The 144,179-nt window shown below is 39.2% G+C and overlaps 1 protein-coding gene across 1 annotated transcript; it reads left to right on the forward strand.

The window, feature by feature from the left end:
• The first annotated feature begins 3,048 nt into the window (after nucleotides 1-3,048).
• Nucleotides 3,049-105,422, forward strand: LOC126336377 (integrator complex subunit 4). Its single transcript, XM_049999991.1, has 17 exons — nucleotides 3,049-3,355; nucleotides 16,093-16,245; nucleotides 25,087-25,215; nucleotides 45,398-45,544; nucleotides 48,530-48,697; nucleotides 65,922-66,061; nucleotides 66,949-67,141; nucleotides 69,594-69,768; nucleotides 73,009-73,214; nucleotides 80,254-80,376; nucleotides 83,879-84,014; nucleotides 85,280-85,413; nucleotides 88,081-88,254; nucleotides 95,035-95,207; nucleotides 97,772-97,936; nucleotides 103,871-104,030; nucleotides 104,781-105,422. The coding sequence occupies exons 1-17, from the start codon at nucleotides 3,302-3,304 to the stop codon at nucleotides 105,225-105,227; spliced, it is 2,877 nt and encodes a 958-aa protein (XP_049855948.1). The 5' UTR covers nucleotides 3,049-3,301; the 3' UTR covers nucleotides 105,228-105,422.
• Nucleotides 105,423-144,179: the final 38,757 nt, after the last annotated feature.

The raw sequence follows: 144,179 nt of genomic DNA on the forward strand, positions 1-144,179 counted from the left end.
TTGCCGTTCTGATTGCATTTCATGAATGACTTAAACCATTTTTCATCAGACCTTCCATCTTTGAATGGTGTAGGTCTTCCATCTGCCAAAACAATGTCACTCACAGTTTCATACAGCGTCCTTCGCTGTATTGGAAAGCCTTTTTTTAGTGTTGGCATGGATTCAGCTAACCAATAAATTCTCTTCAACCTCTGTCAAAACTGAACATGGTGCCATCTTACGTTGCATATGTACTTTTCCTTTAATTTTATTATTTAGTGTACTAAATGAAATACCAAAATGTTTTGCAGCTTTCCTCATACTACTGCCACCCTCTTGAACTGCTACTACTGTACATTTTAAGTCTCCCTCAGAATACTTAAAAAATTCTTTTTTCGACTTATCTTCTTTTGGAACCATTTATTAATTCAGTCTGCAGATTTCATTCCTGTAAATAAAGGGATGAAATTAATGTGTAATAAAAATTTTATCTGTACACCTCAATACTTGTTGGTTGATCATACATAAACTAGTAGATGATCACCCCGATCAACTACTGGGAGCCATATAAATTTCACTTTTCCATCAGTATGGGACAGAAGAAAGGAATGCCTACTTGGTCCATGGCTAAAAGCAACTCTTTGAGACCATTATAAAAAGGACCAGTAATTGATCATTATGACCAACTACTGGAAAACATGCTTTCATGCCCTCCAGTAGTTGATAAACCCCCATCCCCCTTATAAACGACTGAAGCAATAATTTACACTTCCTTTATGATAAATGATAGAATCGATCATTCACGATGAATTACCTGTTAACTCAGTTCATCATATTTCAGTATTTAGTACTTGTGTCGATAAATATCTTTATCACTGTAACCTAAGTTACAATTAGTCTAGACGCTCTGACACTCCACCTGTCAGCACAGCACAAAAGGAAAGATTTTCTCAAAGCTATCAGTTCCCTCCAATTGCTCTAACAGTAGAAGAAACGGGTCTGCCAACATATGTTCTTTATATGCTCTTACATTTTAAAAGTGTCAGTGCTGCCAACTCTTATAATTTAAAGATTAGAATGAAATTGACCAACTACTGGGTGGTGACCACCTACTGGCTGGGGCACCCTATATTGTATCTCCTGTCTATGGACTATTTATAAAACTATTGTAATATTGTACTTATAACTCATGCATATAATTTTTTTAGATTTTGTAATTTGACTTTGTCTATTGCTTCTGTATGTGTAACGACAATAAAATCTTATTATTATTTATTATTATTATTGTTATTATTATCACATACAGCGAAAGTGTGGCCACTTTGCCGCCAATCGAGAGGTGTCACCGAATTTGCTCGTGAATACAAAAATGGTTCAAATGGCTCTTAGCACTATGGGACTTATCATCTTCGGTCATCAGTCCCCTAGAACTTAGAACTACTTAAACCTAACTAAGCTAAGGACATCACACACATCCATGCCCAAGGCAGGATTCGAACCTGCGACCGTATCAGTCGCGCGGTTCCGGACTGCGCGCCTAGAACCGCGAGACCACCGCGGCCGGCGCTCGGGAATACACCCAAATTCCTGTAACACCACTTTTGGGGCCCGTCAACACGCAACGAACTGTCTGCGCAAATGTCTGCGCACATCACTTCGCGCAGACAGATCGTTGCGGTGGACAGAATATTTGCACCAACCTGAGGTGTGTGCAAACCTGGAAGTTGGAGTTGGAGGTTTGAGCGAAACCTCTCAAATCTGTGTTCAAACTACATCTGCGTAGACAAGTTGGAGCGTGTGGGCAGGAGATCGCCGCAAATCTGTCGCGAAACAGCTGTTTGCTCAGTCTAGTGTTTGTATTTGTGCGCATAGGGCACCAAAATGACTGATACTCGTCAGTGTTCTAGAGAGTTTGTAAGTGAATTCATTGAAATATATAGAAACCACCCATGTTTGTGAAAGATTAAAAATAAAGAATATAGTGACCGAGACAAAAACACAGCAGCATACCATGCTCTAATTGAAAAACTGCGGGCAGTTGACGCCTCGGCAAAGAGAGAAACGGTAATAAAAATAAAAAAAATTCGTTGCGAACTGGCGAAATTAGTTGCAGATGGATGTCGAAACTTATAATTATCTCTTAAAGCTTGTAACCCCTCATATTATGAGGAAAAAAATACTTGTATGAGAAGGGCAATTTCTCCTCATAAACGACTGGCGTAACATTAATATTCCTAACAACAGGAAGGAGCTACAAGGATTTGGAATTTTCAATTGCAATATGAAACAAGCGTAGAGTTCATGAAGGCAAGTCAAGTAAATTAAGTCTGTCAACGAACTGTTTACCGAAAATAGTTATCCAAAGTGCAGAAATCTAGAAGATCTGGTGTAATAGTAGATCAAGTATACCAACCAACGTTATGGTATTTTGATCTGCTTGGCTTTCTAAGTGATCAAGAAACGCCAAGACCAAGCAGGAGTACAATTGAAGATGAAATTGGAGTGTCAATCTGCCAGGAAATGGAACACGAGGTAATGTAAAACAGTTTTGCCCTACAACTCTCGCAGTAAATGTACGTGAGAAAACTGCTTTCGCTTTAGCAGCCACTGTCTACACCATTTTGACCGCCTTCTCTGTTTCCTGCGGTTGGTCTGAACGTTTTTTGCAACACACGTTGCGAACACAGACCACAACAGAACTTCCTCCATTTCTATATTTCAAAATAACTGAATTAAGTTTTTGACCTTTCGGGGAGCGTAGTTGCTTGCCAGTGATATTTCTTTTCTACACTGACAGATGGCGGGCGAGTAGTAGATTGGGGTTTGTGTCGTGTGAACACACCACATTTGCAGCGATCTTTTTGCATGTACAGACATCTGCGCTAATGTCTGCGCAGACATGTCGTTGCGTGTGCCATTTATAAAAAATAAAATAAAAAAAAAAGACGGCCATGTCCTGAAGTGAATTCTCATGCTATAGATTTTTCAAGGAGGCATAATAATTATACTTCTTGGAAATTTTTCCACTCATAATATCGGCGATATCAGCCAGCGATTTTACTGCAACCAAGCAATGAAAAAGTCATAATGGTGTTGTTGGACAGTTGTCACTACTGTAGTAGAATAATTTAGTAAACAATTGAATGTAATGTGTTGTGAATGAGCCTACTATGTTTTGTGTACAGTGGCATTATTTAACAATAAAACATCCCCGAAGAATGACATGAAGCATCACTAGACGTGAGCTCTCAGTGAATGTTTTGGAAATATCGTAATGCAGTTGAGGTATTGTATCTGAGTTCTGCAAGCGATCTGTTACGAAATGGCAGCGTTGTTGAAGAAGCGGGCACTTGCTGAGTACAGTCAGGTTATACAGGTAACTACAACATGTTTATAATCATAACTTCGCGGTAGTGTTAGTAAAATGCAGAACGTTTTCGGGCGGATCCAAAAGCGATTGCTTGTTTGAGTGACATTCCATTGTAGCCTTGGATACTTGATGATTAGCTGATACTGACAAAACGATGACAAAGAATGTAAAAGTTATAATCCTACCAGTTTTCTTGTATGGTACACTCTTAAGCGCCTGCCGAAGGTAACCGTGGGCCTCGGTTAGAGATTAGATTAATACTTGTTCCATAGATCATGAATACGACACTTCGTAATGATGTGGAACGTGTCAGGTTAATAAAAGATGTCTGTACAAGAAATTACATTACACAAAATATTGCATGACACTAACGATTAAGTTTATATATATATATATATATATATATATATATATATATATATATATATATATATATATATATAAAAATTCAGTAACATGTTCGTTACAGTTGAGACAAATTAATAACACGGTCTTTGTAACTTCATTTACTTATTTATTTTTGATTCAGCATCAAGTGGATCAAAAAAAATTGTGCCAGTCTTCTGGATAAGTCGCAGCCTTAATTACTAGAGTTACATATTATTATCTACACACATTTTTCCAAATTGAGTTGAGAGAACAATGTTACATATATGGACAATACATAAAAACAATTTGCTATTGCAATATATAGATGAAGAAATTTACAGTTTATGACACAGTCTAAGATCTAAGATTCACATATTTTTAGAAAGAGGGTCTTCCATCATATGAGTATTAAATCTGGAAACTCCTCTATTGAATACGCAGGATTGTTTAGGAGCCATAATTTTAATTTCTTTTTCAGTAATGTAATTTGGAGATATTAGGATGGAAACGATTCAGTAGTTTTATGCCTGCACATAGTTCTGTCCTAAAGCTTGGCACTATTTCGGTTCTTCTGCTAGTAGATTTGCTGGGGGTTATCTGCATAAAATTTCTTCATTTTCATGTGAAATATCTCACCAGTTAAATATATCCTCATTGTTTTTGAACTACTACCAGCCCAAGCCATCTAATTAAAGTAGGCACTAGTGAGGCACATTGTCTCATTATATCTGCTCTGTAGGGAGACTCAGCGTACATTTTCAAACATTCTGCTTGTTTCTAAGCAGCAACTACTGAAAACATTGTTGGATGTCTGATTTGTAGTAGACTCATCCACATTTTTATATCCTTTAGTCTTTTGCCAGCGTGGATCATAAGGAGCAACTGAGATTAGCACTTAGTTTTCTGGGTGTGTAAGTGGTGGGTTTTTCATTTGCAAAATTGGTTTTTCATAACCTAATTTGGATGCACTGTAGTGTTAATATTTCAAAGTATCCAGCATCAACACCGGCTGTGTCTTTTAGTCACCAGATACATGTGTCACATGCAGTAATTAGATCAATTAGAGCACACAGTTAATACAAATTCTGATAGTATGTTTATTATCCAAACACATGTGAGTATAGATTTAGCCAGGTTGCCTCCTGAACTAACAATACTCCTTTTTCCATTTCTCAGAGAATTCCCTTTAGTGATCCTAACATTATATCCAGTAAACACCTACGATGTTCCAGAATCTGGAGTATGTAAAATTACACCACAAATACTGCCAAGAAGTTTGAATAGAACCCAGAATTGCATCTTGCCAGTCAGCAAATCCAGCCACTGGACTGCACAAGACATTGCAAATGCTGTGGCATCATAAATTTTCCGTTATGCCTTCAGAACATTGACAGTTAAAAATTACAGAAGTTATTTAATAGTGTCTGTTTTTTTTGGACACATGTCTGAAAGAACAGACACCATTATTCGATCCAGCAGCCAGCAAGATGATCAATGCTCTCTCCAGCACAGATACACACCAGGCTCAAACTCTTACGGCAATCGACAAAACACAGCAAGTAATGAGGATAGTGGGCCAGGGCACTGCATTTGTAGCGTGTGGATAAGTTGAGAATTTGGGTCTGATGGGAGGTGTGCTAGGGTAGTCTGTGCAGTTGCAATGAGCACTGATTTTGCCTATGTTCTTTATTTATTAACTCATCTCTAAGATTAGTGAATTTTTATCCCAATTGTCATTATAATGGTTTTGTAGTTTCATTTTGATATTCTGCACACATTTTTAGAACACACAGTGTGTAAAATGTCAGTAATGGAGTACAGGTTAGGAAGTGTAGATGACTTGTCACAAGCTGGAGCTTTTGGCACAGGAACAGTAGCAACAGAAATCTGCTGTAAGTGAAATTCAGGAAGTGTGCCCCTTTTAATTTTTTCAGAATACTTTTTTGGCAATGAAAACCATAAACAAAAGTAAGGAAAGACAACCTGAGCTTACTGGCGGGTGTCACATAGACTGCCATAACAGCCCAAAGATTTGCATTAGTTTTTCAGGATTTTCCTTTTTTTCCTGATCGGAGTAGAACATACACTCTCTCTCTCTCTGACATAAAAACGTTAATACTTCAGATTCTTATTTTCATAAGTGTATGGAACTTGAAGATGTGATTTCTCCACAAAGTGCTTTATCACATTGAGATAGTGGATGGTGTGTACAAATTGGAAGAAGTATTGGAGAAGATATTTATTGAATGTCCTGTTAAGCACAAGAAGTTGTGGGCTGCAATATTCGTGTGTGCTTTATACATATTTCTCAGCCTTCCAATTTATATTTGATGCCCTTTTTGTACGTGATTGCAGTCTTTCTCGGCATGTTCCACTGATGAATTATTCTCGGGTTATCAGCCAAGTGGTGGTGTTGTCTTGTCACAACATTTCAATGAGTTTCGCACCCATCATCTTCTGGCGAAGATGATAGGTACCAAACTCATTGAAACATTGCGACAAGACGACGCCACCACTCGGCTGATGACCTGAGAAGAATTCATCTCTTTTTGTACTGCTACACATACTCAAGCTTCGTGCATGTAATATCATTGTGGTGTCATCATTTAACACACAGTAAGTACATAAACCATGTCGAGATGGGGTGGCTTGTGGTACAGATACAGATAACTGTATCATGGGTGCACTCACAATGGGGGAGTTTGTGTGGAGAGACCAGACTAACCCATTGTTCCTGAAGAGGAGTAACAGCCTTTTCGTCAGGAGTAACAGTCTAGATGACTTGACTGATCTGGCCATGTAACATTAGCTAACACAGCCATAATGTGCTGGTGCTGCGACTGTATGAAAACAAGGGGAAACTACAGCCATTATTTTTTCCAGTTAGGTCATGCAGCCCAGCTATATGGCTTAATGGAGATGGCATCCTCCTGAGTAAAATATTTCAGAGATAACATAGCCTGTAATTTGAATATCCAGGTGGGGACTACTCAGGAGAACTTTGTCATCAAGAAAAACAAAACTAGTGTTCTATGGGGTGGGTTGTGGAATGTTAGATCTCTTAATCCTATACTTAGGTTAGAGAATATAAAAAGGAAATGGATAGACTGAAGTCGAACATAGTAGAAATTAGTGAAATATGGTGGCAGGAAGAACATGACTTCTGGCCATGTCAGTATTGGGTTATCAACATATATAAAGTTAATGCAGGAGTATGCATAATAATGAATAAGATAATGGAAATGTAGGTGCCCTACTATCAACAGCATGATGAATATATTATTATAGCAACGATAGACACAAAACCAGCACCCACCACAATTGTGCAGGTTTATTAAGGAAAAAGTGTGGTATTCTCTTGCTTGCCGACAGCCACGGCAAAAAGCCATCAAGCATGCTCCGAGAGAAAAATCGAGAAACGGCAGTGACTAGCATAGTAAAACCTGGAGCGGGAACACACCATGTCGTAGACACCGATCTTCAGATGAACACAATACAGGATAATGACTTTATAGTATGTATAGCGGGTTCGAATGACAGAGCTAAAAATGAAGCTGATGCCTGCATCAAAACACTAGAGAACTTTCTAGAAGTGAATAAATCTAGGAACACAATAGTAGCCACTGTGCCTCATAGACACGACCTAATCTACAGATCGTGTGTTAATAAAGAAATTAGGAAAACTAACATCAAAATTAAGAAACTTTGTGCTGAATGTGCAAAGTGTGATGTACTGGACGTAAGTAAACTACATCAAAACCTACACACCAATCACGGAATGCACCTTAATTACGACGGAAAAAGTGTTATGTGCGATCACATCAGTGAAATAATTAAAGAAAGACTATTACGAAATAGATCTGTCTATCAGCTTCCTGAAAGACTTACAGGCAAAAATGAGGAAAGCAAATTCTACAAGAATGAAGAGAGCAGGAAAGAGGAGACATCAGAAGATCCACAAAGGACTGCAGCAGTTACACCTGTAAGAGTTAATTTAAGATCAAGGCGGCATATACCCAAGAAGGAGGATTTTTTCTATCCCCCTCTGAGAAAAGAAAAAACTTAGCATCACCCAACAAGTTAAAGATACACCATAAAACTTGCAAAGGACTCCATCAGCGAATTGTAGTGAATAAGGTAAAGTCTGAACCTCCTCACCAGTGTGTAAAAAAATTAAACAAAAAAAATCTTGATCTAAAAGTATACATCCATAATGTACAAGGGCACAAAACCAAACTTAATGAATTAGAAATTTTGTTATCAAGTGCAAGTGAACCGTCAGATACACTGATATTATGTATTAATGAACATTTCATGAGGTATTTTGAAATAGAAAGTGTTGTGATACCAAATTTTAAACTCGTAGGTCACTTCTCAAGAACATCTTACAAAGGTGGAGGTAGTTGCATATTTGTAAAAGACAACATTACTGCTACACCTCTTGATATTTGAAATTCGTATAGTATTGAAAAAGATATAGAACTGTCAGGTATAGAGCTTACAGATCTAAATGTTTATATAATAGCACTTTTCAGTTTACCCTCTGGTAACATATGGACTTTCTACAAAAATCTAGCGCCAGTAAAAGAAAATCATATAGTGTTCTAATATGTGGTGACTATAATATAGATTTTTTCTCAGAAAACTCTAGCCATCTAAGCATTAAAAATTTTATGAACAGCTACAACCTAGACCTAATTGTTAACACTCCAACCAGGATAACAAATCACAGTACCACTTGTCTGGATCAAGTAGCAAGCAATATAAATTGTACTGTATCCTCTGTCAAACTAGGATTTTCAGACCACAATGCATTAATTATCACTGTACAGAGGAGAAACTTCAATAAAACCCACATGCATACTTTCCTCTTTGATATACAAAACGAAAACTGGCAAAATGTGTATGAGGCTCAAACAGTAGACAGCAAATATGAAGCATTCTCGGATATTTTCTGTTATTATTTTAATTGCCACTTTCCCTTACAAACAAAATGTATCAAGAAAGATAGGAAACTCTCCAGCTGGATCACCCCAGGAATCATTAGATCATCACAAAGAAAAGAGAACTTTTTTACATTAGCAAATCCAAACTAGGCAGTAGTGAAGCATTTAAGTCATACTTTACTCTATATAAAAAGATATTAAGGAACGTAGTAAATGTAGCCAAAAAGCTACAGAATGATAAGTGCCTCAAATTGTCATCAAATAAGAGCAAAAGCATGTGGCAACTTATTAATATGAATACTAATAGAGGAAAACAACTACAAAGTGATATTAGCTTAAAAATAAATGGAAAATTAGTCTCCTGTGGGAAAGAAACAGCAGAGGGATTCAATAACTACTTTACAGAAACAGTAGAAAACCTGGCTAACCATCTTAAAAAAATAGCTGTCCCTTACAACTAGAACCAAACTTATGCTCTGAGATTCTATTTTTAAGACCTACATCTGAAACTGAAATAGGAAAGACACTTCATAGCAAAATTTAAAAAAAAAATCATCTGCTGGACAAGATCAAATTCCATGTTTTTTCCTTCACAATTGCAGTAACTTTATCAGTAAACCCCTAGCCCATATAATAAACTTCTCATTCCTGAATGGTGCATTTCCTGGTATGCTCAAAATTGCAAAAATTATACCTGTCCACAAAAAAGGAAGCAGAGAGGATCCCAGTAATTATCAACCCATTGCACTGCTTTCAACTTTTAGTAAAGTATTTGAATATATAATGGCCACAAGAATCATGTCCTTTCTAGACAAAGAAAATATCCTGTCACCTGCTCAGTTCGGCTTCCAAAGTAAGAAAGCTACAACTGATGCAATACAAGAATTTCTAGATCATGCACTGGAGCTTGTGGACAAAAAACTCCCAACCATAGGTGTCTTCCTAGATCTAACAAAGGCCTTCGACATGGTTAATCATAGTATACTTTTGCAAAAAATGCATTCCTATGGAATAAGAGGAAATGCCTATGACTGGTTTAAAAGCTATCTGGAAGATCGACAGCAGTATGTCGAATTAAATGAAACTAAGCTCTCAGGTACAGCTAGCACTGTACATTCCTCCATGCATACCATAAAGCAAGGCGTTCCTCAAGGCTCCGTCCTGGGCCCCTTGCTGTTCTTACTTTACATAAATGAGCTTCCTCACAGCCTACCAAACACAAAAACCCTTTTGTTTGCTGATGACACCTCTATACTCATATCTGCACCCGAACAAATTCTCCAATCTCATATAGATAGGACCACAGATCAAATAAGTCGATGGCTTCAAAGTAACAGGCTGCTGCTAAATGCAAAAAATGCAATTGGAATAACCTTCCACATGGCCCAAAACAGAAATCCATTACTACCAACTATATCAATGGAAAAAAATAATGTTAAACTTGAAAATGAAATAAAATTTTTGGGCGTCACTATTACTGAAATGCTCACATGGAAAAGGCACATTGATGTTACCAGCACAAAACTTAGTAAAGTATGCTTCATGATTAGATCAATAAGGAATGTCACTAACACAAGTACCCTAACCACAATGTACCATGCACTCTTTCACTCTGTACTTAGCTACGGAATCATCTTCTGGGCCCAAAATTCTGAATCAATTAAGATATTCAAACTGCAGAAGAAGAAGATAGTCAGAACAATTATGTTCAAAAAACAAAGAGACACTTGTAAACCATTATTTAAGAAACTAAATCTTTTGCCCCTCCCATGCCAATACATACTAGAATTATTATTCTTTACCAAAAAAAGTATCAACAAAATTAGCAAAAATATGGATTACCACGATTATGACACAAGATCAAAAACCTCTCCAAGAATACTTACCCACTCAACAAAACTGTACAGTGATGGTGTCGAGTGTATGGAAATAAAATTATATAATCATCTTCCAACTTTTATACAAGAAATCCAAGAAACAAATAAATTCAAACAGACAGTGAAGTCTCTTTTAATAAAAGACTGCTTTTATACCATCCAGGAATATTTGGAATCAAAATTGTCTTAGTGCATGATAATGTATCAAAGCTGAATGTTGTTAAGTCAATTTTGTCACATCATGTAACAATTCTCTGTAAAGCTGTAACTTTAAGTAACATAATTTTGTAGGTAATGTAAAATAATCATTCTTCTGTGTTCTTGTTTACTGTTTTAGACTCCTGTAAACTGTATATTTGTATCAACTTATCCCATATCAGTTGTACAAGCCATTGTACTTATTTGATCTACAGGACAAATAATAAATAAATAGATAAATAAATAAATATGCCAACTAGTTTACACGATGAAGAGATTGAAAGATTATACAGTGAGATAAAGGAAAGTATTCAGGCAGTTAAGGGAGATGAAAATGTAATTGTGATGGGGGACTGGAATTCAGGAGTAGGAAGAGTAAGAGAAGGAAAAATAGAAGGAGAACATGGACTAGGAAAAAAGTATGAAAGAGGAAGCTGCTTGGTAGAATTTTGCAGAGAGAATAGTGTAATCATCACTAACACCTCACCGAGCGAGGTGGCGCAGTGGTTAGCACACTGGAGTTGTATTCGGGAGGACAATGGTTCAAACCTGCATCCAGCCGTGCTGATTTAGGTTTTCTGTGATTTTGTTAAATCGCTTCAGGCAAATGCCGGAATGGTTCCTCTGAAAGATCATGGCCAGCTTCCTTCTCTGTCCTTCCCTAATGCGATGGGACCAATGACGTCGCTGTTTGGTCTCTTCCTCCACGTCAACCTAACAGCTAACACATCATTTAAGAATCAGTGAAGAAGGTTGTATGCAAGGAAGAGACCTGCTGACACTGAAAGATTTCGTACTTTTTGTATTATGATAAGACCAAGACATTTCCAGAGGCACATGTGGACTCTGATCACAATTTATTGTTTATGAATTTCAGATTAAAAACATAAAAAAAGTAAAAAGCTGTCAAGATTAAGGCAAAGGAATCTGGATAAATTTAAGAAACCAAAAGTTTCTTAGAGTTTTAGAGTGAGTATTCGACAACATTGGACTGAAATGGCGGAAAAGAATACAGTAGAAGACAAACGAGTTGCTGTGAGAGATAAAATAGGGAAGGCAGTAGAAGATCACAGAAGTAAAAATGCAAGGACTAGCAGAAATCTGTGGAAAACACAGGACATACTGAATTTCATTGTTGAGAGGAAAAGAAAAAAACTTACATCAAATGAAGGTGTAAAAAGGAAATATAGATGTCAAAGAAATGAGACTGAAAGATAATGCAAAATGCTATGCAGGAATGGCAGGAGCACAAATACAAGGCTGTAGAATTATGCATGGCTACAGGAAAGATAGATGCCACCAATAGGAAAATAGGTCTTTGGAGAAAAGAAAAGCAAGCCAGTACTGATCAAAGAATGGAAAGCTGAAAGATGAGACGAATATACAGTTTCCCTATAAGGGAAACAAGCTTGAGGACAATATTACAGAAGGGAAGGGGACAATGAGTGAAATTGAGATGAAAGATATATTACTGCAAGAAGAATTTGACAGAGTGCTAAAAAACATAAGTAGAAAAAAGGCCACTATAGTAGAAGACATTCTGTAAGAACTATTAATAGCCTTGGCAGTGCCAGTCATTACAAAACTGTTCCACTGGTGAGCAAGATACATGACTGAGGGAAAAGAACGTAATAATTCCAAAATTGATAGAAGCCGATTTCGAGGAATCAAGCAGAATTTGTGATTGGATTGAGGAGTTTTTTGGTAGGTAGTATGCAGCAAATTATCTCGGATGGAGAGTCATTGACATATGTAGACGTAACTTTGAGTGTGCCCACGAAAGTGTGTTGGGTCCCTTGCTGTTCATCTTGTATATTAATGACCTTTTGGAAAGTATTAATTGTAACCTCAGACTTTCTGCAGATGATGCAGTTATCTTTGATGAATTACAGTCTGAGAGAAGATCCAGAAATATTCAATAAGTTTTCATAGTGGTGCAAAGATTGACAACTTGCTTTAAATGTTCAGAAATATAAATTTGTGACTTCACAGAATGAAAAGACTTAGTGTACTATGACTATAATACCAATGAGTCATTGTTCTAAATGGTCGACTCATACAAGTAGCTGTGTGTAAACTGAACTGTCAGACTCTGTTATAGATAAACATGAGCTATCCTGAGAAAGTCTACTTACAAAGCTTCAAGAAATGACTTTAAATGACAACTAGGAATATACTACAAACCCATAAGTATTGCTCCCCTAAGGATCGCGAGAATAAGATTAAATTAGTTACACCTTGCACAGAGGCATTTAAACATTCTTCCATCACTCTGCGCCTGAATGGAATGGGGGAAAAAACCTTGATAATTGGTACTGTGGGGTGTTCCACGTACTTCCGCACTTCACTGTGGTTTGCAGAGTATGGATGTAGATGTAGATCACTTTGGATTCTGGAGAAATGCAGGAACATATGAAGCAATACTGTTCCAGTGCCTTAGCTTACAAGACAAGTTAAAGAAAGGCAATCCTACATTTATAGTATTCGTAGATTTAGAGAAAGTTTTTCGCAATGCTGTCTGCCTCCATAGCGAGTTATCAATGCAGCTGAATGCCGTTCAGAGGACATGGGCTTGATTCCCTGTACTGCCAGAGATTTTTCCTTGGTGGGAGGACTGGGGCACTCAGCTTCATAAAGCCAGTTGAAGAGCTACTGGACCAAGTAGTATCAGCTCCAGATCATGAAATCTGACTGTGACCGGGAGAGTGGTGTGCTGATCCCATGCTCCTCCATACAATGTCTAGGTGATGCCTTTGGCAAAGGAAAACACGACAGTCAATCAGTACTGATGAGCTATCCAGGGCCTGTGGATGGAGGTTCTCCCCTTCCCACACTGATGATTGGACTACATGCTTTGACATTTTGAAGGTAGCGGGGATAAAGTAAAAGAGTGAAAGGTTATTTATGACCTGCACAGAAACCAGAATGCACTTATAAGGGTTGAAGACATGATATGGAAGTAGTGATTGAGGAGTGGTACAGGTTTGTGGCCTGTACAGTGAGCAAGTTGCGAAGGAATCAAAGAAGACATTTGGAAATGAAATTGAAGTTCAGAGAAAATAAACGAAAATATTAAGGTTTGTCAAAGCATTTCTGAAGAAGAGAAATTTGTTAACATCTAGTGCAAATTTAAGTGTTAGTAGTGTTTTCTGAAGATATTTTTCTGGAATGTTGCATTGTACAGAAGTGAAATGTGATGAATAGCAGCATGTAAAATGTGATACTGTAAAAGAATGCTGAAGAGTAGATGGGTAGATCAAATAACTAATGAGGAAAAGGCGTGCACAGGAAAGACTAGTGTGGTGAGCTGCATCAACCCAGTCTTTACCCATAAGACCACAACCACATTCAGAGCAGCTAACATACACATAAACTAGATAGTTACCATATATTACTGTAGTCATCAAGGGAAGGGGCATAGACCGAATATTCAGAATGAATGTGACCATCCCGATTAAGATTTTTTGTAGTTTCTGAGAATTGGGTCAGGTCAATATTAGGATAGTTCCTTAAACGAACTGTGGTCAGTTCCAACACCTTGCTCCTCCAACTGAACTAGTTCTCTGGCTTTAATGAGACTGTCATCATTGAAACATTTTTCTTCTGTTCTCAACGTCCTCTAACCTGCAGTATGTGCTCATTGTATTTTTAAAAGAAAAACACACAGAAGATGAAACCAAGGAATCACTTCTATGTGCTGAGCTAAATAACTAAAAAAAAATCTGCCATCTCTGACAGTTTTAGTGTTGTTAAAGAATTGGAAAGTGAAATTTCAAGACAGTTTGTTTATTCTCTGTTCACAGACATTGACTTTAGTACAACTAGCAATACAGTATTTTCTGTCGTTTTCCATGTGGAGTTTATAAAACTATCCATGCAGGCTACTTACTGAATAGCTGCTCTGTTTACTATTGCATTATCTCCGATGAAAACTATCCTTATTGGACTGATTCTCACACCTAGAAAATATTGCACAAACAAGAGAAAATCAGCATATTTAAATTTTTGAACACATTTCCTCTCAGATTCTAAAAGTCAATATATTTTGTGTGTTCTGTTCAATACAGTTCTAAGCAGACCAAGTACTTCAAAATGACTATGCACTATCACATACAGGTAATTGTGAAAGGCTGGTAAATGAGTCCTTTCTTGTCAGGGAGAACTTGAATATTCCAGAGAAATGTAGCATTTGAATTGCTTCATGTAGATTTTGCACATCATATCTTGAAGCAACACCAGAAATTATTGAGATTGTCTGGAGGTGAACTTCCTCTTGTTACACTCTAAATTCTGTATTTAGGTGCCACACATTTGGCAACAGAGAGAACAGAATATGAGAGGTAATCATAAAGTTCAAATTATCATAAAAATGACGTAATTAACTTTTACTTTGCTTACAGGTGCATGTATACATGTTGGAAATTCTGTGCCACAGCACCATAGCATGTTCCAAAAAGTGGGGAAGGGTGTGAAGTCCACTGATGAAGTGGATATGCGATGTGACTTCTTACTCTGGCCCTCTAGCACTGGTCTGTGGTGTTTGGGTGTGGGTATATTAGACTATCAGGACTGCAGATGTGTGTACTACACACACAAAGAAGTTAATTGCATAGCTTTGTTTTTTCATGTGATAATTAAAACTCTATGACTACACCTTGTACATTCCATTAAGAAGAGGTACATTCCATTAAGAAGAGGATTATAGTAGCACATACTGTTTCCTTACAATTCCTTGTGCCATTTGTGAAATACAAATTATGTTGTTTGTAACATGAGGAGTAAAGGTAACAACTCATCATGTAGCTGGGGCATTGATTAGTTGACAGGGACATAAACAAGACTGAAAACACTGCTGATCCTTCAATCTCTACTTTTAGGATTGACTAGAGAAGGAAAAAGTTTGGAGTGCTGCAGATGTAAAGAGAGAAATTAACGTTGATGTGTAGTGGTACCTTCCATTCTATTATTTCTGTCCATAGTTGTCTTGTCATATATGCTATTAGCATTACTTTGTGCTATTAACCAATTGGTGAAAGATGAGGAGACATAAATTTTAAGGGAGACTGGAAAAGTTCGACAGTGAGATTTCATTTCTGAAGATATTTTATTTGCTTATCTTTGTCCATAGTTTAAATGAATTTCAGTTTGAAAGAGTGACTGCAGAAAATATCACCAAAACCACTAGAACTTTAGCCAAAGGAATTCATTTACTTGTTTTATACAATCATGACCAGAAAAAATGAAACCAGATCATCCTTTGCTGTGATATGACTACTATGTAATTATGATGAGCTGTCCCCCACTGATCACCATATGAAGACTGATCACATTTTTTATTACCTCATGTTTTTAGGAGCAGCCAAAACCATTAAAAAAATTACGACTAGCAAAGAAGATCACTCCAGGAAGTTCTGCAGCTGCCTATGTTGGTTTGTTGGAGAAGAGTAAAACCAGTAATGATGCATTGCAGATTTTGTTGAGAATATCTGACTCCCAGAAGTTTCAGGTAAGTGATTATACTTCATACAAATTTGAAAAAAAAATTAAAAACTGAAGTCATAAAGTTTCCACTTTACAGTGACAGGTCTGAATTTTGCTGATTGGGTAGAATTTGTAGATGTACTCACATAGTCTGTAAGAAGCCTTTTCACCATAGCAAAATTGTAATTTAAGAAATATATGACTGCTGTAAAAGTCACAAAAAGAAAGTGGTGGAATTTAGTTGCAATGGTGAGGAGACTGGAAGCTTGAGATCTACTTATACTTAGTTGTTTTGTTAAGAAAAGGTCATTGGGAAGTATGATGAGTGATTTTGCTTGTATCAAAATATGTGACATAAATGGCCGCATCTTTTGACTGCTGTGCCTAACTATCTTACATTTGTTGCTCTGCTAAGGAACAATTGACCTTAGTATGCGACATAAATTTCAGCTTGACTCATCTATCCATTCCTCAGAAAAAAGAAGTCTTCACAGACTGACAGATGAGAAGACAGACGGATAACAAATGACCAAAAATTTTTTTTTATGTTTTGTAATTACAAATAAACAATTTTTGGATTGTTTCTGTGAAACCATGCTTTTTGCCAAATTTCACAATTCTAGTGGAAAGGAAAGTACCTTATAGTTTTTGATGAGTGAGTGTGCAAAGATTAAAATACGTGATATAATTGACTGTTATCTTTTGTTTGCATTGACTTAGAAGCTTCAGTGTTTAACTGCATAGACCTTAATATGTTACATAAATTTCAACTTGATATTTCTACCCATTCTGAGAAAAAGGGTTTTTAAGAGACAGACACATAGAGAACAGAGTGATCCTACAAGGGTTTTGTTTCTACTGACTGAGGTATGGAACCCTAAAAAGTGAGCCATCATCAGAAAATTCTCAAATCCACCACTCCCATGGATATAGTTATCTTTTGGTTGTTGGTTTGTCCAAGATTACAGGCATTTTATGTTTGAGGTGATATTTAAATTTATAAACAATTAACAAAACATCTTGTAATTTATTATCCAGTACAAAAATAAAGACATTTTGCTCCACTTCCATATGGCATAGTGTGTGGCCACAGTACTATTTAATAAAAATCAAATTACCAGAATCGCGAACTATCTCTACACACTCCAGAGATGTGAACCTTCAGCTGAAGCAACTCCTTTTTTTGTAGTGGTTTGTACCGTCTCTCCTGTGGTATCAGAAATGTCCGACATCATGAGTACTAAATGTATTATGAATAAAATTAATATCTCTGCAGTTTGCAAAGATATTGAATGCAAATTTTCTGTATGATACTGTTGATCAAAATAGTACTCACGGCTCCTCACAGATGTACGTATGTTTACGTAAAAATCATCTAAACTAATAATAAAATTGTAAAAAAGATGTATCTGTCTTTGAACACACTTTAATCTCTAAATTAGATCGATTCATATAGGGTTTTCACTGGTAACTTCAGTGTAGCTTGGGGCAATGTATAGCCTTTGCTTTGTCAAAACTAGATCACAGAAAAAAAGATATTGTAATATAAAGTTTTACTAAAATTTTCTTATGTCTGTTAAAACACGCTAATCTCCAAAACTACTAGACAAATTTTCATGGGTTTTCGAAAGTAACTAGAGTGTAGCTTTGGACACCATATGGGCTTTTTTTCATCAAAATCAGATCACGGAAAAAGAGAAAGACATACATGTTATAAAAATGTATGTGTGCATATTTGTGTGTATGTATGTATGTTCCACATGTCCTCCAGAACTACTGAACTGACTTCAACAAGAATTGATGTGCATATCATGTACTATCTGGAAAGAATCGCTGTGGAGGTAAGAACTACCTACCTATTAGAGGGATGGGGATGGAAAAGAAATGTAGGCCAAGGCCCACAAATGACCAATATTGTAGTCATCCAGTATTTGAGAACGAGTTACTTGCAACAAACTTTATATAAAATTTCAAACCTTTACAAAACTTTTTCTCACCAACACACCCCACAAAATGAAGGTACAGACGAAGTTGATCCCATACTATATTTTCCTGTTCATTTTCACATCAGGCATTATACTGAACATGAGGAGAACCGGCATTAGTGAGCTACCTAGAGGGACCACTACCAGTCATTTTGACCAGTGAAATTTTTTTCTTTGTTTTCAGTTTCACTTCTTAAGTTATTTTTTATAGAAGTATATTTAATTAAATACAAAAGATCAAAATAAAGAATACATTGCAAGTGAAAAAAAACATAATTATACAAGTACATTTTTAATCTGTATGACTTGCACTCAGTCAAAGCCACAAACAGGTCATAAACCTATATTTGGTACAAAAAATAAAGAAAAATTGACACAAATTGCTGTAGTAATAATGAGAAAATAGCATTTTTTTTTCTCTCTCTCTGACAACTTTTCAACCAAAGCCACCATCTTCATCTAAACACTTTGTACACATGTATTGAACACTTCCCGCACATGAACCACATATGAAGTTCTTGCACTGCACACACAGATTTTTAGTTTTGTTCGAACTTTTACATCCTCCTGTGTGGCAGGTCTTTTGTACCGGTACCTTACATCTTTCAGTGGTAGCAATTAATGTATGAGTAACTCCTCTCCTTGGTCGTAAAAACCCAGAAAAAGTTATTCCACTAATTTGAAAAGAAACATTCATTGGCTGACTTTTTCTCCTGATGGCTCTCTGTAGAGGATCCAGACATTGATTCTAGCGAGATCTAGGATGTTGAAAAACACGTGCATAGGCCATCTGTGGCAGCCAAACTTGTCAGTGTAAAGATGAGTCATTTGGTCCAGAATTTGAGCTCTAAATTTAGTGGAATATTAGCAGCTCTCACTTTCAGGGAGTTTCTTCTTTGTTTGTTTGTCTGCTGCAACTGACTGCTGCCTTGTTCTGCTTTGTGGGGCTGATATTCCATGTCATCTTCATAATCTTTGTCAACTGCATCATCCAACTCAAGACATTCAAAAATACCTTCCCCTTCAGAATATTCTTCTGGTAAACTATTCATGTAGTTCAGTAATTCTTCATCTGAGAACAAAAACACTGCCGCATCATAATAATGAGGAGAAGTGCTGAACTTTTGCTGAACACAACAGCGCACTGACAGAGAACAGCACTCTTCCACCAAATAAATTTAAATATAAAGAGAGTGAGGGCGGAAACAAGATCAGAACAATGAAATGCAATCAGCCAAGTGGCTGAAAAAATCCATTGTTGCACATTTACAAGCATGGAATATAAAAAATATATCATTCATCAGAATCACCAGCTGTAGTCCTTTAAGGTAAAAGTGTGTGCAATTCATTCAGTTTTTGTAATAGCCGTTTGTCTTTTACTGAAATTACAAACTGCCAAGGCACATAAGGCCCATAAATTAAAATGTACACTATTTATTAAATGTTCAACAATACTCGCAGGTCAGATTGATCGGTACGGTCCTTCTAGGTTAGTTTATTTCTTCTCTACCACTTACTGTATTCATGATACATTTCACAGACAGTATTCATGTATACCAGATGTCACCAAATGTTTTTCACAGTGGCTTAGGTAACTGACAAAATGACAAGTGTGGGCCACACGAAGGTTCTGTACTATATCTAGATACAATAATTTAAAACTGAAAATGGTAAGCTTAAGTCACTTAGCAGCCAGGAGATCTCCTATTATTCCAAAAATAATATTTAATATCCCTTTTTGTTCTAAGTATAATATTTAAGTTCAAATTGTTTCACATTGTCTTGTGTTCCATACATTTTATGAAGCATATTTAAGTTCTATTACCGGGCCAGATGAACTGACATCATGGGCCGGATATGGCCAGCGGGCCGTAGTTTGGTGACCCCTGATATATACCACAGAATGTACCTGCAAAATTATATGATTGTACAACATGCAGATCGGGGTATACGACATCATAAACACTGAGATATGTGAAGAACCGTCACATCACGCATGACATTTAAATTTATTGTTACTAATCCACTGAACCAATTTCAGTGAAATTTGATAATCAGATAGTTTGAGTCCTGAAAAAGAACGTAGCCTGCTTTAGAAAGTGTGTAGCAGAAGATATATGTTGTTTTGAAGAATATTATGTGAATCAAGGAAAAACATTTACTGCTTGAAAAAAACTATTTACTTTCTGACTTTTGAACTTTATCACGTGTGTGAAAATGCTTCTGTTGGTTGACATGTGCTATGTGATACTATTCAAAGTAATGAATACAATACTTGTAAAATCTTCATTGTGTTTAATCTGTACTTCTGCGCTGTTTGTTGTCTAATGTACACATTGCATAATGTGTACATCACACATTATCGCATCAGGCATGACATGATAATGTTTAACTTTATTACTTCTTTGCTTCTAACTCTATGCGCAATACATTTAGCAGACAACATTCACATATGCCACTAAATGTACATAAAAAATTATACCGTTGTACTATGGAGAGGGGGGAGGGGGGGGGGATGAGATGGAGATGGACAGAGAAATTGAAGGGGAGATGGACAGAAAGAGGAGGGAGTAGCAGATGCAGAGAGGAGTATGGAAGGAGATGGAGAGAGAGTGGGGGGAAGTGGGGGGGGGGGGGGGTGGAGGAGATTGACAGAGTGGGGCAGAGGAGATGGACAGAGTGAGGGCGGGATGAGGTTATGGGCTACTGTGATTGAAATAAATAAAAACCCAGGCAACACCAGGCATTCAGATGGTGTTTGTAATATATTGCTTCAGACGGATTAACAGGGGGATAGAAGATTTAAAAACACAAAGAAATGAAATCCTCATAAAAATGTCAAAATCAAAAACAGTATATACTTCAAGTATGTATCAGACAATTGCATTTGAGTCATAGATTACAAATCTGAACTTGAATTTTTCCAGGGGAACTTTTCTTGTAAACTTTCAGTGCATTTGTGTAAGTATGTTTAATTAATTAATATAAACTCAAACATTGTCATTTAGGTGAAATAAATTTACTGTATTGAGGTATTTTGAGATTGTACATCGAAAGTGATACTACAGTTACTTCAGAAACTTTCAAAGAAACCGCCAAAAATAAGTTGAGCCCTGCTCTCATATCAGGCTTATCAGAATTAATTCATGGGCGCTACTCTCTGCAAAAGCTGTTATGTCATTCTGAACAAGAGCTGCCATGGTGGCTGTCATTTCCAATACATGTTAAACACTAGGGATAATTTCCAAAATAAAAACTAAATATGGACACTTGCTTGCATCATGTGAAGAAAGCTGATAAGCTATATACTAGTAAAAGGATCAACATTGAAAGAGAGGAATAATTTCAAACAGCTTTTTATAGTAGCAAAAAGTGACTTGTGTAACTAGTGTTACTTGAAAATTTGAGTTATGCTGAGCAGAGTACCTTCCTTCTGACGGGTGGTGGTAAGAGGAGGCTGGCCGGGGGGGGGGGGGGGGGTTAGTACGGGAGGGGTGGCAGACAGTGAGGTGCCACAGGTCAGGCGGAGGGCAGGGGATTGGTGGAGGGAGGGGGGGGGGGGGAGTAGCAGAGAAGGAGAGAAGTAAAAAGACTGTGTGTGATGGTGGAAGGGCAGCTGTGTAGTTCTGGAATGGGACCAGAGAAGGGGCTGGAGGGGGAGGGGGGGGGGGGAGTAACGAAGGTTGAGGCCAGGAGGATTACGGGAACATAGGATGTATTGCAACAAAAGTTCCTACCTGCGCAATTCAGAAAAGCTGGTATTGGTGGGAAGGATCCATATTGGCACAGGCTACACTGGGGTATAGCTATGGGCACCCACATGGCAACAGTCTATGCCAACCTATTGATGGGCCATCTAGAGGAATCTTTTCTAAATACCCAGAATCCTAAACACCTTACCTGGTTCAGATTCATTGATGACATCTTTGTGATGTGGATTGAGGGCGAGGGCACCCTATCCACAGTCCTCCAGAACCTGAACAACTTCTCCCCCATTTGCATCGCCTGGTCCTACTCAACCCAGCAAGCCACCTTCCTAGATGTTGACCTCTACCTCAAAGATGGCTACATCAGTACCTACATTCATGTCAGACTTACTAACCACCAGCAATACTTCCGCATTGACAGCTGCCACCCGTTCCATACCAAGAAGTCCCTTTCATACAGTGTAGCCACCTGTAATCGTCGCATGTGCAGTGATGAGTGATCCCTCTCGAAATATACCAAGGATCTCACTAAAGCCTTCACAAACTGTAATTATCCACAGGGAGCATTCCCCTCATAACTCAGTACCACCCATAAGTGAAGCAACTGAATTACATTCTTGCCTGGGTTTCGACTGTCTCTCGTTGTTCCCTGAAATTAGAAATGTCCTGCCTAACCCTCCCACAGTGGTATTCCGCTGTCCACCGAACCTACGCAATATACTCATCCATCCTTACACAACTCCAGCTCCCAATCCCTTACCTCATGGTTCATACCCCTGTAATAGACCCAGTGGCAAGATCTGTCCCCTACATCTTTCTCCAGTCCGGTCACAAGCATCACCTATCCCATCAAAGGCAGGGTTACCTATGAAACCAGTCATGTGATCAATAAGCTAAGCTGCAACCACTGTGCTGCATTATATGGGGACATGACAACCAACAAGCTGTCTGTCCACATGAATGGCAACCGACAAACTGTGGCCAAGAAACAAGTGTACCATCCTGTTGCTGAGCATGGTGCCAAACATGACATCCTTCATTTGTGACTGCTTCATAGCCTGTGCCATATGGATCCTTCCCACCAACACCAGCTTTTCGGAATTGTGCAGGTGGAAACTTTCCCTGCAATACACCTTATGTTCCTGTAACCCTCCTGGCCTCAACCTTCGTTAGTCACTGTCCTCACCCTCTCCTTCTCCGATACCCCTCCCCCCCTCCACCATTCCTCGGCCCTCCATCTACCTGCGCACCTCACTGTCCACCACCCCTACCATACCACCCCTCCCTCTCCCTGCCCCAGTCTCCTCCTTACCCCCACCCAATCATCATTCCCATCATGCACTGGTGCTGCTGCTCGCAGTGTGGTTTCAGTTGCCTAAGACTGCAGTCATATGTGAGTTGCGTTTGTGTGTGTGTTTGTGTGTGTGTGTGTGTGTGTGTGTAGTCTATTCTTGACGAAGGCCTTACTGTCTGAAAGCTTTATATGACAGGGTTTTTATTGTGACTATCTGCCACTCAGCATCTCTGCTATATGGCGAGTACTAACTTTCCTTTTCATAATATTGTTACACTCCACCCTGGATTTTCTATTGTTTGATTATAACTACCTGTAATAAAGGTGTATTCAAACTCTAATGTCTCCAGATTACTTTTTATGGTGACTAGATTGCAGTAAGAGGATTGATTTGAGCTTACGCATCAGCACCTGTTACATGATACCAAACAATACAGATCTCAGGGTTTTAGTGGTTATCCTTAGACTGTAGAATTATTTCCACAATATTCTGTTTTCTGTATTTATGTGGTATTAACATCCACCTGAATTCATTGTCAATTTGTATTCAGGAGTGCAGTAGTCCAAGATAAGTTGTGCATTGATAACAGCAGACCTGTGCAAATGCAGCCATGAACAAAAATGTAATTTATGTAAGAGGGAAAATAGTGAGAAATCTTCACAGTCTTGATCACTCACCATCTGTGAGCATATCGTCTGTGTTCACTTACTGCTTTTTGTGTAACACTTTGTCTGTCAAGATGATGATGATGATTCACGTGAGGCACATAGAAGTTCAGTACAGTAAAATAAATCGAAAAGTCAAAGTGAATAACATGGTTGTATCTCAGATATTCCATTCAAGATGAAACTGAATAGGGATGAGATAAATATGCTTGGTACCTTTCGGCTTATAGTGGGCAATGGGTTACATTATGCAGAAAATAGTCTGTTGAGTACAAAATATGAGAAAATCACAAATGAAAGAGTTCCTTTTTTGTGCTAAGACTAAGACACAAATTTGTTTTTCAGTATGTATTTGAAGAAATAGTAATTAAGAATGTTCAGTGAGCACTTGACTGATAAGTATCAGTAATTACTTGGTTTTACTGTAAAGTACATTAGGGAGAGCTTAGAAACATCAGCTGTCTTTGAACTTTTGCTTATATGGCTCTATTTGTATGAAAAGTGAATTTTATTGTATTTTTGTTGTCCAATTCATTGATGAAACTCAAAATGGGAACATGGTATGCGGTATGTACATTGTAGATGGGATAGCAGTGCATATTACTTGGCTAGAATTCTTTGACTAATATTTATTTCATTTAAGCACTTTAGCTGACCCTTTGGCTTCCATTTATTTCTTCAGTTTTTGTGTGTTAATTACATCAATCACTGAACTGTAGAATGTTTTAAACATTTGACTTACACCTATTGCCACCATCTACTGGTGTTATTTTAGTACCATTGAAACAGTGAAACAAGTCACCTGCTCAACAGTAGCACAGCAGCTTTATGTTATAAGAATTCCTTTTCAGTTTCTGTTCAGGTGAGCATTTTGCATATTTTCCATAGTTTTCTTGAACATCAGAATCGTTCTTTAAGGACACGTTTTGTAAATTATTTGAATTTTTCAATAGTTGTAATAAAGTAATTGCTGTTGTTCAACTGAACAATAACGTGGTAACTTATAGTATCAGTATATTGTGTAGTGCTACATAAGTAAAATTTCAGTGCTTACACAACATATATTATGGATGAGATCCTGATATTTTATTTCCATTTATTACAGATTTTTATTGTGTGATGGGAGTAGCAATTTATTGCAGTTTAGGAAATATAATTTTATTTCTATGAATTTCTGTGCACAATCTGTAACAAGTCATTCTTTTTCACTACAGGAGAAAGATTTACCAGACACAATAAAGAAGCTTGCTGAGCATTTCCAGAGAGAGCAAGAATCTGTTGTGAGAGCTAAAGTTTTATCTTTGCTTGGTGATATTGGGAAAGAGTCAGGTGCAGATGTACAAGTGAGTATGTCTGTGGTTACATTTACTTGATTGTATATTTGCATTCTTTCTTTTCAATGTAAAATTTGAAATAGGCACAGGAAACCATAAGAATCTTAGATTACTTTTAATCTACAAGGTGTACAACTTTGCTTCCACTGTTTTTCCCCAACATTTGAGGCTTTAATGAAACAAATTTCTTACACATGTATCATTCAAAGTATTTTCCATCGCTGGCCACTACTTTCTCCCATCTTTTGGCCAGTGTACGAACCACGCGTCGAAAAAATTGTTCATCTTTTGAAGCGATCCATGAGTTGATCCAATTTTTGACTTCTTCATGAGATCAGAAGTGTTGATCAGCCAGGCCATGTGCCATTGATCTAAACAGGTGATCATCAGAGGGAGCAATGTCTGGAGAATACGGCGGGTGGGGTAGGACTTCCCATTTTGACGTTTCCAAGTACGTTTTGACCTCTTTTGCAAAGTGGTGTCAAGCTGTATTGTGCCTCTCACTGTATTGTGGCCATTTATCTTTTAACACTTATCGTGCGGCTGCCGTAATATTACATCGCGGGCGGAAACGAAGAAAATGCGGCCGCCATAATATTACGTCCCGCCGCATTCCACATTGTTTTAGTATTTCAAACACATTGTTAGCGTTCCCGCTACAACCTGTAGGTCCTGTAATGCTTGTAGTTCATCATATTAGCGCTAGATCGCAGCACCTAGTGAGGTAATGCGATATATCCGTATATATTTCCGAACGAATTCACGTGTGTTTTTCAAGCATATGTTACGTGTTCTGTTGTGTCCTGTCTTTTGTTTACCGTTGATTTTGGCTCTTGTATTTTGTTATTAGCTTGTTTATCTTCTTTTTACTCACAATGGTGAGTGATGAGGATGCAAAACTTCGAAAAATAATTGAAGAAGTTCTTGCTGAACCTACTGATGATGATTTTTTGGATTTCGATAGTGACAGTGATTACGAAATTCGGGAAAATAACGGTAGTCCAGATAAGTCTAACATCTTACTAAATTGATGCAGAACAAGACAGTTCATGTTGCGATTTGTTCTGTTACGTTCCGTATTATTTCAGACACAGATTTGTCATCAGATGAAGGTGAGCCACCGCCTGTGTTCCCCCCCCACTTATCATCAAAAGAGGCCAAGATTGAGTGACATTTCACAGGATGACTGGACTATAGTGAATCAAACACCAAACATTTTGTTATTTACAGGGTCTCATGGTGTGCTAAATAATGTAGGACTCAGTCAGTCCAGTGAATATTTAGATTTTTTTCTCATTTTATGAATGACAGGGTTATTTCAATTATGAAGGAACAAACAAACCTATATGCTAGACAGAAGCTGGCCACACTGAGAGCACAAAACAAATTAGGGCCCAATTCTAGATACAAGCAGTGGAGGACGCTAACAATTGCTGAAACAAAGTTGTTTCTGGCTATTATCCTCCACATGTCAATCAGTGAGAGGCCAAGACTGGCCAGTCACTGGTGTAGTGATCCATTGGTTAGCTGCAATTTTTGCCCCAATATTATGCCAAGGGACAGATTTCTGAATATTTTGTCTATGTTCCACATAAACTACAATTCAAAGCAAAAAAAGAAAGGTGAAGTAGACTTTGATGCCCTTCATAAGGTCAGGCCTCTTCTGGATGATTTGGTAAGGAATTTCAAAGAAAGTTATCAGCCAGGTGAAGCACTAACCATTGATGAAGGTATGTGTCCTTTCAGAGGGCGTGTAGGTTTCAAAGTTTATATGGCTAATAAGCCAAACAAATATGGCATGAAGCTATACATTGTTGCAGAATCCAAAACTGGGTACATATACAACTTTGAAGTTTGCCACAGAAGGGACGATAAACTGGACAACAGTGCTTCTGCAGTGGTAAAGCGATTGCTCGGCTCATTCCAAGGTAAGGGCCACACTGTATATGTTGACAGATTTTACACCAGTGTTCAGCTAGGCGAAGAACTGGCTAGAGACAATACTGGTCTTGAAGGGACAGTAATGCCAAACAGAAAAGGGTTGCCCAAGGCTCTCAAAGAGGGTAAACTCAAAAAGGGTGAACAAATATTTCGCCGCAAGAACGATGTGCTAGTATTGCGATGGAAAGACGAGAGGGATGTGTGGATGATAAGTACCAGGCACACATCCTCAATGTTGCCCGTTGAGGCAATGAGAAGTTGAAACCAGTGGCAGTGCTGGATTACAACAAACATAAAGCTGGTGTAGACCTTTTTGATCAACGTCTTTCATATGGAGCACTTGATCACAAAACAGTGAAGTGGTGGAGAAAGCTTGCCTTCCACTGTGTAATTATGGCGGTTTCCAATGGTTGTATTTTGCACAATTGCATCCATGAGAAGAAACTAAGAACTCCTAAGTTTATACAGGTGGTCTGCACTGCGTTAGTGTTACAGAGAGGAGAGAGAATTGACAATTCTCATGGATCTGCAACGATTGCTCGATTGTCACAGAAACATTTTCCGAACCGTGTGGAAATGGCAAAAGGGAAAAAGAAAGCACAAAGATGTTGTGTAGTGTGTAGTGGAAAACAAAAGAACATTACTGGGAAAGCTGGGAGGAAAGATACTTCTTATGAGTGCAGTGAGTGTAACGTAGGTTTGTGTGTCACCCTGTGCTTCAAGCTTTATCACACTGTGGTTCACTATGCAAAATAACTTATGTGTATGTAGCTATGCTTTATGTGCAAATGGTATAACAAATGTCTTTTCAGTGTCAAATGATCACTTTCCAAAATTTATTTCTTCTTTAAATTGAATAAAGTAGTAAAAATAAATTTTTGACAAAAATTTATTTTTGCAAAATTGAGGAGAAATCCGCGCCACTTCTTGGAAACAGTATATGCCCCATACATATGATTGTTAACCCATGTAAAGTTGAAACAAAGTTTTAAACCATACCTGTAGCTTTTATGTATCTCGAACTAAATGTCCTTTACAGCTATTTAAAGTCTGTTGAAAATAGAAAAAATCAGCCAGCACACAGGGAGTGGCATGCAGTTAAGGGCTTAGCATGGTAAGTGTTAATGCTCTGCTCAAACACATTAATTGCGTTCAATAACGAGAACCTGTGATTGTTTCACTTGGTTTTAGCACCTCATAGTACATGGTGCCGAGCTGGTCCCACCAAATGCAGAGCATGATCTTGGAGCCATGAATATTCGGTTTTGCTGTCGACATGGAAGTATGGCCGGGGTATTCTCATGATTTTTTTCATTTAGAGTTATCATAATGAAGCCATTTTTCGTCCCCGTCACAATGTAATGCAGAAATCCCTTCCATTTTTACCTCTTAAGCAACTGTTCACAAACACACAAACGCCATTCAACGTCTATTGGTTTCAGCTCACACGGCACCAAAGTTCCTTCTTCCTGAATGATGCCCATAGCCTCGAGACGTTTTGAAATGGCTTGCTGTGTCACTCCCACTAATCGTGCCAATTCTTCTTTGAGTTTAAAGCGAGTCTTCGCTCAGCAATGTCTCTAGTTCTGCATCTTCGAAAACATTCTCTCTTCCACCACTATGCTGATCTACGACATTAAAAATCACTGTTCTTGAAGCATTGAAACCACTCACAACACGTTCTTTCATTAATAGTGTCTTTACCATACGTACTTGAGATCATGCAATGACAATCAGCCACTGTTTTCTTCATATTGAAACAAAACAGTAACATCTCATGCAAGTGACGAGATTTAGGCTTGGAAACTGACACTTTCAATCAAGAGCAACTTTATGATGCAGACACAAATCGACTAATGTTTGAATGAGGTTATGTTAACCGAGGTCCAAGGTAATTGCCTGACGTCTATGATTTGTTTCGTTCGACTGCTAATTACCGTTGTTGCCACCTATTGGCAAATGGCGGAAGCAAAGTTGTACACCTTACACAAAAAGATCTCTTTAACCTGCAACAGAGTTTCTTATTTCAGATTTTAGTCCAATGACAATTTTTTTTGTGATCCAGTTTAAAATGGCATTATTCTAACATCTCTGTCAACTGCTTTCATAGGTACCGCACGTCTTAACAAATGGCAGTATTATTGTAATGGCTGTGTGAAATGTGTGAAATATCACTGAACCGTTTGAATAGCTACTTATATTTTATTGGAATCAAGATGAACTGAGTCCTATGGTCCTTAACCATGTGAGCCCACTTGCATGCTCATGATAACTCACTGGGACAGTATCCAAGACTCTAGTGCTGAGAGAGTTTGTGGTCTCGCCGCTGGTTAGATTTTGTTTTTGGGACTATAAATTGTCAATTTGGATTGTTTTGCTTCTAGTATCTTGCTGTGCTGATGAGAAAACTTATTATATATTGGGAAATTGTAGGTGATATTTATTGTTACATGTATGGCTTCAACAGCCAAATGGCAACAGAACAACATGTTTGTGTCAATATTTTCTAAATAAGGGAGTGGAAATTTGCCATAGAATTTTAGACTGCTGTCAGTAGCACACTCCTGGCATGTCCATTGCTCTGACAGTAAAATAATGAGTAGAGAAATCAGCATATTATTGGGATAATATTTTCCTATTTCAGCTGAGTAAGTGTATGTGTTCATCACTTTCCTTGAGAGGTTAATTAACGCTACAATTATGGAAGCCCTAAGTTATGCCATGTGGGAATTAGTGTTATTGTAGCTTTTTGAAACAGGTCGCTTTATGAGACTTGCACTGTGTTTAACGACAGAACAAGTGTCATCACCCAGCATGCTGATGGACTGATACCAGGTGACAGAAGCAGCTAATATTTGTACCAGGAGGTGTTGTTGGTAGGTCAGGCATTCCATGGTTCAATGGTTTCCAACCTTTTTGAGGCCATTGCTCCTGAATGAGATCAAATGTCATACAATACCCTGAATAAATTTTGGAACCTAATTGAACATCAGATTGTAAAAAGTTAACTCTCTTGTTTTTAAAGTGACAAATCATTTATAATACCTGTACTTAGTTTTCAAACAGCGGAAACTCACCCATTTTTTATAAGGGCCTATGTTTTTTCACTAAACCAAGAAATATTGAGTCAATAGGATGTTTTAGTTTTGCTTATTTCTAACAGTTTGTTTTGAATAATCTTTGGTTCATGGTCTGCCATTCCACATCATAAATCCTACTTAAGTTCATCTAGTTTTCCACTTTTCTGTGCATTGCTGCCGTAGTCGAAGGTCAAGTTGTGGCAAATGGAATCTATTTTCTTAATGAGTTTTTTCAGCAATAATAGCTATTAATGACAGACCTTTTACTAAAATCAGCCCAGTTATCTGTGATGAAAATCTTTTTATAGTGTGTTGCCTTCTTGAGACCAAAGAAGTTGTACTTATGCTTGAATTTTACTATCTGTAAATATTCCTTCTTTCACAAAAATTTGTCTTTGCAGACAGATATTTATTTGTCTGTTTTCCAAATCAGAAAAAGTTTTTCTATTAGAATATATTACTGATTACGCGCAATAACTGCCACCATTGGATGAACATAAAGAGAGAGAAACAGAAGAGTAAAAATAGCCTAGAATCCTCCTGGTAAACTAGATAAGTTTTCAAAATGAAGTTTTCATTGCGTATGAAACTGAACATTTGCAAATAGTTTGTATGACCAGTTTTTATTCATGGTGTTGAGACATGGTCTTTTAACATGGATATCATTCGAAATTTGATGGTGGCTCATTCACCAATAGAGAGATGCATGTTGTAAATTACTGGGATAGACGGGAAATGCAAATGAATGGATTAGAGAACAGACCAGAATGGAAGACGTAACTGTGATAGTGATGAGAAAAGTGGAGGTGGGGTGAACATTAGCCAGAAGATGGGTGGTAAATGGCCAGAGGAAGCTCTATTCTGGATTCCAAGAAAGAACCGAAGACTGAGAGGTCAAACTAATGGAAGGTAGGCAGAATGACATTAGAAAAAAATGCAGGCATAATGGTAATTTGTATCGCGGAAGATGACGGTGCATGGAAATGTCTAGAGGCGGCTTTTATCCGTCAGTGGATATAAGATTGCTGATGACGATGATCAGTTATAGAGGATGTTTAGTTTATCTGAAGACAGTGAAATATCTCAAAAGCTACTCATCGGATCCAAACAATTTATAGTTAAAATATGTTCATCTCTGAGGGAGGGACATCCAGTGATACCAAACTCAACCTTCCCCATCTTGTGTGGGCAATTTTGAAGTGTTAAATAGGAATCCCCATTTTTTATTTCAGATGCAGATTCTATGAAAAAAAATACATAATTTTTGTCTGAAACATTCTTTTCATTTGGCAGCAGAGGGTGCTATAATTGAAATAACCAAAATAGGTAGAAAATTGTATGTTTCAAAATGCTGTCCAATGACATTTGAATTAACCCCCCATCTTGCAATTATTTCACAGGCAATTATTTCATAACTTTTAATGGGAAATGCCATTGTCAACATTGTATTTCTCTGGCAAAACAAAGAGGGGACTGTTCAAAGCGCCAGTGTGGCCATGTGGCGAGCTACAACTTATCACAACACGCAGTTATGAAATAATTGCCTGTGCCACACTCATTCCATGGAGGTAGGGTGTTAATTCATGTACCATTGGAAGCATTTTGAAACATACAATTTTCCACCCATTTTGATTTTTCAGATTATTGCACTATACGTCATGTAACAAAATATGTTTTCCAGTCAGAACTTAAGGGTTCCTCCCCCCCCACCCCCCCCCCCCTCCATAGAATCCAAATCTCCAATAAAAAATGGTCATTCCAATTAAAGATATCAAAGTTGCCCCACTGTCGCGGGATGTCTCCTCCGAGACAGACAAATTTTAATTATCTTTTGGTCAGTATGGCCTTCATCAAAAGTAGGCAACACACACACACACACACACACACACACACACACACACGACTACAGTCTTTGGCAACTGAAGCCACACTGCTTGCCAGAGACTGTAATTTGTGTGTGTCATCTGTTTTTGATGAAGGCCATACTGTCCGAAAGCTAATTTGTGACAGTCTTTTTGTTGTGCCTATCTGCAACTCAGTATCTCTGCTATATGGTGGGTAGCAACTGTCCTTTTCATAATATTTTTACATTCAATCCTGGATTTTCCACTGTTTGACTTAATTATAAATTCCTTGGATCCAATGTGTTGTTTTTGAGGTATTTCTATATGTTTGGATAAATTGAACACCCTTTATATTAAAACAGCAATTATTTTTAAAAAAATGATTTAGAATGGTCACTAAATCTTCATCAAACATATTTCATTTTAGAGGGTGACAATTATTTAGCTATACGAAATAAAATCATCATAACTTCTGCACAATTTGAGTTAGGACGTTGAAACTGCTCGGTTTGCCACAGGGCACGATGGCAATCAGTATGTTATGTATGGTTTGGTTTAGCGACAAAGCCTTCTTTCATTTGGATGGGTTCAGCAATCAGCAAAATTGGTGCATTGGGGGGACTGAGAATCTGCATTTCACGATCGAGAAGTCTCTTCACTCTTAGCAGGTGACTGTGTGGTGTGCAATGTCCAATCACAAAATTATTGGTGCAATATTCCTTGATGGCACCATGACTAACAAACGGTATGTGAAGGTTTCGGAAGATGATTTCATCTCCATTATCCAAAGTGAACTTGATTTTGACAAGATGAGCTTCATGCAAGACAGAGCTCAACCCCATTAAAGCAGGAGCGTGTGTGATGTTCTGGAGGAACAGTTTGGGGGGCCGCGTTCTGGCTCTGGGGTACCAAGAGGCCACTGGCATGAGCCTTGATTGGCCGCCATATTCTCCGAATCTGAACACATGCGGCTCCTTTTTGTGGAGCCATATTAAAGACAAGGTGTACGGTAATAACCCCAAAACCAATGTGGATGTGGAAAGCAGCCATTCAGGAGGTCACCGACAGCATCAATGTTCTGAGACCAGCGGGTCACGCAGAATTTCACTATTCACCTGAGCCATATCATCTTGAATGATCACAGGCATGTCAAACATGTCATAACCTAAATCCGAATATCTGTAGTGATGTTTACATGTTTTATAAACTGTGTTCACACTGTAGTTTCTAATTTACATATTTTTCCATGTAGTTTAGTAATTGTCACCATGTACATCTCAGAGTTTTATGCTACCTCTCAGGGGGTAATTACACCCAGTTTGGGAACCATTGCAGTATAGTTGATCCGCACTCCAGTGCCCCAATTGGCTTGCTGTCATTATATCCATCATCCCCAATGTTCCTCTGTCCATGTTGTCATTTGACATTTTCCTGTACTCTGGTGGTTCCCTCTGTTTCTTAGGTATATTGAGAGGAGGCTCCTAGTGTAACAATTGAGGTATATTTGGACCTTTTTCTTTCTTTCTTTTTTTCAAAAGTTGTCAAATACTGTGTGTTACAGCTCAAGCATAAATGATGGACTCTGATTCTTTTATGTAACACACGAACTAACAGTGGTGATAGCATCACTGAGGTCCGTGGTAAGCCTATCATTGCTGGGAAATGTGTTAGGCAAATTTAAACTGAGAGCCCGTTTTTATGTTATATAAACTTTTATACTATTAGGTTTACCATTAAATAAAGGTGCAGTGCAGGCTGTTCCAGCTCTAGTGCCAGCTGGCATGCAGCGTGGTGGCTCATCGTCACACTGTCGTGCGGCCCTCAGGTAGGTGGGCAGTAACGTACGTGACGACAGTGTACTGGCCGAACTTATATGGGCAACAGTGCCGATTGGCTTGTGTACACCCCTAACACCTACAATAGGGCTGCCTAGCAGGTAGCTGACCCCATCTGTGTCCATGGGCAAGCTGTCACGATCCTGGGCACAGCTGCGTCCTACAGACCAGCAGTGAAACAGCATTTTTTAATTATTTATTTTAGATAAAGATAGTCACTACTAACATTTAGTACTTAGTAAAGCATTGTAATGATGACTGTGACATCACTACCTGTTGTGACTCGCCGATCTTTCAAAGTGACGCCGCACAGTTACGCGCGTCCTCTACATGCGGCGCTGTCTGCCAGCCATGCAGCAGCAGCAGCGCCACCTAAGCAGCCAGCCAGCCAGCGGCCGCTAGACTTGGACTCAGTTATGATTTGACTGTTAAAGTGTACACACGTCTTACTCTGTATACTTGATCTGTGACTTTCATGTATTGCGTCTCCCTTGAAATATATTTGTTCAACTTGAAGTTATAACAATTGGCGATGAGGTAGTGATTTTTCTTTTCCATCATTGACCCACATGTTCCCATGGCTACTTTAGAGCAACTATTCCGAGGTCTCATAGAACGGCAAACGCTTCTCACAAATGCAATTCGTGATTTCGTCGCAGCATAAAATGTGGGGCGTCTCTCGTCGTCTCCACCTCCTTTTCTTCCTTACGACGAGACGGCAGAAGACTGGTCCTATTACGAAAAACGTCTTCGACAGCACTTCTTGGCATTTCATGTTCACAGATGAACAAACATGTAAGTGTCTGTTCCTTTCATGGATTTCACCTTAAATGTATTGGTTGTTGTTGCAATTGGCACCTTTTGAAAGATCCTGCGTCTTTGTCCTTTGCTGAAATGTGCTCACTTCTGCCCGTCTATTTTCAAAAGCAAACACATGTGGTAGCCTCTCGTGTTGCCTTTTATCATTGTCAAAAACAACCGAATCAATCCTATCGCGCTTGGGCTGCTGATCTTCACGGCCTCAATAGAAAGTGTCAATTTGTTACTGAAGTTCCCAAAGAATCCTACACCGATTCCATGGTACGGATTGCTATTATCCGATCGGCGCCCGACAAAGAAGTTAGGCAACACGCCCTTCAGTTGGCAAATCCGACTCTAGATGCAGTCCTATCCATCACTCAGTCGTTTGAAATCTCTCGTGCCTCTGGAGCGCAAATAGAGGCATGGGGCGACATCGGGGAAATACAACCTCTGTGCGCTGTTGACGGAGTGTGTGGCATGTCCCCACCGGCCGACATGACCACAGTACACTCCCTAGTGCAGCCTCAGCCTAATCGTAAACAAACCTCTAAGAAACTGCAGCAAAACCCACTACAACTTCCTTCATGTCTGCAGTGTTTTACGAAACATTCACGAGAAGATTGTCCACAACTTTTGGGCCGTGTGTAACAAATGCAAAAAAAAAGGGGATATGTGTCATCCGTTTGAAAATCCGACCGCATACATGATGTTCATGAACATGATGCTGATTCTGATTCTGCGTTGTCTGTCAATTGTACTTCTTCCTTTTCAGGGAAATTATTCCTCACTGTCCAAATAGTTGGTCGAGATGTTTGCATGCAGGTGGATACTGGTTCTGCTGCCACTATCATCAATTCTCAGACGTATCTTCAGTTGGGTTCTCCAATCCTGTCACCTGTCACTAGGCAATTACGGACTTACAATAAACAGAAGATTTCTCTCTTGGGAGAATTTGATGCTGAGGTATCTTACAAATCTGTCGTTCGCACTGTTCCCATATTTGTGGTCGACCGTAGTAACACGGAGGATCTTTTTGGTTTCGATGCCTTTTGCATTTTTGGGTTCTCCATAGATGACTCTGTCAATATTGTCTCTGTTACTATTCCTTATGCTCAATTGGATTCCTTGTCGCGACATTTTCGGAGTAAGTTTTTTCGGGCTCAGCCCATTCCTGTGGCCCTTCGTGATCAGGTCAAACGGGAGCTGGATCGTCTTACTGCTTCAGGGGTCTTGCTGCCTGTCACTTCCAGTGAGTGGTCCTCTCCCGTCGTTGTTGTTGCTAAGCCAAATGGTGATATTCGTCTCTGTGGCGATTTCAAAGCCACTGTAAATGCTCAATGGCTTATCGACACTTACCCTATGCCTCGACCTGAAGAACTGCTCACTGAACTTGCTGGAGGCAAGCATTTTTCTAAAATTGACCTGTCAGAAGCTTATCATCAACTTCCTCTCGATGCTGCTTCCTGGCAGTTTCTGGTCCTTAACATGCCAACGATTGTCTTTCGGGGTTGCCAGCGCCCCTGCTCTCTTTCAGCGATTCTTAGAACAATTATTTCTCACTGTCCCTGGGTGTATAAATTACCAGGACGACATTGTTGTCACTGGCTCCACCACTGACGAACATCTTCAAAATCTGTGCACACTTTTTCGTGTCTTACAGTCTGCCGGTCTTAAATGTAATCTTCAGAAATCAAAATTTTTTCAGGCATCTATCACGTACTTGGGGTTTCAACTCTCTCGGGATGGTATTTGTCCGCTTCAGCAAACTGTCCCTGTGATCGATGCCCTTCCTCGCCCTACATCTGTTAAGGAAATGCAGGCCTTCTGGGGAAAATAGCATACTATCACAAGTTTTTACCGTTTGCTGCTTTGGTTGCTCAGCCGTTGCATCGCCTGTTGCATAAAAACGTGCCTTTTCACTGGTCCGTGTCATGCGATGCGGCTTTCCAGAAATTGAATACTATGTTGAAACAGGCCACGTGCCTGGCTTCTTATCGATGTGGCCAACATCTTGTTCTTGCCTCAGATGCCTCTCAATACGGGGACGGTGCAGTCCTTGCGCACCGTTTTTCTGATGGTTCTGAACAACCCATTGTTTATGCCTCCAAAACGCTCACGGATGCCCAACAAATCTATTTTCAAATTGAAATAGATGCTTTGACCATTATTTATGCTCTTCATAAGTTTGGTGTTTTTCTCTATTGATCCAAATTCCATCTTATTACGGATCACAAACCACTTGTTTCCTTATTTCATTCATCAACGTCACTTCCCGACAAGGCTGCACAACGCCTCCAGCGTTGGGCTCTTCACTTCTCCAGCGTTGGGCTCTTCACTTGTCTCGTTTCAATTATGAGATTCATTTCCGGGCGACGGCTCAACATGTGAATGCTGACGCACTGTCTCACCTTCCCATGGGTCCTGATCTGGCATTCGATAGGGACAAACTTTTGTGTTTCCACCTGGATGTTGCCGAGCAGCGGGTTGTGGACGGGTTCCCCATCACCGGGGACTGGCTGGCAGCTGCTACGGGTTCTGACCCTACCCTCTCCCGGGTTTTACGCTGTATTCAGAAGGGTTGGCCAGATCGTCCACCTGCTAAGACTTCTGATCCATTGTGGGACTACTATGCTTCGCGTTACCGCCTCACGGGTTGGGATGGTGTTATCCTCTTTTCCACCGATAATGCTTCGCTGCATGTTGTGGTACCTGCATCTTTGCGTGCTTCGGTCTTGCGCCTCCTTCACCAAGGGCACTGAGTGTCTCTCTCACAAAATCTCTGGCGCGCTGTCATGTGTACTGGCCCGGTATCGACTCTGAAATCACATACATGGTCGCTGCCTGCAGCCCTTGTGCGTCACAAACCGCCGCCCCGAAGTCATCTTTGTCACCGTGGCCTTTGCCTGAGAAGCCCTGGGAGTGTATTCATGCTGACTTTGCGGGACCCTTTTTAGGTATTTATTGGCTTCTCGTTATTGACGGCTACTCTAACTTTCCTTTCATTGTCCGTTGCACGTTGCCTACCATCGCGGCAAACACCAGTATTCTAGCTTGCATTTTCTCTTTTTAAGGCCTTCCCTCTACTCTTGTTACAGATAATGGTCCGCAATTTGCTTCTTCCGATTTTGCAGATTTTTTTGCCTGTCACGGTGTCATGCATGTCACGGCCCCTCCGTTCCATACACAGTCAAATGGTGAGGCTGAACAACTGGTCCGCACATTTAAGGCTCAGATGACTAAACTCTTGACTTCTTCTGCTGCTGATAATGCGCTTCTCCAATTTCTGGCTTCTTACCGTTTCACCTCCATGGGCGACTACAGCCCGGCTGACAGCCCCGAATGCTACTTCATCTTATGCGGCCTTCAACCTCATGGCCGCAGGAGCCTTCACTTGGCCGGTTCACTGCCGACGACCTTGTATGGGTACAGGGAAATGGCAGGTGGCCAAAATGGAAGCCTGGCCGCATCTTACAACACCGTGGCCAACGCCTGTATGAAATCCAGACCGACACGGGTGTTGCAGTGCGTCATTCGGACCAGCTTCGGCCTTGTGTGCCGGCAACGCCTGTTCTGGATGCTGCTACACCACCTTCGGCTGTACCTGATGCTCGGGATACTGGAATCTCATTACTCACAACGCAGTCCTCTCACCATCATATCGGTGCCAGCACAAGAACTGATGCCACCAGGAGACATGTCCATGCAGGAACCAGATGACCATCACCTGTTGGAGCAACTCTACTCGCCTCCTTCTCCTACGGATGTGGACACATCGCCCATGTCTCCTGTTAAAACAGCCAGACTTGCCACAATGGGCCGATTGGTGCATGGGGCCCCAGAAGATTCGACCCCCACGTCTCCTGTCATCTCGACCCGTTATCATCGGGGACACTTCCGTCCATACGGGAAGCCCCCTCCTCAACACTTTACGGCCAGTCAAACAACACCTATGGACGTTAGCAATCTACAGGCCACCTCCATCAAGACCTGTGCAAAAAATTCAAAGGGGGGGGGGGGGGGGGGAAAGTGTTGTGACTCACCGGTCTTTCAAAGTGCCGCCACGCAGTTACGCACGCCCTCTACATGCGGTGCTGTCTGCCAGCCATGCAGCAGCAGCCCCACCTAAGCAGCCAGCCAGCCAGCGAGCGACCGCTAGACTCGGACTCAGTTATGATTTGACTGTTAAAGTGTACACACGTCTTACTCTGTTTACTTGATCTGTGACTTTCATGTAGTGTGTCTTTCTTGAAATATATTTGTTCAACTTGAAGTTATAACACTACCCTTTGACATCAAGTGTCCGTTGGTATGAATAAGTATCACTTGCGCCAAACCCCCAGCTATCTTGGTGTCTGAATAATGTGCACATATTTTCATCTTTTTAATGATATACAGTTTATAATTTTTGTTTAGAAATAAATATGCAATATTCAACTCAGTTGAACTATTCAGTACCCCACACTATACTCACTGATCAATGACATTGTTACCCATCCATTACAAAGATCATGCTTAACCACTAATGTGGAACACTTTACCAGTGCTGAGTAAGTTATGTTAAAGTGTTGTTGTTGTGGTTTTCATTCTGAAGACTGGTAAGATGTAGGTCTCCATGCTACTCTGTCTTGTGCCAGTCTCTCCATCTCTGAATAACTACTGCAATCCACGTCCTAATGAATTTGCTTTCTGTATTCATATCTTGATCTCTCTCCATGATTTTTACCCCCACCGACACACTCTTCTTTCTAGCAGTAAACTGGTGATGCCTTGATGTCTCAGATTGTGTCCCATTAACCGAGTCCTTCTCCTGGTCAGTGTGTAAGACAAATTTCTCTTCTCCTCAGTGCTGTTCAGTACTTGATCTACCCATCTAATGATAGCACCACATCTCAAAAGCTTCTATTCTCTTCTTGTCCAAACTGTTTACTGTCTATGTTTCACTGCCATACATGGCTGAAAATACTTTCAGAAAAGATTTCCTGATACTTAAATCTTTAATTGATGGTAGCAAATTTGTGTTCTTCAGAAACACTTTTCTTTGCATTGCCAGTCTACATTTTATATCAACTCTAGTTCAGCTATTGTCAGTCATTTTGCTGCCCAAATAACAAAATTCATCTACTACTTTAAGCGTCTCAGTTCCTAATCTAATTCTCTTAGCATCTCCTGATTTAATTTGACTACAGTCCATTATCCTAGTTTTTCTTATATTGATATCCATCTTATAACCTTCATTCAAGGCACTTTCTATTACTTTCAACTGCTCTTCCAAGTCTTTTTGCTGTCTTTGTCAGAATTACAATGTCACCGGTGACCCTCAAAGTTTTTATTTCTTCTCCCTGGACTTAATGCCTGCACCAATTTTTTCTTTGGTTTCCTTTAGAGCATGTTCAATGTACAGATTTGATAACTTTGGGATAAGCTACAACCCTGTCTCGCTCCCATCTCAACCACTGCTTCTCTTTTATGCCCCTCAACTCTTATAATTGCTGTCTGGCTTCTGTACAAGTTGTAAATAGCCTTTTGCTCACTGTATTTTGTCCCTACTACCTTCAGAAAGTCAAAGAGGTTATTCTAGTCAACATTGTCAAAAGCTTTCTCTAAGTTTACAAATGCTACAAACATGGGATTGTCTGTCCTTAACCTTTCTTCTAAGATAAGTCATTTTATATCAACTCTAGTTTGGCTATTGTCAGACCCCCCATGAACCATGGACCTTGTCATTGGTGGGGAGGCTTGCGTGCCTCAGCGATACAGATAGCCGTACCGTAGGTACAACCACAACGAAGGGGTATCTGTTGAGAGGCTAGACAAACGTGTGGTTCCTGAAGAGGGGCAGCAGCCTTTTCAGTAGTTGCAGGGGCAACAGTCTGGATGATTGACTGATCTGGCCTTGTAACAATAACCAAAACGGCCTTGCTGTGCGGGCACTGCGAACGGCTGAAAGCAAGGGGAAACTACAGCCATAATTTTTCCCGAGGGCATGCAGCTTTACTGTATGATTAAATGATGATGGCGTCCTCCCGGGTAAAATATTCCGGAGGTAAAATAGTCCCCCATTCGGATCTCCGGGTGGGGACTACTCAAGAGGATGCCGTTATCAGGCGAAAGAAAACTGGCATTCTACGGATCGGAGTGTGGAATGTCAGATCCCTTAATCGGGCAGGTAGGTTAGAAAATTTAAAAAGGGAAATGAATAGGTTAAAGTTAGATATAGTGGGAATTAGTGAAGTTCGGTGGCAGGAGGAACAAGACTTCTGGTCAGGTGACTACAGGGTTATAAACACAAAATCAAATAGGGGTAATGCAGGAGTAGGTTTAATAATGAATAGGAAAATAGGAGTGCAGGTAAGCTACTACAAACAGCATAATGAACGCATTATTGTGGCCAACATAGATACAAAGCCCACACCTACTACAATAGTACAAGTTTATATGCCAACTAGCTCTGCAGATGACGAAGAAATTGAAGAAATGTATGATGAAATAAAAGAAATTATTCAGATAGTGAAGGGGGATGAAAATTTAATAGTCATGGGTGACTGGAATTCGAGTGTAGGAAAAGGGAGAAAAGGAAACGTAGTAGGTGAATGTGGATTGGGGCTAAGAAATGAAAGAGGAAGCCGCCTCGTAGAATTTTGCACAGAGCACAACTTAATCATAGCTAACACTTGGTTTAAGATTCATGAAAGGAGGTTGTATACATGGAAGAACCATGGAGATACTAAAAGGTATCAGATAGATTATATAATGGTATAAGACAGAGATTTAGGAACCAGGTTTTAAATTGTAAGACATTTCCATCGGCAGATGTGGACTCTGACCACAATCTATTGGTTATGAAATGTAGATTAAAACTGAATAAATTGCAAAAAGATGGGAATTTAAGGAGATGGGACCTGGGTAAACTGAAAGAACCAGAGGTTGTACAGAGTTTCAGGGAGAGCATAAGGGAGCAATTGACAGGAATGGGGGAGAGAAATATGGTAGAAGAAGAATGGGTAGCTTTGAGGGATGAAGTAGTGAAGGCAGCAGAGGATCAAGTAGGTAAAAAGATGAAGGCTAGTAGAAATCCTTGGGTAACAGAAGAAATATTGAATTTAATTGATGAAAGGAGAAAATATAAAAATGCAATAAATGAAGCAGGCAAAAAGGAATACAGATGTCTCAAAAATGAGATCGACAGCTAGTGCAAAATGGCTAAGCAGGGATGGCTAGAGGACAAATGTAAGGATGTATAGGCTTATCTCACTAGGGGTAAGATAGATACTGCCTACAGGAAAATTAAAGAGACATTTGGAGAAAAGAGAACCACTTGTATGAATATCAAGAGCTCAGATGGAAACCCAGTTCTAAGCAAAGAAGGGAAAGCAGAAAGGTGGAAGGAGTATATAGAGGGTCTATACAAGGGCGATGTACTTCAGGACAATATTATGGAAATGGAAGAGGATGTAGATGAAGATGAAATGGGAGATACAATACTGCGTGAAGAGTTTGACAGAGCACTGAAAGAACTGAGTCGAAACAAGGCCCCCGGAGTAGACAACATTCCATTGGAACTACTGACGGCCTTGGGAGAGCCAGTCCTGACGAAACTGTACCATCTGGTGAGCAAGATGTATGAAACAGGCGAAATACCCTCAGACTTCAAGAAGAATATAATAATTCCAATCCCAAAGAAAGCAGGTGTTGACAGATGTGAAAATTATCGAACTATCAGTTTAATAAGCCACAGCTGCAAAATACTAACTCGAATTCTTTACAGACGAATGGAAAAACTAGTAGAAGCCGACCTTGGGGAAGATCAGTTTGGATTCCGTAGAAATACTGGAACACGTGAGGCAATACTGCCATTACGACTTATCTTAGAAGAAAGATTAAGGAAAGGCAAACCTATGTTTCTAGCATTTGTAGACTTAGAGAAAGCTTTTGACAATGTTGACTGGAATACTCTCTTTCAAATTCTGAGGTGGCAGGGGTAAAATATAGGGAGCGAAAGGCTATTTACAATTTGTATAGAAACCAGATTGCATTTATACGAGTCGAGGGACATGAAAGGGAAGCAATGGTTGGGAAGGGAGTAAGACAGGGTTGCAGCCTCTCCCCGATGTTATTCAATCTGTATATTGAGCAAGCAGTAAAGAAAAATTCGTAGTAGGTATTAAAATCCATGGAGAAGAAATAAAAACTTTGAGGTTCGCCGATGACATTGTAATTCTGTCAGGGACAGCAAAGGACTTGGAAGAGCAGTTGAACGGAATGGACAGTGTCTTGAAAGGAGGATATAAGATGAACATCAACAAAAGCAAAATGAGAATAATGGAATGTAGTCGATTTAAGTCGGGTGATGCTGAGGGAATTAGATTAGGAAATGAGACACTTAAAGTAGAAAAGGAGTTTTGCTATTTGGGGAGCAAAATAACTTTTTATGGTCGAAGTAGAGAGGTTATAAAATGTAGACTGGCAATGACAAGGAAAGTGTTTCTGACGAAGAGAAATTTGTTAACATCGAGTATAGATTTAAGTGTCAGGAAGTCATTTCTGAAAGTATTTGTATGGAGTGTAGCCATGTATGGAAGTGAAACATGGACGATAAATAGTTTAGACAAGAAGAGAATAGAAGCTTTCGAAATGTGGTGCTACAGAAGAATGCTGAAGATTAGATGGGTAGATCACATAACTAATGAGGAAGTATTGAATAGGATTGGGGAGAAGAGAAGTTTGTGGCACAACTTGACCAGAAGAAGGGATTGGTTGGTAGGACATGTTCTGAGGAATCAAGGGATCACCAATTTAGTATTTGAGGGCAGCGTGGAGGGTAAAAATCGTAGAGGGAGACCAAGAGATGAATACAGTAAGCAGATTCAGAAGGATGTAGGTTGCAGTAGGTACTGGGAGATGAAGAAGCTTGCACAGGATAGAGTAGCATGGAGAGCTGCATCAAACCAGTCTCAGGACTGAAGACAACAACAACAAAACAACAACAACAACAACAAAGTCATGGAGTCAGTATTGCTTCCTGTGTTCCTACATTTCTACAAAATCCAAACTGATCTTCCCTAAGGTAGACTTCTACCAGCTATTCAGTTCTTCTGTAACGCTTCTGTGTTAGTGTTTTACAGCCATGACTTATTAAACTGATAATTTGGTGTACAGGGCAAATAAAGTGATGATTTGTGTACAGTTAGGTAAACTCTGTCATCTTCATCTCACAGCATAAGTGATTCCATCATAAGACTTCTTCACTTATTCTAAACTGTTTTGCTGGTGCATTTCCAGTAGAACCAGAAAAGAGCAAGTAAAATATTAATCTTACCATTAACTCTTGTTGATTACTGGGAATGAATGTTTATATTTTTGAGTATTTAACTGAGATATCAAAAATTATGGAAAGGATAGGCTGCTACTCACTCTAGAGATGACACGTTGAGTTGCAGACAGGCACAACAAAAATACTGTTTTACATTAAACATTTGGGCAAAGCTTTCGTTAGAAAAGAAAACTACACACACACATTCACACAAGCAAGCATACATCACTAACACATGACTGCTATCTCTGGCTGCTCAAGCCAGACTACAACTGAAACATATGTCCATGTCACATACCAGCTCTGCTGCAATCATTGCTCAGCTTTTTATATTGGTAAGAGTGCCTACCAGCTATGCACCAGGATGAATGGCAACCTCCAAACTGTGGCCTAAAGCAAACGGGACCACCCTGTTGCACTACATGCAGCTGAACACAACATGCTTGATTTCAATGGCTGCTTCACAATCTGGGCCGTCTGGACCCTCTCATCCACGACCAGCTTTTCTGAACTGCACCGATGGGATCAACCTAAAGTAATCCACTGTCTGCACACCCTCTGCCCCATCACCTCCTCCCAACTCGGGTTCCCTCACCTTCATTGTGCATTGCTGTCTGCCAATGCACCCCCACTGCTCCTCTCCTTTCCGCCCTCCTTTTTTTCTTACTCCCTTACCCTCCCCCCCTTCCGTACACCCTCCAGGTAGCCTTCTCTGCCACCTGTAGTCCCTTTACACCCTGCCAGGCAGCATGTTTCCCTCTTACCCCACCCATACCCCAGTATACCTTCCCCGCTCCATTATGGATTGCTTTTCCCATTCGGCATGTTTCAGGTTCAGTATGGCCTGAGCAATCAGAGATAGTGATCAGTTGTGTACGAGGTGTGCTTGCTTTTGTGACTGCTTGGGTGGTTTTCTTTTCTGATGAAGGCTTTGCCTGAAAGCTTAATATGTAATAGTTTTTTCCATTTTGCCTGTGTGTCACTCAGCATGTCATCTTTACAGTGAGTGGCAATCTATCCTTTCCATAATTGTTGATATTCTGACCTGAACTTTCCTGTTATTTGATTTTGCTTAACTGAGATGTTAGTGAACTAAATTGACTATGTCTGAATGTTGGTAATCAGTGTTTCTGGGTGCTAATTCAGTATGACTAATCTCCTTGGCAGTTGTCTCTTATGTATGTGAGAGCCTAGTGATTCACTGAAAGTTTTGAAATAGAATTTTATGCCTAATCATTTACAGTATACTTTTATTAGCAAGTTGCAATGCAAGAGATAATAAGAGGAAAAAGACATTAACTTTGTCATAATGGAAATTTTTTACTTATTCTTAGTTATAATTTTCATCTGTATCAGATGAATGAAATATTTTTATTGCAGGTTATAATTGAAGAAGTAATGCAGGCTATGAAGAATGAGGAGTCACATAAAGTTATATCACAAGGCATATCATCACTTTTGAAACTTGGAAAGCTTTTGCCAGACAATGCCACAACACATCACAGGCTTGTGTCCTTTGTAAAACAGGTAATAATGTTTTAAATTTTGTTATTGCTGCTTAACAGCAATCTAATATGCTGTCTGCTTAATAGTAAAGGTGTGGCTTCGACAATATTGCTAATAAATTCGTTGTGCACAGTGTGAAAAGGAACAGGGCACTTTCTCAAAACGTATGTTTTATTGATGTAACAGAACTGAAATACGTTTCACAGTTGCTTGAAATTATTTTCTCATTTAGTACTAATGAAGGTTCAAAATTACAGTAACCACTAAATGGTGCCATTGAGACCTGACATTACTATTGTTTTAACATTTGTAATTTGTTAGTGTTAAAATAATAGCAACTCGGAAATTGTCTGAATAGTTTGTTTACATTGGGACTTTAAGGAAAGAATGTTGTGAAAAAACTGAAAATTTCTCTTGGATGTTACTGTTGGATGATTTTTTTCCCCCCTTATAAAGATCAAGCTAAACAATGCCTCAAATCAGTTTGGTCAGATTGTAGTGATCAGTTGTCTTCAGAAAAGTACATGTATATTCTGCAAGCCATCATATGCTGTATGGCAGGGGGTAATTGTTTTGCATAATTTCAGCTTATTCATGTCTCCATCAGTGATGAATTACATGAAGAATACAAAAAATCAGTTGTTGCTCAGAAAGTATCAGTGTTGTGTGCAGCATGATTCAATTGGATCAGCATATGATTTACTTTGAGCTAGAGACAGCATTATGCATGTTGGATACTGCAGTACATTTGATTTTTTGCAAGCATTTAGATGTGAACAAGAACTATTCCCAACGATTCTGCACAATTTGCTTGAAGCTCGAAAATATACTTTATCAGTTGAAGAAAAGATATCTTAAATAAATTCAACCAAGGAACTGCAATATCCATATTGTGAGATAACAGCCAGATGTGGCTAAATAATTAATCTATTTCTGTGTTTGTTTTAAATAAAATAGAAAGAAACTTCCACATGGGAAAAATATATTAAAAACAAAGATTCCAAGACTTACCAAGCGGGAAAGCGCCGGCAGACAGGCACATGAACAAAACACACAAACACACACACAGAATTACAAGCTTTCGCAACTGGCAGTTGCTTCGTCAGGAAAGAGGGAAGGAGAGGGAAAAATGAAAGGATGTGGGTTTTAAGGCAGAGGGTAAGGAGTCATTCCAATCCCGGGAGCGGAAAGACTTCCCTTAGGGGAAAAAAAAGGACAGGTGTACACTCGCACAAACACACACACATATCCATCCGCACATACACAGACACAAGCAGACATATTTAAAGGCAAAGACTCTTTGCCTTTAAATATGTCTGCTTGTGTCTGTGTATGTGCGGATGGATATGTGTGTGTGTTTGTGCGAGTGTACACCTGTCCTTTTTTTTCCCCTAAGGGAAGTCTTTCCGCTCCCGGGATTGGAATGACTCCTTATCTTCTGCCTTAAAACCCACATCCTTTCATTTTTCCCTCTCCTTCCCTCTTTCCTGACGAAGCAACTGCCAGTTGCGAAAGCTTGTAATTCTGTGTGTGTGTCTGTGTTTGTTTTATTTGATATGTATTAACAGGGACATTAAAACACAAGGTGTGCTTCCGCCAGCAGCAGCACTGCTCCGTCGCTGTCAGGGCGCTGGTTATTTTTCGTGCATGATAGACGTGGTGAACAGTATTTGTTTGGGATGACTCCAATGCAAAAACTACAATGCAGATATTTACAAAAACACCAGAAAAAAATGCACATGATGACTCTTAGGAGGGACACCCATTATATTGTAAATGTATGAACATTAATTTTTACAAAAATATGGAATTAAAAATTATGATATTCGACAAACTCTCTGTGGTATTTACTCTGGGATTGCCAGCCTCTGCTGATTAGAATTATGCAAGAGAGTTGCAAAGAGTTTGTTTACAGAGAATGTCTATACGTAGCTGACAGTGAAACATTCTGTTTGTTGATCGTGATTCACAGGAAAAGGGTATTTTTTAACGTGACAACCACAGTTAAGAGATTGTTGTATTTACAGAAGAGTGAGTTATATACATTTCATGTGAACATATAACAGTGGAAAAGTTTCATAATGTATTTTTCATACAACAGTCCACACTCCATTGCATAATGCAGGATTCATTTTGGAAACAATTTCTAGGCTTTGGCTAAGCCATTTCTTCATTATATGCTTTCTTCTAAGAGTACTAGTTCAGCAAGCTTTGCAGGAGAGCTTCTATAAAGTTTGGAATGTAAGAGAAAGCTATTGACAGAATTGAAGCTGTGAAGAAAGGGTCATGAATCATGCCTGGTAAGAACATTGTCCATGAAAGCAAAGACTCTGAGTTTGTGTCCTGGATCAGCACACAGTTTCAAATGCCATTTGAATATAAAGCTCACTTGGAAACTTGTGTCTAAACTGTCCTCTAAAGTTCAGAAACAACTACAGGTTCAGAGTTCTGTTACAGTTGTTGGATCGCTGCAAAGGAAAAAATGAAAGGGGGCAGGTTTATGGAGGAGGTGTAGTACTTCTTGTAAACGTGTTGTACAGACGTTGTCATGTCAATTTGTTTTTCAAGCTTGTATCAAATTCATAAATTTTAGTCGCTGAACCTTCATGTTTTCAGCTTGGTGTTGAAATATATATCCAAGGTTTCTTCCTTTGCTTTTAATGTAAGTTGGAAATTGTCCAAACTTTATTACATTTGAAATTTAATCAACATCTGTTTAAAAGTATTTTGAAAAGTATGCAGTACAATCTACAGTTGTGTACTGTTAAGTATTCCTTTTTATATGTAGCCTAAGTTTTTCCTGTATGTTGAAGTAGATAATGAGTTAGTATTGATTTATAAACATATGAAAAAGTGAATTTATACAAATTTCAATCTGATAATTCATTTAGCAAAGTGGATAGTAATATCAGGTTTGTTTTATTCCTTGCTTTCTTTTCCTGCCACTTGTTAATTAAAAGTATCTACTGTATATATAAAGTGCAATTACCATGCATATTTTTGCAGTATCTTTCAGATACCAGTCACTCTGTAAAATGCAAATGTTTGGAGCTGATGGGTGAATTAGTTTCTATAAGTTCTGATGCTGGAACTATACAACCACTCTTGAGACTTGTTGGGGACTACACCCATTGTGAGGAAGCTCGTGTCCGCAGTGCTGCCTTCAATACTATGGTGAGCAGATTTTGTTGCTTTCCTAAATGGTCTACTATTATTGAATTTCATTTAGATCATCAAAAAGTGTGTAAACTAGATCCTGTTCTTATAATGTAATACTGAGAGGAAGGCAAATTGGGGTTCTTGTGGAAGTTCTGTACTTCCTGACATCCCAAGAAGCCTGTATTATTGTAACTTGGCTCTATTGACGTCCAAGTTGTGTTTAAGATTTTACTCTCTCTCTCTCTCTCTCTCTCTCTCTCTCTCTCTCTCTCTCTCTCTCTCTCTCTCTCTTATATAGGGTGTCCCATTTATCTTGACCACTCTAAATAACTGTTTGTCCAGTTGCAAAATACAGACTTCAATCAGCATGATTGCCTTCGTTGTCACTTTGATTTTTTACAAAGATATGAACAGCAGTATGACTTTTTTAAATGGCACCCTGTATTTTTTATTCGGTAATTCATTTCCTCTCCTAAAGATCTATTCCAAGAGGTATCGCAGTGTACCATTCACTGAAAAACAATGTTATTACTTACATAACACAACATTGACTTTGAGCCCGGGATCACAAACTCGTCCACATGCTGGAGTTGTCAGAAAACAAATGAAAACCAAGTAAAAACATAACACAAAATTTGTTTGGACTCTCCTGTACCATTGCCCAGGAGTAGAACATTCAAAGGTGCTCAAAGTGGTGACCGTGGACACCAATACACTGGTGCACTTGTTGAATGAAAGAATTATTTACTGCTTCCAGTGTTGCCTGCTGAAGAGAATTACAAGCAAGCACAATATGTTCCTGCATCCTCTGGAGTTGTTGGAGTATTGCGATGGACATCGTCTTTAATGCAGCCCCAAAGAAAAAAGTCCAGAGGATTTTAATCAGGAGACCTAGCACGCCAAGTAACTGTTCCTCCTCGACCAATCCACCTGGCAGTATACCTTCAGTTCAGAACACGACATGCACGCAAGGCATTATGTGCTGGACATCCATTGTGTTGATACAACATAAGCATTCTGGGTCTTAGTGGCACTTCATACAGAAGAGGAGGTAGAATTCGTCTGAGGAAGGTGGGATACGCTGTGCCGTTTAGACTACCATTGATGAAATAAGGGCCAATAATTGTAGTACCAAGCATCCCACACCAGACATTAACTCTCCATTGACGCTGATGTTCCATCTGTCTAAGCCATTGTGGGTTGTCGCTGGACCAATAATGCATGTTCCTTGTATTTACCTGTCCTTTGTTTGAGAAGGAACATGCATCGGTAAATAAAACATTGGAGAAGAAGTTTGGGTTGGCGAGGATTTGCTGCTGTGCCCGCTGACAACTGTACACGATTACGGAAATCATTCCCACGCAATTCTTGATGAGGGGGTACATGGTAAGGATGGAACCGGTGATGTGGAAGAATAGAACGTACACTCTTTTTAGGAATGCCAGTCTCGTATTCAAGCTGTCGTGTGCTCACATGTGGATTAATAGCAATAGAAACAAGAACGTAACTTCGGCAGCTTCGTGTGTGCGAGTGTTACAACGATTGCGTTGTCATGGGTTGAAACTTCCCGTTTCCTGAAGCATCGCAACAAGACTAGAAAATTTCCGTCAGAAAAGAGGGTTCTTGTCAGGATATCGCTCTCTGTACAGTTCCGCTGCCTGTGTAGCATTTTGCCTACCTTCAACAACTACAATAATAGAAACTTTATGTCGGTGCAGTTTGTAGGAAGGACAGCCTTTACTGTATGCCTACTCTACACAACAGTACTTAAAAGGATTAAACAACTGTATTTAATGTACCCATACATAAGAAAACAGTATTACAGTTACTGTTGTGCTAACTTGCATTCCCCATAGATGAGTAGCATTTCTACCTTCTGTTTGTTGGTGTACATTCTACTCACAAAACTCTTCAGCTAACAATGGACAACAGAATGATGGGTGTGCATTCTACTACATTTGTCCCCTGCCAACATCAGCACATGGATGTGTTCCATTACCCCCAGTACCGGCACTAAGCGCTGAGAGCGTTAATGTCAGTGTTAAGTTATGTAATTAATAATGTGTTTCAGTGAATGGTACACTGTGATACTTTTTTTTAATAGGTCTTTAGGAGAGGAAATGCATTACTGAATAAAAAATACAGGGTGACATTTTAAAAAGTCATACTGCTGTTCATATCTTTGTATTAAAAAAAAAAAAAAAAAAAAAAAAGCTACAATGAAGGCAATCATGCTGATTGATATTCCCATGATGGCTAAAGAACATTTGCTTGAAACATATTGTAATTTGCATCTGGACAAACAGTTATTTAGGGTGGTCAAGATAAATGGGACACTGTATATTGGAAATGAATGTAACATGTACATACATTTAGCATTTGAAAATTCAAAAGATGATGAGTTATTGGACCACATAGTTGGTTGTCTTGAGTTCCTTACATAAAATATTCTTTCTCTGTTGCAACAGCCAGTATTCATTTTTTCCTTAAAACTTTGCAGTATGAACCAGTACAATTGAAATAAGGTTTTCATGTCTTTAATAATTATCACTGCGCACTACATGAAATCTTATAGAATATGTGATAGCTACAACTGGTCAATTATAAATGCAGGGAAGATTAGGGCTTATGAGTGTATGTCTTAATTTTGCTACTGTGAACCAGCCACTGACACATATTCCTCTGTGAACCTAATATGGCCCAGAGTGTGAAAACATAAATCATATCCTTTTTACTTATAGTGTGTAGATATTTCTCCTGCCTCCACCCAGCAATAGCTCCACAGAACTAAGCAAATGGTATCTGATCCTCCAGAATATTCTCCATTTCTGGTAGGATAATTCAAACTTTGTCTATTCAGAAAGCAATCATTGTTGAATAATTATTGTTAATATTGTTTCTGTTGTTACTATAACTGTAGTAGTGTAGTGTGGACATTGTAAATTGGCAGATGGCCACAAGAATGAATAAATGAGAACTTAGATGCCCCTTAATGGGAGAGAAACTGTTTGGGAGAAAAAGCCTCACCTCCCTCTCACAATGGTACCCTATATGCTGGTTCACACTTGACCAGTAATTCAGTCAAGTACCAAGTGATTCAGCAGCTCTACTTGAAAGCAAAACAGCAAGTATGTAAGTGCACATTCACACTTGGTTTAATTGGCAGTCAAGTGTTGGCTGTTGTCAAGTTTGCACTGCAACGTGATTCAGAGCACAGGAGCTAACCAAGGTATACATCTTGCTGCAATTGTTGCACTTGACGAGGTGGAAGTAAAGATTGAAACTGTAAGGAAGAGAAAGACAAAGTGAGTACAAAAATGGAAAGAGAGTTGCATGTAGCATCCAGTGCTTCTGTAAGAACTCATGACTGAAGACCCAAAAGAATGCTTTTCAACGCTGAGGATATTGGGAAGTTGCATCAGATTTCTGTTATAAGAAGTGTATAGTAAAATTCAGTGTTCAGATACTCATCTAATAGAAGCCACACTTGTAGAAAGTAAACTGCAATCAGTGTTGTACCTTTTTGCCACTGGGTGTTGTTTAAGGACCCTGACATACCTCTTTCGATTAGGGAAGTCAACTATTTCTTTAAGAAATTTTTGATGCTATTTATGAGGTGTGGAAGGACTTCATCAAGTTGAGGACTGAAAAATTATCTCTTAAGGTTTTGTGTATGCATATTTTATTTATTTTAATATGATATGTTTTCAAGTAATTATTCAGGGTGTAAACAAATCGGAGGGAAAAAACCCCAAATTTTTACATCTGGGAGAAATCCAGGAAAAACCCGGGAATTTTTTAGGATCCCAGGAACTTTTCATTGTTTTAGTTTTCAGTTAAATTTTTGTAATTTTGACTGGTAAAATCCGATACTGTAACAAAGTATGTTACTGTATCCCACTACTGCAGATTCTACATCTACATTTATACTCCGCAAGCCACCCAACAGTGTGTGATGGAGGGCACTTTACATACCACTGTCATTGCCTCCCTTTTCTGTTCCAGTCGTGTATGGTTCGCAGGAAGAACGACTGTCTGAAAGCCTCCGTGCGCACTCGAATCTCTCTAATTTCACATTCGTGATCTCCTCGGGAGGTGTAAGTAGGGGGAAGCAATATATTCGATACCTCAGCCAGAAACGCACCCTCTTGAAACCTGGTGAGCAAGCAACACTGCGATGCATAGCACCTCTCTTGCAGTCTGCCACTTGAGTTTGCTAAACATCTCCGTAACGCTATCACAGTTACCAAATAACCCTGTGACGAAACGCACTGCTCTTCTTTGGATCTTCTCTAACTCCTCTGTCAACCCGATCTGGTACGGATCCCACACTGATGAGCAATACTCGAGTATAGGTCGAATGAGTGTTTTGTTAGTCACCTCCTTTGTTGATGGACTACATTTTCTAAGGACTCTCCCAATCAATCTCAACCTGGTACCCGCCTTACCAACAATTAATTTTATATGATCATTCCACTTCAAATCGTTCCGCATGCATACTCCCAGATATTTTACAGAAGTAACTGCTACCAGTGTTTGTTCCGCTATCATATAATCATACAATAAAGGATCCTTCTTTCTATGTATTCGCAATACATTACATTTGTCTATGTTACGGGTCAGTTGCCACTCCCTGCACCAAGTGCCTATCCGCTGCAGATCTTCCTGCATTTCACTACAATTTTCTAATGCTGCGACTTCTCTGTATAATACAGCATCATATGCGAAAAGCCGCATGGAACTTCCGACACTATCTACTAGGTCATTTATATACATTGTGAAAAGCAATGGTCCCATAACATCCCCTGTGGCATGCCAGAGGTTACTTTAACGTCTGTAGATGTCTCTCCATTGATAACAACATGGTGTGTTCTGTTTGCTAAAAACTCTTCAATCCAGCCACACAGCTGGTCTGATATTCCATAGGCTCTTACTTTGTTTATCAGGCGACAGTGCGAAACTGTATCGAACGCCTTCCGGAAGTAAAGAAAAATGACATCTACCTGGGAGCCTGTATTTAATATTTTCTGGGTCTCATGAACAAATAAAGCGAGTTGGGTCTCACACGATAGCTGTTTCCGGAATCCATGTTGATTCCTACAAAGTAGATTCTGGGTTTCCAAAAACGACATGATACTCGAGCAAAAAACATGTTCTAAAATTCTACAACAGATCGACGTCAGAGATATAGGTCTATAGTTTTGCGCATCTGCTCGACGACCCTTCTTGAAAACTGGGACTACCTGTGCTCTTTTCCAATCATTTGGAACCTTCCGTTCCTCAATTGAGACTTGCGTTACACGGCTGTTAGAAGGGGGGCAAGTTCTTTCGTGTACTCTGTGTAGAATCGAATTGGTATCCCGTCAGGTCCAGTGGACTTTCCTCTTTTGAGTGATTCCAGTTACTTTTCTATTCCTTGGACACTTATTTCAATGTCAGCCATTTTTTCGTTTGTGCGAGGATTTAGAGAAGGAACTGCAGTTCGGTCTTCTTCTGTGAAACAGCTTTGGAAAAAGGTGTTTACTATTTCATCTTTACGCGTGTCATCCTCTGTTTCAATTCCATCACCATTCCGGAGTGTCTGGATATGCTGTTTCGAACCACTGACTGATTTAACGTTAGAGCAGAACTTCCTAGGATTTCCTGTCAAGTCGGTACATAGAATTTTACTTCGAATCCACTGAATGCTTCACGCATAGACCTCCTTACTCTAACTTTGACATCGTTTAACTTCTGTTTATCTGAGAGGTTTTGGCTGCGTTTAAACTTGGAGTGACGTTCTCTTTGCTTTCGCAGTAGTTTCCTAACTTTGTTGTTGAACCACGGTGGGTTATTCCCGTCCCTCACAGTTGTACTCGGCACGTACCTGTCTAAAACACATTTTACTATATCCTTGCACTTTTTCCATAAACACTCAACATTGTCAGTGTCGTAACAGAAATTTTCGTTTTGATCTGTTAGGTAGTCTGAAATCTGCCTTCTATTACTCTTGCTAAACAGATAAACCTTCCTTTTTAATACTGCAGCAATAAAACATGAACGAGAGGAAAAAAAGTAAATAAAATTTAAGTTGCAAAGGAAACATGCCACATACAACAACAAAACACAGTGCTCATGGAAGCATCTGCCGACAGCGAAATGTGTCAAAGCCTATAGGAAAACTTTGCTATGCTTCATAACAACAAATTGCCTCCAATGAGTGTGACGTCACAACTGTTTACATAGATTTGTTTGAGCAGTTGCAAGCGAGCTCATGCGTGGTTGAGTTGCGTACGAGTAGTACCATCTCCCGCTCCTGGCTACAGATGTATGGCTGTTAGCCATATAAGTTGTAGCAGCAAGAGCAGCCAGATGCTATCCAGAAAAATTTTACTGGCATGCCCAAGGTGTCTGGTTCACGCATGCGCAGCAGGCCTGGATCTAGGGGCCGGGTAGGGAGGGGGAGGACCAGGGTATCTGCCCCCAACAGCAATTTCAGTGGGGGCACCAAATCCATGCTCTTGAGGAAAAAACCTTATTTCACAAAGCGCCTAGCATCCATCGCACATCGGTCTATTGATTACCCATAAGATTTGGAAACGCATCCCTGTTGGTTTTTGAACATTTTTAATGCATTTTAAGTTGATTTCTGAATGTATCATAAGTTGATTTTTGAATGCGTGAATAGCGTACATGATGTCCTTGCCAGGGGAATCCCGGTCGCTCTAGAAATGAAATTTCCTACAGACAAAAGGAACGGGTCTACACGAGCTGAATGGAATAAACCCAAAAGGGTGAATGCCAATCACTGCTTATGTGGTTGACTGGGTTTGCGAATGATCAGCTTTGTTGTAATTACTAGTGCAATCTATAGATTCAGACTACCAGAGTGGAAATAAACGTCAAACAGGAATAACAGGTAAGAAAGATTATGTGTTACCTTCTCAGTGTACCCAAGAAAATGAAATTTTGACAGAACATTTTTGGCCAGATCACTGCACTAGTAAGGGCCAGTTGTACAGTTCTCGGTCTAGCAGCCACTTATGTTCTATTCTGGGAGTAGTGTGGAATAAGCGTTATATGAACAAGTAATAACATCTAACCGGAGAATAAACACGGGATAACTAAACCGGTGATTCTGGCAGGGTTACTGAAGCTAACAAGAGAATAAGTTTTGACACTGGCAGGATTAGTTACAGAATTAGTGATGACAAGATTGTTTGTTGGAATGAGGAAGATGAAGTAACAGGGACATCACACAAATTATGGAAGACTATGATGATTCCAAATTTATTCAAAAATTTCATACTACTACTTTCCGATCTAATGCTTGAGAAGCTTCAGCGTGTGAATGAAATGTGAAACTGTTTCCTAACATAAAGCTTTTTGTTTTTAGTAGGCCTGATAGGCATTTGATATTGGTACTTTGTGAATTATATTCTGTCGTGCTATAAAAATGACCATTTGTGCCAAAAAGGTCTCATTTATTTGGCGTGTGCTACAATTGTTGCAATATTAGACAGGCCTATTTCCTTTCATCTAGCTGATGGGCAAAATAGACATAATCAGATGGAGAATCACACCAGTCTTCAGTACTATTTGTATTAACAGCTTTTTCAGTATTAGATAACGACATTTTGATTTTTCATGTACTAAAATGTTCGATAAACTTTGATGAGGTAATAGATTCTTCCGCAGAAATAAAGCATGCCATGTAAAGCTAGAGCCAGATCAGAGAAAAAAGTGCTAGGGTCTAAGGATTGAAGAAAAGTTTACTGTCTTGCTTGTCTCTTGTATTTACTGCTTTTATGTATCCTATATTTAATTTTATATCGCACAAAACAGCAAGTTATTAGCTAATAGGCAATAAAGAGTAGAAATTTTCTGAAGCGTTCATGTTCTCCCAGTTACAGATAATCCCATCCAGTACTAGTTGTCAGTTAAAAAGAGGCAGGACATAAAACTGGCGGACTGGGAACAGGAGAGGCACCACAGGATGCTTTAATTTCCACTGTCCTGAATATAATTTGATGGCATCAATTACAAAATATACACATTTGAATTCCACAGAGCGAAATACAGTGATGTGCAATTGAAGAATGCGGTCTGAAGAGGCGAGGCACTGCACTTTGGCACACTTAAGACCAAATAAGGTGTCTTACATTTCCTCGAACATACATGTTTTATGTATCACACTCTTCAGAAAGATGTGCGCTACGAAATGAACATATTTTTGAAAAGTCAATTTTTTTTTATATTCGTGGTGTCGTATCTCAAATGCTCGTGGGAGGGGCGACCCTATCTGGTATTGCCAGGTTCGGAAATATCGTAGATCCAGGGTGGAGGGGGGGTAGTCTCCATGTGACCCATGTTTACGTTTAGTGGTTTTGCTGTTTCCTCTTCATTTGCAGTTCTCATGTCAAATGAAAACAAAACAAATTTCTGTGGCCGGGAGCCATCGAGTGAATTAAAATACGTTCACATAATTATGGAAGGCTAAAATATGTTATTAGTTTCAGATCTTATTTTATTTCTATCTTTCTGACAGCCAATCGCCTTGAAGAGAAATGTTGTTAATTTTGTCAGTTTGTTAAAGAAATTTGGCTTTTAGTAATCTTTTCTGCCAAGACAGTCAATTTATTTGAAAAGAAGTATTTAATTTCACTCCATTGACTTGTGTCAAATGTTCATTGCATTTGAAGTGTACGTTTTCATCTTCTAGCACATAATGGCATTATGTCATAATAAAGAACCAAGCATGAGATAATACAGTACTGGTATTCAAGGAAAATTTACATCCTGCAACCACACTGAAAAGCTTAATATCAGATCGAGGCCTACTTCATTGGGAATCTGGACATGCAAATGTGCACTTTTAAGCCGAATTATGCATTTTAGTATGGCGCTCTGTGGCAACTGCTAAAAAGGAACCTAACAGGTCACAGGAAAATATTGTGAATGGGGTTTGAAAAGCGTTAGTTTCAGAGTATATTTCCTTTTATGCAAGGTGAACGATGTGCGAGAATGTATGATGAATTTCTTATATCACAGACCGTTTGACTCTCATTTAAAACTCAGCTTTTTGAGGACGAGCCATAGAAGAATTTCGAGCCCAATAGATCTGGCATTTATGTCATTGTTAAAAATTTTAGTGGCACATTGTGTGATATATCTTAAATTGTAACATGCACAAGAAAAATAAAGCTTACCATCTCTGGCAGCTTATTAATCTATAGGATGTGGAGAGCGGGTGTGGTAATTACGAGGATAAATAATCACACACACTCCTGTCCCGTATTATGAGTACTTTTATTCTCACAGCGTATACACGAAGCATGTGGCATAGAGTGCTGCTGCAGAGAACTGATCTTGCTGTGGTAGGGCAGCGATATTTTTGAGAGGTAGAGCCAGTGGTTTATGTCCCCACAAATCTCCGAGACCAATATTATATGTGAAAGCTTTTCTTTTCTTGCTGTAGCACTGTATATTAATTTCAACCATTAACTTTTCCTATTTGTTTGTTCGCACTACTCTTAACAATGTTGTTGCTATTGGCTGACTACATCACGTGTCCTGTACCCTGAATATCCACTGTCATTGGCTGGCTGGGTCACATGACATAAGCTGTGACTGGCTTACAAAAGTGCATTGCAATCTCAGTTTCAGTGCTTCAGAAAGTAGCATGCGGTGTTTGGTGGAATTTGCATTTACACTTTCGTAATACGGAAATATGCAGCATACTTGTTGCTGCAAATCAAAGATCTTTCCAAAACGTGTTTTTCTCCCCCGAGTTTTGCTGTCTAAAGTGCCGGGAAATTCTACACCGGTGTATAAAACCGTAACCATTCAAAGGATTTACAGTTCCTAGGGAAAGTACACTGTCACTTAACATGGAAAGAGTGTATTTTAACACGGGACAAAGTGTATTTTCAACTGGAAAAAAATCAGGGTTTTTTTTTTCCTTGTCCGCATATACACCCTGTTATTGTAAGATAAAACAAAATATATTTTAAAACAAGACTTCATTACACAACATGAAATGAAATCAAAATTATCAGCTGTCATTCATGAAGTGACAACGTCTGGTGGAGAATGTGTCAAGTTTATTTACGAATGAGAAGAATGTGTTCATGTTTCATTATATTTTGACACCCTATGTTCTGAGTTTGAAGTATTGTGATAACATGTGATGCTTCTCTATGGAGAGAGGGGTGTGTCTCTCCCATGCTCAATGCACTTCCAGTGGAGTTCTTGCTTCCTTCCAGTGGAGTTCTTGCTTCCTTGACTTGGAGTGTAAGGTGAAGGCAAACCTATTGAATTGTATGAAGCTTTTACTAATCTGGTTAATCTCCTTCTCCTGAAACCCCAGTATTCCCATCATCCTTTCTAGCTCTGTGATTGCAGCTACATTGGCTGCTTTATTTTTGTACAGTCGACGTTTCATGTTACGCAAGTACTCCTTTTCTATGTAAAGATCTTTGTTGCTGATCCACAAAAAACAGATGGCTGTGAATATGGAGTGGAATGAAAACAGACAATAATGCGCAGTACTAAACAGATGGCTGTTCACTTGTATCCACTGGCATGTGAGCTGTGGTGGGAAAAGCTACTTGACCAACCACCATTCATCTTGCTGGATTTAGCTCACTAAATCATTTTGGTGACTGACTTTACTAAACGATACCATTCTGACTCTAAGTTTAGTGTAGCACTCATCATGTGACTAAATTTCTGGTCTGGTGTGTATCAGGCTTAAGACTGTGTACTGTGCGTGCTTCTGCGAAAGCAAAACTGACATGTAGTCTGATATTGTGAGAATTTTGTTCAAACCCCTTGATAGTTCAGAATTTAGTCTCTTCACTCATTCCAAATAAGAAAAGAAAACACTGACCAGTACACAAAACCATGGCTCTTCTACGAGAACAACTTATCCACACACTGGGCCTTAGGGTGCAGCATCTCAATGCCACCAGATGGCTTCACCAATTCATGACAACTAAATCACAAGTACCTCTGGCCAACACCATTCATACTAATTGTTAGCACACCATCAAGATGCCAGGATCAAACTGCCTGTCATCAGTTTAGAGGCATAGCTCATAAGCTTGAGCTCCACCGAACAACAGGCACCTATCTCTTTCTGTCATACAGCAGCAGCAGTACACAAAACAAAGCAAGAGGAGTATACAAATCATTCATTAATTGCTACACTGCAATTATTTGCTGAGGTTGGCAGTGTTATAAATGTGGTAATTCATGCTCAGTCTTTACCAGTACCGAAAGCAACTATAGTTTAAAACGCTCCTCGCTCCTCATCCCCTACCTCCCCCCTCCCCCCCCCCCCCCCCACGCCCCCAAACTGCTATGTCAGAGTTTCTGCTTAATAGTAGTAGTTATGGTTTTTTAATTGTTTAATTATATGCATACAGTAACTTTCAAAAAATCAACTGATTGATGTAGTGGCAATTTATGGAGAATACCCACCAAATGCATAGACAGCAAATAAAATTATGTTTGGGACAAATATGATTACACTTATCTAACATTATCAAAACCTGTTATGAAGTCTTGATGCGTTGCCTTCAGAAAAGGAAATCAAAGCACAAAGTATTAAGAAGTAAACCAGGTGTTCTGGCTGCTGCTGAAATATATATCTGTCACAGTTCTCTTGAGAGGACTTGGCTTAAATCAATCTAGAATGCCTTTTACACTTCTCTGTTCTAAATAACATACATTTCAGTTCATTAAAAGTTCCTTGGCAATGATTTTGTATCTTCATTTCTGTGGCCATAATGTCCGAAGTTGCTTTATAATTCATGAGGGTATTTTTGATGTGTTGTTGCAACTACAAAAATGCGTGATTTTTTTCACCAGACTCGTTTTGCTTTATTGAGGTAAAGCATCATCAGTGGTCTGTAATTAAGTTTATTTACATTTTGATTTGCTTTTTAGATCAAAAAACAGTTAGTTAAGAATAGCTTGGTTTGTACTTACGGTCATTTTTCGACTGCTTTCTCGCTTACATCGGGAAATGCCGTCTGTTAGCACATCATTGTTTTTCTATGCTAGACACTGATAATTTTTGTCTACTTTTTAGATGTTCTGCAGCACTATGCATTTCTTACAATACACATTTATTGACACTACTGTATTCTGCTTCTTTTCATACTTAAAGTTTGTGTTGATGTTTGTGTTTGGCCTACAAATATTCTTTTTTAAATTAGATTATTGTATGTGTGTAACTCCATTCAAGTATGTTTCTGTGTATTTATATACTGTGTAAGAGTAGAGAAGGAATAGTGACGGAGATTGATTGATGGTGGGGGTGAAACCGTGATGAGTGGACGTAACTATACAGCAGTGTGATGGAGTGTAGATTACAGAAGGTGAGGAGCAAGAGGTGAAATGAAACTGTGAGGGGGGGGGGGGGGGGGGGGGGAATTGTGGGAGGGAGTGAAGGATGGCAAAGGCTCTTTTCTTTGTCATGTGATTTCATCAATTATTCTGAATAGTCTGGTTTCCAATATTTATCTAGTCATTGAGCAACTGTTTATTTTGTGTTAATGCTTTTTGTATGTGGAAATTTTCTTGGGGAGGTAGGAAGTGTCTGTCTTTACTGATTTTTATAATATTTATTTCGTTTTCAATATTGCTTGGTCTATGATGTTCTTTACACAAGACCCATAACAGCAAACACATTCATATACACAATTTATATCCTAGGGTGTTCAGTCTTATGGATATAATACTAGAAGAAAACGCAAAACAGCTCTTAGAAAAAGGTCTAAAACACAATGTTGACTCACCAGTAAATGAACAACAGATACAAGATCTCATTATAAAGTCTGAATATATTCTCACTGTAGAAGAAAAAACTGAAAACAGTAGTGTAAGCACAGGGCTAACTAGGGATATAATAAAAGAAGAAATTAAAAACATAGCAACACATATTTAAAAAACAATAAGTTCAAAAATAATTGTGATGAAACACAGACTAAAAAGCTGAAGAAAAAACTGCAAACAGAAAATGTCATAACAACAAAATCTGACAAAGGTAGTAGTGTTGTCCTCATGAAAACAAAAGAATACATTGAAAAAACAGAAGAATTCATCTGCAAAAACAACGTAAAAAGGTTAACATCAAACCCAACTAACAGAAGTCGAACACATGTTAAAAACACACTCAGAAACATAGAGTCCACATTTACAAAGAGAAACAGAGACTCACAAAAAAAAACTCAAGCCCCCAACATGAGATTCCAACCAAAGGTCCATAAAGAAAATTATCAGTCCATCTAGTAGTAAATTTCACAGCAGCTCCTACATACCTGCTAGCAAAACAAATGCACTCACAGTTCACCCAGTATTATAAACTAGAAAATGATAGTACAATCAGAAATACCTCTCAACTGGTATAGCATGTAATAGACATTAAAATCTGTGACACAGCAACATTGCTCTCCTTCAATGCAGAAAGTATGTACAGTTGTATCCCTGTTAATGAAACCATAAAAATAATTGAATACAATAGGAAAACACACAACCAGCTATCTCATGAACACACAGATGAAGCCATAAAATTATTGCAGTTGATAACACAACAAAATTATTTTGAATTCAATCAAGAATACTACATACAAGAAGGTTTACCTATGGGTTCTCCTATCTCGGGAACATTGGCCAACATTTTCATGAATCACATAGAAAAACTAATATTTGAAGACATAATAACAAAGGAAAGCTACGTCATGTACTGGTACAGATACATGGATGACATAATATGCATGATAGATGAACCTAAAAACAGAAAACAGCAGCTACACAAAGACATAAATATCGTACACAAAACCATAAAGTTCACAATAAAAGAAGAACATGAAAACACTCTGAACTTTTTAGATATAACCATAAGAAAAGACAATAATAAACACACATTTGACATATACAGAAAACCCATAACAAGCGACATTATCTTAAATGAAACTTCAAACCAGGATCCCCCAAAACACTTCTAGTTACCTAAATGAGTTAGCCATTATAAAACAAGTGGCATTAAAAGTGGACACAAAGAAACAATGGTAGACAAACTAAACAAAAAAATAAAGGGACAAATAAGGAAGAAAACTTAACCAAACCACACTAACTCGGACAACTTGCACTACAACAAAAAAATGGCATACAGTGACCTACCACAACAAATTCACTCCTAAAATAGGAAACGTATTCAAAACACAAGACATAAACATTGCTTACAAAACAAACAGTTCCATACAAAAGCACATCCCAAAACTAAAACCAAAACTAAACAGATACCAATAATGTGGTATCCATCAGCTCAGTTGCAGAGATTGTGAGAAGATATACATTGGAATAACGGGCAGGACATTTGACACAAAGATATTGTGACTCGCCGATCTTTCAAAGTGCCACCGCCCAGTTACGTGCGTCCTCTACATGCAGTGCTGTCTGCCAGCCATGGAGCAGCAGCGCCACCTAAACGGGCAGCCAGCCAGCAGCCGCTAGACTTGGACTCAGTCTTACTCTGTTACTTGATCTGTTACTTTCATGCATTGCGTCTTCCTTGAAATATATTTGTTCAACTTGAAGTTATTACAATTGGCTACAAGGATGAGATTTTTCTTTTCCATCGTTGGCCCAAGCAGATTCGACCCCCACGTCTCCTGTCATCTTGACCAATTATCATCGGGGACACTTCCGTCCGTACGGGAAGCCTCTTCCTCAAGACTTTACGGCCAGTCAAACAACACCTATGGACGCTAGTAATCTACAGGCCACCTCCATCAAGACCTGTGCAAAAATTACAAACGGGGGAAAAGTGCTGTGACTCACCGATCTTTCAAAGTGGTGCCGCGCAGTTACGCATGTCCTCTACATGCGGCGCTGTCTGCTAGCCATGCAGCAGCAGCACCACCTAAGTGGCGAGCCAGCCAGCGGCCGCTAGACTTGGACGCAGTTATGATTTGACTGGTCAAGTGTACACACATCTTACTCTGTTTACTTGATCTGTGACTTTCATGTATAGCGTCTTCCTTGAAATATATTCGTTCAACTTGAAGTTATTCCAGATATAAAGAACACATCAGAGCATTCAAATACAGTACTTCAATAGAATTACACACATACAATAACCTAATTTAAAAAAGAATATTTGTAAGCCAAAGACAAAGTAGTGGACATGTTATGTTGACAAGACTACAAAACACAAACATCAACACATACTTGAAGTACAAAAACAAACAGAATACAGTGGTGTGCATAAAAGTGTGTTGTGAGAAATGCATAGTGCTGCAGAATATCTAAAAAGTAGAAGAAAATTATCGGTGTCTAACACAGAAAAACAATGATGTGCTAGCAGACGGCATTTCCTGATGTAAGCAAGAAAGCAGTCGAAAAATCGCTATAAGTACAAACCAACCTATTCGTAACAAACTGTTTTTTTATCTAAAAAGCAAATCAAAATGTAAATAAACTTAATTACAGACCACTGATGATGCTTTGTCTCAATAAAGTGAAACGCGTCTGGTGAAAAAAATCACTGCTGGATCAAAAATACTCTCATCAATTTTGTGTCTGTTTTGCAGTACTATCTGTTGGGACAGGAAAAAATCATTTTATTTTGTAGCCCATTTCACTGCTATTTTTGGCCAAATTTTTTTTGTCTAATTCTGTGTTACTTTTTGACGATTCCAGTGTTTTTCTGTGCAAGATTTGGTATTGCCCTCCATTTTTTTTACTAAATTTGGTTTCACTGTGTTTGCTAAGTTTTATGTAACTTTTTTGTTTATTTCTATCAATTTTATAATTATATTTTATTTATTTATTTTTTGCCACTTTCGGTGTCTTTTGCCAGTTTCAGTGTTTTTTGCCAGTTACAGGTTTTTTATGCCAATTTTGTTGTTTTATTTTTCAACTGCATATTTTACTCTTTTTTTTGCCAAATTTGACATTATTTTTTGCCAAATCTGGAGCTATTTTTTGACAAATTAGATTTTATTTCCTGCCAAATTTATTGTTATTTTTTTCAAATTTGGTGTTATTGCTTGCAATATTTGTGTTATTTTTTGACAGTTATTTTTTGCCATATCACTACTAGATTTGGTGCTATTGTTTGCCAGATTTGTTGCTGTTTTTGCCATATTCAGTGTTACTACTTTGCTAGAGTCTTAGTTATTTTTTGCCAAATACTGTGTTACCTTTTTTGCCAAATTAGGTGTTCCATTTGCCAAACATTGTAGTATGATCCATCCTTTGACAAATAAATTGCTACAACTAATTCTAAAATGCTATGTTTATTAACTTTATTTTATATGTCTAGTTCTATTTAGCCACATGACAGCATCTGTGTCTGTGAAGTATATACTTTTATATTGTCATATCTTAAAAACAAAGATTCCAAGACTTACCAAGCGGGAAAGCGCCGGTAGATAGGCACAATGAATAAAACACACACACAGAATTTGAGCTTTCGCAACCGGCGGCTGCTTCGTCAGGAAAGAGGGAAGGAAAAGGAAAGATGAAAGGATGTGGGTTTTAAGGGAGAGGGTAAGGAGTCATTCCAATCCCGGGAGCGGAAAGACTTACCTTAGGGGGAAAAAAGGATAGGTATATACTCGCGCGCGCGCGCACACACACACACACACACACACACACACACATCTATCCATACATACACAGACACAAGCAGACATATTTAAAGGCAAAGAGTATGGACAGAGATATAAGTCAAGGCGGAATCTCTGCCCATACTCTTTGCCTTTAAATATGTCTGCTTGTATCTGTGTATGTATGGATAGGTGTATGTGTGTGTGCGCGTGCGTGTGCGTGTGTGCGCGAGTATATACCTATCCTTTTTTCCCCCTAAGGTAAGTCTTTCCGATCCCGGGATTGAAATGACTTCTTACCCTCTCCCTTAAAACCCACATCCTTTCATCTTTCCTTTTCCTTCCCTCTTTCCTGACGAAGCAGCTGCCGGTTGCGAAAGCTCAAATTCTGTGTGTGTGTTTTATTCATTGTGCCTATCTACCAGCGCTTTCCCGCTTGGTAAGTCTTGGAATCTTTGTTTTTAAGATATTTTTCCCATGTGGAAGTTTCTTTCTATTTTATATTGTCATAAATATTGATCATTTTTACCTTGCCTGCATATACTTAATCAGCAGATTTGTTCAAATGAAAATCATATGCTGCAGTATGCAACCAAAAAAAAAAAAAAAAAAAAGTGTTGCTTTTATTCTGTTTGCAGCTAAGATTGCATGAGCGTGGTCTGAAATTAGATCCTTCTGTCTACTCAGAAGTGTGCTTGGCTCTCAAAGATGACTATGAAATTGTTCGACAAGTTGCACTTCGTATTGTGTGGGTTCTGGGACAAACATATTCAGAAAAGTAAGTATGCAAAATCATGCAGCTTTTTATGTCAGTGCTGTTGTGACTAATGAGTAATTGGTGAGTACAAAAAACACCCTTTATTTCCTAAAAGTGTTTATCAGCTATTTAGATTTGCCAAAAACAGTTTCATGTCCAAATGTCTGGAGATTCATTTTCACTTGAGCTTGTGTAACGGTGCATCACTGGGACTCAAATGAAAAAGTCAGTTCAACTGAACCTATTGATACCGGTTGTCAGCTTCGTCCTATGATGTAATGATGGTGAGGTGTGTGTCATCATACATGCATCAACAGTAAGAGAACAGAATGTGGACAATATTTTTTTGCGTCTATATTACACTTTGGAATTTAAGTTGTTGTGACAGACTGATTTGTAGCATAGTACAATGCCTAGGTTAGGTTGAAAGGTGACAATTTGGTTGTGAGTTGACTCTCTGATATTTTCCTTTCTTAAAGAACAACTTTATTAGAAACACTTTATATGCACCTGAGACCATGTTCTATTGCCTGTTTGCTATAAGTATACATACCTGTAACCTATTCTTCTTTTTTTTTTAAAAAAAAAATATATTTATGCCAACCTACTTGTTCCTGTTTATTAATTAGGTACAAGAGAATGACAGATAAATTTTGTGGATGGAATATGATGTAATTAAGAGATTTAATTATGGCTGGGGATAAAAGAAGAGGTATAGTGGCAAAAGAAATTCACAAAAATAAGTATTTACAATAAATGTATCATAGCAAGTAAGAAAGGAGTCTTTATATAAATGCTTGTCATTCAAAATGTACTTACCATGTTTGTCTGTATAGCTCACTAGTCATGTTCAGTGATAGCAGTGACGCTAATTTATGTATACACTAATTTTGTCTCTAATAATACAGCCTTGTCACACTACCAGACAGCGATGAAGAGATTCGACTTGTGGATGATGCATTTGGGAAAATATGTCACATGATTAATGACTTATCAATGCGTGTTCGTACACAGGCAGCTCGTCTGCTGGGTTCGATGACATCAATCAGCCCTCGCTTCCTCCAGCAGACACTAGACAAGAAACTCATGTCAAATATGAGGGTAAGTCTATATGCCTTTACTTTCTGTTTATTTTTTTTTTTTTTCAGATTTCAGAAAGATAATGCCAAGGAACTGTGGCATAAAAATTAACACCAATCATTCAAATAAAATGTCTGTAACACAATGATACAAATGAAACACACTCATTTGGATGACATTTTGTTCAAGAAAAGAAAACATACCAGTAGTGTCCAGAATATTTGTCTGAATTTTCAAACAATGGAAAATCCAGGATGGAATATAACAATATTATGGAAATAAAAGGTGCTACTTACTATGTAGCAGTGATGCTAAGTTGCAGATACGCACAACAAAAAGATTCACAAATAAAGCTTTCGGGCAGTAAGGCCTTTGTCAAAAATAGGTGACACACACACACACACACACACACACACACACCAGCAGTTTTAGACAACTGAAACCACACTGAATTTTCAGTAATTTCTGTACTTGACAGTCCTTAATTTCAGTTGGTGATTATCCCAAATTTGCCACGGGGATTAGCCGAGTAGTCTAAGGTGTTGCAGTCATGGACTGTGCGGCTGGTCCCGGCGGAGGTTCGAGTCCTCCCTCAGGCATGGGTGTGTGTGTTTGTCCTTAGGATAATTTAGGTTAAGTAGTGTGTAAGCTTAGTGACTGATGACCTTAGCAGTTAGTTCCATAAGATTTCACATACATTTGAACTTTTTTTTATCCAAAATTTGTTTTCATTTACTGACTAGTGACATCTCTCACATTGCTACTGCCATACTTTCCTCACATCTCTTTCGTATGCACAAGTCCAGAGTCCATTTTTGTTTATCTCCTAGAATTTTTACCCTTGTCAAGTCTATATTTTATAGCTCCACTTAATGCCTCCCTTCCCTCCCCTCCCATGCTGAATTCATCTTTTTCAACTATATTTATTCTTGGATTCTCTGTCTCTGTCCATTTTTCCCCCAGTTTGCAGATTTCTCAACCTCTTCACTGTTTCTAGGCAAAGCATCGATTTGTGTCAGAACCAAGGTCCCTCCATTTTGATCTACCATTAGTGACCCTTCCTAAATGCATATTTGCTTACCTGAATAAAGATTTATTCTGTGTACTTTTTATCTAAGTCACTCATTTCTGTCTCCATTGCCAGGTTGGCCAGCAAGGTGGTGGAATGGTAAGACTGTATCCGTGATTTCCTGGAATTCCTTAAAGCAAATAATGATATGATTCCGTTGAAAGGGCACATCAACGGTTCTTCCTTAATCCAAGCTTGTGCTGCATCTCTGACAACATGGTGTTAAATTATAATCTCTTCCTGTGGTTCTTGTAACATGTGAACAGTATCTCTCTTCACATGGGATTTTATTCAAACCATTATCAGCTCACCTTCTTCTGTGTCCTAAGAGTTGGTGGAAGAAATGTTAGAAACACCCTATATAAAGTTCAGCATGATTCCTTTTAGTGCAGTAACAAAATTTGTGTTTCTTGCTGTAATTGATAGGTGTGAAATATCATGAACTGTATTATGTGAAACAATCTGTTTTCAGATTACTATTCTAATTTATGATTCCATTTTACACTAATTCTCATGGAAACACAAAATGTACCACGAGTCAGTCATTGTAAGAAATAGCCCAAAAGTACATGCAACTAAATAAAAAGTGCTTCCCAGCTGCAGAAATTGTTTGCCCAATAGAGAAAATGCAAATGGCATTGAATCCTGGAAGATTAAAGCTGTGCCGGCCACTGTGGCTGAGTGGCTCTAGGCGCTTCAGTCTGAAAACGCGCTGCTGCTACGGTCGCAGGTTCGAATCCTGCCTCAGGCATGCATGCTTGTGATGTCCTTAGGTTAGTTAGGTTTAAGTAGTTCCAAGTCTAGTGGACTGATGACCTCAGATGTTAAGTCCCATAATGCTTAGAGCCATTAAAGCTGTGTGCCAGGTAAAGACTCAAAGCAATCTTTGCTTCTAGGAGTGCTATTCCAGCAATGTTTGCAGGAGAGATTCTATTAAATTTGGAAAATAAGGAGAGAGGTGCTGGCAGAAGTGAACCTGTGAGGTCCCATCCTCCTCCTGTCTCTCTATGACAGTGTGTCAGCAGACCCCTTTCCTACAACTCTTTTGGCATGAACCACCTTCTAATTTACACAGGGGCTCACTACTCTCGCTGTTAAATTAGCATTGTTTATAATGAAAGCAGTCCAACATACATGTTTTGGCTGCAATTGTAAGAAGTTAATATCAGATGGGAAGATGAATGGAGGAAAATCTTTTTGCGATTGTAAGCTTGTGTGGCAAAACCTCTTGAAAAGACAGGAACTATTCATTTATTGAGTGATACGATAAATTAATGATGTCCAGTTGAAATGAAGAAATAATAATATTCTGTATAATTATTGCTCATGATGTTTGGTTTTAAACATCAGTATTACGTATGTGCAGGAATCTAAAATGCAAAAGGTGTCCCTGTTGTGTTGCAGCGGAAACGGTCAGCCCATGAACGTGCTTGGGAATCAATAACTTCTGGAGAGTGGTCTAGTGGCCGCAACTGGGCAGATGATGCCCCACGTGAACTGGTTGATGCAGAATCAGTGAGCCTTGTCAATAGTGGTTCATGTGGGGCATTTGTTCATGGACTTGAAGATGAGTATCAAGGTAGGTAAAAAGTAGCAAAATATGGAACAAATAAATCATCACAAAATTTTATCTTTCACACACCACAAAACATTGACTTCAGAAACAGCTCTCATGCTGCCTATGGAAATTAGTGCTGGCGGAGTGGTACAAGTTTTATAGAACACAGTGAGAGGAAACCAAAAGTTTGAAGAAAATGTGAAAAAAATCTGAGGAGGGGAGTTGGAAAGTAGTTAATTTAAAACTCGATGAAAATAATGTCTGGTTTCCTACAGAAGGGCAGCTGACTTATAAGAGACACAGATTAAATATAGTTTTGTTGTTTTTGTTGCTGTTGTTGTTTTTGTTGCTGTTTTTGTTGTTGTTGTTGTTGTTGGTGGTGGTGGTGGTGGTGGTGGTTGTTGTCTTCGCTTCGAAGATGGGGTTGATGCAGTTCACTAAGTTAGTGTGCAAGCCTCTTCGTCTGTTCATAACTACCACAACATACATCCATCTGAATTTGCGTGGCCTCTCTGATTTTTACCCCCACTCTCCCATTACCAAATTGACAATTCCTTTATGTCTCAGAATGTGTCTCATTAATCTATCCCTTCTTTTAATCAAGTTGAGCAATACATTTCTTTTCTCTCCAATTTGATTCACTACCACATCATTTGTTACATTTATCCATCTAGTCGTCAGCATTCTTCTATAGAACCACCTTTTCAAAAGCTTCTATTCTCTTCTTGTCTGAACTGATTATATCCATAATCACTTCCATACAAGGCTATACTCCAGACAAATACCTCCAGAAAACACTTTATAATATATAAATTTATGTTTGATGTTAGCAAATTCCTCTTTTTCAGAAATGCTTTTTGTGCTGTTACCAGTCTGCATTTTATATCCTCTGCACTTTAGTCATCATCATTCATATTGCTTCCCCAATAGAAAACGTCATCTCCTACTTTAAGTGTCTTGTTTCCTAATCTAATTCCTTCAGTGTGATCTGATTTAATTCAGTTACGTTTCAGTACCCCTGTTTTGCTTTTGTTGGTGTTCATCTTAGGTCGCTCTTCCAAGACACTGTCCAGTCTGTTCAATTGTCCTTCCAAATCCTTTGTGGTCTCTGACAGAACTATAGTATCATCAACAAATCTCAAAGTTTTTATTTCTTCTCCCTGAACTTTAATCCCTGCTGCAAATTTTTCTTTTGTTTCCTTCACTGCTTGCTCAGTGTACAAATTGAATAACATCAGATAGGCGACAACCCTGCCTCACTCCATCTCAACAACTACTTCCCCTTCATGCCCCTCGACTGTTATAACTGCTGTGTGGTTTCTGTACAAGTTGAAAATAGCCTTTCGTTATCTGTGTTTTATCTCTGCTACCTTCATAATTTCAGTGTATTCCAATCGACATAGTGAAAAGCTTTCTCTAAATGTATAAGTGCTATAAACAAAGGTTTGCCTTTCATTGTTTTGTCTTCTAAGATAAACCATAACGTCATTATTGCCTCGCGTGTTTTTATATTACTTTGAAAGCCAAAGTTATCTTCCCTCGAGTACCACTTCTACAAGTTTGTGCCATTCTTCTTTAAATAATATGTGTTAATCTTTTGCAAGCAGTATGTATTAAACTGAAGAGTCAGTAGTATTCACACCTACTGCAGCCTACCCTCTTCAGAACTGGAATCGTTACATTCTGCCTGAAGTCTGAGGGTATTTTGCATGTCTCATATGTCTTGCACACCAATTCCATCCGAACAGGCCTTGGAAGGCCCAATGGTACTGACCGGCCGCCATGTCATTCTCAGCCCGCAGGCTTCACTGGATGCAGATATGGAGGGGCATGTGGTCAGCACACCGCTCTCCTGGCTGTATGTCTGTTTACGAGACAGGAGCCGCTATGTCTCAATCAAGTAGCCCCTCAGTTTGCCTCACAAGGGCTGAGTGCACCCCGCTTGCCAACTGCGCTCAGCAGACCAGATGGTCATCCATCCAAGTGCTAGTCCAGCCCAACAGTGCTTAACTTCAGCGATCTGAAGGGAACCGGTGTTACTGCTGCAGCAAGACCGTTGACCTCTTGCTTACCAGGTGAAATAATTCTGTCATGACAGACTGTCCCAAAGATATCAATAAATCTGTGGAAATGTCTTCTAATCCAGGGGTCTAGTTTCCACTTAGATTCTTCAGTGCGTTGTCAAATTCTAGCCTCTTGTCCTCTACTCATTCCTCTAGGCATTTTGCGCTTGACACCCTCCTGAGTGGTCCCCACCCAGAGAACCGAATGGGGCCTATTTTATCTTTGGAATATTTTACCCAACAGCATGCTGTCATCATTAAGACATACAGGTAGAGCTATATACCCTTTGGAAGAAATAAATTCTGAAATTTCTCCTTGCTTTCAGTCGTTTGCACTTCCAGCACAGCAAAGCCATGTTGGCTAATGTTACAAGGTTAGATTAGTCAGTCATCCAGATTCTTGCCCTGCAGCTACTGAAAGGGCTGCTGCCCCTCTTCAGGCAACATCAGCCTGACCTCTCCACAGATACTCCTCTGTTGGGGTCCACCTGAGGTACAGCTATTTGTATCATTTGTGGACCCAGTCCCCCCACACCGGCGAGGTCAGTGGTTCACGGGGGCAATAATTTTGTTAAAAGGAAAATACACCATAAAATTATGAGACAGAATGCTTCTTATTCTAAGGTTTGAGTGACCTAGACTCCACTCTTACAATTCCCAGCGTATCCTCCTTTTCCTCTCTGGGAAAGGAACTAATAGTTCTGAAAGCTAGGATTAGTGCTTTCAGTCTTAACAGTATGAATCGTCAATATGGGAATTTATACAGGAGCAACACGGATGCAGACCATAATGCACAAAGAAGTCACGAGGCAACCTTTTTGCAGCTGTGGTTGTTGTTGATGATGATACATATTAAATGACCCATTCAGGTGGTCATTCTTGAAGTGATCTCCTTTTCCTTTTTCCTTTTTTGTTTTTGTTTTGTTGTAATGTTCTGCATGTAAATTGGAATGTCATAGGGAATCAGAAGGGAGAGAGTTGTGATGTAAAATCAAATGTCAAATTTATTAATGTAACGGAAATTTATATTGAGATCTGCTGTTTTTTCGAATCATTGACATGAATGGTTTAATTATTATTTTAAAATAACAACAGTGATTTTAATAAACAATTAAATTAATTTGTTTCCTCACTGTAATGATGATTTCAGGCTTATTTTCTTCACACTTTAAAGGTTACTCTTTCCTTATTTCCGCAGAAGTAAGAAATGCATCCGTGGAGTCACTGTGTTCATTGGCAATGAACAATCCACAGTTTGCACTAATGTCTTTGGACTTTCTTGTAGACATGTTTAATGATGAGATTGAAGAAGTTCGGCTTAAAGCTATAGATAGTCTTACAAAGATCAGTAGACACATTATACTACGGGAAGATCAGTTGGAGACAATTCTTGGTGCTCTTAAGGTAATGTACAAATAAAGTCAATTGAACTGCAAAAGATGATATATTGTTTTGTTTAATTTAGATTTTTTGTTGAATAACCATAACATTACAAAGAGGTCTGCAGCATTTGAAGAGTCAGTCACACCTGGTCAGTTTGACCAGAAATAAGTTTATAAATCTAACATTCATTTTCTAAAACAAGGCCATTGTTATGTTCTTCGTATTTTGTTTCTACTATTCTGTTCACACTGTCTGATGTTATGCCTCCTTGCTTTTTTCTTCATATATTAATACAGGGTGACAATTAATTAATAACATTTATAGTTAGTGTATTTTATTTGTGTCAAACTTTCAACTTCAGGTTGAAGTAATAGGTAAAAATATAGGAAACTAACAAACATTGCCTATTTTTTTAAAATTACAGCATTAGATATCCTCCATGAATCATATATATTCCTGACAGAACTAATACTTTGTTCATAATTTGTGGAAGTGTATCATTTGATATAAATTTAATTTAATTTCTAATGGCTGCTTTTAGGTGTTCTGTGTTGTTTGGTTTATTGAAATATACTTTAAGTAACCCCATAAAAAGAAGTTTGGAGCGGTTAACTCTGGGGTATGGGTAGGCCATTCATTGTCACCAAACCTTCAAATCACTTGATAAGGAAATGTCTATTGCAATAATTTCCTTATTCAACTGTCTTGCTGTCCCTAAAACTGGGGTTTCATTGTTGTAACTCAAGAGTAAAACAATATCTAAGCATTTATCTGTTGTGTTTGCCATTAACAATTACAGTAACACCATTTTCATTTTTTTAAAAAAAAATATGGGCCTTTTGTCCATGATCTTGATATTGCACATCATACTCTTATACTACGTCGAGGGCTTTCACGAATCTCACATTTTTGTCCAGCCGATAATTTCACATTTGTTTAATTCATGTAACTGGGTGAGTGGAGGTTTACTTCATCACATATTACGAGCCACACTCCAAAATTCTGATTGTCTAAGTTTAAGCTAATTGTATTGTTGCATAAAAACAACTTTGAAAATCAGCTATTTCAACTTGTGAGATACCTGAAGTTTGTAAGGATACAAGTTCAGATCTTGTCTCAAGATGTTGCACAGTGTGTCTGTGTTGAACCAATTTCTTGTAATAAACTTCTTACATGTTTCTTTCCGCTGTTTCTAGATATTACTCTTAAACTTTCAACAGTTTCTTCATTGCATACAGATCAATTCTTACCTATAAGGTTTAGCATCAGTTAAACTATCACTGGTTCTGTGAGATTCGAAATATTCCAGAACTGACTTTCGAGAAGGACGTACACACACCCACCAAATGTAACGGGAAGCCTTCTTTGAGTAATAATAACTAAATTGCTTGAAATGAAGTTCCACCATTGGTCCTCACTGTTTCCATGTTACACCACTAAATTTCACAAATATTGGTCTTTTTCTTCATCTGAAAGGAAACAGACAAAGAAAAACAAATTGGTACCATATATAATGTTCACTGTGAATATGGTCATTAATTAATTGTCACACTGTATTAACTATCATTTTGTTTCCCCGAAGAAACAAACACTTCATGCGTTTTCCGTGTCCTCAACCAGCACTTGAGTAGCTTTTTACTAATGTTGTGGATAATGCCGTTTATCATGGGTTGTATCCAGTGAAGATGTTACTACATTGGAACATAATTTTTGGATTGACATAGTTTGATAAAAAGGATACTCACCATACAGAGGAGATGTTGAGTGGTGGGTTGTGAATGTGTGTGTAATTTCTTCTTGAGAGGTAGGCTTTTTGACTGAAAGCTGAAATGTGTAGCAGTCTGTCCATTTGACCTGTCTGACTTAAGGTCTCCTCTATATAGTGAGCAGCAGTAGTGTATTTTATTAGTTTTTTGAGATGTTATATATGAGTGACCGTTTAAGCTTTCTGCAACTTACTCCATTTTCATCATCAGTAACATCATAACTGATGCTGTGATTGTGTTTTGTATTTTATAAGTGGCTGAATTACATTGAAATATTCAGCAGTCACAGAAGTTATATATGCTACCAGAGATTATTTCAGTATCTGTGATGGAGAAATGCATAGTGCCACTGGTTTCGTTAGTAAGCAAATACTTTGCATATTTCTCTGTAGTAACAGGTGCATGCTACCATGAAACAGTAGAGGCATAGCCACTATCTTAATAAAAGTTGTTGTTGCAAAGTAAGAACTCACCATCTTCCTGGATGACTGAATTGAGAAAGGATGATGCACAGGACAGGGCATTTGATCTATTTTCTGGCTACCCAAGATGATAAGGAATATGTTAGTCCTTGTAAAAAACTGCCTTGATCTCAGGGTTACTACAAAGGAAAGGAGCAGGATGCTTATACAGATATGCCTACTTTGATACATTTCTTAGCTTTAATATTGGATCACATCAAATCATTTTCTGCATTTGTACAATCTTGTTTTTGGTGTAGATGCTGTTCACTGTTACTACTTCAGCTGATAGTATCACAAGTTCATCCTCCTTTGTGTATCCACATCATTCACATCCACAAAGACATATTTCACACCTCCTGTTGTGGTCTTTGGTCCGAAGACTGCTTTGATGCAGCTCTCTACTTTACTCTATCCTGTGCAAGCCTCTTCAACTCTGAATAGCTACTACAACCTGCATCCTCCTGAATCTGCGTATTGTATTCAACTCTTGGACTCCCTCTATGATTTTTACCCCCCATACTTCCCCCTAGTACTAAATTGGTTATCCCTTGATTTCTCAGAATGAGTCCTATCAACCGATCCCTTCTTGTAGTCAGGTTGTGCCATAAATGTCTTTTTCTCCCCAATTCCAGTCAGTACCTCCTCTTTAGTTATGTGATCTACCCATCTTCAGCATTCTTCCTTAACACCACATTTGAAAAGCTACTATTCTCTTCTTGTCCAAACTGTTTATTGTCCATGTTTCACTTCAATACATGGCTACACTCCATACAAAATACTTTTACCTAGCACTTAAATCTATATTTGATGTTAACAATTTTCTCTTCTTCAGAAATGCTTTTGTGCCATTGCCAGTCTACATTTTATATCCTCTCTACCTCGGCCATCATCAGTTATTTTGCTGCCCAAATAGTGAAACACATCTACTACTTTAAGTGTATCATTTCCTCATCTAATTCCCTCAGCATAATCTGATTTAATTTGACCACATTCACATCTATAACACAGTTACTGTAACCTCGATGAGTTGATCAATTTAGTTGGCTGTTATTTTACAATATTAAAGACAACAGATGCATTGAATAAGGATAGCATTTAAAATTACAAAATTAAAAATATACCGGGTGATCAAAAAGTCAGTATAAATTTGAAAACTGAATAAATCACAGAATAATGTAGATAGAGAGGTACAAATTGGCACACGTGCTTGGAATGGCATGGGATTTTATTAGAACCAAAAAAAATAGAAAAGTTCAAAAAATGTCCGACAGATGGCACTTCATCTGATCAGAATAGCAATAATTAGCATAACAAAGTAAGACAAAGCAAAGATGATGATCTTTACAGGAAATGCTCAATATGTCCACCATCATTCCTCAACAATAGCTGTAGTCAAGGAATAATGTTGTGAACAGCACTCTATGGCATGTTCGGAGTTATGGTGAGGCATTCGCGTTGGATGTTTTCTTTCAGCATCTCTAGAGATGTCGGTCGATCACTATACACTTACGACTTCAGGTAACCTCAAAGCCAATAATCGCACGGACTGTGATCTGGGGACCTGGGAGGCCAAGCATGACAAAAGTGGCGGCTGAGCACATGAGCATCACCAAACGGCGCACGCGAGATATCTTTCACGCATCTAGCAATATGGGGCGGAGTGCAATCCTGCATAAACATCGTACGTTCCAGCTGGTGTTTATCAGCCAGGCTGGGGATGATGCGAATTCTGTAACATATCGGTGTACCTCTCACCCGTCACAGTAGCAGCGCCATCTGTCGGACATTTTGTGAACTTCCCCCCCCCCCCCCCCCCCCTCCCCCTCCAAATATAACCCCATGTCATTCCAAGCATGTGTGTCAATTTTTACCTCTCTATCTACATTATTACGGGGTTTATTAAGTTTTCAAATTTATACTGACTTTTTGATCACCCGGTATAATCATATGGCATGATTGGGTGGAGTCCCTAAAGAGGCAAATTGAACCATATCAGTCAAGTCTTTCAATTGTATGGTACTTCAGGTGACATGTGTGCTCCTAACCTATCCCCTAGAATAAGGTGACATACAGATACAATTTTTTAGTGGAAACAGGGACCCTAGCTTTTGAAACTGTTATTTCTGTCGTCAGAGAGGAAAGAAAGGTAGGACTGCAGTATAAGGGGGCCATTGCTGATGAGGATAAGGGACCAACTCTCTGAAGCAGGAAATAATATTATCATAAAGCTAGGATTAATGTTTCCACTTTTAAAGTGTGTATTGACAGTGCTTCAGTTTTTGTCCTAGAGGTAACTACTGACGTACTGATCAACCATTCTCTCTCTTTTTAATTTGGTAGTTTTCTACAGTGAATTATCTGCATCCACCCTGTAAAAAGGAAACCAGAACAGCTGAAAGTAGGGACTCACTGTGTAGATTATTCAAATAAATTAAGATAGTTTAGTGGTACCATCCAAGACAGCATAAGATGAGATGACTAAATCAATCATCTGATGGTGAAAACAAATGGAGGCTCAAGAGAAGTTTTGAAAACAGTTTAGTGAATTTTTTTATCTCCTGCACCATTTGTACATCCTTTTTAAATTTTTTTCTTTTTTTTTCGCCTATCGCTTAGTTTTTCATCTTCCAGTGAAAGAACACAGAATACCATCTCCAAAAGTACGAGTATGACACTTTTCTGTGTTTCTATTTACCTTGCTCACAGTATTCTACTTTCAGCAACTTATAAATAGCACTCTTCTTTTGTCTTTTGTAAAATTCCTAGACTTATATTATTTTGGTGTCCTGTTGTGTTTATCAGTAAATTAGGCACCCAAATTAAAGGTAACAAGAAGTGAACCGCCAGCTGTGGAGTTCCATGGCTGTAGGAAAGTGGCCTACTACATGCTTACCATCACATCACAGAGCTGTATTTCTGAGAGAGAATGCACAAATGATGACAAGCAATGGTTAGTAGAAATTCGTGCATCTGTGAAAAGATCTGTGCATGAATCGTACAACTACTACTATCATACCATAACAAAAGATCTGGCTGAGAACCCAAGAATGCTCTGGTCCTGTGTAAAATCACTAAGCAGATCTAAGGCTTCCATTCAGTCCCTTGTTGACCAGTCTGGTGTGACAGTTGAAGATAGCAAAACAAAAGCTGAAGTTTAAAATTTTGGGTTCAAGAAATAGTTCATGTAGTGGAATTGTACAAACATACCATCATTTTACCATCGGACAGACTCCCATGTGGATGACACAGTAATAAACATCTCTGGCATAGAGAAACAATTGAAAGATATGAAAGCAAATAAGTCACCAGGTCCACAGGGTATCCCAGTTTGGTGTTACAAAGAGTACTTTATGGGATTAGCCCCTTACCTAGCTTGCATTTATTGTGAATCTCTTGCCCAACACAAAGTCCCAAGCGATTGGAGACAAGTGCAGGCAACTCCAGTATATACGAAGGTAAAAGAATGGACCCACAAAATTACAGACCAGTATCCCTAACTTTGTTTCGCTGCAGATCCTTGAACATATTCTCAGTTTGAATATAACAAATTTTCTTGAGATTGAGAAGCTTATATCCATGAATCAGCATGGTTTCAGAAATCATCACTCATGCGAAACTCTGGTTGCCTTTTTTTCGTGTAATATACTGCGATCTATGAATAAAGGGCAACAGGCAGATTCCACACTTCTAAATTTCCAGAAATGCCCCCATTACAGGATGTTGATGAAGGTATGAGCATATGCAATAAGTTCACATATATGCGAGCAGTTCACAGACTTCTTAAGTAATAGAACCCTGTATGTTGTCCTCTATGGTGAGTGTTCATCAGACAAGGGTATTGTCAGGAGTGCCCAAGGGAAGTGTGATAGGACCACTGTTGTTATGTATATACATAAATGATTGGTGAACAGGGTGGGCAGCAATCTGTGGTAGTTCACTGATGATGCTGTGGTGTACATTCAAGTGTCAAAGTTGAGTGACTGTAGGAAGATACAAGATGACTTAGACAAAAAGGACCTTGGTGCGACCTATTTGTGAATACTGCTTGAATGTTTGCGATCCATATCAGGTTGGATTGAAGGAAGACATTGAAGTATTTCAGAGGCAGGCTGCTAGATTTGTTACCGTTAGGTTCTAACAACATTAAGTGTTACCGAGATGCTTTGGGAACTGGAATACCAGTGGGAAAATTTAGAGGACCGGCGTTTGAAGCTGACTGCCAAATGATTCTACTGCCACCAACATACATAGTGTGTAATGACCATGAACATAAGATACGAGAAATTAAGGCTCATATGGAGGCATATAGAGGGTCCTCCTTCTCTTGCTCTATTTGCGGGTGGAGCAGGAAAGGAAATTACTAATAGTGGTACAAAGTACCCTCTGTCACACACCGTATGGTGGCTTGCAGAGAATCGATGTAGATGTGGCAGAATAACTGTGATAAACAGGAGTAACAAAGACAACCATTTATTAAAATAATCTACAGAAAAGTATGTTCAGCTTTTGCTTGCAGGAAAGTCGTGACATTGATGTAAAGTTCTGAAAATAGTTTAACTTCACACAGCAGTTGATTGCTGACTAATCTAACCGAATTTCAATATAGAGTGTAGTTTAGTGTATTTAAGTTCAGTCCACCAATAAGTAAGTACTTTGACTATCATCTTTACTTATGTCTGACACTCGGCATAATCAGTCTGACAACAGGAGCTGGTTGGCACTGTGCATAATTTGTGGACACCCCCTAACAATAACACTGTGTGCCACATCTAGTGTATTGTAATTTGTTTACATTTTAACTACACTACATAATTTTATTTTTCTTTGTAGGATTTCTCCATTGATGTGAGGGAAGGACTACATAAGATGCTTGCCTCATGCCGCCTCTCCAGCAAAGGTTGCTTGCAGATGTGTGTTGAAGCACTGTTGGAAAACTTGAAGAAATACCCAGTTGTAAGTTTCTTCAAGATTCTGTAAAATAAGGGTTTTTGTAAACTGGATATATATAGTTGAAAATAACAACCATAACTTGGAGTTGTAAATATTGCCTGGACACTCAGAATGGGCTTCTATATTCAGCCGTATTTTAATTGGTTCAGCTTAAATCACCAACAAAAGTGAAATCTAAAATATTTGTAATATATCTTTTTATTTTGATTTGCTTTGTCTTCTATTGTTTCATAATGTCAGCATGTGAAAAGTCATGGTGGGATAGATATGAATACAAATATGCATATAAATCGACACCATGTCTAATATCTTAGAATACCTAAACACAAAAAACAACATTGCCCAGTTACTGAGGAACAAATTCTAATGGAGTTTTAGTGCACTTTTTTTTTTTTTTAATCCTGAAGTCTGTCATAGTGCTGCGACAAGTTTTATCAACTGGATGATCAGTTTATTAAATACATGATTTTGTGCTTCACCAAAAAATGTGTTTGAGGGATGATAGTAAAGAAACAGAATTGATACTGTCCGTTTGAGTCTATACGTGTCTACTGATTTGTTAATGTCACTCCAATCTTTCTACACATTTTTGCTTCCCCTGTGAGTGTAACAGTTCTTCTGTGATAAACTGTTCATCTACTGTCATTGGATTGGTGGGTTTTTATGAAACTTTTCACAGAATAAGAATAAAGTTTGAAGATCAACATTTATATCTCACAACAAATAAATTCTTAATATTTTTGGTATTAAACTGATATTCAAACTCTGAACAACTTGGACACTATTGGAATTAAAAGTGAGTGCCACAGAGCAGGAATGGAAGAGCAGATTTATACAAGAAGAGAAGCTGGAGCACATATTTCTCTCTCTCTAAAGGGATTAAAGTATCTTGTGAAAGGAAAAGAGAAATGTGTCTGTTGGCAAGAACAAGTGGAGGTTCTGTAGCAGTTACACACTAGAAAAATTACTGAGAAAAGTCATTTAAAAAAATCAAAGAATGTGCACATAATGTCAGAAATCAGTAATCCCAACAGTTGACTTAAGGCTGTATGGAATGTAGTCACATGAGAGACAGGACAGTTAGTCACAGAATAGAATAACATCACTTCTCAATGGGATGCATGGGCGATAAATTATATGTTGCAGGTAACCAATGTGTGTAATAAACGTTTGTGGTGTTGATAGTGTTTCAGAAGAGTACCTAAGATTTGTTCCCATATAATAAGCTCTGTCTTATTTGAAATATGTAATGCATCACTAAATCAAGGTATTTTTCCAGAGATTGAAATGTGCAATTATCAACCCCCCCCCCCCCCCCCCCATTTGAAAATTGATAGGAGAGATGTGAATAACTACCAGCCTGTTTCACTGAAGACATCATTTTTCAAAATATTTTAGAAGGTGGTGTATCTAAAATAGTATCTCACATCAGCAAGAATAATATTCTCAGCAAATCACATTTTGGATTTCAGAAAACTTGCTCTGCTGAGAATACCTTTTACATGTTCGTTCACCAAGTTTTACAAGCATTAAATAATAAAATAGTGCCAGTTAGTATTTTCTGTGACCTATCTGAGGCATTTGACTGTGAATCATTCTATTCTCCTAGAAAAATTGAAGCTTTGCTGGGCTGGTGTTAAAGTCAGCCAATGGATAATATCATATCTAACCAAAAGAATGCAGACAGCTGTACTTAGTAATTTAACCAATGAAGTAGGGGCCATTATTCCGACTGAGGAGAAACCACATATGGGGTTCATCAAGGCTCAACCTTACACCCACTATTGTTCCTCATATGTAAACGATCTTCCGTCGAATATACAACAAGGAGCTTTAGTTGTTTTCGCACATGACACTAGTATTGCAATCAGTTCAAGAATACATACAAAAATTGAAGAAATGGTAAACAATGTTTTCAAAAGTATCATTGATTGGTTTTCTGCAAATGGTCTCACCCTTAGTTTTAAAAAGATCTGACATATTCAGTTCTGCACACCTAGGGGCACTACACCAATTATAACAAATGACAATGAAATAAGAAATAGGATGGAAACGTCAAAATTCTAAGGTCTCCACGCCAATGAGAATTTAAAAGTAAAAAAGCACATTTTGTAACTCCTAAAACAACTTGGTACAGCCACATTTGCACTTAGAATCATTGCAAACCTTGGGGCGAAAGAAATCAGGAAGTTGACATATTTTCTACATTCTCATTCAACAATGTCATATGGAATAATGTTCTGGAGTAACTTATCTTTAAGAAAGACAGTCTTCATTGTTAAAAAAATGTGCTGTAAGAATAATATATGCTGCTTATCCATGATTGTCTTGTAGAGATCTGTTTAAGCAATTGGGAATTCTGGCTACTTCACTGTAGTTCAAAAGGAACAATGATGCACATAATTACAATACCAGAAGGAAAAACAACGTTCATTACTCCACTTTAAGGTTTCCTTTAGCACAAAAAGAGTGCACAGTGCTGCAGCTAAAATTTTTGATAACTTACCCAGTGGTGTACAATGTCTGACAGGCAGCAAAAACAAACTGAAAAAGTCTCTCATTGACAATTCCTTCTATTCCATAGAAAATGTTCTATTGCTGTAATGTGTAAAAGGCAGTGGGAGGGAATTACTGATATCTGTATGTATTTTTTAAAATTTATAAATGTTCAGGACATAGCCATCTTTACAAAGTAATTTGCAATATGGATGTAAAGTGATCGTTCCATGTCATTTTGATTTATCATACAAATGATCCCTATGGAACGTGAAATTAGCTAACTAACTCCTTTTGAAAACCAGAAATATTACTCTTTTTGATGTTAGCTGTTCGCCATTTCATGTGTGTCATTTAGATGATTTCTGCTCTTTCCTTGTCACGTGAAATTAAAAGTTTCATACAGTCAGTTCAGATGTGATGAATAAGAGTTGAAAAGTGTACATCAGAGTGATTAATTATTGTAACATGATGATAATATTTGGATCTGGGATTTTAAACCAATATCTGAATTACAAATAATTTTATGTATTTTAAAAATACCTTAGTTGAAGGTAAGGATTCCGCAGTAGTATGTATTAAACCATTCAATAATTGGCTGTGTGGACTAGTGCATACCTCAGAGAAGGATGAGGATATTGGAACCCCATTAGCATTCTACCTAATAAAACATGGTGATGTATATACTGAATTTTTTTAGTATTTTATTTTGATGACACAAGAATTTGAATTGTTATCAGAAATCTTCCTTCCTTACAAAGCCCTAGCAGTTGCAGATTGGTAACTAAAACCAAATGCTGAAGAAAAGCAGGGAACACATCTTGTGATACATGCAACAACTGAACTAGATGCTCATGTAGCCTCTGAGTATTCAGTTATATGCATTGACATTGTTGTTGCCTAAATGTCATTTTAGATAGCTTTCCAATGTGTGCGCAGTGTTTGTGAATCTGTAGCCCCTGTGTCAATGATGAATCTAGTTCATAATTAAATGCTGATTATGTTACAGGATCGCAAGTCTACTTGGTGTTGCCTGCAGAAAGTTGGGCAGCAGCACCCAGAGTTGACACTAATTCTTGTGCCAGAACTGCTTGCCATACATCCATTTTTTGATATGCCAGAACCAGATGTTGAAGATCCAGCTTGTATCCTTGTCAGAAGAAACACTGTTATTTATCTTTACTGCTATTACCACAATAATTAATGGTAATACCACTGCTAATATTAGTGTGCACCATTTATAGTGAATAATCCATATATTGATGATTACTGTTTGATTTGGGCGTATGACAAGGGAACATTGCAAAAATTCAGTGATCACATGAGCAGCATCCTTCTTAACATTAAGTTTTTATGAAAATGGAGGAAAGCTACCCTTCTTTGACATTATAGCTACACAGTCAGCGTGGTGTATTGCAAGATGATTCACATTAGGTGACAAGTCCATCGAAGTCATTTGATGTAATTTTTATTAGAATTATTTTGATTATTATACTGCAGTTTGTCATTAGTTGTTCCTTTGATGGTTTTTAGGGCAACATCTTGCAAACCACACCCTTAATTTCTGATTGTGTCATTTCACCCTTTCCCCATTTTTTCTTTGCATCTTTTCTTTTATATCGGTTCTTCCATCATTTTCAGAAAAACCTCTGAACTCATTTTTGTTTGTCCGCTCTGCCTTTTTCTTTAACGCAGTCATGAAACTGTTTTGCCTCTGTTTTCTCTTGGGCAAAGTAACCAAAGATTCTATTATTAAACTGCCTCTATCAACACTCAGTAAATACCATTGAAGTGACATTATTTTCTTCCTCTTTAATTCTTTCATTTGATCTGTAGTTTGTTTCAGTTGTTTATGTATTAATTTAATCTTTCATTATGGTGCACAAATTTTTCACAGTGCATTCCTTTTTTTCCCATGGGGATTTCCAGTCACCTCCAGAGTTTTATGTTGCATACAAATATGGAGATTTGCCGACTTCTGCTACCACCACTGAGATTATCATTATAGCCTGACAAATGTCCAAATAAAAAAAAAATTGAATTTCCATCTTTCAAAATTTTGCAAGCAACTATTATAAGACAAATTGAATATATGTGATTAATTTCTCAGTCATATGATTGCTATACCAGAATTAATATTTTACATTTTTTTAAGTTGAAAAACATGAGTGATATGTCAAATTAAATGTAATCCCTAAATTACAGGCATTTTGATTGCAAACATTGTTATTATAAAAAAGAAATCTGGCCATCATTAATAGTACCTTTAGAAGTATTGTACCTTCCGAAACAATGTTGTCATTTTGCTCATGCACAGTGCAGTAATTTAAATTTATTTCGTCCAAATGGATTAAAGCTTCAAATTGTGTGAAAATTGCCAAGACCATATATTTCTTTAGTGTTGAGTTAGATGTAAGTATTCTCATCCTCGTGCTAAACGCCGCACAGCATTGTCCTACAATGTTGCAGTTGTTCGAAGAGCACACGCTCAAGCATTATTGTTATCTCCGAGATACAATGCCTCATCTAGTGCCCGCACTCAAGGTATGTTTGAATCAGATTTATTATACAGTTTCTGTCGTAGTATGATTTGTCGATTAGTCTGGCATTTGGATTGTGTATTGTTATATTTTTCGTTATTAGTTTCTTGACATTTGTTTTCATGCAATTTATTTGTAGCATAAACTTCCTTGTTATTCTCTTACAAGAGAGACAACTTTTTTGATGTTCTGGATGCTGTTTGGAGGACAGTGATGCACATAACACAGCAATGAAATAATCCAGTTTTTTGTTTTAATTGAACTCTATTGTGATTCTCCAATTGATTTTTCTTTGTCTTTTCTTTCCAATGAATTTCTCTTCAAAATGAGAGTGAAAAGGAGTCTGGTAGGGGAGTATGGAAATAATGTTATCCCCCTTCTTTCTTTCTTTCTTTTCTTCTTCTTCTTCTTCTTCTTCTTCTTCTTCTTTTAACAATATAGAAAATGCAAACAGAATACTATCTGAAAGTGAAAACATGCTACAGTGATGTGACAACACAACTGTTCATTAAACATTTCTTATTCAGCGTACACTGTTGTCTCAGAATGGTAAACCATCTTAACTTGCAACCGCATTTTTTTTTTTTTTTTACATGCTATCATTTAATTTAGAAAGCTGAAGGCTGTCAGGAATTCTTAATGACTTCATTGCAATGGGAAAGAAAGGCTTTTACATGTGCATATCAATCTCAATTGCCTTTTTACTTTCAATAAAGACAGATTGATGATTATGATATTGAAGTGAGTAGGAAAGAGAGCGCCTGATTAGATGATATATTTCATATTTAAAGGTGTAAGAACCCTTAGGCCTTTCAGCCATAATTTTGTATCTGTCCCATGAATGCTAAGTTAAAGATCTCATTCAGTACAGTGGTACCACTTCTGTTTAATTATATGCTCACCAGCTATTGGTAGGAATTTTTGTTAGCAATTACAGAAGCATATTGGATAACACACTACCATAATTAACTGGAGGAGACATTAGATGTGTCGAAAAGAACCAGAGGTACTCATTAACATCTGTGGGGTGTTGAGGGGAAAAGCATTATTGTTCCTTTGTGTGGTAAACCCATTAAACTGCAATAATTTGAGTCACATGGTGCCTAAAACAATGGATACTTTTAAATGTGTTTGAAGGGAATCAATTTTTTGATGTGTCATTCGTGGAAAGTTTGAGTACCACACTAAAGTATGAGTATTGAGAATGATTTGATTTTGGTCCATTGTTACAATCCCAGTAAAGACAATCAATAGAAACAAGCTAGGCTGAATGGTGGTGCCGTTTTTTCAAAAGTGTGAGGAAGAGCAACCATTACCACTATTTCCACATATTTGTTTTCCCACAAATGAAAATTCTAACTGTGCGTATCCTTTTTATTCCCTGGAAGTCACTATATCTCTCTGTGAACCATTCCTGAACAACCATCACAAGAAAGCATATTTTTATCTTTCACTAAGGAGTTTGAGAGGATACACTAGCAGATATAACTTCTAGGGAAATATTTGAAGATGCTGTGGAGGTAATTTTTTACAAACTATTCTATTTCCTCATATGTTTTTAGTGACCATTCTATATTTCTGAATAGCTTCCCTCTGGCAATTTTGAAGACTTTAGCAGCTGTTCTGGCACTAGAACAACATTAAAGTTCTTATTCTTACTACTGCTGATAATTGTAGTGGTCAAGTTGCCCACCCACAATAATGTATGCGAACAATAGTAAAAAGATAAAACCAGAAATCATAATTGACAGAAACAGATTACGGATGAAAGTAAATCATATGACAAAGTATGATGGCAGATAAGATTAGGCTGTAGGACATTATAGTATAAATCGTTTTGAGGAGTATTCTATGACCTGAAGTGTGGTAATAATCAACAGTGATGAAGATGTCATCAGATAATTTTGTATCTCAAGTTCAGCTCACAAGTAAAAGCAAAACAATTGTAGAATCAATGCCATGTGGGACTAGTGTGTGTGTGTGTGTGTGTGTGTTTTTGTCCTTAGGATAATTTTGGTTAAATAGTGTGTAAGCTTAGGGGCTGATGACCTTAGCAGTTAAGTCCCATAAGATTTCACACACATTTGAACATTTTTTAGAATCAGTGGTGCCGACATAAGTTTTGTGAATCTGGGAACTGTAACTTCACTTGCTTCCACTGGCTGGCCTCTTACAAAGTACATTTCACTACCACAAGTTTTCCTGCTACGTCAGGAAATAAGAAAATGAGAAAGAATACTATTATTGAGCTAGATTATCTTGGAAATGAAAAGCTTTAGTCTTTAAAATACTTTGCTTGAACTGTCCATATGTGACCACATACTCCCATAAAAATGGTTTTTGATCTCCCCCCCCCCCCTTCTGTGTTCTGTATACAAATGGTTAACCTTTTGCTAAAACGATACCTTTTTAGATTTCCTAGGACTCGGACTGAAGACTTTATGTCTCATTGCTTTAATTTTCCACTTTGTCAGTTCGTGCAGTAACTTGAACATTTGACCACTCTAAAATAACAGGAATTTCACCAACTGGTAACTGTCATTCAGAGACTGTAACTTCATATATACTTTTTTAAGGTTTGCATCAGTGGTTTGATTTATATGTTTGTTTATGTATTGTTTTATAATTTGGTTGGTATATGTACTTAAAGCCAGTAACTGTGATGTTACAGGTGGGAGGATCCTCTGGTGTTCGTGAGGTGGTTGCAGATGAGGAAGCCAATGCCACTGCTGTTAGATTTCTGGAAGCCATGGTTTCCCGACTCGAAGCTGCACGGCGAGGTCCTGCTCGTGTGCGAGCGGAGCTATTGGCCGCTGCTCAGAGAGATCTTGCAAGGCTGGCAGAGGTCTGTTCACAGTGCATCTTTCCATTGCCATCTCCTAACTTTATATACATCAGCAATGTTTCGAACAGGACCTTTATTTAGGGGCTTCAGTATTTTGTTCACATAAAATATTACTCCCATATTATGTAAAATATGCATTTGTATTCTACAAAACTTGTGGTATTATTGTAATTTCCAGTCGTAGTTTTTTTAAAAGATATTTACAACAAAAATGCATTCTCTGGTAAGGAAAATGTCATGTTTTGAAGAAGCACGAGAAAATTTATGGTCTTTATTGGGACTGACAAGTTAAATCATCACATTTCAGGTCATTACATCCAAATTCCTAGCACAAGGTAAGCACTTTGTGTGAACCTGCCATGATCTTCATTGAGTGTCATATATGGTAGCTTTTAACAAAGGAGACAGTTTAGCAGAAAATTGAAGCTACATTATATTTGCACCAGACGTCGTCGATGGATTAGTGTATCAGTCAGATAGGAAGAAGTATAGCATGTGAAGTGCAAAATGCATGCCTCATTGGTCCAATACAGTATCCATGTCTTGGAATGTTGTATCAGAGGTGCGTCATAAGAAGGGTACGCCTTTGGTCTCGCCAACCTCCCAATTGTTTACTTTATTGTTAAAGTAACTAAAATGTTGAATTCCATGTATCAGCTTGGGATCATTTACGATGTGCAGTAGTACCTATCACCATTTGTTTATGTGACATGTCAAAATTTACACTTGACTTTAGAGAGCCAATACTGCCCATGCTTTTGGTAGTCAAAAGAAAGGGGTGTGGTATATGATTGTGTGTAAGGAAATTACAAAATTACAATTGTTAGCATTTAGTAATTATAGCTCTGAATATAATGCACTAACACTTTACAACAACCACCTCTCAACAGTGCCAGTAGCTTTCATAGAAATACTGTAACCCTAGAGAGTAAGTAGTGGAGTGTTTACAAATAGGAAAATATGATCTGTAAAATTTAGTTTAGGATCCCTTTTTTTACTGGAAATTTTCAAAGAATAACAAATGATCTAGAGACAAACGTTCTATAGAAAGTTTACATTAATTTCAGATGTATGTATCATTCATTTCAAGTTCAAAACAAAAACTGTGATGCACTGGGCAAGGAAATACCATTCCACACAGCAGAGCAGGTATATTACAATCTAAGGCACTCGGTCACTCATAAACAAGAAGTTTTTGGTTGATCATAGGTTTAATAAAATAACAGTATCGCAACACACTCTAGCCTCATGACTACCCATCTACATTTGAATTCAGAGATTCAGTGTCAGACTAATTTAAACGTCTGCACATCTTACTTTATTTGCATGATTAAGTTATGAATTAAAATATGTAACTAGCTGTTGTAGATCCAAACTTTGTAAAATGATTGTCCATGTATAAAAGCATACTTTCATAGAGTAATTTGCACTTTTTACTTTACATCCAAGGGGTCCTGTTATAATTTGAAGTTATAATTTAAAACAAGTAACTGTCTGTTTACAGAAAATTAAAGGCCTTTTTATCTGTTATCCATATTTCCTAATGTGAAAGCACACTTCATTTAAAATTTACAGAAAGCAACAAAAACATTCCAGACTGGAAGGTAGGAGACAAGGTACTGGCAGAAGTAAGGCTGTGAGGACGGGGCACGAGTCGTGCTTTGGTAGCTCAGTTGGTAGAGCACTTGCCCGCGAAACGCAAAGGTCTCAAGTTCGAGTCTCGGTTCGAGATGCAGTTTTAATCTGCCCTAAAGCAACAAAAACATTATGGGAGTAATGCCTCTTGCTACTGTCAAAAACCAATCTTCAATCTATTTTCGAGTTGTGTGCGTGCATTTATACTCTGAGTACATAGCTGTCATGATTTCAAAAAGATATTCAGAAACTGTGTTGTTCAAAAAATCATACACGGACTTTCTCAGTTTCAAAACAACAGCACAATGACTTCCCAAAACATGGCAGCTAGTAGCATGCATGGCATTGCAGGAAGGGCTGAATAACATGCCCCTCAATGTATTCTCTACCTATCTGGGTTTTGGACTTTGATTCTCAGTAGCATTCTTAGATTTCATGCAGTGGAGCAGATTAGAATACAATACACTCTTTGGCCAGCTGATAAGCTTCTTGATTACATAAGAAACAAAACTGGCATGCAAGTAGCTATGATGATGCCAAATAATCAGTTTAGCAGCAGTATGAGCCATTGGGCATTTATTTATTCTAGTGAGGTGACAGCACATTCAGTGGCATGCAGATTGACAACAGATAATAGTTTTGGATGAACCAAATTTCTTTTGAACTGTAATTAGGGCTGCATAATCATTAGATGACAATTTACTACACTATGTGATCAAAAGTATCCGGACACCTGGCTGAAAATGACTTACAAGTTCCATCAGTAGTGCTGGAATTCAATATGGTGTTGGCCTACCCTTGGCCTTGATAACAGCTTCCACTCTCACAGGCATACTTTCAATCAGGTGCTGGAAGGTTTCTTGGCGAATGGCAGCCCATTCTTCATGGAGTGCTGCACTGAGGAGAGGTATTGATGTTGGTTGGTGAGGCCCGGCACAAAGTTGGCATTCCAAAACATCTCAAAGGTGTTCTATAGGATTCAGGTCAGGACTCTGTGCAGGCCAGTCCATTACAGGGATGTTATTGTCATGTAACCCCTCCACCACAGGCCGTGCATTATGAACAGGTGCTCAATCATGCTGAAAGATGCAATCACCATCCCCGAATTGCTCTTCAACAGTGAAAAGCTAGAAGGTGCCTGAAACATCAATGTAGGCCTGTGCTGTGATAGTGCCACACAAAACAACAAGGGGTGCAAGCTCCCTCCATGAAAAACACAACCACACCATAACACAACTGCCTCTGAATTTTACTGTTGGCACTACACATGCTGGCATTCGCCATACCCACACCCTGCCATCGGATCGCCACATTATGTACCGTGATCCATCACTCCACACAATATTTTTCCACTGTTCAATCATCCAATGTTTACGCTCCTTAATACAAGCGAGGCATCATTTGGCATTTACTGGCATGATGTGTGGTTTTTGTGAGCAGCTGCTCGACCATGAAATCCAAGTTTTCTCACCTCCCGCCTAACTGTCATAGTACTTGTAGTGGATCCTGATGCAGTTTGGAATTCCTGTGTGATGGTCTGGATAGATGTCTGCCTATTACACATTACAACCCTCTTCAACTGTTGGCGGTCTCTGTTGTCAACAGACAAGGTCGGCCTGTACGCTTTTGTGCTGTTCGTGTCCCTTCACATATCCACTTCACTACCACTTCGGAAACAGTGGACCGAGGAATGTTTAGGAGGGTGGAAATCTTGTGTACAGACGTATACAGACATATGTCACAAGTGACACCTAATCACCTGACCTCGTTCGAAGCCTGTGAGTTCTGTGGAGCGCCCCATTCTTCTCTCTTACAATATCTAATGACTACTGAGGACGATGATATAGAGTACCAGTCAGTAGGTGGCAGCACAATGCACCTAATATGAAAAATGTATGTTTTGGGGGTGACTGGATACTTTTGATCACATAGTGTATGTGTTAAACAGTGGAAAGTCCAGGATGGAATAACAAAACAATATTATGACAGGGATAGATTGCTACTCTCAATACATGAGTTGCAGACTGCTAAACATTTAAGCGTTCAGACAAAAAAGCCCTTCTTTGGAAATAGAAAACACACACATCGCACATTCACGCAAGCATAACTCACACGCATATGGCCATTGTCTCCAGCCATTGTGACCTGACTGTGACTGCATCTGATGTAAGCAGCAATATGAAGTGTGTGGTGGGGCTAAGGAGGAGGCGTGAAGTGGGGAGAAAGAGGGATAGCAGGGTAGGGGTGGGGAATGATGATGTGCTGCCTGTGAGTGTCTGCAGGGGCATGGTGGGGCAGGATAGGGCTGCTAGGTGCAGAGTAAGGAGAGGAGAGACATAGAGAAGAGGAAAAGACTTTAGGTGCTTTGGTGGAATAAAAGGTGCGTGTAGTGCTTGGGTGAGAGTGGGTAAGTGAATAGGTAGGCAGAGAACAGGAACTAGTGAAGGTTGAGGCTGGGGCTTATGGAAAGGAAGGATATGTTGCAAGGAAAGTCCCACTTTGTAGTTCAGAAAAGCTGGTGTTGGTGGGAAGGATTTAGGTGGTACAGGTTCTGAAGCAGTCATTCAGGTGAAGCCCTACAAATTCAGTAACTGAATGGTCCAGGTGTCTCTTGGCCACAATTTGGTGGCAGCTATTCATGCAAACAGACAGCTTGTTAGTACAAAACATGCACAAAACAGTACAGTGGTTGCAATTTAGTTTTTAGAGAACTTGGCTTTTCACAGATAGTGCTGTCTTTGATGACGGGATGGGAGATCCCTGTGACAGGACTGGACTAGGTGGTAGTGGGAGCATGTATGAGACAGGTCTTGCATCCATGTCTGTTGCAGTAGTATGAGCCATGAATCAAGGGGTTGGAGTAGGAGTGGAGAACAAACAAGCATATTGCGTAGGTTCGGTGGGTGAAAGAATGCCATTGTGGGACAGGTGGGGAGGATATTGGTAGAGAGTACCTTGTTTCAGTGCATAAAAAGAGGTAGCCCTCACCAACCTGGTCCTGTAAAAGCACATAAATCAGACCCAAACCTCTTCAAATTCCTGCATCCCATCTCCCAGACTGAAACTCTTGCCCTTCAGGAACTAAAGCAGTGCACTATGCCACTTCAAAAAACTCTCGAATCTGTTCAGCACGTACTCCTGCCTTGGATTACCAGTATCCACCACCTCTACAAGTGCCTGTAATCTCTCCTGCATCCCCTCATAGCTAACTAACTCATCCTTGCAGACCAACTACATCTGTGACACCCTCTGAAACTCCGCCCCACTACCATACAGAATCAAAAGGCTAAACTTTCCTCCAAAAGCCTCTGTCCCACAGAAATATCAGTCCTTTTCAAAGACCTTACCTTTTATCCCATCTCTCCTTCTCCTGGTCTCTATACTGGAAACACTTTTTCGCCACCAATCCTACCAATCAGACTCAATCCAAAGCTGTTATTGAACCCTGCCTGACTCAGTTCACTCCTCCAGCCAACCATGTTTCACCCCATATTAACTTTCGAGAATTTCCTAAACTTGAACCTTGCTTCACCATCATTCCCCAAATCAATCACTCACAATGGAAATGCAATCTACTACCTGAAAACTGACCCTGACCTGATAATCCTTTCTGCTGACAAAGGTGCTGTGGTTATGAACCTCGTTAAATATGTCCACCTACTCCATTCCAGAAATCCAACAGTATCTCCCTTCTCAAATCCTAAGGTCCGGCCCAGATCAGGTCTCAAAAGTTCTGTCCCCTCTCATCCCCACCACTCCTGCACTACTACCTTCCATGCGCTTCCAAGGTCCATAAACCTAGCAACCCAGAACGCCAGTTTGTGGCTGATTACTGTGTCCCCGCTGAGAGAATCTCTGCTTTTGTGTACCAAAACTTTTAGTCTATTACCCGTAACTCTCCCTTGTAAATAAAAAAGAAACCAACCATTTCCTTCACTTACTCTCCGTAATTCCTGTTCCTTTACCACACAACGCCCTGCTTGTCATTGTCATTGCCAGCTCCCGCTACACTAACGTCACCAATGTTCATGGCCTTGTCACCATTGAACACTACTTTTCCCAATACTCAACTGATTCGAAACTCACAATCTGCTTCGTAGTTACTATGACCAACAATATCCTCACTTGCAATTACTTCTCCTGTGAAGGCATCTCTTGCAAACAAATCTATGGTACAGCAATGCACACCTGCATAACGTCTTTCTATTTCTGAAGAAAGATTTTTTTTTTTTTTTTTTTTTTTTCCTATTTCCGAAGAAGGACTTTTCGGTCCTAAAGCTTAAATATTTAGCAGTTCTTTCATTGTGGCTGTCTGTGGCGCAATGCCTACTCTATGTGGTGAGTAGCAATGTATCCTTTTCAAAATTATGTGTTATGTGTAATGTTCCATCTCTCGGTAAAAAATTAGAACATTTTAAATTTGTTGTCCAACTGTCTATTTATCTGTTAAGACTCCTTTTTCTCAGGAATACATAGATGTATCAAGTTGAAAGTTACACTTTTGAACTCATTTATACAATTCATTTATATATTGAATTGTGTTAACCATTGTTGAGTACAATAAAGTAGTGACTGGCAAAGCAGTACCACTACTGAGTGATAGGCAGCCATGACTTTGAACTGTATTGTGTTTGCTGTTGGTCTGTCTTGACAGTCGCTTTCATTTATTGAGTGCTCAAAATTCATAAAATTTCTTTGATTTGTCAAGATTGCCTGTATGAAGATTTGAATGTGCAGTAGGCAAATGTATTGAGTAAACTAGATGAAGAGAGTTTGACATTTTGGGAATAATCATTGTTAAAAGGTATGGTTTACTGTAGGCTTCTGCTTTCATTTCTCTCCATATCGTTATGCCATTAGCAAATACTGCTGTGCAAATAATTATGGTTCCTTCGTCTTTACCATGAATTGAACCAATAAAATAAAAGTTTAGAAGCATTTTATAAGGCAAGCTGTGGGGGCATTTTCACTATCATCAGTCATGCTGCTTCTCATTCATTTGAGAAAGTTCATGGAATTAAACCCATTGGTTTCATTCATGAGCTTTTTTATTTTTCAATTACATTAACAACAAGTAAAACTCTTAAAGTCACACTTCATGTGTGTCAGCATACTTGTTTTACTTTTAAATGTGTACTATTGCAGGTTGGTGGTGCAGCTGGTGATGCTGCTCGTATGTCAGCTCTTCATGTGAACTGCCAAGTTATGCTGGCGCGTGTGCTAGAGTCTCGCCTGTGGGCTAGTCCAGGAGCGCTTGCCAGCCAGCAGGGTGCTGCTGTCCGCACAAACATCACACAGCTCCTGCATGACTGTCTTAGGTGAGGAACAGTCTGTGAATATATGAAATTTTCTTGTACATAAATATTGTAAAAACATATATTGAAGAATAGTTTATGTAAATGAGGAGTGCTTGTTGGGTAGTAGAAATATGATGATTAAACCCAGGAATTTCAGGACTCAGAATCACAGGTTCATTCTTTGGGACAGTGAAAGAGGAGCTGTAGTAGGATGATGGAGCTGTTGCTTTGTCAAAAAGGAAGAAGGAAAGAAAAACTCGAGGACAGTGGGGAAAAAACTGTGCACTACAGTAAGATAAGCAGCTCAGTACCATGTTCAGATACTGCCATCTAATGCAGTGAGTGTGGCATGGCAATTACTTTGTCTTATTTAGAAGTGTTCAAAAAAATGGTTCAAATGGCTCTGAGCACTATGGGATTCAACTGCTGTGGTCATCAGTCCCCTAGAACTTAAAACTACTTAAACCTAACTAACCTAAGGACATCACACACATCCATGCCCGAGGCAGGATTCGAACCTGCAACCGTAGCAGTCGCACGGTTCCGGACTGCGCGCCTAGAACCGCGAGACCACCGCGGCCGGCTAGAAGTGTTCACATTCAAAGTCAGAGTATCATATAAAACAATGAGTGATGCATAGCTGCATGGAAAGTAATGAACATGACTCAAATAAACATTTTTACAAGGTTTTTCTTTGTCTTTCAGCCTATTGTTGCTAAAGCAACAACACGGAATAACAGATTTTTCCAGTTATTGGTCAGTTGGCATACTTGACTATGTGCACCTGTGAATTTCAAGGGAATAATGGGCTTTCAACTGCTTCAGATGAGCATTAAGCTGAAATAATACTGCATAAGTCAATAATACGTGCAGTGGTTGGCAGTTGCCAATCACACTCTCACAAAAAGCTCTGTTTTTGTACACTACTTTCAACTGAGCAACAGTTTTTTTTAAAGATTGTTTTGTGAAACACTATCCAATTCCATCAACTGACTTTTGAACTGCCTACCAGTATGGCGAGAGATGTAACAAACAGTAACAATGTGCTGTGGTTGCACACACTTTTTCATTTGCTTGGCAAATTGACACAGACATTGTATTGTCCCTTTAAAGATGCTATATTGTTAAATCCTCTGTAATGCTGTATTCAGCAAATACAATTTTTCAATTGTTTTACAAATTTTTATTCACAACAGAATTATCAAATAAATTTAACCACTATTATAAGTTGAAACTTTTAGTTTAGAGTTTAAGACTAAAACAATTAAATTACGTCTAGTATTGATTCTTTGTTTATGGGAGGCTCTCTGTTCCAAGTCCCAGTGCAGTTATTATCTTCAGAAAGATTCATTTCAGCAATAGGCCATGGCCAAGCCACATTTATGTAACCTTTGTACAGCCTGTGTTAGCCTAGCAAGACTCAGTTGGACCCTAAGGCATGGCTGTGTAGTTATGAGAATAAGAGACTTTCCTGCAGAAGACAAGAATATTACTGTAAAACCAGCCTGAATGCAGTTTTAATCTGCCATATTGATTCAGTACTTGAAGGTATTTCATAGAAACTGGAAGTACTAAACAGTTCTGGTATATACATGCAGGAACCACATTTTACATTATGACTAAAGACAGCACAGAAAAAGGAATTGATATGTCGCAATGTTGAGAGATTTTCCTGTAAAACTCTAAACTCACAAAGTATTAATGTAACTTTGTTGTGTAAGGAACAGCATCACATAGTTTGCTGTGGGGTATTAAACTTATTTACTGTTTGTAATGCAGTTAGTTATATGTAGTTTCCTGGAACATTTTTCACATTCTATTCATCAAGTGTGTCTGTGCGTGTCTCTGATAATGTTTTCTCACTCTGTACGACCCATAATGTTGACATAATTGACTGCCCCACTGTCACTTTTAATATCTCACATTTTCATACCTGACCACTTCCATTAATTAATTGTTGCTTTGTCTTGTCATATTTGGCTACCTCTCACATGATACTGGATGTTGGATGGATTTTCCCTCTGAACATTTGATAAGTTCAGTTTTCGCGCTCTTTCCTTATACAGCGTCTGATTTCAAAAGCTGCTTTCCTATGTTTTAATTTCTCTTCTATTGCTTGCCAATTTGATGAAGAGACATATGGAGATCCTAAAGAAACGAGCTACACTTGTGTCCTATGTTCTACAGAATTTTACTAGTTACCCTTTGCTTCCAAGATGAGTTTTGTAGAAACTGAATCTTCGGGACAAAACAGACAGTTCCAAAATGTCTCTGAAATGCTGTGTTGAGCTGAGAGCCTGCTGAAACCTCATCTCTCCCCCTCCCCCCCCCCCCCCCTCAACACACACACACACACACACACACACACACACACACACACACACACACACACACACTTTTTCTCCTTCCATATATATTTATATAATATGTAGCAATACCTGTTTACTAATAGTGCCTTGTACTCCTTTTTTTTCCATTTATGTGTTGGAAGTTTCGTATTGTATGTATGGAACCTACCACTTGAAAATATTGATACAAACATTTTTTTTTTAAACTTGTCTTTGTAACCACCATTGTCATTGCAGGTTACAGTATCTTTTTATAGGAGTGAGTGAAGACGACTTGGCACTTGTAAAGCAGTTGAAGTTAAAGGCACTAGCTTTACAACTAGTATACATAGTACGTTGCAGTAATTCATCTGCACTTGCTCTTTGTGACCACTTCCTTGAGCAAGTTGAGGATGTGCACAGGTAAGTTTTCACTTGAAAATTTAAATTATGTAATGAATGAAACTAGATTTTGTTTTGAAATCTACGTGATAGCGTACCGCTCCCTCTCCTTGTTGTTTGCCTGTAGAACCAAATCTTGGTAGCTTCTGTATTGATACTTGTGTATCTGCACTGTCATGACAACGCTGATACTCTACTGTGTTAGTGTGGGCACTTTACTAGCTGATGGTGGCACAATAATGACAGGGAGCAGATCCTTATGAGAAGAAATGAAAACTCGCTTTGTGAATCAATCTGTTGTAAGCAGAAAGTCCGAACCCACATACAGACATGCATGGCATAAGCACTGGCGTGCTCAGCTTACGGCTGCCTGCAGGTAAACACCTCTGGGGTTTGGGATACTAAAAATACAATCAGAAGTACCCATTACAGTAACACAGTTTTGTTGCTGGATCATTTAAGTGAGCAGTGCAGAAAGGATCCCTCTTGTAATTGGTTTTAGCTTTGTTTCATTAATATGGGGCTGCTTAGATGAGGCAAAAGTTGTTCCAGATCATGCGAGGTAAAAGATGAATTATTAAGGTGTGGCGTTGTTTGAAACAGCCTCAAAGTGTTAAAAGGGGGTCTTCATTCATTCCAATTTGTGTATGCAGTGACCTCTTTAATATTTCTTTCTTATTGTCACTGAGATGCATAACATCAAAGACAAAAGGCTATATGACTGTTTTTTGTCTCAAGATATCATTTTATGCTAACATAGATAACATACATTCAAAAGCAGATGTTTGCTTTGGCTTTCTCAGATAATTGAACTAGTATGAAATCCCTGAATGTCCAGCTAACTGCCATTCTTTTAAAGATGTGACATTTAAAATGTTGGCTGCTGAACTGAGCACTGCATTCTTATCTACTTGTTTGGACCTTCGCCAGGACTTGGGTTACCAGGGTAGCCTACCTTGCTCTGTGGTGAATGTTCTAGAGTGCTTTCTGCAATGTCTTCTTCTACCACTCTAAGATTATTCCCCACCGAGATGTACATTATTGTTAGCATAAAAATTAGTTTCAGACATTGAACCTTCACTGCAAAGTTGTGGTAGTTACAAATCAACAGAGATGTGAACATGGCTTTTTCCTTTAATAGTTTCTGATCCAATTGTGGTAACCCATTTAGAAAGTTATGTTTTACTTCAATAGACACCAGTAGCATAGTGTCCCTTCATATGAGTTGTCCAGCAAAAAAATCCTTGATTTCAAAATTAAATATCTTGAAAACTAAGATTGATATTTGAGTACAACAAATGATATGATTATTGGGAAAGCTATAAGGACTTCAGCAGTAATCGTACAGAAGTTTCAAAATAGTTTGAAAAGCTGCTAACGGATAGGCTGAAATTGCAAATATAGTGCCTGTAAATAGTGCACTGCAACTCGCAGTAACCAGTTCCACAATTGAAACATGAAAGGAGGTTAAGACATCGAGGGAAGGGGTTGAAGTAATGTCTTCCACTGAACATTGTGTCTTTCTGGTAGCAGTTTGGCTGATGTTCTAGTAGGTAGTGTTGGCCACAGGCAAACTAGAGATACCCCTGAAAATATCGCCTCAGTTTCTGGAATTATTCAGCAAAATCCTTCCAAAGAACTGCAGCAGAGACTGTTTTGAAGTGTTCCAGCATGCAGCAAGTACTGAGACAGAGCCCACACGTTTCCATTCAAAGTACAAAGCCACCAGACGATACCTATATGAGCCGTGTGACCCAGGGCTGACTTTGTGACCCAGATTCTCACAATGATTGATAATGAGGGAGATGATTTTGATTGCATCTGGTTCACGAATGAAACAGCTTCCCCATGAATAGAGTCATGAATAAACAAAACTGACAATGTTGACATTCTGAAAATCGCCATTTGTGTGAAGCAGAACCACTGTATTCTTCCAAAGTTACTGTTTGGGGTGTGATATGCAGCAGAGGCATTATTGGCCCTTTTTTCATGTGAGAAATGGTTAATAGTGAATGTTACATAGCATGTTTGGATCATTTTGTTACCATGGAGGATCAAACAGGTACTGAGTCGTTAGTGCAATTTGAGGCCAGTTCATATTGGACCAAATAGATGTGTTACTTTCTAAATGAATACTTCAGGAATAGAGTCGTTGCATTGGATTATTGTAAATTTACTGGTGCACAGATGGCTTGGCATCCATATTCATCCGATCTGCCTCCAACAACTTTTTTGTGGGGCACATTGAAAGATACTGTCTGCTGGAACCATTCCAACATGCTGGACGAGCTTGAATCAGAGATCTGTGTGGCATCTGAATACATTCACATTTCATTGCTCATTTGTGCAACCTCTCTACTGAAAGTGGTGGACATTTCGAAAAGATTATGAGGTGATTAGACTGCATGTGGTGCATGAGTTTAGTTACGCACACTGACACCGTATGAGCTACACAGTGTACAGCACCACCTTTTTAGCAGTTTTTTGAACTGTTTCGAACTTCGGGACAAAATTCTTAAAGTTTTCCCAATAAACATACCTTTTGTTGCACTCACCTTTTGATCTTTGTTTTTGAGATATTTAATTCTGAAGTTAGGGATTCCTTCACTGAACACTGCATAGCTACATGTCTGTAATACCTATGCTATTTGCATGTATTCTTCGCTCAACTAAATCAAGAAATAAACAAAGTTGATTTAAGTTAAGTGGATATTTGTATAGCACACGTTGTGAGATATTTTCCATTGGTGTGTAGATTATGCTGTTTCTTTGTTGGTGAGAGATAAAGGCCATCTGTGATATAATTTTTCTTTGTGGTACTTATGCAAGCAAATGCATACTGTTACTTTGTATGGTGAACAAAATACACTGCTTGTCTGTGACATCATTCTCATATCTAAATATTGGCATTTATTTTGAATCACATTAAGAACTTGCTTTTATTGTATTGCAAGATTTATTTGATTGCTTCATGAATGATTTTTTCTCAATACTAGTTGGGTGCTTATTTATTAGAGGAGGACAGATTTCCTGTCTGTAAGTACACTATGTAAACAGTACATTTATGGCACTGCTCTTGTCCTGTCGAGCAACTTGGCAATGCGTCTGTTAAAGTTCTGATAACTTCTTGTCGATTGGAAATGGATGACAAGTTGTCTGTAATTGTACAATAAAATCTTCACGGCCATGGAAATCAAGTTTCATGAACAAGTTTTGTAAATACATGAATAATTCTGTATAATAAATAGACGATCATTTAGTATTTTTGTCTATTTTACACAGCGTGTGCTATATTTTAACATTTACTCCACAAGTGAAAGATACATCTGCAGTATGTGTATTTGTCGGCACCGTAATTATCTTGAGACAATCTTCAAAGTTTTAAAGCAAATGTGCAAAGATCTTTACACGCAGTGTGTATATTTTACATCCTTTTTTATCTGGAATTTGAACCAGCAATGATGAAGTTACAAATACATTTAATCTTTTTCTTGTTTATTTTTTCCCCAGGAATGTATTGATCCTTGTTATTCTATTTTCATTCATCCTGTTCTAATGATCAATGGCTTGTCTTTGTGTGGTAAGACTCAAAACAGGTGCCACACTTTATGTTTCCAGCAAACCATGCATCTACCCATTACCCATTAGGGTATCTTTCATGGAGTGCTCATTTGTTCCAACATTTGGAAATTCCATCCCCACAAATCATAGAGGATTATCATCCCAGCATCTTTTCCTGCTGCAGGCTTTTCTGCAGTCTGTTGCATGTTGTTGTTGGTGGTGTGTTCTTCAGTCTGAAAACTGATCTAATGCAGCTCTCCGTGCTAGTCTATCCTGTGCAGTCCTCTTCATCTCTGCAGAAGAACCTAATTGCCATACACCCCCCCCCCCCTTTTAGCCTTGGGCTAAATGTGCTGTTGACAATTTTCATCCTGTTGCTGACCAGTGTAGAACACAAGCATTTAAAATGAACAGCTCAGCAATGTGAAAAAATAAATTTTCATAATGTATCATAGTTTTCCACATCAATTTAACATACACTAACTATATGATCAAAAGTACTCAAACACCCCAAAAACATATGTTTTTCATATTAGATGCTTTGTGCTGTCACCTACTGCCAGGTACTCCAAATTAGCAACCTCAGTAATCATTAGACAAAGTGAGAGAGCATAATAGGGCACTCCGCTGAACTCGTAGACTTCAAACATGGTCAGGTGATTGGGTGTCACTTGTGTCATACATTTGTACGAGGCATCTCCACCCTCTTCAACACCCCAAGGTCCACTGTTTCCGATGTGATAGTGAAGTGGAAACGTGAATAGAGACATATAGCACATATGCCTGCTTGTGTAATGCCAACAGTAAAATTGGGAGGTGGAGGTGTTATGGTGCAGTCGTGTTTTTCATGAAGGGGGCTTGCACCCCTAGTTGTTATGCATGACACTATCACAGCACAGGCCTACATTGATCTTTTAGGCACCTTCTTGCTTCCCACTGTTGAAGAGCAATTTGGGAAGGCAACTGTACTTTCAACATGATTGACCAACTGTTCATAGTGCACAGCCTGTAGTGGAGTGGTTTCACGACAATAACATCCCTGTAATGGACGGGCCTGCACAGAGTCCTGTCCTGAACGCCATTGAATATCTGTGGGATGTTTTGAAACACCAACTTTGTGCCAGGCCTCACCGACTGACATTGATACCTCTCCTCAGTGCAGCGCTCCGTGAAGAATGGGCTGCCATTCCCCAAGAAACCTTGTAAAACCTGGTTGGACGTATGCCTGCGAGAGAGGAAGCTGTCATAATATCTCTCATTACAGTTACTTTGGAAGTTTTAGCAGTTTGGTCTTTCCTATGAATGCTGCATGCATTTGTCTCATAATTGTGAAGCCAGGAAAAAAAAAAGAGCTTGAATACCAACTATTGATCTAAGGACTGTGTGTTTGTTTAAGCTGGGACTTCATAAGACTTACCACTATGTCACCACTTTACTGCAAATTGTAGAACGTAGTTTTTGTTGTTGTCCCTGTATAAACTATGAAATGTAATAGGGAGCCAGTCCTAAAGTTAAACAACACAAATGTTCTAATTCTGAATCTACTCCATTTTGGTGGAATGGATTGTTTTGAAAGATAAAGTGCCTTTCAGTAACAATAGGTTTTTGTCAGCACAGAGCTAGTGATACAGATTAAATGCACAGCAGAGTGTTGCAATAGCTTTATAGAGAATGTTCGCGGTTTTGAGTAATCTGTCTCCTCTGCTGTTGGCAGAGTTTTCACTAAATTGTAACATTCACAAAAGAAACATAGAACCATCTCTGCATGTAGCTTTACTGATAACTATAGTGTTCAGAAGATCACAGCTGGATCCGTTTTGCTAACTTTTAGTCTTTTCATGCTATTTGTTACTAAAACTTTTTAAGTATATGTTTGTGTATTATAAGCATTAGCTGTAACTGCAAACATGTGAAACTGAATGAGAACTCATTATACCAGTTCAATGCTGATTGACTGTAGTGAACATTGTCCATTTAAGGGCACTGTAAATACCTCTAGATACTTGACAGAGCCTGTATTTCAGTAGTTAATTATTCCAGGCTGTATGCCCTAGCATACCACTATAAGCCCGTAAACTAAGGCAGTAAATTTTTCATATTGCGACTATTACAATGGAAACAACCAAAGAGAAGTTACAGAAAGTATTGCTTATATGTCATTTCCTTTTCTTCTCTCACTCTTTAAGTTTGTATTTGGATATCACTTTCTGTCTGAGATTCTGTCAATCCAGCTTTACTTATTCATATTTTAGCATTCTGTAGGGAGATGCTATTGTTACATATTGCATGTTTTTATTTTATCTTAATTTTTCTCAATTTAAAATTAATTTGTTTTGAAGCACTAGTTACTTTCATACAAATAGTCATTATTTTCCTGTTACGAACATTGTTTAGGTATCTTGGAGAACGAGGTATTGCTCCTGAGGCTTTTACTGCCTCATTGGTTAAGGAGATGTCTCAGTTGGAAGAGACAAAGCCAGGTCCTGTGGCACGCTGTCTTCTGCCGCTCTTACAGAATGCTCCTCCAGTGCCACAGTTAAGGCCTACAACCAGTGTGAGTACTGGAAAATGTAATTGACAGTCTTTAGCATATTTTTGTTGGTTTAACTATTTTTATAAATTACTTATAAGCCAGTCTAAAACTTTAGAAGTCTGAGAAATGTTGTGATCTCCTTCTCTTTTGGAAATGTTTTGTTTCTTTCTGGATTCAATTTTACGCCATTGTGTACTTGTTCATTTTTCTGTGCTTATTTCATTAATCTAATCTCTGTCTGTCTGCAAGTATCAGTTCTTTTATTCGCCACTTCCTCACAGTCAGCTGAAAAGTACTGTTGGAAAACTTGCAGATGTATATAAAAAGAAGGTGAACTGTGTGATTTGTCTGTTACAGACAGAATGTCTAGTTTCCAGTGTTGATCAGTCGCTGTCAAAAATAAATAATTAGTAATGTTCATGTTTGCCTTTTTACTGGTGGCTAGCAGCAGCAAGCACATTACTTTTAACAGTAAAGTTTATTGCAGTCAAATACGCACATAAAATCTTCAATGACTAAACTGAATTTGGCTGATTATTCATTTCAAGAGAGTATGGGTAATTCCTGGCCCAAGGCTGTAACAAAATATGTCACCACTTATGCGAGGCTTGTATCAGAATGACTTTATCAGTTGAAAGTAGTACAGCCATGGAAGATTTTACTCAAGCATTTGACAGCAATCAGCTTTATTTTAATCAGTAATGTCCTAGATTATATTGTTACACATTTTATGAAATTAATATGAATCTGAAGATTGTCAATTCTGCACAGGTTCAAATGACTACAGCGACCTTGGCATGTGAACCAGGAGGTGATGCAGACGCACCGCTTAAGTTCACTGCTGGTCTTGTATTAGGTGTGCCTCTTGAAGCAGAGCTGCGGTACCTCCAGTCTCCCGAGCTGTTGCGTATCAAGGTACGCTATCCAGACCAACAGACACACCTGCTTGTACCGCCACGAGGAGATCTGCGGCCAGGAACGACTGCAGGCACCTCACGCTTGTTGACGCGTGCACTCGTGTCTCACCAAGTGTGGAGTGAGGCGTGTGCTTTGCACATAGGACTAGCTCTTGACCTCGCTGCTGTGGAGGGAGGAACTGCCGCTGCCACAGCAGCACGACGTGCTCGGGCCCCTGCTGATGCTGACCCGTGTCTTCTAGACCTCTGCAAGCCTGTCAAGGTGTACGTTTCACCAAAACCGGTTAAGAGGGGCATCTAAAAGGCCTTTACAGTGTAAATATTCAGTGCTAGGCTCTTGCAAAGAAATCTAGACTATGCCAAAATTTCTCTCTTCTGCAATCTGAATGATGTCAGTTGTCCTATTGCAGATTGAACACATTCCCAAGTTTTAGCTGTCTTCTTATTATACATTTCATTGTGTGTTTGTGTATGCACAATAAAAATTTTTACCGTACAGTGTTTTATTTTCATTTGAGTATCATATGATCGCTTGTTCCATTTTCCCAGCAAATACTTTTAATATACCTGCTTCCTTCGTGAATGCTTACAAGGGAGTTACAACAAGTTGTGATCGCAGTTACACTGTAAGCTATGAAGATGTGATATTCTGCTCATAGTGGGCTATATCTGATAAGATATCATGACTTTGGTAACTGTAGTCATTGTAAACAGTGTCCCTCTAGTAGCTAATGTAGTTATTTGCAGTGTGTTCTGTGGTCGACACATGCTGCACTGTACCAAAAGTCATGTGATGAAGTGTCCGATGCAACATCTAGGGGAACTAGACAGATATTGAAACCAGCATAATAGTGACCCCTGTCTGTATTGCATCAACATTGGCAGTTAATCGATCAGTTTGTGATGCACCATCACATTACTCTCACTGTCAACGTAATCGTGTGATAATGAATCCTACAAATATAGCGAGCACTTACTGTTAGCCATTAAAAAAACAAACAAGATCCTTAGAAATTACAGTAAAGGAGAGAAATGCAATTGCATTTATAATCAATATGATAGCTAAAGTGGTGGCAACCAGCCGCAATAATATACATCACAAAAATACAATAGACTATATTGAAGAATATGAATACACAAAGGAATTGTGTGATCGTGAAAAACATATGGATGATCCAGAACCTGATAGTGACAAAGAGTTGTTATGAAGCCAGTTATCTGCCAAGCTGACTGAAGAGGAAGAAGTGGCATGATATATCTTTTGAAAAGGTTTACCATACTTATGACAGTCTACATCCTCATCATCTGTTGACATATAGGGGACATCACATTCACTTGATGAATCTGGTTCCAGGTCGTCCTCCTTTGAAGACATTCAATTATGTGATCTTTATGTTTTAGGTTTAGGAGCACTTGTTTTATTTCCAGCTGCAGTTTTTCCCATATGCAGCTTCCATTTTGTTCCCTGTTTTGCCATCTTTACCATTACAGATGTGGAAGGATTAGGCCCATTAAGTTTGCCATTTGCCTCCAGAACAATAATTTTGTGTGGAAAGTCAATAACGAGAAATGTTGAACCTCATATTGTGCAGGTTGTTGTGGGCTAATAACTTTGATAGGCCTAGGCCTATCATTTGGACTAACAACAGATGGCTCGAAGAATTCACTCAGACCAGGGATGTCTAGCCTAGAAGTGTCATTAAGGCCTCTTGTGATTACTCTTCAACTCTGACTTGGATTTGAGTTTCCTGCTAATGACTCAGGTAATCTACATTGCTGAATATTTCTGCGCTGAATGGAGCAGTTCCAGTCTTGCGAAAACAACTTATGACTTTCTGTACCATTGCTGCACGACTGCAGGCGTATGCAAAAAGAGAATCTTTTGCTTGTTGAATGCAAAAAGAGAAGCTTTTACTTGTTGAAGTGGGGTGGAAGACAAACTATTGAGATTTCATTTGCACAAAACTTAATTGATTAGTATATTACGAGTATGTGAATAGTGTCCATTCAGAATTAGCACAAGTGGCTTATCTTTTGTAGGCATTTTTGGTGTTAATAAAGTGCTTAATCAATTTGATAAAAAGAGGACCTTTGACCCATTTGGACTTTGAGCAGGAACCACTTGAGCCAGGAGATGCACCATTGAGTAGCTCATGCTCACATCATTCTTGAGGGAAGATTAGCATTGGTGGAACATATTGCCCACCTGCTGACATGCCGGTGATTACAATGATTGTTGCTCCATGTTCTGCAGAGGCAAGCTTTTGTACTTGCTCTTTGCCCTTGGTTGCAATGACTCTTCTAGACTTACACTGGACAACAAAAATTCCAATCTCATCTATGTTGAATATTCTCATTGCATCATAATTAATTCTATCAAGTTCTGCTTTTAAAAATGGATAAAAATGTGTCCAAATTTCCCTTTGTGGACTTCCAAAATTGGGCCATAGACAGGCTTTCTGCCATTCTCATATGAAATTCGAGATGCCTTTTTAGGGAGTATTTCTTCCACTTTCAGTCAGCTTTTTGTGTTGCCTTACAAAATGGATTTGTTAAATTGTGTGCCACAGCTAACTGAAAAGCCATCCTTGTCACACCTCCAGAAGTACTGCTTCAACCACTGGTTCAGGTTTCCAGTCTTTGTTTTCCCATCTAACAGTCTCAGTTTTGAAATTATTTAATGTCAATGACGCATTTCACTCTTTTGGGGGATCAACAGGTTATCTATGAAAACGAGAAACCAATCAATTAGATACAGATGGAGGAAAAGGGCATGGTTCTATCTTGTACAGCATTGCAATGTGAACTAAAAGCAGTAACAACTTACATAAAACTAGACGGATATTTGACTCCTTACTCATGAAACCACATATAATGTAATATAAAAATCAAGGTAACTGGATATATAATCCATCTGTCATGAAACATCTAAACCATGGAATGGACCTAGTGAAAGGAGAGAAACAACCAGAATAGCACCAAGAAAGCGGAAAAATTTTGCACAGTTACCGTATGTTAACTTGTGCACACCAGCCCATTCCGCTGTGGCAGTACAAGATAGGGCCGATATGTACACGGGACAATGTCTATATTGGCACGCCCACAAATATTACTATGACAAATTGAGATACAGCTGCTACATATAGTGAGGCAAACATGACCGGCTTAAGGCATATTTTTGAAAAATGAAAGTTCGTAAAACTAGTAATTAAAATGCATATAAGCAATCCAATGCAGACACACAAAACCCAAAAATAAAATAAAAGCTAAATTTTGGAGTACATTCATAGCGTATGCATTCTGAATCGATAAAACTTCAAGACACCAGGATTGGGAGTGTCAAATTGAATAGTTCTCTCAACAAGCTGAAGTTGTAGGTCTAAAATAGCTAAGTGTCCTTTTATGGTCCATCGCTTTTTGGGTGAACATCATCTTTTCGTATAAGGCATTAAATTCCTCAACTACAAACGTAATGCTAGAAATAGGGCAGTTGAAGATAATAATAATGTCATCTACATATTGATGATAAAATAGCACCTGTCGAGAGAGACCATTGTTCTGTCTAAAATATTTAGATTCCAGATGATTAACAAAAATAACTGCGAGACCCTGCTAAAAATTTGCCCATGGCCAGATCATCCAGTCTGTTTGTAATACTGATCATTAAAAGGGAAATAATTGTAGGACGTAAGTAGCTTAAGCAAGATGATTGACTCTGCTATTATGTCTGAATTCAAGACGCCGACGTCAGAGAGATTTTTATTTATAGTGAGGACCGTTTCATCCAGAGATTTTTAATATCCGAGGGGAGCAAATTGGTCTAGTGGAAAAGTCTTACCATCTAGAATGCGAACCAAATCTTTTCTATTGGAGATTATAAAATTTTCTTCATAGACAAATTTTTTTGGTAATAACTGTAGCATGTAGGCCTATTTAGTGGCAGGTTCGCCTGGGTTTCCTATACCATTAATTATAGGATGTATCGGGAATCCAGGTCTACGAGTCGTAATCTGCGCACAAAGGGCCAATGGCCTAAGATTCATCACTTTAATTTTTGGTATGACATCAGGACAAGAAATACTAGGACAACTGTCTATACACGTCTTGAGCTCCTTCGTGTATTTTCGGTGGGATCGTAATCTATCATGTTATTCTCCTCAAAAATTGCAATGTTTTAGCTATATAATATTTCCTACATACACGGACCGCAGTATTACCCTTATCAGCCTGAACAATTAATGCCTCTTCTGACATCAGTTCCTTTTTAATAGAATTTAAAACGACCTGATTTTTAGAAGTAGATGTTTTGGGTAGCTACCTTCTTTAATAACATCACCAGCCTTATACAACATTTTTAGTTTTTCAGATTTGCTGCAGGTGGCCGCATCTAGCGCAATTTTTAAATCTATCACCTGTCCCGTCATCTAGCCGTGACTGGGTGTTATATTGGAGCCCTTTATTTAATATTTTCCATTGCTGAGTACTACAGTACATTTCCGTCAGTATTACTATACACTCAGCAAAGAGAAGTGCGTATTGTCATTATCATTGCAACTTAAACTGGACGACAGTAAACTTTCGTTAACTTCTACAATTTCTGCTCATGAGCCTGAATGATCAACAGACTTCTTTTTTATTTTTATTGTGTGTGAAATCTTACGGGACTTAACTGCTAAGGTCATCAGTCCCTAAGCTTACACACTACTTAATCTAAATTATCCTAAGGACAAATACACACTCCCATGCCCGAGGGAGGACTCGAACCTCCACCGGGACCAGCCGCACAGTCCATGGCTGCAGCGCCTCAGACCGCTCGGGTAATCAGCGCGGCAATCAACAGACTATTTTCCCAAACAACAGCATTCAGTACGCTCATCGTATCATCCCAAAAATAAATTTTTACAGTTGAAAAATAAATATCAAACTCTGAAACATTAAGTCTATCTTTTCCTTTACCTTCTTCTGTAGTGGTCAATCCAGGGATTGGTATGCAACAGCTACAATGGCTGCTTGTCTCCATTCTGTGCGTCTTTCAGCTTTTCTCTTCATTTCTTTATAGGTGTTGCATACCAATCTTAATCGATTTGATCCACGTACCTCAGCCGTGGTCTTCCTCTTGGTATTTTTCCCTCGACACATCCCTCTATGATTGTGTTCAGGAGTCCTTTATGTCTTAATAGATGGCCTGTAAATTGCACTCTTCTTTTAACAACGAAATTCAAGAAGCTTCTCTTCTCACCTGCTCTTTCCAGAACCACTTCGTTTGTGACCTTGTCGATAAATTTTATTTTGAGCATGCGCCTATAGCACCACATTTCAAAAGAATTTAGCTTCTGGTCTTCCTCTCTCCCGAGAGTCCATGTTTTACTCTCATAGCATACCACACTCCACACATATAATTTAAAAAATATTTTCCTGATTTCAGCGCATAAGACCGCTCGGCTAATCCCGCGCGGCGATCAGCAGACTATAAAGGGGTCTAATTTCATTACCAATAAGTGTCCTGGCGCATTGCGGCACATCCTTGCTAGGATACTGATTTCTACGTGTTCTGAGGTGTATTAAGAAACACTGGCATAAGCTCCTCGCTGAGACACTGTCTGTTAAACCTTATGTCCATAGAAGCCTTCATAATCTTGAATTTAGTTTTGTGAAAGGAGGCCACCGCCATCTTGGTTGCCCGACAAGGCAAATTCACGTAACTCTTTTTAAATTAGGTCGGTTATAAATAGGCCCTAACAGATTTATAAAACGTAAGCCGTTCCAAATTTCGTCCCCGGGAAGAAATTAGAACCATCAGAAGGGGACGAAACTGGGTTAAATGGTTCTTTTAAACACTGTTGCCGATTCCGACAAAACCAAAAGGAAGCAATAATGCCATTAGACAACGTCAAAAAAGAGAAAACAGACTATACATAGGTAATAATACACTGCAAAATTACATCCCTTGATGGTGAAATATAATTATTTCAAACACTTATGATACCGCACGTTTCAAAACAAAATCACCTCTTTGACAAAAATGTCACTATAATCCGATTAAAATTACTTAATAGTTGACTGTCACTTGGCACTACACTGTTGCTACATCGGTTACCGGTCGCATAATGGAGACACGCAAACACAACGGATCACTTCACAATTTCTGATATTATGTTCAGTTAACGCGGAGCAATGTTGGAAGCTGCAGCCATCAGTCCACAGCTGATTTAAATAACCAGTGACGGAACTGCGGCAGACAACGCGTTCTGTAGCCCTGAATTAACACCTGACGTGCAATGTATCCGAGAAAACGGCGGTCAGCAACATGCGGCAGAACTATTAACCATGCTCGCTTTACTCAAAGGTGATCTGTATGAGCAAACTAAAGACAAAGAAATTCCATTTCAGCGCTCAAAGCGAAATGTAACATCTCGCTTTTGCTACGTGATACTGACCAATGATCAGTCCTTGTTGGAACTCATTTACAGGTTACAGGCGACAAAGGCCCTTTCCAAACGGAAAAAGAATTATAGGGAGGAAAGTATGAGCAAATAAAAAAGTCAATAAAATTGAACATGATATGACAAGAGATTAAAAACAACAAAAAAGATTGAAATCAATTAACTGAGAATAATGATAATCAGAGTCATTCTGATAAAGATTTAGAAATAAAAAAGAAATATTATTACTTGGCGAGATTTAAATCCACAACCTTCGACACCACAAACTTTTAACTGTACTACTGAACAACAAAAGTCCTTCGCAGTGTCCTGTTATATTTATATATCTATAGAACCAGCTACAACAATCATTCGTTGCCTTCAAAAAGTTATGTTTTACGCCATGTCGTATGAAGTTTACCTACTGTAAGCTGATCTCAATGACGATAATAATTGAATAAGTGAAGCCGAATCGCGTGTTGTGCAACAGAATCTAGTAGTCTTTGTGCACGAAATGTGTGTATTTCGTTACCATTCTTTTGTATGTGTGTGTGTGTTGTTTTTGATATGCTTATGATGTGTGACGCAATGCGAAAAAGGGCCAGATCCAAACACAGCAAGAAAAAGTGCCAGACAAGGAACTGGAAGTGAACTGACCATTTGCTGTGGGATTTTGGCAACGGTTGACAGTTCAGATGTGACACTGAACGCTCTGATTGGAGTAAGGTGCCTCCAACATGTGAAGTATCAACCTTGAAGTAATATTAATCAGACTACAGATGTCAGCGATACTGCTGCCAACTGACTAATGCTGTTAGTATTCCCTAGATTCATCAACAGCTTGCGGCAGTTCATTGGTGAAGAGATGAAAAGTACCAATTATTTGCGATTCAGGAATTCTATCAGATAAAAACAACAGCGAAATCGCATCATAAAACACTTTTCCAGTTTCAAGCATTAAAAGAGCAAGATTCCTCAAACAAACAAATCGGAGCTACCTCTATTACGAAATGCATTTGAACAGAGTTCTTCTATAAGCCAAAATTTGAAGGAATCCAACATTGATTAATGTGCAGCTCTTGTACAAGCAGGAATTTCACTCAGGAAGGTGAACCATCTAGCCTTCAAGGGATTTCATCAAAAGTAGACAAAGATGTCAATGCTCAGTTTGAGTACTTAAAAAAAAAGCAACATGGAGCCCGTTTACCAAGAAACCATACAAAGAATCAAGGAGAAAGTGTCTGACTGCGATGTGAGAATCATTCTTAATGAAACTGTAAACTCATTGGAACGATACGTTTTGAGCATTTTAATTTTTCCCTTAACAGGGAAGTAAGTTAAGCCCATGTTGTTAAAAATGTATGAGATGCAGGAAACCAATGCCAGTATCCTGAAGATTCTACTGAAAGCTCCGAGTGGCGTTGATGCCTACAGGGAAATAACTGGCCTGTCCCTTCCAAATTTAGTGTGCTGCTATTGTGAATGAGAATTTTGAAAACATGAAAGAGTTCGTGCTTTCTTTGGATCCAGTTGACGTAGGTGCAATTTCCGAGGCACAGCAACTTCTGTTACTGGAGAAAATACATAGTTTACACACTCGAGGCATATTAAGGGGAGGTTTACTATCTTTTGGTTCAATAAATCGACTTTTTTTTTTTAAATGCATTTTTGGATCCATAAAAATGTTTAGATTCCAACCCCCAAAAGGTTTTTCCGAATACGGAACGGAAATGTTTGTTATTCGCGGTTGAACAAAACAATTCATCTGCCTGAAATCGGCCTTTTTGACGCACCAGTTTTTTTCTTTCGGAGGACCGGTGCTTGGAAGGAAACACAAAATTCAAATGAAAGTTTGAACGCGTGTGTTTGGAAGTTAGCCCCCAAGCATTTGCATTCTGGTGCGAAGACTGTGGAGATTGCGACTGGAAGTGAGCAGCTTCAACGAAGGGTATTCAGCAATTCTGAAGACGATGACAACGATGGACGTTACTCTGGGACTCTATTGGACGCAGTTCGCCACGCATTCGGACGACCACCGGATTCAAGCGGCCGAAAACCGCTTGTCACCGGCCGTACGAGCGGCTCTGAAGCAGTGCAGGATGGCCCAGATCGAGCAAAACGCCCTCTATGAGGAAGACTAGTTTATGGAACCGGAATAGCAGACTGAACGTACGTTGCATAATATTGCATTTATATGTAGTCAAAACTTCAAACGCGTTTTTCTCGAAATGACGTTTTCTTTATCGCGCGGTTTGGTAACTTCAAATCTACTGAACCGATTGGTATAACTAAATTGTCTAGGAGTTGTACCACTTTTATTCCGATCTATCAACTATAAATATTTGTACTTACCCGACGAAATTGAAAAATCGATGAAAAAAATCCATTTGTTTTTCAAATGGCCGCCCTTTTGTTTCCTATGGTCCAAATAACTCAAGCGAGGTACAAATCCTAAAGAATCTAATATACTTCGCTAACGTCAACTCAATTTTGATTTCAGACGAGCCGGCTGACCTGTGACATAACGCGCGTGGAGGTGTGCATCGAAACTTTGCTTCGTCCCGACGATACTTCCGCCTTTGCTCTTCGACATTTCCAGTCGAAAAAATTCCAGTTTGTAGAGGAAAGATCAAAAAAAAAAATTTTGACCACCTTTGACACTGATATCTATAACACATCCCGAGAAAAAAATTCTCAAAGAACTTGCTTTCTTTGGGCCAAAGATAGTAAACCTTCCCCTTAATGTGGCCAAATGCCAAAAGTCTGAATAACCATCTTTTGCAGTGCAGACGTAGCTGGAAGGTACTGACAGGTTTGTGGAAACATGCTGACCCCAGTGCTGTGTCCAGTTGCGCAGATTTCTCGTTTGAGAATCCCTGATCAAGGCGGTCCCACAATTCTCTATTGGGTTTAAACACGGGGCGTTTCTTAGGCACGGAAGTATGGCAAACTCATCCTGGTCCTCTTTGAACTATGCATGCACACTGCGAGCTGTGTGACACATTGCATTATCCTGCTGGTAGATACCACCGTCCTGAGGAAAAAACAAACTGCATGTAGCGGTGGACATGGTCTCCAATCATAGATGCGTACATGTGTTGATCCTTTATGCCTTCCAGGTTGACAAGATCGCCCAGCAAATGCCACGAAAACAGTCCCCAGATCATAACGCTCCTTCCTCCAGCCTGGACGTGTATGATGATTATTGCAGGACCATACAGACCAATGGCAATCTGTCCAATGGAGCATAAGACGTGACTCATCTGAAAAGGCCACCTGTCGCCACTCAATGGACGTCCAGTTTTTGTACTGGCGGGCAACTCAAAGCCTTAGTCGCAGAAGAACAGCAGTCAGCATGGGTGCATGAACTAGGCATCTACTGTGGAGGCCTATGGGCAGCAACGATTTCTGAACGACCGTTGAGGAGGCACTGTTGGTATGCCTTTAGCTCATCTGGGCGGTGAGTTGCCCAATGGTTGCTCGTCTATTCGTCAGTGCACATCTTCTCAGGCGTCGTTCACTCCTGTCAAATATGGCCCATGGTGCTCCATAACTCTCTCGGCTTGGATAGCGCCTTGTTGCCATGCATGATATACTTCAACCAAGGAGGCACGCGAGCAGTTTACAAACTTAGCTCTTTCGGAAATGCTTTCACCTTTGAATCGAATGCCAACGAACATGCCATTGTGCGACAACGACTGCACTGTTTTCCGCGTCCCTGCGCTGCTAGTGCTGCCACCTGTCATCTGTGAGTGCTCATCGCACTTTGATGCCGAACATAGACGGTCACAGTGTGTACAACTTTGTCTCCGCCTTTTTTCCCTAACATTTGAGGCTTTAATGAAACAAATTGGTTACACATGTACACTACTGGCCATTCAAATTGCTACACCAAGAAGAAATGCAGATGATAAACGGGTATTCATTGGACAAATATATTATACTAGAACTGACATGTGATTACAGATTCACGAAATTTGGGTGCAGAGATCATGAAAAATCATTACCCAGAACAACCACCTCTAGCCGTAATAACGGCCTTCATACGCCTGGACATTGAGTCAAACAGAGCTTGGCTGACGTGTACAGGTACAGCTGCCCATGCAACTTCAACACGATACCACAATTCAGCAAGAGTAGTGACTGGCGAATTGTGACGAGCCAGTTGCTCGGCCACCATTGACCAGACGTTTTCAGTTGGTGAGAGATCTGGAGAATGTGCTGGTCAGGGCAGCAGTCGAACATTTTCTGTATCCAGAAAGGCCCGTACAGGACGTGCAACATGCGGTCGTGCATTATCCTGCTAAAATGTAGGGTTTCGCAGGGATCGAATGAAGGGTAGAGCCACGAGTCGTGGCACATCTGAAATGTAACGTCCACTGTTCAAAGTGCCGTCAATGCGAACAAGAGGTGGCCGAGGCGTGTAACCAATGGCACCCCATACCATCACTTCGGGTGATAAGCCAGTATGGCGATGACGAATTCACGCTTCCAATGTGCGTTCACCGCGATGTCGGCAATCACAGATGCGACCATCATGATGCTGTAAACAGAACCTGGATTCATCAGCAAAAATGACGTTTTGCCATTCATGCACCCAGGTTCGTCGTCGAGTACACCATCGCAGGCGCTCCTGTCTGTGATGCACCGTCAAGGGTAACCACAGCCATGGTCTCCGAGCTGATAGTGCGTGCTGCTGCAAACGTCGTCGAACTGTTCGTGCAGATGGTTGTCTTGCAAACGTCCCCATCTGTTGACTCAGGGATCGAGACGTGGCTGCACGATCCGTCACAGCCACGCGGAAAAGATGCCTGTCATCTCGACTGCTAGTGATACGAGGCCGTTGGGATCCAGCACGGCGTTCCATATTACCCCCCTGAACCCACCGACTCCATATTCTGCTAACAGTCATTGGATCTCGACCAACGCGAGCAGCAATGTCGCGATACGATAAACCGCAATCGCGATAGGCTACTATCTGACCTTTATCAAAGTCGGAAACGTGATGGTACGCATTTCTCCTCCTTACATGAGGCATCACAACCAACAACGTTTCACCAGGCAACGGCGGTCAACTGGTGTTTGTGTATGAGAAATCGGTTGGAAACTTTCCTCATGTCAGCACGTTGTAGGTGTCGCCACCGGTGCTAGCCTTGTGTGAATGCTCGGAAAAGCTAGTCATTTGCACATCACAGCATCTTCTTCCTGTCGGTTAAATTTCGTGTCTGTAGAACATCATCTTCGTGGTGTAGCAATTTTAATGGCCAGTAGTGTATCATTCAAAGTATTATCCGCCGTTGGCCACTACTTTCTCCCATCTTTCGGACAGTATACGAATTCCGCGTCGAAAATATTGTTCGTCTTTTGAAGTGATACACGAATCAATCCAATTCGTGACTTCTTCATGAGATCGGAAGTGTTGGTCAGCCAGACAATGCTCCATTGATCTAAACAAGTGATAGAGGGAACAATGTCTGGAGAATATTGCGGGTGGGGTGTGACTTCCCATTTTAACGTTTCCAAGTACCTTTTGACCTCTTTTGCAACGTGGGGTCGAGCGTTGTCGTGCTGCAAAAGCACTTTATCGTGCCTCTCGCTGTATTGCGGACGTTTGTCTTTTAATGATCTGTTCAAACGCATTAATTGCGTTCGATAACGAGCACCTGTGATTGTTTCACTTGGTTTTAACAAGTCAAAGTACACGACGCCGAGCTGGTCCCACCAAATGCAGAGCAGATTTTGGAGCCGTTTATATTCGGCTTGGCCGTCGACGAGGAAGCGTGGCCAGGATACTCCCATGATTTTTTTGCGTTTGGGGTTATCGTAATGAATCCATATTTCGTCCACAGTCACAATGTGATGCAGAAATCCCTTCCGTTTTTGCCTCTGAAGCAACTGTTCGCAAACGCCATTCAATGTCTCTTGGTTTCAACTCACACGGGACCCAAGTTTCTTCTTTCTGAATCATGCCCGCAGCCTTGAGACGTTTTGAAATGGCTTTCTGTGTCACTCCCACTAATCGCGCCATTTCTTCTTGAGTTTCACTCATCAGTGTCTCCAGTTCTCTCTTCCACCACTATATTGGTCTACGACGTTAAAATCACCGTTCTTGAAGCGTTGAAACCACTCACGACACGTTCTTTCACTACTAGCGTCCTTACCACACGTACTTGAGAACATTCGACGAGACTCAGCCGCTGTTTTCTTCATATTGAAACAAAACAGTAACACCTTCCGCAAATGACGAGTATTAGGCTTGTAAACTGGCATTTTCAATCAAGAACAACTTTACGATGCAGACACAAATCGACTGATGTTTGAATGATGTTATGTTGACCGAGGTCCAAGCTGATTGCCTGACGTCTGCGATCTGTTTCTTTCGACCGCTACTTAGCGTTGTCGCCACCTATCGTCAAACGGCGGAAGCAAAGTTGTACACCTTAGACCTGATTATAAGAACATGCTGCTGGAAATGAAAAACGATAGGATATGTTTACTTCCGTGAGGGAGCAGTTAGATGACAGATTTGAGTCTAGTCTACAGAAGAATATAGATGTTGAGGAATTTGCCACACCTGTAGAGTTGTCATTCCGAGGAAATGCAAAGTTTGCCTCACTGATTTTTATGGATGTCAAAAGAGATATTCTGCCTCCTAATAGAAACAGATTTATTTCTAAAACGATGTAGAGATGCTTAATGTCTTGAATTACAGCAGCTTCATGTTATTTTTTCCTTCTTTTGATGATGTATTTGTTTGTATCTCAATAAACTACAATAGGAGAAATAAAACTTCTGTCGAGTTTCTCAGAACTGATTAAAAACGAAAAAACTTTCTTAGTACCGGCAATAGAAAGGTTAGCATCTGAGCTAAGGGCAAGACTACGAAGATAGACAGAAACGTAATAAAAGAAAAAAAACATGATAGTGAATATAAACACATCGTCAAAAGTTTTGAATCACCCATTTATTTCGCATTTCATGACAGAGAAAACGAAATTTGACTCCGAGGCATGCATATATATTCATCTCCTAACAGAAACAGATTTATTTCTAAAAAGATGTAGAGATGCTTAATGTCTTGAATTACAGCAGCTTCATGTTATTTTTTCCTTCTTCTGATGATGTATTTGTTTGTATCTCAATAAACTACAATAGGAGAAATAAAACTTCTGTCGAGTTTCTCAGAACTGATTAAAAACGAAAAACTTTCTTAGTACCGGCAATCGAAAGGTTAGTATCTGAGCTAAGGGCAAGACTACGAAGATAGACAGAAACGTAATAAAAGAAAAAAAAAACATGATAGTGAATATAAACACATCGTCAAAAGTTTTGAATCACCCATTTATTTCGCATTTCATGACAGAGAAAACAAAATTTGACTCCGAGGCATGCGTATATATTCATTTCCAACGTGTCCGGATGACTAAATAAAATTAAAAAAAAAAAAAAACAAGCAAAAAGACATATTTGTAACTACAAAGTTGTCTGTTGCCCACGTGGGAGGGGGGTTCTAAGCAATTCCGAGCAATGCCAGTATGCGGTGGGATGTCCCCTTGCTCGGATGCTTGCTTGAATCCGTCATGGCGTACCACTCTTCAATGGTGATTCTGCGTAAGTCACACAGCGTATGTGGTCATTGTCGACGTCCAAAACAGCTCTTTTCAATCCATCCCACACATGTTCGGTTGGGTTCATATGGGGGAATAGGCAGGCCACTCCATTCTGATGATCCTAGCCTGCTGAAGGAAAGTGTTCACGAGAACAGCACAGTCAGCATGCAAGTTATCATCCATAGAGATGTCACCAAAACGTTGTCAGTACAGTCCCACGATTGGTTTCATAATCTCATCCTTGCATTGTAGGACAGCCAGATTGCCCTAACCAATCATGAGACGTATATCACCCTATTTCACACGTGGGACACAATGGTGGAGCCGTTTAATATTACCGGGTTGTCTCCAAACATGTTTGCGATCATCAGGGCACAAGCAGACCCGAGTTTCGTCCGTAAACAACACCTCACTGCAGTCCTGGGGCATCTATTCTGTATGATTTCTTGCCCATCTGTAACGGAGTGCATGATGTGTTGTGTGTTAAGCAGTGCTCCCCATGGTCGTCGAGAATGGAGATTCGCATAATGCAATCGTCTCCTAACAGTTCTATGCGATACATGGCGTCCTGTGCCCTCTTCGAACGCCGAATTCAGTTCTGGAGCACTCAGTCCTCGCTTCCATTGATTCAAAAGTCGTAGATATTGATATTCCTGTGCGCCTGTTGAACGTGTACGGCCTGTGCGATGGAAGTCCTCAACATTATCTGTCAACCGGAACCAATTTCTTGTCCACACCTCCTTTCTTTCATTCCGGTGCACATGTCGAGCAACTTCCCTAGTTGACAAATTTTCTTCGCGTAACGTGACAAAGCAGACCAGATCATTGGTACAGAGTCTCTTTTGTGGCATGATGGATGTTCGCTCTACAGCCCCACAGGCGTCTCTGATGCGTCTCTACTGGTGCTTTACTTTCAAGTGAAATGCTGCAGTCCATTTGAGTAAGGCCTTCTACCCATATGTAGCGCTCATGGGTATTATGCGGACACTATACCGTGGCAGTTATAGGTGGGAAGTGTTTTGAGCTGTGGTTGCGCAAGATACCGGTAGATGTCGGGCCTGAACTGCCAACCGCAGCAAACAATTGCGCTGTAGCCACGATCGAATGCTTTGTGTACTCGTATTTGCTTTGTGTTGTGGATTGCTTGTTTTCTTTCCTTATTTTGAAATGAGTGGAGAGGCTAATCCTGGTGCATAAGGGAATTCTAACGCACCTCTCTCCACAACAAAAGGAATCAGCGATCCCCAGTTCTCCTTTCGCGGAAGCACTGACGGCAGCCGTTCGAGAGGGAGGCGGGGCTTATTCCCCGCACCGCTCCTCTTCCCGCAGTTGCGACCGACTGCTACGATATGTTGTCCGCATAATAACTGTGTGGATGTTTACGAACGTCAGTGACGGCCTTCCGATCGGCACAGAAACAGTCGCAATAACAATACACCTGCACACAATAACAATACACCTGCACGACATATCGAGGAAATGCAACATTATTGTTGATGTTTGCAACATTTTTGGTGATGTGTGTAGAGTAAGAAATCACATTCTGATTAGCTGACAGCGAAATTGAAAATTTCTAGTTTTATTAAAATGAGCCACATACTAGCGTGAATAGATGAAAAATTTATGCCAGGATAAAAAAAAAAAAAAAAAATCGTTTATACAGGGAACTCATCAAGGCGGACCTGACACGTTGAACTTAGAAAGTAGAAATTACCTAAATATTTCAGATACAACCTAAATGCAGAATTGCAGTGCAAGCACAAATCAAATCCAAAAAATGTAGGATGCTGAGAAACTTCTCGTGTAGTCGAAGGAATGTCACACTTGAACTCAAAGAACTTTTTTTATTTTTATACCGCTCCGAAGTTAATATTTCTATTTGGAATTAAAATGGAACCGTTTGATGGTGAAGAAGTCAGAGTGATGTGGGATGTTTATAACATGCACTGCTGATGGATTAAATAGTCGTAGACTTATAAAAATGTATGCCAAAAGATATACCAAGTTTCGCGGTCACAATGACAAAGTGAACCGCAAGAATTTAAAAAATGGGTCTCCACCAGCTGAGATGCAACTATCTCAATAAATTGATTGAACTGAAAAATGCAGAATTGTTCATCAATGTAGAGATGAAATGTTGTTACCAAAAGTGTTCATGAAATTTACATAATTTGTAGATCTTCATTCTTGAGTTGTAGCTACGCTGCAAATACTGCTGTGCTCGTCTATTGTGCTGCTGTACATGCAAAACTAATCGTGTAATGTACGAAATAAATTCCAGGTACAGATTTTCCACAAAACTGTTTATTAACACGCAATAGGTTCGGCGGCGAAAATGATGTAAGCAAAGTTTTAAATGCTGGGCTGTTGTGGTTGGGAAAAAACCCACTCTCTAATATACGCAAACCGCTAGTGTTCATATGATTTACAACAATCATTGACGATCACACGAATTTTAAGAGATGAGTGTGTACCAAAATTAATTTACATATATAGAGAAATAATTAAAATAATGCTTTACAGTATTGTGTTAACGCGGACATAATTTCTTTAAGAATTTCCGAGAAATTTGCAAGTTTCCAGAAAATAACAATAATATTACATTTTAATTAATTACAGTCGAAAGAAAGAACGAAAAGCATTCCTACCATGTGTATCTACTCCGAATAATGTTTATCAAAAAGAGCTAGCCGATTTGCGGAAAATAAATTTGTAAGTTGCGAAATACACTTTGTTTATGTCGGTCATTACGATTTTTGATAAATATTGGTTAACAGACTCATCGGAGTAGGAAGTTTAGATCAATTACTCAGTAATTATTGAAAACAAACTTGTTATTGAGCCCAGAATACAATAGCAAACTCAGATTTACATAGGTTGCCTCAAACAGACTAATTACTGGTGTAGGTGCATTGTAGAATTGTACATTAAACAATTAGTTAACCACAAAATAAGTGAAATCTCTTGGGGGAGGGATGCTCAGGGAGCTGTTTTATTACAGAATAAAAAGCTGTTCGCGACAGAGCACGCATGTGGAAAGAAAAGCATAAAGTTAGAGATTTCCACCTGACTTCAACAGTAACGTGTTCGTCACGCTCAAATAATGAGGGGAAATAGACTGCTGTGGTTAGCAGTCAGGAGGCAAGGAACGGAGATAGAGAGACTATGAAGTGGTGGAATTCATATGATTACCAAAATTATTTAAAAATCTAGTCGAACGTGAGTAACCGTTTCGAAGGGCATTTTTTACTACATTGCCCAGTATAGTTGGGCATAGTGGAGAAGGAGCGAATATCGGGTTCCCTGATTTGATATCCATCACAAAACGTCATTAATGTGCAGATGGACTAGGCGGTTTGCGAGTGTTTTAGTTCTGTTCAGAATATGGCGATAAACTTTAAACGTTAATTGTGAAATTATTATCTTAGAAAATGGAGTTAGGACACTTTTTTGGTATTATTTTAATGATCAGCACCAGCAAATTCATCTCCATCCTTGATACCGACAATAAAATAACGTTAAATAAAAATTTTGCGAAGAATTTATGAAAGTATTCATTATAACACCAAAAAAAAAACAGAAACTGATAATACTTATAGCAGAAAAAGCGTTTCTGTTCTCTTGCAAGGACAAGGCAATAAGCAGTGCGATATAACTTTAGATATAACAGTGCATTAAGAAACAGCTGTACTTTTTTTCGTTCACTAGTTAGTGTGGTCGTTTCGTAGAAGCCGAGTATGGTAAAAAATTTCAAAAATAAGATAAGGAAAGAAAAAAGGGATCAATCGAGAGATAAGTAATGATAAATAAAGAGAATGAAGAAAAGGACCCTGTTTGTTATACCTGCTGTTCTGAATTCTCTCAGTGATGTGATTGCAGCCAGTGGAGTTTTCCAGTCATTTCAGGCAGTTTAGAAAGAAGGTTACAAGACAAGGAAAAAAACATAAACTGATCTAAGATATTAGCACGTTTAAGATTTTTTTTGTGTTTGCCACTCAGCAGAAGGTAGACATAGTGCTCGTGGCCTTGGACATGTTTTCAGGTAGAAGATACAGATTTTTTGCCGCTTCAACATGTGGCGTTGCATTAAGCTAACCGGTTTTGATTTAATCTTTGCGATGGAAATAATGATTGGGCTAGTGGAAATTACTCACAGCTTCGAATAACAGCCGCCTACGATAGATTTTCGAGATTTTGGTTTACGTAAGGAGCATACACTGTGCATCGCAATTAAAAGATCATTTTTTTCGAAACGCCGAAATTGTCTCCCATTGCGACGTAGAAGTTCTAAATTTGGCTCAAAGTTGTTTACAACCGTCCTCTGTAATCGTGCAGAAGCATTGCTCCATGTGACGCTTCAAACAGCAAGATGTAGACACAGGAAAAAAAAAAAAAAAAAAAAAAAAAAAAAAAAAAAAAAAAAAACGGGGTAAGGGGGGGCAGAGATCATAAGTACTTGTGAGGTATGAGGTGGGATAATGAAGTTACATTGGCACCAAATTTCACAATAATTCTTCCCAACGCCACCGTGGACGCGTCGGGCGATTGGGACATCGCCAGACCCCGGCACTTACACTTCGCCCCTTCTTTTGATGCCTCTGCGACTGAGGCCAGAACAATGACGCCCATCGTTGAAATCACCCTGTTTCCTTATGTGTGGCATTTCACTGTCGAAAACGACAGTTGGCAGTGTGATGAGCATCACGGCGACGTTCTTGACAGCTGTCATGCCCTGGGAGATTCAACTCTTTTCTAGGGACAAATGGGCCAGAAACACGATTGGAAGTGATCGCACCCCTTTGGAGTGCAGTGTGATTGCAGTTTTTTCTCTGGTGTTCGTCGTGGAACCGCTAGGAACCGTTCAAAATTTGAACGCGATCTGAACCAGCAACAGATGTTTATGCTTTTCCAGCCCTTCTGTTTCTCTCTTCTTAAGGTCTGATCATGAGGGGTGCGACGTAGAAACATGCGTGAATCAAACGCCAATGATCCCTCTAGGAACCCCAGTTCGGCAACAACCTAGGTGCCACCTGCCCGTCTTTGTCGAACACTTTAAAAATGTACTTGTACAGGGTCCAACAGTGACAGAGTCCTAGACGCTTACTTATAGTCACCACCTCGACACCCCTCCGGTTCCGCATGCCGACTAACAGGTGCAAAAGCTGCAGCGTAGCCTGTCTGAAAGGTATAACAGCTCTTTTAATTAATTTAGAACAATATTAATTAAGAACAATATTTGAGGCTTATTGTTATATAGGGGAGAGGTGATCGATAATATAGGAAATAATTAACAAGCATTGAAAAAGTTTCAATTAAAATTATCGATATACAATCTCTAATCAGAATAACGCCTGCAGCAAAGTAGCGCCTCAGGGAAATGAAACAGGGTTCAAAGCGGTTACTTTTGTTTCTACATTCTAACATATAAACTATGCGCGGATACTGTTAGTTCTCTTGTCTTATTTTCTGCGCTCTAAGTAAATCTACGTAGCTGCGGCTTGCGATGTAAAATTTCCATGTGATATGCTACGGAGGGGATCAAGTCACTTATATTAAACTGAAAGAAAAGTGATTATAGTTAATTTATACAGGACAGACTTACGTTGAAACTTATACTGAGGATTAGGTAGATTTTTGTCGCAAGGTCGTGGACAAAGAATGTCTGAGGAATTGTGTGCGAGAGGGGAGTAGAGCTCAGTATTAAACTCTGTTACATGCCGAATAACGATAACAGGATCCGTGGACTATACGAAGGGACGTTAAATTGAATATATGTATCGAAGTTGAGTAATTGACCATAGTCCTTTCTATAGTATCTTTGAGTGACGCTCTATAAAAATCACGTACATTTTAGTTGCCGTAATTGGTGAGAAGTATTGTAGGAACAACCCTCCCTTTCTCTATATACAAAACGCAATCATTCATGATCATTTAATTATTATTAAATGTTGCAAATAAAAAACTTTACTGATTTCCACAATAGCGTGTGTATTAGTCAACGATAATGATTGGCAAGCTGCAAACTGTATCTCTGGAAGACGGAAGATTGGATTATGAAATATTACGGAGCGTAAAGAGTGACTTAAAAGTTGTTTAACACATCATTTCCAATCGGACAGAAATAATACAAAATAACAATCAGTGTGGATAAGTAGTTACGTCGGAAATAGGAAGTTGAACTAATAACTAACATCCAAAGACGTTATTAACTATCTCATCTTCGGTAATAATAATGAGCGTATGGCATTGGTGGCCGTGAGACCCCTCCGGGGCGGTACGGCCGCCGCTCCACAAGTTCTTTAACGCCACTGCGGCGACTTGCGAGTGAATGAGGATGAAAGACACACAACACCCAGTCATCTCGAGGCAGAGAAAACCCCTAATCCCCCCGAGGAATCGAACCCGGGACCCCGTGCGCGGGAAGCGAGAACGCTCCCGCAAGACCACGAGTCGCGGACTTGTCTTCGGTAATGCAGCAACAAATGAAGGGTGATCGACTGTGCAAAAAGTCAACGTTACTTATTATTATGAAAAACCGAAATTTAGTCGCCGTTACAGTGAAGATGTTTGGCTGCTCCATGTGATGTGTAGATAAAACGAAAAGTCGGGCATATACATTGGGAAACAATATCTTAGTCAGAGAATTCGACGACAGCAGATCGATGGAGGGCAGCTACTAATAAGGTGCCTGTGACTCTCTAACATCAGTGTGCTGGAATGGTTTCCTCGGCCACCCATTTCTGCGTGATCTCAATACTGGTTCTGACCTCAATCGCAGAGACGTCAAAAGATGGCGAGAGATGTGTGTAAGAGGGGGGTGTGACTACCTCGGCATCGTGTGTCACGTCCATAGTGACTTTGGGCACAATTGTGGTGAAATTTGGTGCCAGTATGATATCATTAACTTGTCGTCACCTAACCTCTCAGTTGTGGCCTATTTTTCGCATGTGCCGACACCTTGCTGTCTGAAGCCCGAGGGTGACGTCGCAGGATGCCATACTATTGCACTATTGCAGAAGAAGGTTGGAGGCAATTGTGAGCAAAATTTCAAACTTCTACGTCGCAGTGGGAGACAATTACGGCGTTTTGAAAAAGTGTTCCTTTAATTGTGTTATACAGTGGACATTATCATCATAACAATCATTATGCGTTTGAGAATGCACGAGATTAATTTAATAAGTAAAATTACAAATTATTACAGAAGTGAAATACTTGTAACTGGATCCACACACTGACTTGTTAACGAATGTTGTTCAGATATATTTGGAATAAAATTTTTCTAGGTATTTTCTCACTCTTGCACATCAGTTCCCAACAAATCCAACATTGAGATTTGGCTGTCATTGGATGGATCGTAAGGAATTAAAGTAGATGATACAAAACTGAATGTTACACAAAAGTAGGCAATATGCTGGTGACAATATGGGCTTCACATACATCCCCGACAACGCAGACCGAAAAAGGTCGACCGGGGGAAAAATCTGTGTAGTCGCAAATTTTAGTACATTAGTAGGGGAGGTGTCATGAACAACACACTAGTCCTGACGCGAGGCGTGGAGCGGGAAGGGGGGGGGGGGGGGGGGGAGAGGGCTGGAGGCGTTAAAGATCATTTCTGGAACATCTCGAAAACCTCGGAATCTAGCGAAAAATGTTTCCCGCTTAAAAATAATGCTACATGAGACTTCCTACAAAAAACCATACTTATTTTTTCCCTAGGGCTAATAGGTTCCACATTGCAGGGGATGGAAAAATCGCAATTATTAAAAATTAATGTTTGTAGTTAAATTTGTTAAATAAAGTGGTTCTAGGGCAAATATTAAATGTGTGTACCACATCTAAGTGTAGCAGAACCATGTTACGGGATAAATTGTGTTTTCAGGGTGTGATGGTATGGAGAGAGAAGGGGGGAGGGGATGTGGAGGTTACACACGGGAGGAAAGGTAGGCGGCCAGATTTTTGTCATGCATTTTCCTATTTTGTAGGTCCGCAAACTGACCCGGCGAGTCTCCACTCTCTCTACCACAATATGTCACGAAAGACCATTACAAGATCTTTTACAAAGTTATACTGACCCTTCCACAGCTCACCTTATGAATCACTGGCTACACAATGCGCATACACTCTCTGTGTGGTGTTTATGTTCCACAAATTATGGTAACACTACATTAGATACAGATATGAATTATGAGGGTGAGTCAAATGAAAACCTTAAATATTTTTTAAAAAATATTATTCATTGTGCAGAAGTGGTGCAAAGTCGTATCACTTTTCAACATAATCTCCCCCACGCTCAATGCATGTCCTCCAGCGCTTACAAAGTGCATAAATTCCTTTAGAAAAAAAATTCTTCTGGTAGTCCGCGCAACCACTTCATCAGAATGGAACTTCTTTCCTCCCATTGCGTCTTTGAGTGGTCCAAATACGTGGAAATCACTTGGGGTAAGGTCTGGTGAGTTTGGTGGATGAGGAAGACACTCAAAATGCAGCTCTGTGATTGTTGCAGTGTGGAGCCTTGCATTGTCATGTTGCAAAAGGACACCTGGTGACAGTTTTGATTTGATTGCAGGCCGCAGATGATTTTTTAGGAGATCTGTGTATGATGCACTGGTGACAGTGGTCCCTCTAGGCATGTAATGCTCCAAAATGACGTCCTTTTCGTCTCAAAAGAGAGTCAGCATAACCTTCCCTGCTGATGGCTCTGTTCGAAACTTCTTTGGTTTTGGTGATGATGAATGGCGCCATTCCTTGCTCGCTCTCTTAGTTTCCGATTGGTGGAAGTGAATCCAGGTTTCATCTTCAGTAACGATTCTTGCAAGGAAGCCATCACCTTCTCGTTCAAAGCGCCGAAGAAGTTCTTCACAAGCATCAACATGTCGTTCTCTCATTGCAGGAGTCAGCTGCTGTGGCACCCATCTTGCAGACACATTGTGAAACTGGAGCACATCATGCACAATGTAGTGTGCTGACCCACGAGTAATCAGTAAACATGCTGCAATGTCATTCAGTGTCACTCGGCGGTTTCCCTTCCCTATGGCTTCAACTGCTGCATTGTTCTGTGGTGTCACAATTCGTTGTGCCTGACCTGGACGAGGAGCATCTTCCACTGAAGTCACACCATTTGCAAACTTCCTACTCCATTCGTAGTCTTGCTGCTGTGACAAACGTGCACCACTGTACTGAACCTTCATTCGTCGATGAATTTCAATAGGTTTCACACCTTCACTAAGCAAAAACCGAATAACAGAACGCTGTTCTTCCCTGGTGCAAGTCGAAAGTGGGGCGACCATCTTTACACTGATACTGCGACGGTATGTGTGCATTTGCACTATGCTGCCACCTACAGGCCATTCTGCACGCTGCTCGTAGCACGCTTACCAACTTACAGGATAATGGCGCGAAATTTCGATTTGTTATTACAAATTTAAGGTTTTCATTTGACTCACCGTCGTAGTAAAGATGTAAAGTGGGCATATCATTTTGATTTTTGTAAGTTATCGATATGCACTTCAGAGAGAAAGAGAGCAAGTTTTTTTCTTTTTTCTTTTGAATTGTTCACTTTGTTAAGCACAGTATTGCTCAGACCGATGTTATGTGTGAAGACAATGTGAAGTTTCACTCTGTCTTTTTGAATACATACTTCTTCTAAAATTGTTGTCGTGGAATAACATTTCTAGGAATAGTTACTCTCCCATCCCACTGTTTATAGAAGGTTTATCATTAAGCATTACCACATCACATGGTATGCAGCAGTTCAAATGTTGTTTGGAAATTTTACTTAAAGAATAGAAATATGGCTTAGCTGCTGCCTGCTTGCTTGTATTTTCGAGAAATCTGCAATAATGTTGTAGAAGTGGAAATTTTGATTAGGGCCTAGATAACTGTATTACTTCAGTTGCGGATTTACTACAAAGACAAGTTGTATTCAGGAAAGTTACAGTTCAATTCAAATTATGCTCTGCTTAATCAAAGGTCAGCATACGAGTTTCAGTTGGATAAAAGTTTGTGGATACTTAGTTTTGGCAATACGTAGACTTTTTACAGAGTGGAAGGTACATTCGGACCAAATTTCATACGGAAACACACAGTGGAGTTGTCTACGTTCTCTGACAGGCTATTTCGTTGGTTCTTTTGGTAATACGGAGTTAGTGCTGGATTTATGGGAAGCAAAAAATACCGCTGTGGTAATTTTACTAATGTTGTACTTCATTTTCACACAATTCATTTAAAATTTCGTGTTCAATTTGTGAAATTCTGTGTCATGACGATTACAGATTATTTTATTACGTAAACAGTTGGCGTAATAGTACAGGTTCCGTGTTAATTTCAATTATTGTTCAGTATTTGCATGCATGATAGTAGAGTTTTTATGTTTGTTTGGTCATTGCAGCAACTTTGTTTTTCCAAGAATAGTATTTCATCATGTTTGGCACAACAGAAAACAATCTGAAAGTCCGTTGTAACACAAGACAACAGCGGCTGTTATGAAATAAGGAGTCGGTACAGGATGAGATAAAACACATTGAGCATTTAGCAACTACCAATACCTTAATTTACATGAGACTGCAGAATATTGCACGGATCCACATTTATTAACCAATTTCTCGTACAATACTGAAACAGACCAAACGATGGGCAATGAACACGCAAATTCTGAAGTTGAGTCGGTCAGCGATAAGTCGCCTCAGGCTACCGGAGATTTACAAAAGCCGCCACAGTTGTGCGAAATTTTACTAGTATAATATCGTCAGAATCAGATTTTCCCCCTCTTATTTTTTGAACGGACAGTACACGCAGCACCTTCATTGAGTAATAATATGATGGCACACGATGTGACTCTGGTAAATATGTAAAAGTCGCCTTGTCAGAGGTTTGAAAAACCATAGAATTAAATGAGTAAAAGATCAGAATAATTTCAGGAAGAAAATAGTAAACCAGTAAGGAGACAGACAAAAAATTATAGAATGGAAAAAAGAAGTTACAGGAAGAGAAAAGAATAGCCCGTAGAAAAGAAAATACCTACCAAAACCTTCAACCAATTCTTAGAAGTTTTGATGCCAGGTTACGTAACCAGGAAACTGAATGCGAAAACTTGAAAGCATATCAGCAAAAGGACGAGTAGTTGGCTAAAATTAACACCATAATGCCGAGTGCAATAGGGAGACATGTTAAAGGATAGTGCAAACACCTTGACACCAAATTCAATGAAATTAGCGAACGAATGAAAATCTTGCACGTAACTGCGGCGAGCAAAAGAACAGTTAATGTGTAATTAAAGAAAGGATGGACAACTTGACCACAAAACTCGCTAATTCGTCAATCAGGGTAGACAGATTCTAATGACCTAACGCTAGTACAATTTTCAGACACAGCAGAATATCAGTCGTTAATAAATTTTAAAGACCAGAAGAAAATTAATCGGTAAAATAAGCATTGTCGGAACACTATGAATGAAAATGGGCGCATTGAAAGAAAGCAAGCATAACCGCGAAGAAGAAAAAGACGAATTTCGTATTCAGAAAACTTAGGTGATCATACAAATTTATGACGTTTAGGTGATTTTCCACTAGAACAGTACCACGCATCCAGATACGACAATGAATCGCCGATGTGGTGCAATAGAGAACAATCTCTTTCACACATACACTTTTTGACAGTATGTAAATCCAAAGTTTTGTGGAATTAAAGTAGCGAAGCTCACCCCCAGGCTTGTACTGGTCAGTTCCTATGTTGTTTATCAGCAAATTCGCCACTTGAACATAAATTAGAATTTATCAGAGGTTATTTAGAAAATGACCCTTCAGCAACAATGCAGCAGATGTAAAGATGATTTAGAAGAATTTCAAATATTACTTCAGGAATTGGAATTGGACAGTAACAACAGCTTAACCAAAAACAATAACAATCACAACAGAAACTATGATACGCAAGATGCTTTTAAATCGCGTGAAAGCAAAAACTATAACTTGCACAATCCCAGAAACAATAATATATGAGATAAACGACATCGTCCGTATGACGCACAATTCTCGCAATTGAGTAATCATTATTGTGGGAGAAGTAATTTCCGGAGCTCTGATAAGAACAAAATAACAGACATCACAGGAATTACGGTAGGGTGTAATGAGAACAGGCGTAATCACAATTACCATAACAGTCAAACTAATCACAGACAATACTCTTAACTCAAATGGTAGTAATGCAAATTCTCATGGGCACAATTCAGGTAGATCGAATCAGCAAAATACGTGGCACATCAACAATTATTCACATAGCAATCAACACAGTCAAAGCCAACTCAGTCACAGTAATCAACATCGTAATTCACAGTGGTAAAATTCCGAAAGGGCAAGCACAGCGCAACAGATAGAAATAAATGAAGGCAGATCTCCAAATTCACGAGATAATCAACGACGAAGAAGCAATACAGGCCAATGACTCACGACTCCGGCAGCAAACAATACTGTGGAACACGCAAAACATGCAGCTGCCGCAACTTTGAATATTGTGCGTTTTGAAGACATTAGAGATATTTTACTGAAAGAGACTGATGACAAACGAAAGTCTGTAGTACATCCAATAATAAACATGTCAGTAGGATCACTAATACTTCCGCTATCCTTGATCCAAGTAGACCTATTTCTGTGGTCAGTGACACTGCATTCCTCAAATGTATGAAAACAGATTGTCGGACTTCACATTTACGTAAGATTAAAATACAAGGACAGATTTATAGAAAAAAATTGTTGATGTAAAGTATCAAACCTATTTACACTTTTTGTGTCAAGGCTGTAAGTTTTCGATGAATTTCTTGATTGTACCTTTTCTGAGCACTGAAATAATATTAGGAGTAGGTTTTCTAAACAAATATAAAGCCATTATGAATTTCAGTGATGCTGAAGTAGGAATAGAAACGGAAGGTAAGTCAGAGTTTCAATACTGATCCTCGAAAAAAAAGAAGAAATTAATTGTTTATGCTTTTTGATAGGTAATGCATCGCAATTTCCATCAGAGTAATTTCGTAATCACACAAATTGCTTATATACTTTACACGATGAAATGGATCAGGAAATCGATATACTTACTCATTCAGGAAAAAGTGGATATAGTAGAGCAATGTACAGCAAGGATCTTTTTGACATTTTGTGCACACATTCTATTGTTTTTTCACATCTTTTAGGAACTATTAAGGGTTTTCCATATAAATATCAGGCCAAAGAGCACAATAAGTTTTAGGTTAAACCATACATCATTCCAGCTTGCTACAGAGAAAAAGTGAAGGCAGAAATTCTGTCCATGCTAGAACAAGGAATCATTGTATTCTAAACGGATTAAAACTGTTATTTCAGCAGAACAGATAGACCACAATTATCAGAGGTAATTTTGCCAAATTTCTATTGTTGTTGTTGTTGTTGTTGTTGTGGTCTTCAGTCCTGAGACTGGTTTGATGCAGCTCTTCATGCTACTCTATCCTGTGCAAGCTTCTTCATCTCCCAGTAGTTACTGCAACCTACATCCTTCCGAATCTGCTTAGTGTATTCAACTCTTGGTCTACCTCTACGATTTTTACCCTCCACGCTGCCCTCCAATGCTAAATTTGTGATCCCTTGATGCCTCAAAACATGTCCTACCAACCGGTCCCTTCTTTTTGTCAAGTTGTGCCACAAACTCCTGTTCTCCCCAATTCTATTCAATACCTCCTCATTAGTTATGTGATCTACCCATCTAATCTTCAGCATTCTTCTGTAGCACCACATTTCGAAAGCTTCTATTCTCTTCTTGTCTAAACTATTTATCAACCATGTTTCACTCCATACATGGCTACACTCCATACAAATACTTTCAGAAAAGACTTGCTGACAGTTAAACCTATACTCGATGTTAACAAATTTCTCTTCTTCAGAAACGCTTTCCTTGCCATTGCCAGTCTACATTTTATATCCTCTCTACTTCGGCCATCATCAGTTATTTTACTCCCTAAATAGCAAAACTCCTTTACTACTTTAAGTGTCTCATTTCCTAATCTAATTCCCTCAGCATCACCCGATTTAATTTGACTACATTCCATTATCCTCGTTTTGCTTTTGTTGATGTTCATCTTATATCCTCCTTTCAAGACACTGTCCATTCTGTTCAACTGCTCTTCCAAGTCCTTTGCTGTCTCTGACAGAATTGCAATGTCATCGGCGAACCTCAAATTTTTATTTCTTCTCCATGAATTTTAATACCTACTCCGAATTTTTCTTTTGTTTCCTTTACTGCTTGCTCAATATACAGATTGAATAACATCGGGGAGAGGCTACAACCCTGTCTCACTCCCTTCCCAACCACTGCTTCCCTTTCATGCCCCTCGACTCTTATAACTGCCATCTGGTTTCTGTACAAATTGTAAATAGCCTTACGCTCCCTGTATTTCATCCCTGCACCTTCAGAATTTGAAAGAGAGTATTCCAGTTAACATTGTCAAAAGCTTTCTCTAAGTCTACAAATGCTAGAAATGTAGGTTTGCCTTTCCTTAATCTTTCTTCTAAGATAAGTCGTAAGGTTAGTATTGCCTCACGTGTTCCAGTATTTCTACGGAATCCAAACTGATCTTCCCCGAGGTCGGCTTCTACTAGTTTTTCCATTCGTCTGTAAAGAATTCGTGTTAGTATTTTGCAGCTGTGACTTATTAAACTGATAGTTCGGTAATTTTCACACCTGTCAATACCTGCTTTCTTTGGGATTGGAATTATTATATTCTTCTTGAAGTCTGCGGGTATTTCGCCTGTTTCATACATCTTGTTCACCAGATGGTAGAGTTTTGTCAGGACTGGCTCTCCCAAGGCCGTCAGTAGTTCTAATGGAATGTTGTCTACTCCCGCGGCCTTGTTTCGACTCAGGTCTTTCAGTGCTCTGTCAAACTCTTCACGCAGTATCGTATCTCCCATTTCGTCTTCATCTACATCCTCTCACATGTCCATAATATTGTCCTCAAGTACATCGCCCTTGTATGAACCCTCTATATACTCCTTCCACCTTTCCGCCTTCCCTTCTTTGGTTAGAACTGGGTTTCCATCTGAGCTCTTGATATTCATACAAGTGGCTCTCTTTTCTCCAAAGGACTCTTTAATTTCCCGTAGGCACTATACATCTTACCCCTAGTGAGATAAGCCTCTACATCCTTACATTTGTCCTCTAGCCATCCCTGCTTAGCCATTTTGCACTTCCTGTCGATCTCATTTTTGAGACGTTTCTATTCCTTTTTGCCTGCTTCATTTACTGCATTTTTATATTTTCTCCTTTCATCAATTAAATTCAATATCTCTTCTGTTACCCAAGGATTTCTATTAGCCCTCGTCTTTTTACCTACTTGATCTTCTGCTGCCTTCACTACTTCATTCCTCAGAGCTACCCATTCTTCTTCTACTGTATTTCTTTCCTCCATTCCTGTTAATTGTTCCCTTATGCTCTCCCTGGAACTCTGTACAACCTCTGGTTCTTTCAGTTTATCCAGGTCCCATCTCCTTAAATTAGCACCTTTTTGTAATTTCTTCAGTTTTAATCTACAGTTCATAACCAATAGATTGTGGTGAGAGTCCACATCTGCCCCTGGAAATGTCTTACAATTTAAACCCTGATTCCTAAATCTCTGTCTTACCATTATATAATCTATCTGATACCTTTTAGTATCTCCAGGATTCTTCCATGTATACAACCTTCTTTTATGATTCTTGAACCAAGTATTAGCTATGATTAAGTTATGCTCTGTGCAAAATTCTACCAGACGGCTTCCTCTTTCATTTCTTCCCCCCAATCCATATTCACCTACTATGTTTCCTTCTCTCCCTTTTCCTACTGACGAATTCCAATCACCCATGACTATTAAATTTTCGTCTCGCTTCACTACCTGAATAATTTCTTTTATCTCATCATACATTTCCTCAATTTTTTCATCATCTGCAGAGCTAGTTGGCATATAAACTTGTACTACTGTAGTAGGTGTGGGCTTTGTATCTATCCTGGCCACAATAATGCGTTCACTATGCTGTTTGTAGTAGCTTACCCGCATTCCTAGTTTCCTATTCATTATTAAACCTACTCCTGCATTACCCCTATTTGATTTTGTGTTTATAACCCTGTAGTCACCTGACCAGAAGCCTTGTTCCTCCTGCCACCGAACTTGACTAATTCCCACTATATCTAACTTTAACCTGTCCATTTCCCTTTTTAAATTTTCTAACCTACCTGCCCGATTAAGGGATCTGACATTCCACGCTCCGATCCGTAGAACGCCAGTTTTCTTTCTCCTGATAACGACGTCCTCTTGAGTAGTCCCCTCCCGGAGATCCGAATGGGGGACTATTTTACTTCCGGAATATTTTACCCAAGAGGACGCCATCATCATTTAATCATACAGTAAAGCTGCATGCCCTCGGGAAAAATTACGGCTGTAATTTCCCCTTGCTTTCAGCCGTTCGCAGTGCCAGCACAGCAAGGCCGTTTTGGTTAATGTTACAAGGCCAGATCAGTCCATCATCCAGACTGTTGCCCTGCAACTACTGAAAAGGCTGCTGCCCCTCTTCAGGAACCACACGTTTGTCTGGCCTCTCAACAGATACACCTCCGGCCACCTGTATCGCTGAGGCATGCAAGCCTCCCCACCAACGGCAAGGTCCATGGTTCATGGGGGGGGATTTCAATTGTGTGCAGATTTTATCTTCTGTAGAGCTACATGTAAATTTTTGGCAAATAAGAGTTGCGCCTAGACTGTAGAAAATATATTGTTACTTACATTTTGGTATGTCTACCATTTTCGTAAATTACTTTTTAGGCCAAACGTTTCATCAGCTGCCTTTTTTGGAAGTGAGAACGCTATTTTACATGAATACTTGAAAAGACATCTAACATCCTAAGTTGACGATATACTTATAGCAGAAGAATCTTAGTCACAGAATAACAGTATTTGGAGAAGCTTATTGCATGTGTTTGAGGATTCGGGCATCACTGTCAACCTAGAAAAATCAGAACTTGGAAAAGCAAGAATAAAATTTCTTGATCATATAATTTCGTCAGGAGGTTTGAACTAGACTCATAGAAACCTGAAGCAGTCAGGGTAATCCCCCCAACAAAACTCAGAATCGCCGTTTCCCTGTTTTATCAAATTTTTATCGCTGTTTTTTGAAGTATGAAAATTCTTGCCACTTCTAAATTATGTTAACTTTCTGGAAAAAAACACAATGTGGCAGTGGGATGGACAAGCACAGTTACAGTTCCACAGCTTGAAAGATGCACTTCCTAATACCCCAGTACTTGCTCATCCTGATTTAACACAAGATTTTTGCATACCAATGGACACGTCGAAAATTGAGACTGGCAGTGAGCTATTCCAAGAATTTGAAGAAAATGGTGTAACTGTGCTGATAAGTATAGCCTCTGCCATTCGAGTCTTGGTTAAATCTGAAAGAAATCATTCTGTAACCGAGTTGGAAGCATTGTCACTTACTTGTGCATTTTCTAAATTTAGGTTGTTCTTATTGGGAAACATACAATGATCACCGAGCACTCCAATTTTTAATTTCATCTAAACTAAACCATGATAGTTTGAAATTATTGACTTTGTATTTTCACTGTTGTTCACACCCCTGATACTCAAAATGTTGTAGCGGATACTTTATCACGTGCTCCTATTGATTTTGTGAAGAATACTTACGATAATGCTTTGGAGCAAAACTTCAGTTTTTGTATATACGATAGGTGGCCTTTGAAAACTTTATATCTTCTTCTTTTGAGACATTGCCCATGAACAGGATGAAGACCCTATCTGGAAAGATGTAAAATGTAAACGGTATGAAAAAAAGCACTGTAACATTACAATTTTATTTGGTACATAACAATATTGTTTTCAAAAGTCGTACAACCAGTGACTCTTTTTGGGTTGTGTGCATACCCGATGATTTTGTAAATAAGCTTATTTAGTATACACATCTTAGTTATGCTCACTTTGGTCCGGGACTTCGTACCACTTGTTATTTCTATGATATGCAGAAAATAATACAGAAATTTTAGAAAAAGTGCAAATTGTATCAGACAACTAAACCATCAACAATTACTCATGAGCGCCGTTATTTCCCATAATTCCTTATAAACTAAAAGAGCTGGCCACAGTACACTTGTTAGGACCTCTTGTCAGCGTACTGTGTGCATTCTCGTACATTTTTGTTGCTGTTGAATTGACTTCAATATTCGTTTCATTCACTGCTTTTACGTAAAGCTACTGCCAAAACATTATCCAAAGCCTTTTTCAATCATTTTTATAAAGTGCAATTTCACTCAAAAAATTGATTACCCACTTCACATCACAAAATTAAACCTGTTTTTATTTCACTCTATTGGCCCCAATCCAATCCTTCAGAATGCATTATGCGAGAAATTAACAAGATGTGCAGAATATATTACCCTCGTCAAAACTAGACATGGGACAACACATTCCAAGATATTGTGAATGAGTTACCATACGATTCTACATCATTATCTTCGTTACTTGTACTCAAAAATCAACAACCACCAACATAAAACTATTCATTGCTTTAGCTTAAAGAAATTTTGGTCAAATTTGCCTTTTACAATTATGTCATTTATTGGGTTTCCTTATAATGCATATTCTCTGTATAAATTATTACTACAGGAGGTTATGTCGTTAGTATAATAATAATGTTATGTGTAGTATGTAGTGATCTTTCATAAGTCATGAAAGATGTGTAAGGGGGAAGCAAAGAGAAAAATGTTAAAAAGGATGTTGTACAACATATACATGAGCAAAGAAATGGCTACAAAGATAAACTTGAGATGAAATGATTCGGTAGAGTAAATATCAAACATGTTTAGGTAGGGCAAATATGAGAAATAGTTGGTCAGCAAAAGATGACAGGTGGATAGGTAGGGCAATGGAGCTAAATAATGTGAACTTATAAGAATGTATGAAATATATGACAGAAAGAAGCAAAGAGATAAAGGAAACAATTGTATTTACTGGAAGTTTGATGAAATTATGGATGAAATGATTAATAGGTGCACAAACTAAATGATGAAATATAACTAGGGAGCATGGTAATTACTGACCATATTAGGTATAATAATAGCCTGAGGTTTGAGTGACTGCTTAAGATATTCTTTGATATGAACCTTGGTTACTGCCTAATCCATGTTTTTCCTCAATATACATTTGTGTACTCCTTATCTGTGTGTGTGCGACCACTATCCTCATGTGTTCATTTCTTGCGTATGATCACTATTATTATGTGTCTCTTTCCACCTTACTCCCTATACTTTTGTGTATTTTACATTTTGTCATACATGTTTATTCGAACAGATTTCAAATTTTCTGTAGATCATTCATTACATATATAATAATTGTTTCTTAACATGACTATTATTGTACACTGTTTCACATGATTTAGTTGTCTGCAGTTCCTGTAATTCGTTATTGTAAAACCATGATACTACAGGGTGACACACGGGAGATGGACGGTTTTTAATGAAATAATACTCAGCCAACTTTAAAATTAATGCATGTTTATTTATACAAAGTCAAAACTCATTATTTGCCATTTTAATTAACAAAGTTATTTATGAAAAATAATGTCATTTCGAATGAGAAATGCGGCACCAGCTGCCAGGCTGTCAACAGGACCTCACCTCGTTCAAACATGCAGCTTGTACCATGGTGATGCGGAACAGACGACTGAGAAAGAGAGTTATGAATCGTTCGTTAGGCGCATGGTTCGGATTAAGTTAGATTTCGGAATCTTGATGGTTTTTCGTAGGCTTCCTCGGCTCATTAGCCCCTCAGTTAGACATCATAGTTGCTTCCAATATCCCACGTCTTATGGCAATGTCGAAGAAATCACTGTTCAGATACTGCAATCGTTTCTTTTCCAGTGATGTATAAGAAAATGTTTATTATTTTCTTCCTTATTACCTGCGGCCTTCGTCTGGTGAATCGAGTATTAGTTGAAACTGCCCATTATCTGTAAAGATTAGTTATTTCACTGGCTCTGTACGTCATTTCTTTGTTTATCATTTCCTTAGTCTAAAAATTTGTGTTGTGTAGTTACCATTGAGTATTTGTAGTAAACTGGGGTAAAATTGGACCAATACTTTATTTCAATAGATAGATGAACCCCCCTACTATTTAGTTTATTAATGCTTTTTGAAAAAAAACCCTAACATTCTGGACTTGTCTGTGAGAGCTACCCTTCCCATCACGTTATCCTGTTGCGTGACAGTTTCGATTACCACTTCTGAGTTCGAGAGCGAGCGATGTGCTTCTCTTCAGGTCCATCGGATGCATATCCTTATAGCTGCTAGAAGGCATGTCCAGCTCAGTTGGTATCTTTCACCATTATTCTCCCACAAGGGCAAGATTTCAGCCTCCCTTCAACAGTTATCAAATTAATCCTGTTGCCATATCCAGTACCTTCCGATACACATGATTCAAGGAGTTGCAGAAGTATGGGTCACTAGATTCGCTGCATCCCGTGATCTCTCATCAGGCCTCTGGCACCAGCCTGACCGCTTCAAACAGAAGCGAGACTCACTGACACAGAACGCCACTGGACATCCCTGGCTACATCATACCGGTCTCTGTTGTCAGTGGTGTGGTGTCAGTGTTAGACGATGCATGACAATTCGAGATCGCAATCCAGCTTCTATTTATCTGGTAATTAATTGAAACCCTCAACTGCCGACAGGTGTTGATATACCTCGATGGGTACAGCAGAAAATGTGTGCCCCGACCGGGACTCGGACCCGGGATCTCCTGCTTACATGGCAGACGCTCTATCCATCTGAGTCACTGCGGACATAGATGAAGAGCGCGACTGCAGGGACTTATCCCTTGCTCGCTTCCCGTGAGACCCACATTCCCAACTGTCCACAATCTACACGCGTAATGTTCCTAATAGATATTTACCAATCGACTCATTACTCGCGCCAACTAAGGTGACGATTCCCGTAAGAGTTCAGGCAACCTGTGCGCATTCGCACAGACGAAGGTGAATGGCCAGGTAGCCTATAATTATATATGAAGATAGTAACTGTTCTTGAAAGAACAGATACCATTGATGACCGTGCAGCTTCTCTAGAATAAATAGTAATGAACTGAAACCCTCGGCTGCCGACAGGTGTTGTTGATTTATTTATCTGTTCCTGACAGTCTGTGGTGACGCTTTTCCTTTTCAGCTGTTGGCATCTGTCTGCACCCCAAAGCCACTAGAACACTCCTACGATCTTATCATGATGTGGTCCTTCTGGAAGGACTTGTGAATTCTATTTTTGCCATACTGCTGTCCTGAATCCATCTCACCACCTCGAGTTCTGCAGCCATTGCACACAATGAACATGCCAGGCACATCATTGTCTTCTTCTTTGTAGCACTAGCCACACCGAAACCATTTGTTTTTTACCCTTTGACTGAAGAGCAGCAATCTCTACCCACAGCCTCATCTGATGTGGCGGAGGATATAATGATTAATAAAGGTAAAAAAGGTCAAGCTCTTTGGGGGATCTGGTGAATCTAAGTTACTTCTGCATTCTGGACTCGCATTCTGCAGGAGTGGGATTTCAGACTTCACGTCTGGTTTTCCTGAACCACTTCATCAAGTATAATTTTGGTGTAGTTCCCCAAAAAAAATCCAAATGACCATTTCCCTGTCTTTGATGTTCTTAATGGCGACCATGTGTTAACTCCAATAGAATTCCTTCTTCTTGAAACTAATTCCTGAAGTTGAGTCCTCTTCGCACCTAAAAGTTATTAAGAAGAACGAAAGAAGTGCTATAAGAAAAAATGGAAACGCTCTCTCTTTGCCGGGAATTTATACATATATCTGAAACATTTTCTCCTAGCAATAGTTCCACCTCGCTGAAAGGTACTAGGAAACACCAGGGAAAGTACAGCTACCAGCTACAAGTAACATTCTTGGAATAACAGTGAAAATGTTTATGATGAGGTCCCATACTACGAGCAGCCTAGGGGACGATGCGGGAGGCCCACAGTGCTGACTACGCAAGGTCCTAGCGGAGGTGGTTTGCCATTGCCTTCCTCCGACCGTTATGGGGATGAACGATGATGATGAAGACAACACAACACCCAGTCATCTCGAGGCAGGGAAAATCCCTGGCCCCGCCGGGAATCGAACCCTGGACCCCGTGAGCGGGAAGCGAGAACGCTACCCCAAGACCAAGAGAGAGAGAGAGAGAGAGAGAGAGAGAGAGAGAGAGAGAGAGAGAGAGAAAGGGGGGGCTGAGCTTATCTTGCTGGTACTTTGGTACTTCTTCGTGATAAATTGAGAAAGCTTGGCGGATTCCATAGCGTTTCTTTAATTTCGAAGTTCCTGGCATACTGGATATGGGAGTAATGTGATTTTACTGACGACGCATCCACTCTAAATATTCCAGAAACTATCCATAGAGAATTTTATGTTTCTACAAAGAAAGAAACGCTATCTTCGAAACTTATGTGCTTTCGATAGTAGTAGCCTTCTTATAGCAGCGTAGAATATCAAATATATAATTTAGAGCCTGGAGCGGCATCGACGTTCTAATTCATCCCAAAGGTGTTCCCTTGGATTCAGGTCGGGAATCGGGGCAGGCTAGTCTGTTTCGGGAATGTAATTGTTAACAAACCATTGCCTCATTGATGCTGCTTTAATACAAGTTGCATTTTGATGCTGATACAATCATAGTCTGCGAACTGTTCCTCCGCATTTAGCGTTTTCTGAAGCGCAATATGGGGACCAGCTCCTACCTACGAAGGCCAACACTGTACCGTAACAAACCTTCCTACTTCACTATTGGCACGACACATCATGGCAGGTAAATTTCTCCCGGATTTCTACAAACCCAAACCCTTCCATCGAACTGATACAGGGTAAAACGTGATTCATCCACTGTATCCCGGATTCTAGTTAGTTTTATCGAGAGATTCGATTTATCGAAGTTCGAATTAGCAAAAGTCGACTGTAATCCCAAGTAAATCAGCTTATTTCGCTGAAAACGATACGACGCAACGAAATTATTTTTCAAGTTATCTATTTCTCAGGTTTTTATTTCTTTCCGAATCTGGTAGCAAAACTGAAAACAGACATGACTGCGCTGTTCGCGTGCTCACCTTTAGTACCCAGTATTCGGCTAGTCCTGTTGATGTAATATCCTGCCACTAGATGGCTCTGGCGGTGCCATCGTTTCCGAACACAGACGGAGCATTAATGTGTGGAACCCGCAGTTGTTTTTGCTTGTCTCTCGTGCCGGTGATAAGTGTTGGGCCCTTAAATGAGGAGGCAACCGTTGAGCAAGTAGCGCGCCATTTCAGCTTTGTCCCACATACGCGCCGGCTACCGGCCACACGATCGGCTATTCAAGGACGGCTTGCGAGACCCAAAGTGGAGCCGCGTGAACAACACACGTGTCTGGCCCAGTCAAGGTTCTCCGTGGTCTGTGGTTCTTACGCCGATGCTTATTTTCAGTTCGACCTGACCAAGCAATCACCAGGCCTCCCGCTAGATAAGTAGCTTGCGTGATGCATCCTGATCAAATCCGCGCACTAGAGATGGGAAAAACCGCCCGGTGACAACCAATACGGTATTTTAGTTCTGCATAACCGGTATTTTTCGGTACTTGTTTGGTCTCGGTTACAACAGCTGTTTTTAAATTTTTACTAATAACCAAAAAGAAACCGAAATTTGTATTTGTTAAATAAACCTTTTTTAAAAAACGAGTAACTTTTATTCGTAAAATTTCCCATGTGTTGTTATAAAAAATGAGAAAAGCGATCAGTGCTATTTTAATAACAATCCTCACAGAAACGAACAACAAACACGTAGCTTAAGTATTGGTAGAGCATTGCTGAGACAATAAAGAACCTGTTACCACGCGATGTGTCCTATAGGATGGTAGCATGTACGTGGTGTGAGAGACTTTCTCCATCTAGTCTATTTGGCAGTTTCACGCTGTCATCTTCAGACATAAGTTGTGTTACAGAATGGCACGATACCTACCCTGGAAGTATTTCACGAAATGCAGTACCTATGAAATACAATGCTCCGCCTTCAAAACATTAACTACGCGAGATACCACAACAAACTTGCTATATCATATAAACACAAAACTTTAACTTAACAGTTTATTTATAAAAAAATCAAACGGCTCTGAGCACTATGGGACTTACCATATGAAGTCATCAGTTCCCTAGAATTTAGAACTAACTAAACCTAACTAAACTATGGACATCACACACATCCATGACCGAGGCAGGATTCGAACCTGCGACCGTAGCGGTTGCGTGGTTCCAGATTGAAGCGCCTAGAACCGCTCTGCCGCAAAGGCCGGCGTTTATTTATAGGTTACAATAAAATTGAAAGTAGCTGATCTGTTGCACGTGTCTACGTAATATGCTTTTATATGCTTGTAGCCAACGTACAAATTAATATGAGACTACGTTTTCTTTTACTTGCCTGTTTGATTTAGTAATTTCGTTATAACTGAGCGAGCCAAAATTTTTTAATCTTTGTTCTATTTCTACGCTTATTACAGCAAATACCCTGCTGCCCATTAAAATTGCTACACAACGAAGATGACGTGCTACAAGCGCGAAATTTAACCGACAGGAAGAAGATGCTGTGATATGCAACTGATTAGCTTTTCAGGGCATTCACACAAGGCTGGCGCCGGTGGTGACACCTACAACGTGCTGACATGAGGAAAGTTTCCACCCCATTTCTCATATACAAACAGCAGTTGACCGGCGTTGCCTGGTGAAACGTTGTTGTGATGCCTCGTGTAAGAAGGAGAAATACGTACCATCACGTTTCCGACTTTGATAAAGGTCGTATCGTAGCCTATCGCGATTGCGGTTTATCGTATCACGACATTTCTGCTCGCGTTGGTCGACATCCAATGACTGCTAGCAGACTATGGAATCGGTGGGTTCAGGAGGGTAATACGGAACGCCGTGCTGGATCCCAACAGCCTCGTATCACTAGCAGTCGAGATGACAGGCATCTTATACGGATGGCTGTAACGGATCGTGCAGCCACGTGTCGATCCCGGAGTCAACAGATGGGGACGTTTGCAAGACAACAACTATCTGCACGAACAGTTCGATGACGTTTGCAACAGCGTGGACTATCAGCTCGGAGACCACGGCTGCGGTTACCCTCGACGCTCAATCACAGACAGGAGCGCCTG

The sequence above is a fragment of the Schistocerca gregaria genome, chromosome 2, assembly GCF_023897955.1.
Source record: "Schistocerca gregaria isolate iqSchGreg1 chromosome 2, iqSchGreg1.2, whole genome shotgun sequence".
Lineage (NCBI taxonomy): Eukaryota > Metazoa > Arthropoda > Insecta > Orthoptera > Acrididae > Schistocerca > Schistocerca gregaria.

What these genes read in the sequence shown, in the direction of transcription:
- LOC126336377 (XM_049999991.1), top strand. Translation starts at nt 3,302, where the DNA reads ATGGCAGCGTTGTTGAAGAAGCGGGCACTTGCTGAGTACAGTCAGGTT. An exon ending in AACTCATGTCAAATATGAGG is followed by an intron (nt 67,142 to 69,593) that starts GTAAGTCTATAT and finishes GTTGTGTTGCAG; the next exon opens with CGGAAACGGTCAGCCCATGA. An exon ending in AGTTAAGGCCTACAACCAGT is followed by an intron (nt 104,031 to 104,780) that starts GTGAGTACTGGA and finishes AATTCTGCACAG; the next exon opens with GTTCAAATGACTACAGCGAC.